Raw genomic sequence first — 116,958 nt, 5'->3', positions numbered from 1 at the left:
TCGGACACCCCGGTATGTCTGACAGGGGTAGGTTAGGCACCCCGGTATGCCTAGCATGGGTAGGTTGAGCACCCCGGTATGCTCAGCAGGGTAGGTCGGGCACCCAGATATGTCTGGCATGGGGTAGGTCGGGCACCCCGGTATGCCTGACAGTATATGATTGTATGGTATGTGGTATGATGGGGGAACTCACTAAGCTTTGTGCTTACGGTTTACAGTTTTGGTTTCAGGTACTCGTTTTCAAAGGAAAGGAGCCGGCTTGATCGCAGCGCATCACACCATGTTTTCTGCACATGAGATCTTTGGGATTACACTCTGATATGGTTTTATGATAATATGTTTTGATTATCGACACTTTGGTTTTGACATGAGATATTAATATGAATGTCTTTATACTGATGGTTTTATATAATTACTTAATTATAACGAAATTTTTGGTCTTGAATTTTGGGATGTTATATGCCAGACCTAGAAATGTCGCCTCTTTGGCCTTCGATTATCAAGTTGCGGTGAACTATAAATATGAAAGCACTAACCGATCCATGATTCTTAGACTATCTATTATGTGTCGGTGATGAAGTTGAATAAATGGTGCACGAAAACTTTATTCACATCCCTATGATATGGTAATTCCCTTTCCTAAAATAGGAAAGTCATTGAATACTTTGATTGATACAATCTTTCCATCATTGTAAATTAATAGATCTGGATCAGATTATATTATTTAATGTGCAATATTATCCACAAGAAATGATAGTGTCGACGATATTAGTAATTATTTGATCGGCCGATTCCATGGAGAAGAGAGAATTTACTATAGTTTTGATGAAGACATAAACGATATAAATTACTTATACCTTGTGGAATTCTTGAACACACTCTGGTTACCACCTCATTATTTATATTCAAACAAAATAAGTAAATAACAATAAAAAAAACTATCATATATATTAATTTTGTTAGGATATACATAATATTAACAAATTCTAATACAAATAATGATATCCGCCTAGGCGCCGATTAATTGCTTGACCTCACTCAACCGCTTAGACCGGTCATAGGACTCCTTTTTGGCGTCGGTTTATCAATTACCCTTCTGTTGAGACAAAATAACACAAATCATAATTATATTGTAAAAATAAAGATTTAATCATGTTTAGATAAAATAGTACATTTATATATAAAAAATATAAACAATGTACATTTATTTTTAATAGAAACTAATTAATGTGAGGTCGTTTGGTTTCTTCCAATCCCGTTAAAAGAGGAGGAATAATACATTCATTTACTTTTATCGCATATTAGTGGCTTTACATATTCTGAAGATCTTTATACTGTCAACAACATAAAACACCAAACTATTTGCACAAAAGAACTAATCATCACTAGAAAACTAATTTCTGACTAACATATTCGCACCCGGCGCTTGGCGCGGGTAAACGGCTAGTATATATATATATATATATATATATATATATATATATATATATATATATATAGGGTTATGTTATTGTGTTCTAACTATCAATTGTGTGCATGTAGGATTGATTATGGACCAATCATTTTAGTTATTTTAAGAAAGTAATTAATAAATATTACATGTTGAAAATATGACTATTAATTAAATCTTCAGCATTTAATATGTATTAATTACTTTCTTAAAATAATTAAAATGATTGGTCTACAATCAATCTTACATACACACAATAAACACAGTAGAAATATTTGAACATAACTCTCTCTCTCTCTCTCTCTCTCTCTCTCTCTATATATATATATATATATATATATATATATATATATATATATATATATATATATATATATATGTGTGTGTGTGTGTGTGTGTGCGCGCGCGCGCTTAAATTTTTTAGGATTCAAACAAAAGAAAGGTAAAAGAAAACAAGAAGAAAACAGGTCGGAGACGTTAGGTCTTGCCGGAGCTGGTCCAAAAGAAAGATGAGGAGGAGAAGATACACATTGAAAAGAGGGACAGTGTCTGGAGTTTTTTGGGATGAGGGAGGGTAGGGGGTAGTTGAGGGGTGGAGGTTTGATATTTTTTTATTTTTAAATTTTAAAAAATAGTAAAAGAAATATAAAAATATAAAAATCAAATTAAAAGGGTATGATGGTCTTTTTATGTTTGACGAGGACCATAACCACAAAAAAAAAATTAAAAAAATAAGATTCGATTTTGGACCACCCATACAAGTTCAAAAGATTTTGGACCTTATCCATTTTTTTTAATAACCACGAGGACAAAATTTCCGGTTTAGTAAAAAAATTACATTCGGTAGATTCATAATAGTTTTAAACCGGATACAATTCTTGCTATAAAAAATTTAGATATAATCGATTCACAAAATACACATATACAATCTTATTAAAAAAAAGATGCAATCTACTCACAAAAAACCTAGCACCAGAAATTTAAACAATAATTTATTCTCAAAAAGATCCTGGAAATGGCACCGGATGTATTGAAATGGAATTTGATGGTAGCTTTGGTTTTTTAAGTTCTTGACAAAAGAACACCAGTCGTGAGTTCTTCGATTTCAATGCGTTATTCACGATTTAAACCCTCGTTGAGTTCTTAACCTTCACCGATACTCTATTTCTCTCTCATTCACTACCAGATGTTGCCAAAACCGAATACAACCTAAGCGTCATTCTCTTTCTTTCTATAAATCGTTTGTTATTAATGGAGGTTAGGCTCAATCCACATGCGAAGGAGTTTGTTAAGTTTGATTTACCGAATTTAGGGTTTTGAAAAACCATCAGATTCAACCGAAAAATAACACAGGAAAAATTGGATATCAAGTTTTGAGGAAAATTCAACGGTGATGGGTAATGTGTGGTTGCCAGTGGTTGTTGGTAGGATGTGGTCGTCACTAGTGATTGGTAAGTAGTAGTTGCACTGCCCTGGAGAATAGCAGACGGTGGTGTATTGGTTCACATGGAGTCTTTTAATGAGTTAGAAAATAAGGAAGGAAAAAACATATTAGGGATGGGTGGATAGCGGAAACCCTGGGAGTTTTCATATTATTTTTATTTTTTAAATAATAAAAATGTAATAAATTAATTAAAAATAAATAAACAAAGGTTATAATAGTTTTTTTATGTATATTAATGACCAAACACACAACAAAAGTATATTATAAGGATTGTTCGGTTAAAAAAAAAGTTCGAAATCAAACACGCAAATTACCTCAAACCATAGGGACCATCCGTGTAGTTTACTCTAAAAACTGCTTGAGGATGTATTAGTGTTGTATTAGTCATACTAATTTATTTTGTTTTGATATTAGTTGTGTTTACATATTTCGTTATGATACTAGTCATGTTTATTTATTTATTTTTTAAATTAACTGATTTACTATTTAGGTCTCTGCTAGTCGTTGACTAGTCGTCGACTAATTCTCGACTAATCTCTAGTCCCTAGTTAACCGACTTATCAGGACCTAGAAGATATATAAGTTAGGTGTTGTTTTTTTTTTTGAAAAGCTCTTCTTGACCACTTTTGTCTGCGGCCGCAGACAATGTGCAGACTTTTATCCTCGACGAGGTTTATTTTTTCGAAGGGCTAAGATCTAAAAATGTCTACGCGAGGTCTTCACCACACAGACATGGATTACCCACTTCTCACATCTGCGGTAGGCCTGGCAATTGGGTTGGGTTCGGGTTGGCGGGTCACGGGTTGACGGGTCAGAAAATATAAACTCAACCCAACCCATATAATATATGGGTTGACGGGTTAGTGGGTCACGGGTTCGTGGGTTGGAAACCTCAACCCAACCCAACCCATATAACCCGTTTAAGTATATGGGTACGCGGGTTCACAAGTTAATGGGTCAAACCCAACCCATATAACTCGTTTAATAAATAAGCAACACATTTTAAAAAATGAGGTTTTTTCAACATAAATTCATAAAATGATTAAAGTAATTAACATAAAAAAAGGTTTTCAACATAAATTCATAAAGTCAATAACGTCCAAATAAAAATGAAAAATGAAAAGATTCATAGAAAGTGGATGTGTTCTTCATTCGTGACTCGTGAAAATAACGACGTATATTTTTTCTTTTTCTGATTAACGAACCGCAAATGCAGATTAGTCACATACGAATACGGAAGGAATACAATGATACGGAATATTACGAATACGGATGGAAATCAAATTTCATTAATAATAAAATAAATCATTTTTTTAAATGTAATATATATATATATATATATATATATATATATATATATATATATATATATATATATATATATGTGGGTTGGCGGGTTGACCCGCGAACCCAAACAGATAACCCAACTCAACCCATGAAATAAACGGGTTGGTGGGTTGGCGGGTTGACGGGTTGGCGGGTCAAAAAATCTCAACCCAAACCCGTCTATTTTCGGGTTGGGTCAGTGTCGGGTTACGGATTGGGTCGAGAGTTGCCACCCCTAATCTGCGGGCTTTTGACCTAGAAAAAAAAACACCCCATACTTTCTAGGGAAATCCATAGAAAAACCCTATCTGTTATGTATCAATACTTAAAAAAACCCTTATGTTAATTTTTAGTACATTTTAACCATTTTATTTTCTAAAACCATCTAACTTCCTTCTCGTATCAGGTAACCCAAAGTTACCGGTTCTTATAAACCTACTTGGCTTAGCCCTCTCTTCTAACCATCAGCCCTGTTCTTTTAATCTTGAAGACTTGGAAGAGAAAATAGTCACTATAAAGACTAGGTTTTTTTAACATCAACGTATTGAAGGGAAATCGAAGGGAATTGGACGCTGAAATTACTGATTAAACACGCTTCTTCAACAACAATTCTCAGGGAAAATCAGGCTTGTTAACTTCTTTAATATATTTAGCACGTATTTTGTTATTTTCTTGTTTGTATTGATGCGTTAACGAAGCTTTAACTAACAACTATGGATTCCACTTCAATTACTAAAGTTGGAGCTGATTTGGAGGGTTTGAATGGAAGATATGAAATTACCTGAAATAACAGAGCCCTACAGATGAAGACTTTGAGAAAGGAGAGGACGAAGATCATGAAATTAGTGTCCAATTCCTTGTTTATAACCATATGATACCTTGGAATAAAATGAATGGCTGAACTAGACAGAGAAGTTCTAGAAGTTTTTGAAAATGTTGAGGAAGAACTATGTGTGGCTGCAATGAAAAGGAGAGTAGGTGAACCTATGATGCGATTTCCTAACTCTTAATTTGATGTGTGGAACTCAATTTTAAGGCATGACTGAAACTTAATATGATGGTGAAAATGGTAAGAAATAAATTTATATATACATATGTTACGTTTGTGTTAAATCTAATACTTTCATAACTTTTGTAGCTGATTTGGAAGATCAAAATCACGTGGTTGATGGCGGGATAGCAATTGGTTTATCTATTATTGTACAAAGTTCAAACCAATAAATCGATCTGCAAGGATTATTTAAAACAAGCTCAGGAATCCGGTTCTTGACAAGGATGGAGGTGATTCTACAAATGAACAACCAGTTATATCATAATATTAGATTTATGAGCCGAAATGGGACAAAAAATTATGGACTCTTGTGATGCTTTTTTGATAGTTGGAATTTAGTATTTCCTACTCTTTTGTTAGTGAAATGTATAAGCAATGTCCATTTAAATTAAATATGTTTGTTGTTTTGTTAATCTGATGGTATTTTCTAGAATACCCCTTTAGTAGAAGTGCATAGCTAATTTTAACCATTAGGACCTGATAGCAAAACAACCCCACTTTACCATGCCAAAGCGGCCCTAATATGAACAAAATATGCTAATTTTAATCTATTTAAACTTGATGTCAAATTGCCCCTTAAATGGAAGTACATTGCTATAAGTTACTCTAAAAAATTTAAATTTTCACCAATATGTCTTGATTGCAAAACAACCACACTTTACCCTTTTTACCATGCTAAAATAGTCTTGATGTAATCAAAATATGCTAATTTTAAACCATTTAAACTGGATGTCAAAATGACCCTTAAATGGAAGTACGTTGCTCTCAAATTATTCATTTTCCACCAATATGACTTCATTGAAAAACAACCACACTTTACCCTTTTTACCATGCGAAAGCAGTCCTAATGTGACCAATTTATGCTAATTTTATCACATTTAAACTTGATGACAAAATGCATCCCCTTAAATGGAAGTGTGTTGCTATAAATTACTCTAAAATTCTTCATTTTCACCATTATGACCTAATGCCAAATATAATCCAGGTTACAATCTTTACCCTGCCTCATTATGACAAAAATATGCACATTTATTCCCCATTTCTACTAGATATTAAATTTCCTCTAAATGGAAGTGTGTTGCTATAAATAGCTCTAATGTGCTCATTTTGAACCACTTTTATCTAATGTCAAAATGCACCTTCAATAGAATTACATTGTTATGGATAATCTACCTTGAACAATATTATATTATATATATATATATATATATATATATATATATATATATATTGTTGGATTAGTGTCTAAGCCCGTAACTATATTTGGTAAGTACTTGACCCGGTTGTGCATGGTCCTTTTGGGTTGCCTTCACAAAAGCAACATTATAGGATGATTTATTAAGTGAGAGGTTATTATGGTTTATTAATATATTATATGAATAATATATTAAAGGAGAAATCATATAGTTTAATTAATATTAGACAAGAATTAATTTTGTGACTAAAATACATTAATTAAATAAAGGAGACTTAAACCGTCAAATGTGTGATAGTTGAGTTTTGGGCTGAGGAGCCTCTTGGACTAGGCATGGACAAAATTAGGATGTGTCCATCCATAATTTTGGCCATAAGGCCTTATTCCAGAAGCTTCCTTGGATAGCTTAAGGCCTAAGCTGTCCATTAGGGTTTAGACTAAAATCCTAGCAACACCAGTATAAATATGACCCCAGGGCATCCAATTTTCGGCCACTGGAAACCCTAAGAGTCTTCATAGCCGAAATTGTGCCCATCCCCTCTCTCTCAATTAGCATCCTCTTGCTCGTGGTGTTTGTTAGCCATTAGAGGAGTGACACTTGTGACTCTAAGCTCCAAGACAAGAAGATTCAAGCTATTATTCAAGAGGTAATCATCTAGATCTGTTTTTCTTATGTCAATTTCGAATCATGTATGCTAGATCTAGGGTTAGAAAGTCTTGGATGAATTGCATGTACAATAGAGAAGCCTAGATCCAAGCTTTAGGGTTTGCATGAGCACATAGGATGTTCTTTTGGCTAAAACTCATCAGTGGTATCAGAGCCTTGATTGGTTTCTATTATATTGATGCTTTGTGTTTTCATTCTTGCTTTAAAATCGATTTTTTGGCCCCCTGACTGAAAAACTCGGCGAGTCCCAAAGTGGGCTCGACGAGTAGGATGAATTCGACGAGTCCATAGGGGGACTCGGCGAGTCGGGACATCAAACAGAGGGATTCTCGGGATTTCTTGCTGTTTTGCTGAAGGATAATTACCAAAATCAGTTTTCACTAATAAAATCCGAATTTTATTGTTGTTATATGTTTATCCTTACCAAAACAAGAGATAATCACCAATTATTTGAATGATTAATTCCTTATATGATAATATTTGATTATTTAAATAATTTGATGAATTATCTTGTAAATAAAAATTGATTAGGTCAAATTTAGATAATCATTAAATTAAATGTTTAATTTTAAATTATTTGCTATTTGATCCTATGTGTTTTGAAAAGTTCAAAACTTGCCCTCAAGTTTTGAAATTTAAATATATTTTTGATTAAAAGTTTAATTTGAACTATTTAAATTTCAAACCCTAGAATTTTACAAGTTTAAAATTCAACCTTATACTTTATAATATTATAAGATTAATATATATATATATATATATATATATATATATATATATATATGTGTGTGTGTGTGTGTGTGTGTGTGTATAACTTAAATGCTAGTCTTACCGTTAGTAGGCCTCATTCACGAAGCTGGTCTATAAGGGGGGTATAAGGTTATGACCTATAAAATGATCGTTTAATGGGTGTCCACTCTCACCCACCGCTTCCTTGATTGGTGGAGAGTCGTTAGCCGAACGGGTAGGATAGGGCAACCCTGTCCTCATTAAAAGTATAATGAATTTATAAAGTAACTAAATATTTTTTCAAAAAATTCCCAATCTTAGTTATCTTAGGCAAAAGTGAATTGATGTAATTCAATGAAATTACACTTTGTACCCTTGCTAAGACGTTAGTGGAGTGTGTGTGGTTAACCGGCACACTAATTGGGCTCTAAGCAAAGGTGGCAAAGGGTGACTCAATGTTTGTTATAGTTCGATGGAGCGTGTGTGGTTAACTGACACATCGAATAGTTGACTGTAACATCGAGGGCACCATGTACATTTGCATGGTTATTCACACCCGCTTTGTCATCCTCGGCATCCCAGTCACAAACTAGAGGGGCATATCGAGATTTAAACATGTCATTGATGAATCTCAAAAGATCTAGGAGTTTCCAATACATTTAAAACTTAGTTTTATTTTGTTTTTCATGGTGGAAATTAGTGAATCGTCATTCACTTACCTTCAAATTATTTACTTGTTAGATTACGGCATCCCTCTTCTAATCTGTAAATAATGTTGTTGGATCCTAGCCCAAATTTTCATTTGGGTGTTTAATTGGGAATTCATTTCTAATCAAACTTTGTTCTTTCCTTTTCAGATGTCGAACGTCAACAACAACGCTTCCGGCTCAAATTCCTCTGGCTCTTCTCACTCATGAACTTGTGTGGGAGAGTGATCTTTGACGGGTCAAATTTCAATGATTGGATCCGCAACATTCGAATGGTCACTCGTTACGAGGACAAAGAGTATGTCCTCGATGAGAAGCTAAAGGAAATCGACATCAACACTGCCTCTTCTGAAGAGATCGCGACCTTTGAGGCCCACGAGCGTGATGCCACGAAAGTCCATTGCATCATGCTGGCGACTATGACTGCAGAACTCTAGAAGTCCTATGAGGACATGTACCCCTATGAGATGCATCAAGATCTGCTGGACCGGTACCACCAGAGCGCTAGGCAAGAAAGGTACGAGATCATCACTTCGATGATCACTACCAAAATGGGTAATAGAGAGCCCTTACCGCTCATCTGCAAAAGATGCAGAGATATGTCGATCGCCTGCTAAAGTTGAATGTGAACTTTGATGAAGAGCTGGCAATTGATATCATCCTTCATTCATTGCCTCCCTGCTATAGCCAGTTCTGCATGACCTACCACATGAACAAGGAGGAGGTCTCTTTGAGCAAGCTTCAGGGCTTATTAAGGACTGCTGAGAGCAACTTCAAAGACAAATCTGTTGCATCAACTCCAACTCCTGCTGCTGCCCCAGTCTTGGCAATTGGGCAAGGAAAGGGAAAGAATAGGAAGACTCCCTCAAAGAGCCACCATAAGGGAAAGTCCCAAAATGGCTCCTCTTCTAGTGGAACCAAGGTTGGTCCTGCTAAACCCAACTCCAACCCCACGGAGGCAGAGTGTCACCACTGCCACGAAATAGGGCATTGGAAACGAAGTTGCCCGAAATATCTACAAGATATCAAGGATGGAAAGATCAAGCCGTCCTACACAGGTATTTACACTATTAAATCTAATGATTCATCACATGCTATTTCTTGGGTTCTTGATACAGGATGTGGTTTTCACATTTGTTCTGATTTGCAGGGCCTAAGAAGAAATAGGGATGTGGAGTGTAGCACCCGATTCCTGGTACGCATTTAATTCAAGCATTTTATGTTTTTCTCTAGGACTCGACGAGTCGGAGGACCCACTCGTCGAGTAGAGTCGAGATCCGCAGACATCTTAAGTGACCTACTCGACGAGTCGGAAGACGGACTCGACGAGTAGGCGCTGTACGAGTAAAACCCTAAATCTGAGGGTTTGCACCCTATATAAACGCCTTAACTCAGCCTCCCTTGTCCCTAACACTCCCTTAGAGCTGGATATCGAAACCCTAGCCGTTTGTGTGTGTGTTAAGGCCATTTTGGTGTTCTTGGTTGGTTTGTGAAGCTTGGAAGGAAAGAGGAAGCTTGGGATTTCGAGTTGGGACTTGTAGATTCAGAGATCTTACTTCATCTTCAGCTTAAGCAAGGTAAATGCCCCCTGTTTTGGTCTTCCTTTTTGATTGTTCATCTTTAGGGCTTAGATTCATGGTGCAATTAGGGCTTCTTAAGCCATTTTCGGATTTGTAAGGTGATTCATGGGGTTTTACTTCCAGATCTGAGTCATTGGAGGGGTCTCATGGCATAAAGGTGCCAACTCTATGGCCATGAGAGCCCCATGCACATTGTAGAGCACCTTCTATGGACTTTTGAGCTAAAAACCCCATGCATGTGCATCAAGTTTGGAACTTTACGTATAAAATGGACATTAGGAGGCCAGATCTATGGTTTTGGTGTGTTAAATCCCATTTAAATCGACTGTATAGAAATGGTCAAGGTTAGACTCGGCGAGTCGTTCTTGGGACTCGGTGAGTCGGTGCGCTTTCAGCCATCTTAAACCCTTCTGCGATGGTCAATTGTTAGAAAAGGGAGTCCCATAGCTGTTTAGGCGTGTTGGGAGACCTGGAGTTCATAGGACTCGACGAGTGCTAGAACAGACTCGGTGAGTCCAAGGCAATCTCCTTATAGTTGAAGATGAACTCGACGAGTTGTTCATACAACTCGGCGAGTCGAGGACAGGGCTTGTTCATAGGATGAAGATGAACTCGACGAGTTGTTCATACAAATCGGCGAGTCGGATGAAGGTTCATTCGAGGTTCGTATAGAAGGAGAACTCGTCGAGTCATTCCTAAACTCGACGAGTAGAGTCGTAGATGAAGCCAGTTAAAAGGATTGGGACTCGACGAGTTAGCGGCCCAACTCGGCGAGTCAGGTCAACTGGAAGTTGACTTTGACTTTGACTTTGACTTGGTCTTGGTTAGGGGTAAAATAGTCATTTTACCCTAAGAGTAGATATCAGATTCTGACTGAGTGTTTTGTGGGGATTATAGCCGGAGGATTTCCGGAGCAGCAGCAGACAGAGACTTCCTGCACAGATTATCAGCAGCTACTCGTTCGAGGTGAGTTACCTTCCAGTAGCGGTGGGTCTACGACCACAATGCCGACCCACCAGTAGGAGTTGTATGTTAGATGATCGTCTTTGTGATATTCATCTAGGATTACTACTACCTGTTATGTTATGTGCTAGTATGATATGATGTTTGCAGTAGGGGAGATAGTCCCCAAGGTCTCCGGTCGATAGGGCCGAAGGGGGTAGTCATACCCAGTCATGCTAGATAGAATATGATTATGTGTTACATGTTATGTGGTAGTAGTAACGGGGTGAAATAGTCCCCGGCATCCGGTCGAGAGGACCGAAGGGGAGGTCAGCACCCAGATATACTAGGCAGTATCCGATCGAGAGGACCGAAGGGGAGGCCAGCACCCAGATATGCCAGGCAGTATCCGGTCGAGAGGACCGAAGGGGAGGCCAGCACCCAGATATGCTAGGCAGTATCCAGTCGAGAAGACTGAAGGGGTAGGTCGGACACCCAGATATGCCTGACAGTATATGTATGTTATGTGATTGTATGGTATGCGGTACGATGGGGGAACTCACTAAGCTTCGTGCTTACAGTTTACAGTTTTGGTTTCAGGTACCTCTTCAGCGAAGGGGAAGGAGCTGGCGCGGTAGCAGCACATCATACACACACGCATTGATTTTCCGCACTTGAGATATTCTGGGATTGTACTCTGACATGTTGCTATTATATGTTTTGGGTTTTCAGACATGATACATCGATTTACAAAATGATATATTATTACGTAGTTTTCTTATGAATGTTTTTATAATCAGTTAATTAAAACGAAATTTTGGGACTCGAAATTTTGGGATGTTACATGGAGCGTGGGAAGATAAATTTGATCATGGGGAACAAAAGATCGTCGCCTGTCACCAAGATCGGAGTTTACTCTTTAATGCTCAGTAGTGGATTAGGATTAGATTTAAATAATTGTTGCTATTCGCCAGATATGGCAAGAAACATCATTTCATTTCATGGTTTGTATAGACAAGGATTTAGATATTCATCTGATAATGAAAAGGGTTCTATTAAGGCTTATCTTAATGGTGTTTTCTATTTTGAAGCATTGCCTTGTAATGGAATATATGAAACTGTGATGGTTGTAGACAATTTAGGAAATGATATGTTGTGTATTGATTCTTCCAATGATTTGGATAAAGCGTGCTTGTGGCATTGTCGTCTTGGACATGTCAACAAGAAACGCATAGCCTAACTCCAAAAAGGATGGAGTGTTGGAGTCATTCGACCTTAGGGACGATGACGTATGCGAATCTTGTTTACTTGGAAAGATGACCAAGTCACCCTTCACTGGCACTTGTGCGATGGGTGAGGGTTTATTGGATCGCATACATACCGATGTATGTGGGCCCTTTAGATCCACCACAAGGGATGTGTGCCGCTTCTACGTGACTTTTACCGATGATTATAGCAGATATGGCTATATCTACTTAATCAGGCATAATTCAGAAACCTTTGAAAAGTTCAAAGAGTTCAAGCAAGAAGTGGAGAATCAGTTGGGCAGGAAAATCAAGATGCTTCGATCCAATCGAGGTGGGGAGTACCTAAGTCTTGAGTTCCACGACTACCTCAAGGAATGCAGAATTGTTTCGCAATTAACGCCACCTAGGACACCACAATTTAATGGTGTGGCTGAGAGGCGTAATCGAACCTTGCTAGACATGGTTCGTTCCATGATGAGTCGTGCTTCGCTACCTATCTCATTCTGGGGGTATGCCTTAGAGACTGCCGCCCATATCCTTAACTTAGTCCCTACGAAGAAGGTTGCCAAAACACCTCACGAGATGTGGACATGGAAAGCTCCCTCGTTGGCACACATCAAGGTTTGGGGTTGTGAGGCTTTCGTAAGACGAGAGACTCACGACAAGCTCAAACCTCGTAGTGAGCGATGTATTTTCATCGGCTACCCACATAAGTCCTTTGGATATCTCTTCTATAGACCGAGTGACAATGTTGTCTTCGTTGCGAGGAGAGGGGTTTTCTGAGAGCGAGAACTCATAAGCTAGGGGGACAGTGGGAGGCAAATCGATCTTGAAGAGCTTCAAGAGTCGAGCGATGAAGGAACCTCCAACGCTGGCGCTCAACCCTAGGAGGAAACTCCGGTTGAACCGATTGAAGAGTCCTTACCTCTTAGACGTTTCGAAAGAGTTAGGGTTCAACCCCAGTTTTATGGTTTCCATATTACTGTAGAAGGGGATACGTTCATTAGTGATAGTACACTAGTGAATTTAGACAAACCTAACAACTATAAGGAAGCCATGACAGGCCCAGAGTTTGTGAAATGGAAAGAGGCTATGGACAGCGAGATTCAGTCCATGTATGACAACCAAGTATGGAAATTGGTTGACAATGTGCCATGTCGTAAGACGATCGGGTGCAAATGGATCTTCAAGAAGAAGACCGACATGAATGGGAATGTACACACTTATAAAGCGCGATTGGTTGCGAAGGGTTTCACTCAAACTCTCATAGTTGACTATGATGAGACCTTCTCACCAGTTGCGAAGATAAAGTCTATCAGGGTGATGCTAGCCATTGCTGCATTTCATGACTATGAAATATGGCAGATGGATGTCAAAACCGCTTTCCTTAACGGGAAGTTGGCTGAGGATGTTTACATGAGTCAGCCAGAGGGTTTTGTCAATGCGAAGCATCCCAATAGAGTGTGTAAGCTTGAAAAGTCCATTTATGGACTAAAACAAGCATCTCGCAGATGGAATCTTTTTTTCGACGAGAAAGTCAAAGAGTTTGGTTTTCTGCGAAGCGAGGATGAATCATGTGTATATGTCAAAGCCAGTAGGAGTATAGTAAGCTTCCTCGTATTGTATGTCGATGACATACTACTCATAGGAAACGACATCCCAACCCTGAAGGAAGTTAAATCTTGGCTTGGGAAGTGCTTCGCTATGAAGGACCTCGGAGAGGCTGCCTATATTCTGGGAATAAGGATAGTGAGAAACAGAAGTAAGAGACTAATAGGACTTAGTCAGAATACTTACTTGGACAAGGTACTAAAACGTTTTAGGATAGAGAATTCAAAGAAGGGGAGTTACCTATCCAAAGTAATGCCAAATTGAGTAAGACTCAAAGCCCGAGTACCGAAGTCGAGATAGCAGAAATGAGCCGAGTACCATACGCTTCCGCAGTTGGCTCGATTATGTATGCTATGACTTGTACTCGCCCTGATGTGGCCTTCGCTTTGAGCATGGTCATCAGATATGAAGGGAACCCTGACAAAGCACATTGGACCGCAGTCAAGAATATTCTAAAGTACCTTCGGAGGACCAAGGAATGGTTTCTAGTCCTCGGTGGGAGTGATGACTTAAGGGTGTGAGGGTATAGTGACGCCAATTTTCAGACCGACAGAGACAACTACCGTTCGCAGTCGGGCTGGGTCTTTACCCTAAATGGAGGAGCAGTGACTTGGAAAAGTTCCAAGCAGGAGACCGTAGCTGATTCAACGTGCGAATCAGAGTATATAACGGCGAGCGAAGCGTCAAAGGAGGCAATATGGTTGAAGAACTTCATTGGAGACCTTGGAGTTGTGCCAACCATAAAGGAGCCCATGGAAATTTTCTATGATAATGAAGGAGTGGTTGCCTTGACCAAGGAACCGAGGGATCATGACAGATCTCGACATATCGACAGAAAATATCACTTTATTCGACATCGGGTGGAAGAAGGACTCCTCGTAGTGAAGAGGGTATCGTCAGAGGATAACCCAGCAGATCCCCTTACGAAGGGATTGAGTAGGGTTAAGCACTTGCAGCACGCTAGGAGCATCGGGCTGAAGGACGATATTAGTTTAGATTAGATAGTTTAGAAACGTGTAATAGATAAATGTAATTGACATTTGATGATTAAATAAAAGAGTATTATTTATAAGTAAAGTACTGTCTTATGTTAATTATTTACCTATTGTTTAATTTTGCATGTTTTGACTTCCTGAATAATAAGATTGTTCGAATGTTCCACAGTCGCTCATACTTTGGGAGTAGGTATGAAAGAAGATTGTCATGAATTGGTGTGTAGATTGTCTAAAGTGTATTAGACATAGCAAAGGTTCCTGCAACATTCATGAGTGCTTATGAGTTTGAATTGAGCATTGGATTAGACCCGCTCTTGCTGGAATCACTTCATGGAATTTATCACGAGTGATCGCAAGACGATAATATCATATGGTCTTAAGACCTAGATATATGGTTTATTGTTTGCAAGTTGGTTGTACATTGATAATGTGTAAACGCATCAGTAAATTGATGTTATAAAACGCATTGTTGTGTATGATTTGATTTGTGAATGTTAAATGCATATAAGTCGAAGTTTATCTGTTCCTTTTATCCTAATAGGGTAAAAGCGATATCAGGGCCCCTCGATGATTTTGTTTGCCTTATGTGTCGGGCCCGGTCAGGACTGAATTGATGTGTTCAATTAAGTTTTATGTCAGACGAATCAGAGATCGAGAAACAACTGCTGGACAATAAGTATGACTATGTTTCATGTATTTGTCCGCACGATATCCAGAACGGAGGACTATACGATCCCTTATCTAGAGGACAGGTTACTGATAAGATCAGAGTTCGACAACGTCTTTGAGAGTTACGATTGCTAATCGGATTGTATTTATATTTGTAGTTACTAGACTGATCCAAGTGGGAGACTGTTGGATTAGTGTCTAAGCCCGTAACTATATTTGGTAAGTACTTGACCCCGGTTGTACATGGTCCTTTTGGGTTGCCTTCACCAAAGCAACATGATAGGATGATTTATTAAGTGAGAGGTTATTATGGTTTATTAATATATTATATGAATAATATATTAAAGGAGAAATCGTATAGTTTAATTAATATTTGACAAGAATTAATTAAGAATTAATTCTGTGACTAAAAGACATTAATTAAATAAAGGGGACTTAAATTGTCAAATGTGTGATAGTTGAGTATTGGGCTGAGGAGCCTCTTGGACTAGGCATGGACGAAATTAGGATGTGTCCATCCATAATTCCGGCCATAGGGCCTTATTCCATAAGCTTCCTTGGATAGCTTAAGGCCTAAGCTGCCAATTAGGGTTTAGACTGAAACCCTAGCAACACCAGTATAAATATGACCCCAGGGCATTCAATTTTCGGCCACTGGAAACCCTAGGAGTCTTCATAGCCGAAATTGTGCCCATCCCCTCTCTCTCAATTAGCATCCTCTTGCTTGTGGTGTTTGTAAGCCATTAGAGGAGTGACTCTTGTGACTGTAAGCTCCAAGACAAGAAGATTCAAGCTATTGTTCAAGAGGTAATCATCTAGATCTGTTTTTCTTATGTCAATTTCGAATCATGTATGTTAGATCTAGGGTTAGAAAGTCTTGGATGAATTGCATGTACAATAGACAAGCCTAGATCCAAGTTTTAGGGTTTGCATGAGCACATAGGATATTCTTTTGGCTAAAACCCATCATATATATATATATATATATATATATATATATATATATATATATATATATATATATATATATGTATATATATATATATATATATATATATATATATATATATAGGTTTAGGTTCTATGGAAAACAAAAAAACCCTAAAAAAACCTTAAAAATCATAAAAATGCATAAAAAAAATACTTAGAGATCACAAAAAATATTTTTGAATTTTTTTTATAAAAAATCGCAGGTTTTTGTTAAAATTCGCTTAAAAAAAAATAAAAAATCATTTTTTTTTTTTAGTAAATTTTTTTTTTCACCGATTTTGTATAAAAAGCTGCGATTTTTTCAAAAAAAATTTCAAAAAAAAGTTTTGTGATCTGTAAGTATTTTTTTTATGCATTTTTATGATTCATAGGGTTTTTTAGGGTTTTTTTGTTTTCCAAATAACCATTCCCTATATATATATATATATATATATATATATATATATATATATATATATATATATATATATATATATATATATATATATATATATATATATATCCAAAGGAGCTTAGGTACAATAACTTTTTTGCCTTTATGTTTGTGCCACAAATGTTTAATAAATTTGACATTTTTCGTCCCTCAAGTGAAGACTTTTATATTTTTGTGTTTTGATTAAGTTTTTGTGCCTTTAGGTTTTTGCCACAAATCTTTAGCGACATTAACACTTTTCGTCCTTGTAGTAAAAACTTTTATATTTTGGCATTTTGCCACAAATTTTTAGTGACTTGACACTTTTCGTCCTTACAGTCAAAACTTTTACATTTTGACATAAAAAACACAAAAAACCTCCTTTAGACTTTTGCCACCATATTTTCCCAACATTGGCAACTTTCACACTATTGCAACAACATTTTTGGATTTTCTCCAATATATATATATATATATATATATATATATATATATATATATATATATATATATATATATTAAATCTCAAGGACCTTAGGAATAGTAACTTTTGTGCCTTTAGGTTTTTGCCACAAATCTTTGGTGAATTTGACACTTTTCATCATTGAAATGAAAACTTTTACATTTTTGCGTTTTGATTAACTTTTTGCGCCATTAGGTTTTTGCCACAAATCTTTAGCGACTTTGACACCTTTCGTCCTTGCAGTAAAAACTTTTACATTTTGGCGTTTTTGCCACAAATTTTTGATGACTTTGACACTTTTCGTCATTGCAGTCAAAACTTGTACATTTTGACATAAAAAATACAAAAAACATCCTTTAGACTTTTGCCACCATATTTTCCCAACTTTGGCAACTTTCACATTATTGCCACAATATTTTTGGATTTTCTCCACCGATGTCCCTTCTTTTGGTTGTGGCGATTTACACTTTCAGCACATATCTTTTAAAGTTTGTCGATTTTTCCCATATTACCCCAAAAGCGGCATACCCGTGGGTTCTTTACTAGTTATAATGGATGGTCAAAAGTCTATCTTGAGCACAAGGGTGCAATATTATCCCTAAATGCCAAAAGTACATTTATTGTTGATAAATATATCAGAGTAAACTACATTGATACCATAAACATATGACTATATTAAAATCTTGTTACATGAACCTAGCTTTCTCTATTACATCATTAAAAACAAAATGAAGATGGATAATAGAACAATGGCAAACAACATTAGTATAACCAAGAACAAAGAAATAAACCTCTACCAAAAACTTAAACTACAAACAACTCCTAATAAGCAAAACACTATGAACTCCAAAACACACCAGGGGCGACTCTACAGTGTAATCAAGGGTGTCCATGGACACCCCTTAATTTGAAATTTGTTTTAGAGATTATATGAGATATATTAAATGGACACCCTTCAAATTTTTACACGGACACCCTTTGTAATTTTGGATTGAATCAAAATTGAAAAAAGGAATAGTGCAGGAAATATATAAGTTAATTAAGAAAGCCCAGTAACAGAAAAGAAACCATTCTCATAATTTTCGGATCAAACTTAGATCCAAAACATTTATCACAAAATTCTGAGATAAAAAAGGAAAAAAGAAGTCCAAAAAGAAAGCCAAAAACCCTAATAAGAACAAGAAGAATATGTTATTCCTTTGGTTGCTCTTAGGATCCGGCAGTACCTCCGGCCGCCGTCGCTGCCCCCTACTCGTTGATTTGGAGTTTTCGGAATAGTAAATCATGCTTTACTGGTTTATCTGCTATCACCATGCATTTTGTCCTTAATAATGATAACTACTTCTCCAATTCTTCGTCCTTCTCCAGTCGCCTGATCTTGAAAAGTGGCCAAAGAAGATTTATGATTTCCCTTACTAATGAAAAAGCTAAAGAAATTGTTAATTTTTGCATGCTATCTCATAATCTGAAAAAGGTAAAGCCACAAGTAAGGTACACTAACCTTACTTTTACTGATACCAATTTACCTATTACCTATTCCTATACACATCAACCATTACATATCTATATTAATTATTATTATATAGAAAACATTATGTAGTTTATTTATAGTTTCTTTTATCAGTAATCTATCGATACTTGAAAGTCTATTATTGTTAACAATTTGTTTTCCCAACTGAAATATAAAATTGTAAAATAGGTTAGACATTCATGTGTTCGTCGCTAATTAGAACTATATTTCTCTTATATGGTAGTTTTGACAAAATGCCCGATAAATATAACTTTTTCGATTTTTAGTTTTACCTGCATTTAAATTGGAAACTTGTGAGTTTGAATCCTGGATTCGCCACTGCACACCAGGATAAACAACAACAAAGAAATAGGGGAAAACACCCGAGGCTAAACCGCAACATCATCATCCGCCAAAAAGAATTGAATGGCACCAGGGGTATAATCGTCAACTTCAAAAATATGGAAAAACAATCCAAAAGAGACAGAAGCAGCAACAATTACCAAAGCAAAATAGCAAAAACCATGACGTCTAGAGCCAGATATGCTCAATACTTCAAACATCAGACTGGGACCATAGCGGTAAAATCTTCCAACTCCCAAAAAAAAAAGAATAAACAACATCAGCATCATCCATTACACTAGAAAAAAGAATTATATGAACGAAAATGGATTCTCCAATGCACCAGCACCGACAGACAAATCATGGGCAATATGGTCCAACATAGAACAAACACTATGACCATCCATCAAGAAGAGTTCGAAAAAGACAAGCATGGGAAGTATTGACATCTAACACCCACGAAGAAGACATGTACACACGAACACGAAACAAAGCATAGCTAACCCGAGCCAACCAAGAATCAATCAAGGGTAATCTGATCAAGAACTCAGAAGGCACATCCAACAACAACCACCAGGAATATCTCAAACAACCGAGAGACCCAAGCAACTGTCAACGCCAAAGAAACACGTACACACCAAACTACCCCCACCCGCTAAAGAAGAAGAAGGAGGGCTAGCGAATGTATTTAACCTAGATTTTTGTTGTAACTATCACATGAGAGTTACATGTCACCAATTTTAAAGCCACGTAACCGGTTGTTTTAGGCTAGCCGGTTACACAACGTGAAATTAAACAGTTTATACAATCGAATGGTTAAAATGGGGAATATGACTTATATGGGTAACTATGTAAAAAAATCGTTCAAAAAATACCATTTAAGTTTGGTGTGTCCACAAAACACCATCCAAGTAAAACATTTGTACAAAAAACACCAACGAAGTACATTCTTTGTTCAAATTTGACCTTGTGATAACCGGCAATTACCGGTAAAAAATAAGTAAAGGAAAAAAAAGAGGAAATGACTCAAAGGGGTAACTATGTTTTAAAATCGTTCAAAAAACACCATCCAAGTTTGGTATGTTCAAAAAACACCATCCAAGTAAACTTTTTGTACAAAAAACACCAACAAACTATATGTTTTGTTCAAATATTACCCACCGATAACTGGTTCTTACAAGTTAAATGATGACTTGGCTTAACTATTATGACATGGCATAATAATTATTGACAAACCAATAAATGATATATTCCTCCTTAAAAATCTATTTAGGGTTTCTTCATGAACGAATGACTTCTTCTTCTTCTATGATTGCTCTTCTTCTTCTAAAGTGATGATCTCGAACTTAAGTCCAAAACCTTAATTCTTGACTTAAGGCAAAAAGGGCTCCTTTAACCCTGCCTCAATGGGCCTCCCTCCCCATAAGGCCCAAATCCATAAAAGGCCTAAAAAGGCATCCAAGCCCAACTACAAGGCCTCTAAGGCCCAATATGGCCCAAGAACCCCGAACATGGCCTTAAGCCCAAAAAATGACCTGCTACAATCAGGTGGTCCCGAGGCCTAACTTAAACAAGTCCATGCATACGCCCAACATATGCTGAAGCCTTTGCGATCCGGATTTCGAGCTAGTACGTCAGGCGTACTCTTAGCGTACGCCCACCGTACTCGAAGGCCATAACTTCTTCATTCTAAGTCCGATTTCTTCATTCTTTATATCCACGAGAGCTAATTTAGGCCAACGAAGTATATTCCTTGTCTGATGCCTAAATCGGACTTAGAATGAAGAAGTTATGGACTTCGGAAGATTGGCGGTTCTTGACCCTAGCCGAGTACGTTGGGCGTACGCTAGGAGTACGTCGGGTGTACTGGCTCGACATCCGGATCGCAGAGGCTTCAACATATGTTGGGCGTATGCATGGACTTGTTTAAGTTAGGCCTCGGGCCCACCTGATTGTAGCAGGTCATTTTTTGGGCTTAAGGCCATGTTGGGGGTTCTTGGGCCATATTGGGCCTTAGAGGCCTTGTAGTTGGGCTTGGATGCCTTTTTGGGCTTTTTATAGATTTAGGCCTTAGGGGGAGGGAGGCCCATTGAGGCAGGGGTAAAGGAGCCCTTTTTGCCTTAAGTCAAGAATTAAGGTTTTGGACTTAAGTTCGAGATCATCACTTTAGAAGAAGAAGAGCAATCATAGGAGAAGAAGAAGTCATTCGTTCATGAAGAAACCCTAAATCGATTTTTAAAGGAGGAATATATCATTTATTGTTTTGTCAATAATTATTATGCCATGTCATAATAGTTAAGCCAAGTCATCATTTAACCTGTAAGAGCCAGTTACCGGTGGGTAATATTTGAACAAAACATATAGTTTGTTGGTGTTTTTTGTACAAAAAGTTTACTTGGATGGTGTTTTTTGAACATACCAAACTTGGATGGTGTTTTTTGAACGATTTTGAAACATAGTTACCCTTTTGAGTCATTTCCTCTTGTTTTTTTTCCTTTACTTATTTTTTTACCGGTTATCACAAGGTCAAATTTGAACAAAGAATGTACTTCGTTGGTGTTTTTTGTACAAATGCTTTATTTGGATGGTGTTTTTTGGACACACAAAGAATGTACTTCGTTGGTGTTTTTTATACAAATGCTTTACTTGGATGGTGTTTTTTGGACACACCAAACTTGAATGATATTTTTTGAAAGGTTTTGAAACATAGTTACCATATAAATCATTTTCCCGGTTAAAATGTACCTAAAAATAATAAAGGGACTTTTTTTTGAGGTTTCCCTGCTTTCTATTCCCTTGAACGAACTCGCTCATCTGATACATCTTCATCGGCGCCTCAACCCTCGACCCCCTGCCTCACTCCACCACCGACCTTCGATCAGACGAGGCTGTGCTCTCGATTGTTTCTGCTGTCTCCTGTGAAGCCACCGCCGTTAGCCATCTCCTCCCCACCGGCCGGAGATCGTCACAGCGCACGGCTGCACCGGAGACCTTCCGCAGAGGTTCGTTCCTCCTTCTTTCTTCTTCTTCTTTTTTTTTTCCTGTTGTCTCTTTCATTCGTTTTTCCCTTCTTGCTGTTGATTTTTTTGCTGTCGAAGCTTCATTTCTTCTCCCTTTTTATTCTGGTATATGATAGAATTAGAACTCAAAAACTCTTGGGTTTTTTTTTTTTTTTTTTTTTTTTTTTTTTTTTTTTTCTGATGATGGTGGTGGCGGCAATTTGATGGAGTGATGAAAGTTTGAAGATGAGTAGTTTATGGTTAATTTTTAGCTTCGTTTGTAAACTCTCATGGTTTCTTTAAACTCCTCAAGTTTCTGAATTCTAGAGCTGTCACCACCAAATAACTTGCTATCCAATCTTCATCTCTATCAGCTACTTTTGACTGATATTTGCTTCTGCAATAGTCAATTTTGGCATACAACTGGATTAGGGTAAAAATTATGTTCATATCTTTTCTTTTCTTTAAGTATCAATTTTGGCAGCCAAAACAAAATCAGGAATCACTTTTTTTTATCGTTATGATGTTACTTGTATATTATTGTTTGTTTTATATAAATAAATACATATAAAACTTACATTTTCTTTATCTGCCTTTAAGGTATTCTGTCCATCCTGGAAAAGATCTGTTCAACTTCTGTTCCTCTAGAAATGAATTTTAGCATCAGACAATATCCAATTATTGAAAGGGAAAATGTCAGAAAAGTCTATAATCTAGTCAAATATGTTGTTCCTTTTGCTGAAAATGCTTGTTCTTTCTTAAATGTTACTGAAAATCTATAATATTGATGAAATCAAGCTTTTTTCTTGATTAAAATATGAAAATATGTGCTGGAAAATACTCTTTATTGTCTCAAATTGTTGTTGAATATGCTGAAAATCGTTATTTGGTTTTGGAAATATGAAAGAACGATGTTACTTGTTGATTGGTTTTTTTGTTGTGTTGGATAGGGTCCACCGTTAAATCTCAAACATACCAACCTGAACAAAAGTACAATTAAATATAAACATGATTTCATTAATGATTAAATGAGGTGAATGATGTAATTGATATTGAATGGATTAAAACAAATCTTAATGTCAAATTTTCATTCAATGGATTTGAAGAAGATTGATAAGTTCAATTGGACTTGGAGTTCGAGGACTATTGAACGGTTGAATGGGAAAAAAAATAATTTTAATTTGTTTAAAGGATATTTAAGATTAGATAGCTAAAGAATGCCTTAACCAATAATCGTTTTTAATGTTTAACACATTGTATATTATAATATATTATTGTTTTATATTATGTATATTGAAAAATAATAGTATAAGAAATGTGGACGGTTTTGAAGATTTACTGATTGGAGAGCAAAAGTGAACAGGGGAGCACTCCTGTCTAAAGATTGAAGAGAAGAGGTGTATGGGTTATGAACTCCGATCCCAATCGACATGGCCAAGGTGGTTGGTGGGATGACAAAGGTTTTGAGGCTGAATGTTTTGTTTCTAATCATGGAATTGGAGAATAGAGTTTAGGTAGACCAGATAACTGAATAATTTGATGTCAATGTACTCTCTTATGCCAAAGTGGAACCAGGTCCCTCGTGCATCTTGGGGAGTCTTCCACAGTCAGTTGCTCCTACGACCACCAAAACTCATTTCCACTGCATCTGTATGCCTGATATTCACTCTTTCGACTACCAATATCATTCAAGACTATATCCTCGATGGAAACATAAACGCTGCTCGCAAACTGTTTGATGAAAATCCCGCATCTTGTAATACAGTCGCTTGGAACTCCATGATCACTGGCCACATCAGACACAACCAAATGCAGTCCGCTCATGAACTATTCGATAAAATGCCCATGAGAGATGTCGTTTCATGGAATACCATGTTGTCCGGTTTTAACAAGATCAAAGATCCACACAAACTCCACCAACTGTTCTTGCAAATGAACAGAGCTGGCGAAAGGCCCAACCAATTCACATTTTCAACCATAATCAGCGGTTTCTTGAACACGTTTGATGTCTTGGTTCCGCAACTTCATTCTCTCATTCTTCACTTAGGCCTTCATTCCAATGTCTTCGTGGGGTCAGCATTGATGAGGGGCTATACCCATTTAATGGATCGTTGTAGCCTATGTCGTGTGTTTGATGACATCCATACAAAAGATATCAGTACATGGAACGCATTGCTCGTAGGTTACATGGATTTGGGCTTCATAGCCGAGGCACAGATGACCTTTGACATGATGCCTGAAGTTAACATCATTTCCTGGACCACCTTAGTTGATGGGTACATCAAAAACAGAAATATCAACCAAGCACGCCACATGTTCGACAAAATGCCACAAAAGAACGTTGTCTCATGGACTGCAATGATCAAAGGGTATGTCCAAGAAGAAAACTACACCAATGCCATACAACTGTTCATCTCAATGCTAAATTCCAACACGTCTCCCAACCATTTCACCTTTTCAACTCTCCTAGACGCATGTGCAGGTTGCTCCATGTTTCTCCTTGGAAACCAGCTTCACTCATGCATATTAAAATCCGGATTATGTCAAGAACTTGTCCTCTCAACCTCCCTCATCGACATGTACACCAAATGTGGCGACATCAAATCTGCATTCACCATATTCGACTCCATGAAAACCAAGAACACCGTTTCATGGAACTCCATCATTGGAGGCTATGCAAGGCATGGATTGGCACACCAAGCTTTATTTGAATTCAAGAAAATGACTGAAAGTGGTATGAAGCCTGATGATGTGACTTACATCAATGTACTATCGGCTTGTGTGCATGGAGGGCTTGTTGAAGAGGGTGAACACCATTTTCACTCAATGGTGGAAAGATATGGAATTGAAGCAGAGATGAAGCATTATACTTGCATGGTGGATTTATATGGGAAAGCAGGTGAAGTTGATAAGGCAGTGAGATTGGTGAAGGAGATGCCTTTTGAACCTGATGTGGGTGTGTGGGGTGCATTGCTTGCTGGTTGTGGATTGCATTCATGTTATGAGGTTGTAAATGGGCTTGAAAACTTAGGAAGAGACTATTCGAGTATTTATAATATATTAATAAAAATTCATAGTGAAAAGGGGTCGTGGAGTCGTGCGATTGAGATGAGGGACATAGTGATTAAAAGAGGTGGTAAGAAGCAAAAGGCTGGTAGCTGGGTTGAGTTTTCCATTGGTGCCAGCTAAAAAAAACATGGTAAGAAATAATTTTATATATTTTCTATCAAAAGGTTTTACTTAGGATTGTATGCTAAACAAAAACATTAGGAACAATTTAGATATTTATGGAGTCGTTCCCTAAAGGGTGTGTTCATATTTCAAGATAATCACATGTTGCCGGGATTTAAAAAAAAATGACAACTAATATTGTGAAACTAAGGTCACAAGTTCGAGTTAGCTCGCTTTATCTGACTTCTAACAAATGCTAAACCCTCACATTGATCAACAAAATTCGCAATAACAAAAAAATTCAATGTAAAAATGAACAATTTGATGTAAAAATACCAAAAATATAAAAACTAGTATTCATTCATTAACAATTTCATATAAAGATTACAAGAAAGAAAAAAACACTAATATTGATTTTGATATCATCATGGCATTCTACTTTTTGTTTGTGAGAGTTAGTTGGTCCCTTTGAGAGAGGTACTTTGGTGGTGGGGTTTGGAATGACATTCACCACTTGTTGTTTGGTTTGACACTTGATGGTGAACAACAAAGGATATTTTGAGAATAGTGTTTGCAAATCAGATCAATATTCATATATCAACATAACTTTGCAACAATTAAAGTTCTTTAACATGGTTTCACAGGTCTCTCATGAGTAGATGTTAGCAGGCATATGGTAGGGTTGATGAATCTTTGTTGGATTCAGAGTTTGGGACTTGCAAGGCAGATGTGTCCGATGAAAATGAACCGCTAAAAATGGAACTTATTTGTCAACTAGTAGTTGTTTTACAAGTTTTAAGTTTACTTACCAACTTTTCTTGATTAAGAAATAATTCAACCTTAATTTTTGTTTACCCTAAAATCTCGAGACGATGATACATATATTCAAAATAACTTAACCTCGCGAACTGTATGCGACAATTTGCGATTAGCATAGGAGTGAGATACGATACAACCTCTTGAATGGGTAATGAGCACTTTACTAAATTACCTTCATGGAGGACACAAATGATTCATGGTTTGTATTAACATTTGCATGGGCAACGATCGTGAGGCCTTGGTTTGTCTGTTGTTTGTTAGAGGTGTTAAGTGGTGGTAAAACAGTGACAATAAAATTAGATGTACCTATAGAGGTTTAGGCCGGATGTTTGGACTATTGTAAGTGAGTTGCTAGGATTATATGAACAAGTCGTGAACAATAGTATATACTTTCATCTTTTGTTAAATAAAAGAAAGTTAGTTAAATATTGCATCACATGTTGCATTAGACTATAAAATAATTATATTTATTTAGAACATAGGTTTGAAAATTGTAACAGATACAATATTTTTTCAATATTGGTAAAACCTTGCCGTAAGTTTTGACAATATATATATATATATATATATATATATATATATATATATATATATATATATATATATATATATCGACATTAGAAACTAGAAAGCCACTTTTCCGAAACTTCGATCTCTTTTTTATTATAAGTAACCCATTTAATCTTTTTTGGATTTCTAATACGATAACGTCTTTACATGCATTAGTTACATGAGACTATTATGGGTCACCTTTTTAGAATTCTTCAATGCCCTTTTTATCGCTTTGAAACAATAACATTCTTCGTATCCGCAATGATATAAGTTTTCATATCTTTATATTAAATTGTTAATGAATGAATACTAGCTTTTATATTTTTGGTATTTTTTACGTCAAATTGTTCATTTTTACATTGAATTTTTTTGTTATCACGAAATTTGTTGATCAATGTGAGGGTTTAACATTTGTTAGAAGTCAGATAAAGCGAGCTTACTCGAACTTGTGACCTTAGTTTCACAATATTAGTTGTCATTTTTTTTAAATCCCGGCAACATGTGATTATCTTGAAATATGAACACACCCTTTAGGGAACGACTCCATAAAATATCTAACATAAATAAAATTACGCCCAAGTGTTTTGCTTTTCAAATGGTGTATGTTTCAAACTTTTGATTAAGAGTTAAGGCTTGAGAGTGCCTCGTGGACTCCTTGTTTCTTGGTACAAACGGTTATGCAATTTTCTAAGACATTTTACAATCATCTAAATTGTTCCTAATGTTTTTGTTTAACATACAATCCTAAGTAAAACCTTTTGATAGAAAGTATATACAAATATTTCTTACCCTGTTTTTTTTAGCTTTCACCAATGGAAAACTCGACCCAACTAGCAGCCTTTTGCTTCTTACCACCTCTTTCAATCACCTTGTCCCTCATCTCAATTGCACGGCCCCACGAACCCTTTTCACCATGTATCTTTATTAACATATTATAAATACTCGAATAGTCGCTTCCCAAATTTTCAAGCCCATTTATTATATTATTTTTCAATAAATATAATATAAAACAATAATATATTATAATATACAAGGTGTTAAACATTAAAAACGATTATTGGTTAATGTATTCTTTAACTATCTAAACTTAAATATTCTTTAAACAAATTAAAATTATTGTTTTTTCCCATTCAACCGTTCAATAGTCCTCGAACTCCAAGTCCAATTGAACTTATCAATCTTCTTCAAATCCATTGAATAAAAATTTGACATTAAGATTTGTTTTAATCCATTCAATATCAATTACATCATTCACCTCATTTAATCATTAATGAAATCATGTTTATATTTAATTGTACTTTTGTTCAGGTTGGTATGTTTGGCATTTAACGGTGGACTCTATCCAACACAACAACACACTAACCATCTTTGTGAATCTTGCATTGAATGTTGGTGATTTTTTCATAACCAAAACATAAAATGCGGAAGCATAAACTTTGGATCTTTAATCTCGAATCTGATTAAAAGAAAACTTAAACATGAAAGAACGATTATATACCTGATTTCATTATAATCTTTGGATCTGAAGAACTAGAGTTGGGTTTTCCAGTTGATCTCAAGAGCTCTCTGTAAAATCCCTCAGCAAACCCTAAACGAATTTACATGTGTATTTTCGTGTGTCTTGATTGCTCCTCATCACATGTATATATAGATGGAGATATACCCTAATGTGATAGATGGAAGGGATCTTGAGGATCTTGAGTCAAACCGGGAACTCAACCCACAAGGTAAGTGAATATTCTATAAATCGGTCCATCAACAATTTATATTCTTACCATAATAATTGGATTTAAAAATATACCGTACATATTTATGAAGTGGTCCATAATTATCCAACAATCTCCCACTGGACCACTAATATATAAATGTACGTATAACTGTATAAGCGCTTTAATGAATGTTATTATAACATTGGTACCCTTAAACAATTTCGTCCACTAATCATAATAGTATAGGATCAAAGCGGCCTTCGTTACAATTTACGTAACTAAACCTATCAATGGTCACATATACATATATAACTAACGACATAGATTAAACATGATGTGTGGTTTTAAAATCTAAATAGATTTCCAACGAGTTCCTTTTTAATTTGAAGTGAGATCAAACTTCAAATAAGTGCAGCTAATAATGGAGTTAACCGAATTCTTAATTCTGTACAGAAAAACATAATTGTTGTTAAACAACAGATAAAGCACCATAAAACTCTCACTAAAACCAAATATCACACCAACATGTGTAGTATGCTCATGAAAGACCTAGGGAGGTAATCCCTTTATGAGCGGATCCGCTTTCATGGAGTTTGTTCATATGTGCTATATATATTTCCATTTTGCACTATTGTGTTAACAGAAGAAAACTGATTTCAATATGAATGACTTAATAAAACTTCTGTTGTTGGAATATAACATTGTTGACTTATTATCACAACTTTAGTGGTCTTTCAATACCAATAATGTGTAGCCTCGTGACAAATTTTCGCAACCATATTCCATACTACAAATTATTCTGCCATTATGGAAGAAGCTACCGAAGTCTAATCCATGAAATGGCTCATCATGCTAAAATGTAAAAATATCCCGATATGGATCGGTAACCATTTTTGGCATCTAATAAAATCATATTTTTAATAAAAATGATCTCCAAAATATCTGATTTCCTATAGTTGATCATATAGCCTTTTGTTATATATAGATATCTTAAAATCTATTTGGCTACTTTCTTATGATCCAAAATTAGGTTCGTAGATATCTGCCCAAAACCAGAAAGATAAATTTATTCCCACTTAATCTGTGATACATAAAATCATCTATTGTATTTATTTCAAAACCAAAATAGATAATAAATTGATGAAAAATGTGGTACCACACATAGGATATCCAAAGTTGAGGTTGTTGAGTTTGTGTATTCTGAATATGAGATTGAATAACATTGTCAATCATTGATTCATAATCTGCATATTATCGAAAGCAATAATAGGAATCAAGATTGATTCCTCCTTAAGGACAATGTTTTAACCGTGTTTCTCCCCCAAACTCAACATCCTCAAGTAATGTTGCTATATCCAAAATGCAAGGTCTAACATCCAAGCAATTGAGAACTAACATAATGCCTTCATTCTATTACTTAAAGTTAATCTCATTGAGTACATGAATCATAAATGTGATCAATGTTAACATATATAATACCGTAATTCAAACATAAGCAAATCTATTTTTATGTTCGTTAATCCATAAACCGTAATCAATAAATTCAATTTATGACATATTTACAAGGTATCAACACAACATTAATATCATGTCTTTGGACAGTAATACTAACTTGCAAGAGATATCCTTGTTTTAGAGATAAACATTGACAATAAATCATATCAATTAACAAGCCCCTCTTTGGATTGACTTATTAATCACATTGAACCAAAAAATCGTCACATGTTTATCACCATATATAAGTTTATTCGGCCAAATATCAGTCTACCTTTGGGTCGGCTAATACCCGCATTAATAAACACATAAACTATAAATTTTGATAATAAGAATTGACAATATATCATATCAATTAATAAGCCCCTCTTTGGATTGACTTATTAATGACATGTAACCTAAAAATTGTCGAATATTTATCATCAAACATGTATTTATCTGGTCAAATATTAACCTACCTTTGGGTCGATTAATATCCGCATTAATAAACACAAACCATAAAATTTAAATTCTCTGTAAATTAATTTTCACAAAAGATATCACTTTGGCGATATATTGTGTCAATTAATTTACTCTGAAAATAAATAAACATGTCATAATTGTAGTTTATTGACAATTAACCTAAAATATTTTGAATGTATCTACCTTTAGGTCGAACACAGTTCACATAAACAATATCATATAAAACTTTAAGTATTTGCAACCAAATTAATTAAACTAATAGATGTCACATAGGTAACAATATTATATCAATCAAAAACCAAAAAAAATATTAATCCTATAATTTTGATACATTGTTTTCAATCGTAAAACAACCCATTAGTTTGTTTGTATTACACCCGATAAATACTAATCATACCAAAAAAAACATATCTTGTGACTTCTTAAAAAATCACAACCATAAAAAGAAAGATATTCACATGATCATGAATAAAATATATCTTGTGGAAAGGAAAGCATACATAGCTATTCAAGATATTATATGGAACTAATAACATATCATAACGTGTGTAATATTTAAATGAGTTTTAATACCTCTATAATTAAACTGCATATCTATATCCATGGAAAAGTCTAATACAGAAAAAACATAGTTGTTCATAGACAACAAATAATAAAATAAAAGAAAATTCATTTTCCTTTTAAAAAACCTTAATTATTGCATCATACCTTATGTGAAAACCGCCTAAATACATAAGCGGCAAATCCCAAAAAATATATTAACGTAATATATCTTTATTTTAAGAGTTTCCAACCAAAAAAAAAAATCGTATGCATATTAAGTCCATGATTCATGGATTTAATTACATATACATAATAAATATTTAATTGATGTTTATAATTAATAAAACATATACACATGTTAAGGTTGAAAAAAATATATATATATCAACCAAAATGTATGATGTTGACAACTTAGAACAAGAGCTGCTAATATTAAGGTGTTGTATTTTCTGCCAAATAAAATATTAGGAAGAAAAACAAGGAAAAGCTGAGTACAAGCAAAAGCAGCTATTGGCCTTGGCACCAAAAGATTATTTTAACATATTATATTCAAGAAACAAATAATTTTCTTGAGAAACGAATGCCCATACTATCATTCTCTCATCGCCAGTAAGAAAACAAATGCGATCTCGACGGAATGATGAAAAGAAAAGGCTCTTGGTTTGGGAAAAATATAATGTTGATGGTTTTAAACCGATCAAACTTTTTTCTAGTATCAAATTTGAGTAAGCTCTGATACCAATTGTTGGTGATTTTTTCATAACCAAAACATAAAATGCGGAAGCATAAACTTTGGATCTTTAATCTCGAATCTGATTAAAAGAAAACTTAAACATGAAAGAACGATTATATACCTGATTTCATTATAATCTTTGGATCTGAAGAACTAGAGTTGGGTTTTCCAGTTGATCTCAAGAGCTCTCTGTAAAATCCCTCAGCAAACCCTAAACGAATTTACATGTGTATTTTCGTGTGTCTTGATTGCTCCTCATCACATGTATATATAGATGGAGATATACCCTAATGTGATAGATGGAAGGGATCTTGAGGATCTTGAGTCAAACCGGGAACTCAACCCACAAGATAAGTGAATATTCTATAAATCGGTCCATCAACAATTTATATTTTTACCATAATAATTGGATTTAAAATTATACCGTACATATTTATGAAGTGGTCCATAATTATCCAACATCGGAAGCATCCAAAACTTTCAGGATGTCCGAACCAAACTCAAGAGACAAACAATTCATGCAATTCACCATGGTGGGCCCAATCTCCGACCCACATAGCTTGTACTTTAAATTTTGATTGCATGATGTAGGGCGTAGGTAGGCAATAATAGTTCAACACCTCAAATTAGCCCACATAGCTCGAACACGGCCTTTTAATTTATATCCACTGAGGCTTTTTATGAAAACTATAAATGGGAACCATTAAAGGCCACCTCTAAATCCATCAGGATTCGGTGTGTTTCATATAAATTGAATGACTTCTAAACGAATCAAAAGCCTTGCAACTAAGTGTTTACATTTTCTTAACCATTAAAAGGTTGGAACCATTCGATTCAACATTCAACGCGATTTACCAAAAAGCTCCTAAGCTCTTTTAAGCCTTTCTAATTCCATGTTTGCTTGTTCCTTTACCCCATTTAGCCATTTTTTCTATCATAAGCTGATGCTTATTATTTCTAACGTCATATATTTGGCTTGGTTGGATGATAGGGGAGTGCTTTCTAAAACTCTTTACATTTTTAAACCTAAAATGTCTTTCTCCTAAGTAATCAACGTGATATATATTTACATTTTGATGTTGTTTGGGAAATTATTTGGATAATATTACATGGTATATCATATTCCCTTACTGAGGACTTTTACATATTTTTCAATAAAAGTTCTATTGATGCTTGCACAAACTAAGGTTGTTTTGGTACCACATGTTGTTCAAATATGTAATTAAAAAAATGCACTAAAATTATCTATCTTATATCAACAGAGGCTTGCCAAAGACATCTTCATCGTCAATCAATGTAATGAAAACATATCCATCACTTATGTGATAATAATTTTAATGTTATGGTAAAATATCAAAAGAAGTTATCCACTCATTTGATAGGACTTACAAGGGTCCTTATAACATAAGAGGAACAAAATGTTTGTAGTATGATACACTTTAAACATCAAAACTTATGAGAATTCGTATAAAAGAACCAAAATGTTTATTATATGATACATCAAAATCGGACATAGGGTGACCGATAGGAGAAACTTACCCCTTACTTTCTTCACCTCAATTAATCTGCCATTCTTTATTCTGAAAAATTAGAAAATGGATCCAATTCTGCCATTCTTTGTAGTTGATCTGTAATAAGGTTTATAAGCAACAATAGATACTATAGTATACCAAAAATCAAAATATCTACAACAAAACATGAATGATGAGAATAAATCTAAACTAGCTAGCAGTTATAAGGCAACTCTATTGGATATAAAAATGATGTTTTAGTGTGAAAATGTATTCCAACCAACCATTAAATTCAATATAAAAATAGTAGGATCGAATTGGTGAAATATTATTCATCACAAAAAACACACAAAGAAAAAGGTTTGAATAGTTTCCTTTCATATTTTGTGGGATTATTCATCACATAAACCCCTTTTTATTAAAATAATAGTATTTTAGTTGGTTTGTTATTTTTTATAACTATTATAATTATTATATTAGAATTTATAATATTAAAATATGATTTTAGTATGGTTGCAAAATAAAAAGTGTTTTAGTAGAAATTTTACATAAAAAAAATACAAATTTTACATATTGCTCCAGCGTTTCATTTAAAGAAAGAAAAAATGGAAGCATGATGATTGGTAAAAAGTCATTACTCATGAGTTTAGTTGTTGGAAAGAAGAGAATATAAAAAAGAACGCAAGATTTATACCAATCTTCCTTCCTCTCAAATTGGGAGGAATTGGAGAGAAAGGAAAGAAAGATTATCCATTGGTAGCACTGGTATTAGCACTGGTGTTAGCACTGGTGTTGCAACCATTGATAAATCTTCCATTGGTAACATCCCCTCCAAATCTTTGTAAATTTGTTGCTTCAAGGCTTCCACCATAGACTACAAATCATAATAGAAACATCAGTTTAATACTTTAATTTTACAAAATGACTAGGGTTTACTAAAAAAGAAAAAGATTATGAAGTGTACAAAGTCTTAAGGTATGAAATACAAACCTTCTGGGAATCGGTAAGCTCATTCATGGAGATATGAATATGATATTCACCATCAAAGGTTGCACCCACAACCTCCAAAATAGAATTGAACAAAATCCCGATCCCTTCTGCAACACAGCTGTACATGTACAGCTTCTCATCTAAAACACAGGCTTTCGCGTGTTTGATAATCTTCTTCCAATTGTTGTTATTCGGCCCACCAAGTAGCTTTATTATCCAATTTATAGTTATAGTCATTCATCCATGACAAGTTCATAGACATGATTATCCAAACAAATATGGAAAAGAGTATCACTTACCCCACATAGTGAGGATTTGTTGGTATTATACATCTGTAGGAAGTCTTTCACAGTATATATTTTGTGTGATGCCAATAGTCCTTGCAAAACTCCATCTTTTGCTATCCTTTCCAACCGCCATATATCATCACCCAATGATGGAGGATGGTGCTTTTTGTATGCTGAATCATGCATAATAATAATAATAATAATAATAATAATAATAATAATAAATAAATAAAATTAGTGGTTCTCCTCTTTTCATGGTCGATTGTAAGGAAGAGAGGACACCCCAGAAAGAAGAGGAAAGATAGCATGCATTTATAGCATATTTTGTGGATCCAACTGAATCAAAAGGGGACACCTTGTTATTCCGAGTTGAATATGCTCCCATAAATGGACATATTGCAAGTCTAGTGAGTCTTAAAAGGGGTATATATTATAATACTATTATCATATGAAATACTTTCCCATATAAATCAAGAAGCTCGCACCATTTTCATATATATATAAAAGCTTTAGAATATAAAGAATGTAGAAGAGATGTGTATAAAATATGAAACGGGAGCTTACACTCTCCTCGCTGGTCTTTTACCACGAAGGCTTGGCTCTTTGCTTCCTTAATTTTGACTCCACCAGTTGCATATTGGGCTTTTGCCCCTAACCTAAACGTCCTGCTCCTCCTCCAGCATGAATTATCAGTAAAAATAACATCGCCTAAATCAGCAACCCCATCTTTCAGAGCCACTACAAGATCCCCAGTCAGCAATGGCCTTTTGCCATCTCTTGCAGATACAACTTTGGCATCAAAATAACTCTCAGACCAATCTTCCTGATCATCAAAAGGGAAATCGCCATCAAGAGGAACAAGCACTATCTTCTGTGAAGACAAGGGTCCAAACGACACAATCTTATTGGAATTAGTATCAAATAACCCTACTTTTATACCACTCCTGTCCTCAGATTCTATCCTATTTCCAGTGAAAAATGTAGGAAGCAGCCTATTCAGGAAACGAAGCTGCAAGGATGGTGTACTAGCCGTATCAAGTGCATCAGAAGGAGATCTATAGAAGAAACAAGAAATACACACAACTATTACATATGCCAAATTAATAAACCATTAGCATGCATCAAAATCTTATATATATATATATATATATATATATATATATATATATATATATATATATATAAAGATAGATAATATGTGGAGATGACAACATGAACATGAGATAGAGATACAACCTTGGTAGTGTACCAAAGAAATTTTGAAATGCGAGCTGCACCCCATCTTGCACCTATCAAAAGAACATGTAAATGTGTAATGAATTCCAAACTGTTAATAAGTTCACAAAGAAGACATGATCATAGTACCACTCCTCGAATTAATGGTTCCAATCTTGCCTCAAATTCTTCATGAGAAAACATATGCATCACATTTCTAACATTGCTGCAATTGAAACATATATCAAGAAGATTAATTTGCAAATCAAAACTCGTAAAGTGATTGGAAGTTGTACAGAATCTAAATCACTCACCTTGAAGACCCACTTTCATTTGATTCCGGATTAGGAAATCCAGAACTATTTCCTTCTTCCTCCTCCTCGCTTAAGGGTCGCTTTGGTACCATAATACACCAACAAGTTATGACAATATTAGGAATCAAAGCGATGTTAACTGTAAACTGCCAAATAATTAAGGATCTTTTATAGGGAGATTCATTTGACTGGAAGGTTGTATGAAACTTCCAAGTAAATCAATGTGTACCTCAGATGCAGGTGTCTGTTTGTCATTTAATGAGTTGAAGGTGTAGGGTCCAACACCATATCATTTTTCTTGTTTCTCTTTAATAACAAAATCTATGTCTCTGCCCATATGGCTAGTCAACGAGATTGCTGAAATTCACACTTTTCAATAGGTACACTAATAAAAAATTTCATAGCTTTTATATACACCCTTTCATTTCAAAAAAAAAAGTGTCCTTTACATAATTAATGCCATTTTAACACTGAAAGTTAATCTCAGATGAGCCAAAATTTGTTAAACATTATATTATCGGACCAAGCAAACATGGAAAGGGACCTTCCCCAGCACTTGTAGTCCCATATACAAACGAGTAATGGGCTCTTCTTTTCTTTCTAAAAGTAACATTATATGAAATTAAGTAGTAACTATGAAAGTTCCAATAATTTGTAGATGATGTATGGTAATTCCTTCGACCCATTAAAGACAGAAAAAAATGGGTAAAAACCGTTTTATCATAAAAATAATGTAATGTACGGTTTGAAAATCGGAATCCAGAGCCGTAATATTATTGGCCCCACTACAAACAAGTAATTGGCGGGAAACAAGTGTACATGAGAATGAACGCGTAGATCGACGAGGATTGCAGAATTATGGTTTTACGAAGAAGTTTAGTAGAAGTTGCAGAAACGCGTAGAACTAACTATTTGCATTTGAACTTCCCTTTTTACAATAAATACAAAAACCTTTGATTAAAAATAGTGTTAATAATATCATAAAAACCGTATCTTGGGATTTTTTTAACTAAATCCAAACTTTTTTTTTTCTATAAATAACTTTATAATTTTTTATTTTATTTTTTTGATTCGATTTTTTCGAAGCCATCCCTAATTTTTCGATTTTGGACAACAAAAAATCTAAAAAACTCATCAAGTTTTTTTTTTCGGAAATCACCCTCAACTATTTTTTCCCAAAAAACCATTCACATTTGACAAACTTTTTATTTTGAAACAACTTTTTTGTTTTGGCTCGTAATTCTTATGTTTTTTAATGTTATTTATGATGTTTTTAATAGTTATAACATTAAAATAAAAGAAGCATTTGATATTTTTTCAAGAGAAGAAGAAATAAGTTGTTTCCAAGTTTTATTGAAAAAATATATATCAAAATCTATTTGTGTGATGGTTAAAGATTGTAGCATGTGGAGAACATATGTCTAGTCCGGTCTAAGTATGTTTCTGACGGGGTAAACAAGAAGAATTATATTAGATTCCAGATATAAATTGGTATTTGAAACTGTCATTAAGTTTGATTCTTAAATCAATCAAAGATACCAAGAAAACTTAGATTGTTGTACTTCACTTGTTATAATCTCTCAACATCCCATAAATAAAATTTGATATGCATTTTCCCAACAAGAATGATGTTTCTCTTTGTTTCGAACAAATCAAATGTTTCATTCATATTCTAATGCTAAAACCATTATGAACACTATAAACAACAAGAAAAAAAACATTCGAATTATAATAAAAAATGTTCATTAAAATGAAATCGGATGAATATAATGTTATTATTATGGATCAAATCACTTTTAAGATTAAAAATGTTTATAATGTGCAACAAATGAAAGTTGAAATTAGATTCCATAAAAAACCATAATGAATTCCCCAATATACCACATACTCCAATATACATACAATGCATACAAACCATAATAAGTTTGGTCATCAAAGGGTTTCTTATTTCATTCGTATCAATAGATTACAGAGGAATGAAATATATAGAGGAATAAGCAAAGTAACCCTGGAAACAAGGAGTAGATTAAGCCTATGATTAGGGGTAAAATAGGAAAAGATACTCTCCTGGAAACAAGGAGAAAAAAGGTTGTCAATACTCCCCCTCAAGTTGGTGCATGGATGTTCATGATGCCCAACTTGTCGAGAAGTGCATGAAAACTTTGCGTTCCCAAAGGTTTGGTAAAAATGTCAGCTATCTGTAACTTGGAATCAATTGCCATGGGAACAATCTCTTTTGACTCGACCCGTTCTCTAACAAAGTAGCAATCCATCTCAACATGCTTGGTTCGTTCATGAAAAATGAGATTATTGGCTATGTGTCGAGCAGCTTGGTTGTCGCAAAACAGTTGTGTAGGCCCGTCACATGGCATCTCGAGCTCCTTTAGTAACCATCTTAGCCAAAGGATTTCGCTAACTGTAGAGGCCATAGCTCGATACTCCGCTTCGACAGATGATCGAGAAACCACTGATTGTTTTTTTGATTTCCATGATACAGGAGCTCCCCCAGAAGTAACAAGTAACCTGTTCTCGACCTCCTTGTGATAGGGCATCCAAGCCAATCAGAGTCACAGTAGGCTGTTAGACTTGTACCCCCATCTTTGGTAAGCAGTATGCCTAGGTAACGCAGCACACGATTAGCAGCTTCAAGATGACTCACTCTAGGATCACCAACAAATTGACTTAAGATGTTTACGGCGTAGGTAATGTCGGGTCTCGTGGCTTGCAAATACAGGAGTCTCCCAACAAGTCTTCTATACTGGTTTTCATCTACTCGTGCTTCATTGCTTCATTTGTCCAATTTTAAATTTTGTTCCATTGGGAACGAACTTGGACGACAACCCATCATCCCTGTGTCTTCTAATATGTCTAGAGTATACTTGCGTTGGCTCAAGACCATCCCTTTCTTTGTGCGTGCAACTTCGATGCCAAGAAAGAACTTTATCGGGCCAAGATCTTTAATGCTAAACTCCTTATCAAGCCTCCCTTTGATTTCTTGTATTTTGATTTCGTCATTACCCGCAATGATGACATCATCAACGTAAATGAGCGCAACAACAAAAACTTCTTATTTTTTAAACAGGAAGAGTGAGTGGTCTGCTACTGATTGTTTGAAACCCAAACTCTTTAAGAAACTAGTGAACTTTTTATACCAGTTTCTTGATGCTTGCTGAGCCCATAAAGAGATTTTCTTAGTTTGCAAACGCGTTTGTCATCTTGTTTTCCAAATCCTTGTGGAACCTTCATATAGACATCTTCATCCAGATCGCCATGCAGGAAGGCATTGTTAACATCCAGTTGATGGATATGCCAGTCTCTTTTCACAGCAACAACAAGAAGGCTTCGAACGGTGACAAGTTTTGCTACGGGGGCGAAGGTATCATGGAATTCGATCCCTTCCATTTGTGTGAAGCCCTTGGCGACGAGACGCGCCTTGTATCGTTCAATTTCACCGTTCGGTTTGTACTTTATCTTGTACACCCATTTCGAGTCGATGGCTCGTTTCCCTTTTGGGAGTTCTTGAAGAGTCCAAGTTCCATTTTCTTCTAAAGCTTTCACTTCCGCCTTCATAGCCTCCACCCACTTTGGATCTTGAACAGCTTGGGAAAAAAATCTTTGCTCATTATGTTGAGTAATGGCCGCCAAAAAAGCTTTATGTGAGTCTGAAAAATTATTATATGAAATAAAATGTGCTATGGGGTGTACCGTTGAAGGTTCGTGATCGGAGTCAGAGGTGGAATGCGCATGGTCTAAAGATGGGGGCAACTTCACGTGATAATCTTGAAGACGTGTAGGTTTAAACGTATTTCTCGTTGGTCTCTTTTCCACTCCAGATCCATTTCTAGCATCCATGTCTTCAATAATTGATTCTTGGTGTTCAGGCCCACTAGGAACCTCTCAAGATTGTTCCTCATTTTGTTGGTCCTGATTTTGAGTTTCTTGATCCAATTCGTTATCTTGAATAAGCCCATTAACATCATATGTGGGATCCTCATTGTTTTCGACATCAACAGCATCCATTTCCTTTGTGATATTTTGATCATTTTGCTTCTCATTTTTATGCATGAGTTCATCTTCCCAGTATTTTGGTGAAACAAAAATCTCTTCTTCCTCTCCTGTTATTTTTAATTTTCTGAAAGGAAAGACACTCTCAACAAATTTCACATCTCTTGTAGTTACGATCTTCTTATGTTCTAGATCATATATCTTGTATCCCTTGGTGCTTCGGGGGTAACCTATAAAGACCCCAGGTCTCCCCCTCGGCTCGAATTTATCCCCCTTATTTTCACTCCTCCTATAATACGTAAGGCACCCAAAAACTTTTAGGTGTTCATACTCGGGCTTGCGGTTGCTTATTAATTCATAAGGCGTCTTTCCATCTATTACATCAGAAGGAAGGCGATTTATGATGTGAGTGGTTGTTAGTATGCACTCTCCCCAAAACCTTGTAGGTAAATTCGCTTCGAATTTTAGTGCCCGCGCCGTTTCCAAAAGGTGACGGTGCTTTCTTTTCACCACACCGTTTTGTTGAGGGGTGCGTGGGCAAGCTGTTTCAAACACAATCCCTTCTTTAGCATAAAAATCAAGCATGTCATTTGAGGTAAATTCACCTCCATTGTCGCATCGTATTTTTTGATGTTTTTATCGAATTGGACTTGAACCATCTTATGAAAATTCACCAGTTGAATGCTAGCTTCGTGTTTATTCTTGAGAAGGAAAACCCAGACGACGCGACTAAAATCATCAATTATCGTAAGAAAATAGTTTGCTTGTGTAAAGGATGGCGTTCGATATTTACCCCAAACATCACATTGAATAAGATCAAAACAAGCATAAGTTTTTGTTTTACTAACCGGAAATGGAAGTCTAGCAAATTTTTCTTTATTACAAGAATCACAAAAACCTTTTAAAGAAACATCTTTAATAAGACCAACATTATTAAGTTTGGAGATAGACGTGTGGCCCAGTCTCTTATGCCATGTACTAGGAGTGGTCATCATCACTTGTCTTTTATTTCCAATCATCCCCATCTTATATAGACCTTTTACGCAGTCACCCGCTCCAATCAATTCCTTCGAGTACAGGTTCTGCATGACACAAAATTTTGGAAAAAATGTTATAGCACATTCTAAATCATTTGATAATTTACTTACGGATAACAAGTTGCATGTGAAATCTGGTATATAAAGGACATCTTTGATTGTCATTCCATTGGGTAGGGTGCAATCCCCACGTCCCTTAACAGGTATGGTGGCACCATTTGGTATAACAACTGGTGCCTCACGAGTTCCCATGGTTTTATTTTTGAGAAAATTATCATCATATGAGATGTGATCAGTGGCGCCTGAGTCAATGACCCACTTACCCTCTTCACCAAAGTTACCTGCCATATTTGCAACATGTTGTCTCCCTTCTTTTGCTGTTCCTGCCTTGTCTCCAAAGAACCTCACAAACTGTTGGTACTGCTCTTCACTCAGCCCTGGAATGGGATTATTTTCGCCTTCAACACATGCAGCCCTTGGTTTAGATTGTTTCCCTTTACCAGGCCACCACTCTGGATACCCGATTCGCTTGAAACAACCATCTTTTTTGTGCCCATCTTTGCCACAAAAATTACAGTGTTCAACTGGATCACCGACATTACGTTTCCCGTCCCTTCGCTCAGACTTGTCTGGTTGTTTCTGATTCCTTTTTGCTGGGACAAAAGCCTGAAACGCAGCAGCTTCGGTTGTTGTTCTCTTCGCATTGGACACGGCCCTTTGTTGTTCATCATCTGCCACCATAGGTAAGCAGTACCAAGACTCGGTTTCGGCTGCATAGCAAGGATTTGGGTCTTTATGGTCCCAAAATCAGCATCCAATCCCAACAAAAACTCATAGAGTTTTTCTGTATCCTTTTGTTCTCCGAGCTTCTTACTTATCCCACAAGTACAACCATTGCAGTCGCACGTAGGTATTGGAAATGCGGACTGGATTTCGTCCCATAGCCCACGCAATTTTGTATAATAGGTCGAGATCGACAACCCCTCTTGTTTGATGGTGCTAAGCAATTGCTTCAGTTCATATGCCCTCGATGCATTTCCCTTTCCAAATCGTTCTTTCAAATCTTCCCAGATCTCGAGAGCCGTCGCCGCATACTTCACGCTTGTTCTGATTTCTTTCTCCATGGCGGTGTTTAACCACCCTTTGATCATTGCGTCGCACCTCATCCAGGCCATGTAATCTTTTGAATTAGATGTTGGTTTCTTGATTGACCCATCAATGAAGCCAATCTTGTTCTTGGCGAACAATAAATTTAACATTTCCTGTGACCAATCGATGTAGTTTGCATCTGTAAGCACGTCATTAACGTGCATCTGCCTTGGATAATCCGAGGGATGAATGTAATAGGGTGAGTTGTGGTCAGAGACACCACCGCTACTTCCTCCTTCATCTTTGTTCTCCTTTTCCCCAGGCATGGTTGCCCCCCTTTTGAGTTTTGTCTTAACCTCGCTCTGATACCATAATAAGTTTGGTCATCAAAGGGTTTCTTATTTCATTCGTATCAATAGATTACAGAGGAATGAAATATATAGAGGAATAAGCAAAGTAACCCTGGAAACAAGGAGTAGATTAAGCCTATGATTAGGGGTAAAATAGGAAAAGATATTCTCCTGGAAACAAGGAGAAAAAAGGTGGTCAATAAACCAATGGTTGGTGACATCATGTCGTTCCGTCGAACTCACAGCCTAACGTCGTTATGTCATCAATAGTCGACTCACAACCTAACGTCGTTCTGTCATAAATATTGAGTATCTAGGTTAGAAACCCATTGTTGTTCCACCACCAACCCCCATCAACAGTGAGTATCTAGGTTAGTGGCCCATTGTTGTTCCACCACCAACCCCTCAACAGTCATATAAACACATCATACAACCAATCATTCAACAAACAAAGACTATACTAGTCTAATAATTCATTTACACTCTATCAGTACTCTCAGCCAACATGAAAACAGTACTGAAGTTAATGCTAACATTGGTGGGCCACCTTATAAATGCATGGTCATATGTAGTCGGAAATAAGATAGATAGTTAAACTATTATTCCTACCCAAAATCAATATATCAGACAGGAGCCATGCAATAAAGACATATCAAGAGTTCTAAGGCTATCTGATTCTAATTACGCACAACCCGACCCTAATACATTCACTCAACAATCTATCAATACTAATATATACCTCAACCAAACAAAATCTGCTAGATATACTAACACAAGGCTATCCTAGTTTATCACATAATCATATACTAACAATACAACTACATCCTATCATACAAAGAATATATATTGTTAAACGTAATATAATGAGAAAACTCACCTGAATCCAGCAAGCAGAAAGTCAACAACAGTCCCCGTCTAGCACAAACCACTTAATACCAGTCAGAAGTCAAACCTCGATCCTTAGTTGAAATCCATCAAATTTTAAACAAAAGTCAAATTGGTCAAAAAGTCAACGGGACAATGCGTCACGACTTAACTCTTGATCGCGTCGTGACCACTAGGCGACAAATATAATCATCAACCCAACCTCATACTCGCGTCGCACTTTTCGGGCAGAATCCTATTTCTTGTTAAGTATTTAATCCTTCAAGACCAAATCTCAAACTTTCTAGAACTCTTCTAAGCAGGATCTTAATGGATAAATTTTCCCACTCTAAACCTAAGTCCAAAATGAGTCAAAATTGCTTACAACTTCATGCATGGACGAAATGGGAAGATAAACATGCACTCAATACACCATAATGGGTCTAAAATATCAAACCACCTTTGGAGCTAGAGTTTTCCAAACTCCATAGAAAATCATGATAAAATGAACCAAATAAGATTATAAAGATAAATCCAACAATCATAAACCATTTTGAGACTTGATCACTTACAGAGCTTGAAAAGGTAATTAAAAGGTAGGAATTCTTTGGATCTTACATCACTAGGCTTCAAGGAGCTTGTTGTTGGAAATAGTATCCTATGTCATTAACTATTGGTAATATTTCTAATAATAACAGGGTCCTTTCGGGCTACCCTCAAGACCCAAATTGACTAGAATAAATAAAAGAGAAATTGGTTTATTAATTATTATGGTTTAATAATTAATTAGAAACTAATTAGAAAATATATTGGAAATTAATTAAACATGTTAATTAATTAAAGGGTTGAATAATCACTAATCAATAGTTGGTTAATCGTGAATGTTCCAGAACCCTTATGTGAGTAAGAGGTGGATAAATTCTCTCTTAGAGTACAAAACCTAGGAAGGAATTTAAGGCTATAAATAGTGCATTGGGGATCTATTTCTTTCTTGCTCATTTGGCTTGACTTTTCTGCCGTTGTGACAACTATAAAAATTAAGTCATCGCTAAACGAACAGTGTTCACCTAATCACTGTTGTAATAGACCTAATAGGTAATAAAGTTGTGTCTTTGTTGTTTATAGGGTTTAATACTTTGAAATGCATCTGAAATATCAATCAAGTTTTGTATTGATATGAATCTCTAATAAACGAACAGTTTCAATATACATAAGGAATGGGTTAATGCATATAATTGAAAGAGATATATGTAATGACATTATTATGTGGTATCAATAATCTCATCACCTAGTCCATGAAAATAGGAGAATTTGGATATAAAGAACGTCGAAAACGTAGTTCATGTGTAAAAGATACGATTGTGTAAATAATATGTGTAACCGGGTAATAGCTCACCGCCTGATAGGTTTCAAAACCCAACTTTAAATGAAAAACGAGACGTCTTAGGAAATGAATTTTATTCCCGGACAATTTACCATGAGTCTCATTAATTAGGAAATTATCATGTTCCTAACTTTTCATGTCCGAAAATACCCCAAGCTGTTGAGGATAGGGTTGAACGGCTAAGGTTCGCCTTCTTCCCTAGTAATCTTCGTACGACCTATAGAATCATTTTTAGGTTTCGTATCGAAAAGTTACGTATATATTACGAATCAGGTTTTGATGTAGTATTTAATTCAATAGCTATATTTTCAGTCACACATCATATCGACTCTTTTACGAAGTGAAAGTCCGCGACTATAAACAGATAATGTCTGAAAAACACTTTCAAACGCTTAGTAAGGATAACTATGCTATTTCTTCGCGACTAAAAATCGAACCGTTTTTCTTAGAAAAATGTCTAGTATTTGATTTAGTTAATGAAAATGTCTAGATAAGATTGAAAACTAGGATTGATTCAGATCGTCAGATTGCTTTCGTTCTTGGCCCTTGGATCGGATTGGAGTTTACTATAAATAGAAAAGGGGGTCTCCTTAAATCCTTGCACCTTACCATCTCTCCCTCTCTCCCCCTGATATTTCTGCCTCTCAGTTACCAAAACCGTCGTGATCCACCGTCGGCCACCAAGAGCCGCCGCACCGGAAAACCGCGAGCAAACCCCGATAACCGGATGTCGTCTCTTTTTCCATCGAGCAACCTCCAGTGAAGCCCTGTCCAATGATCCTCCTCCTTCCATCAGCTTCCGTCAAGCAAAAGAATGTTGCTAGCCATCACTAGAGCAGTTTTCCGGTCAACTTTGAGTGGTTTTTCGATCAAGCTCCGATCGAGTATTATTCATGTCGGTCAAAAACACTATTCACCGGTCAAAGTTACTATTCATCAGAGTGCGAAACGGCTAATTTTTGGAAAATCATATTCTTTTTGGTTTGTCACATACGCTTCAACCAAGTGAGTGTCTCGGCGGCATTTAAAGTCTTTTATCGTTTTCGCCGGGGGGGGGGGGGGGGTAATACATGTATTAACTGTTTTATTTCTATTAGGTTTATAGAAATCGTATTTAAAATGAATCTATTTAAATCAAAAGATATAGTAGGTTTGTATTGTAATAAATCTATTTCTATACTCAATATAGTAGTCTTAGTGTGGAACCTCGAATTAAGGAATATTTGCAGTATTGTATATTATTACGGAATTGGTAACCAAAATCTTTTTACTAAAGTTAGGGTTAGTAATAAACATGAAATTCATGTGAACCTTCTATTCATCAACCTAAGTACCACCAGAAATACCTCTAGCTTAACCGTTAATTGCAAGAACGGGAGAATTATGTATAGATCTAAACGGGTTGACACCCCCACCTACGGTTGCTAGCTACAACCTTGACGATCAAGTCACACTGGGTGATAATTTTTTTATTCCTATTTGGCGCCCTGATGAAGCGTCAGGAGAAGCATATTAGTCTGAACTAGCTCGGTTATGGCACTCACAGTGAATGGAATATGTATAGGAAACTTGAAATACCTATCACATTTAAAGTAATATATGAAACTTGAAATACCTATAAGGAATATCTTTTTTATCAAGAATTTAGTTATGAAAAGTTAGGATGATAAAGATACATTATGTATACGATAAGAAACTATCTGTATATCCAAATAATGCTTTTCGGTCTCGAAAAATACTTATCAACTCTAATATAGTTATACTTTAGGTTGAAAGTATGTTTTGATTCAGCTAATACAAACCTATGAACTCACAAACTTTCTAGTTCACACTCTTTCAAAACGCATGTATTCTCAGGAGGTTAGACTATTGGAATACATACTACAAGGATGATAATGAGATTGCAGTCGTCTATTATTTTTCAGTATTTCCCTTGTTGCCAAGTTGTTAAGGTTTGTTTTGTACCTTTCATTTTTCGGTAACCTAGACTAAGGAATATTATAACCTACTCTTTCGATGAATAAATGTATTTATTCTATTATCGTATTGTTGTATGTTCAATGTATGCTTATTAATATGATCCATGATGTCGTCTCACCGCCCGGTGTTTCCGCCGCCGGCTGGAGGTGTGGCAACCACCTTTTATTCTCTCTCTATAGGGATGATTTCTAACCCTCTTAGGGTGTGTGAAATTGAAAATTCTCCTAGTTACTTATATTCCATTCTTTGGTGTCATTGGGTGTGATACCATTAGAGGGATTTTGGTTTGGGTCCTCTCTGTTAGCGTATATTATTTGTACATTGTGTTCATAGTTTAGCCCATTACTAGGCCAAGGGCCCAAAATACTTGTAATCTGTATTTATACCGTATAATGCATGAGAATGATTTTCATCGGAAATTATTAGTTTACAAGCAACTCTGAGGAGGACTAAATCTTAAGCATGGAGATCAATGGCTACATAAGAGGTATGTGGTTCTTCCTTTGTATTTTTTTCATAGGGTAACAGTAATTAGTATGAAACCCATATCCTTTGGTTGCATGTCCACTTAGCTATATCATAGAATGATTTTTCCGCTACCTAGTTTAAATGTATTTGATGCATAGAAAACCGAATGCTTTCTTATTCTTCAAGAACCACAAATAACACCAAACTTCAAGGAAATAAGGCAATATAGGATAAGGTTTCTAAGTTAAGGTTTCTTTGAAGATGGAGGTTGTTAAATGGAGAAACCCTAGAATTTAGTGTCCTTATATAGGGCTCAAGGCTCGAGAATTAGGGTTTGAACTGATTGCGGTTATGCATTGCTACCCTTAGTTGGTCATGTCGTTACTTATAATGTGGCACACGCCGAATCCCATCATTAAACATGTCATGAGCTAGGGTTTTTCCTAAAACCCTCTAACTCATTTTAATTAATATAACTAACTAAGCATATACTGAAAACAGATGTTACACTGGATTTTATGACCTTCGAAGGCAATCGAGTAATGATGTAAGTCCTCGTAAAAATGCATTCTTCCCAGAACTTTGAAACAAGTGTGTTTCAAACCTTAAGGCCTAAGCCATTTCAAGCAAATGTCGATGTTTTCGCTCTACTACCCTTTTATTTTGGTGTGTGTTGGTAGGTGGTTTCCAACATGATTCTATGACATATAATTTTTCATGTAGTTTGATGTCAACTCACCTCTGTTATCACATCTAACTTTCTTAATGTTTTTCCCAAATTGTTTTTATATGATTTTGTGAAAATTAATTTAACAGCCACTTGATTCATGCCAATGTTTGAGAAAGAAAACTCACACACATCTACTAAAATCATCTATAATTGTTAGCTATTTGTTTTTTTAACTGAACAGAAAAGGTAATCTAGTATGTTTTGTCTTTACAAAAAAATCACATACTTTATTTTAAAATTAAGGGAAACATTTTTCAAAAACTCAACTTGACAAAATTTTGAATCAAAAGTGTGACCCAATCTCTTACGTCGTGATGCAATATCAATCTTCAACATCGTATCCTTCTTTTCACTTTCTACCATGCCCATTCTGTATAGACCTTTTTTTACTTACACACACCAATCAAGTTTCTTGAATGTAAGCCCTACACGATACAAAAATCAGAAAAAAAAAAGGTTATTGTGCATTGGATATCATTCGTAATCGGCTAATAAATAGTAAGTTGCAATTGAATTTTGGAAATGTATAAAACTCCTTTGATTTAAATGCCACCCAGCAAGGTGTAATTTGTGACATCCCCATTTTCACGGCCAGAAAAGACCGATTTTGTTTATGCTTTATAAAAATCAGAGTACCTCTTTTAATAAAAATGTTGCGGAATTTGTTTCCAGTAAAACATGATAAATACGTTATCAAGGCATTTCCGAAGAAAAGTATTTTTATTCCTTTTAAAACATTTGGGATGTCATCGTCAATACAGAAACATAAGCATAAACGGAACTTACATTCATTATCACTAGTGATTTATATCTCCTTAATCTCTATGTGTAATGTGACTTCATATCAACACCTGTGATATAAATAAACTGAGTGGGTCAGGTTGGGAAACCTGGTGAGTACATAGGGTTTTCAACCCACAATAATATAATTATTATGTTAAATCATCAAACAATCAATCAACCCAATTACCCATCTCCATTACCTTATTTACTATTAAGGATCTACCCTAAGAATCAGCTATTTCTCGTTCATTCATTCCTAAGGAATAGGCATGAAATCCATCGTTGTTAATGACACATGTGTCGAGCACAACTACTAATATTATCACTTAGGCGCATCTGTCAGAATTGTGACATTCCTTATGAGGCGCATCTGCTGGTATTGTCCATTAGGCGCATCTGTCGGGGTTATGAGGTTCTCTATTAGGCGCTTCTGCCGGTAGAGTCCTTTAGGCGCATCTGCCAGGGTTATCTCATTTATTGACAGTATCGTTTCCGAGAATCCACTCGCAATACATGTCAATGAGTTTTTAGAGTACAGCTGGTGAATACACAGTTCAAATAACACTTACAGGTTGCGACCTGCTAGTGTTCCAGTGGACTGTCTAGAATAGTTTGTGGTTGCCATCCATACTCTGCTAGATGACGGGGCCAACACTTGGGGTTTTAGCTAGGAGTCGGGCTCTGCAGGGGAATCTGGTTGCCATCCATACTCTGCAGTCATAATAATAAGCTCAAATATTTATTATAACGACACTAAACTAATGTCGAAAGTACTCAACACTAGTCTTATAATAACCGCGTCGTCGATACCTTTCTAATGATATATACATTTGTATATATATGTGTACGTATATATGATTTATACTTTATTTTAATACGTAAATATGCTATTATAATTTGTAACTCGTTTATACGAACTCCATTTTTGACGTTTTTTATATCCACGCGTTGGTATTTACGAGTACTACAACTTTCATTTAGACGCCGTCAGCTAATTCTCATTCTATCTCAGATTTACAAAACTGTATCGGATTTATCGCGCTCGAAGAGTAGGGACCAAGTTTCGTCCATATCTTTAAAATAAGAGCTCTACTCTCAACATTATTTATATCCACGCGTAGGTAAAAACAAGATCTAAAACTTTCATTTAGACTCCGTCGGCTAATTCTCGACCGATATTAAATTTAACAGTAGGAGGAGATTATACTGTTAAATGTTCGCGTAAAATTCATAACTTCTACATACGGACTTCGTTTTCATCTGTCTTTTTACCGTTGAGTTCCTATTAATGAGATCTTCAACTCTCATTTAGGTCGCGTAGGCCAAAAACCGCTCGAACTAAAATTCGAGTTTCGGGTCGTGCACTGCTATGTCAAATCTTATAAAATTCATAACTTCCTCACACGAAGTCAGATTTGGGCTTTCTTTTTTTGTATGTTCTCGGTTTAACGTATAATACAAATTTTGTTTAGATAACTAAGGCTAAAAAATCTTTTACCGTAAATTCACTATTTACGTCTCCCGGTGTCGTGTCGGTTTTGCCGTAAAACTTCGACGAGCCATAACTTCTTCGTTATAACTCGGATTTCGGCGTTCTTTATATGTACGGAACCCTTGTAACATAAAATACAACTTGTTTAAGATTAATCCTTCTAAATAATCTTCCAACAAAAACTCATTTTTGATGTTCATCGTCTCTAAATTGACTAGCCCGGATCTGCGGGCGTTACATAATTGGTCTTTCAAGTAAACCATACTTACATATCATGTGTTCGTTTACACCCTAACTGACAACCCAAATGTTATTTTAATCTAGCTTATCGGCCATGTTTACTATTGGTGTTGTATCAAACATGAGTGTGTTTTCGTCCTTTGTAAACAAATTAATAACCTTTGACATTTATCGGTTGTTAGCCCATTTATGGGGATTGATCCCACATCGATGTAGGAAGCTCTTAGTTTTTCCTTTTCATGCTTTATTTTTCCTAGCTACCACTCCATATAACTAATTATTTTTAAACATTAATCACAGTTATGTAAGTCTCTCTTATAAAAAATGGAGTGTTCAATCTCATCGATGTTTTTGTATTTTGCATATTTCTGTGCGGTCTTACAGTGTTGTTGGTTAGAAGTTCCATCTTTTCAGCTTCGAACAAAAGATTGGAAAGAAACGGCGTTTGTTGGTGGCCTTTTCATTTTGGAATAGCCCTTTACTGTTCATCATTAACGTCAAGGTGATACAATGTGCCCAAAGTTGGTTTTGGTTTCATCACTAGTATTTGTGTTCTTATCTTGGAGATGTCTATACCAAGTCCCATTAGGAACTCATATAATCTTTCCTTTTCTTTGGATTCATTTGGACGTCTTCCAATGTCGCTTCTACAACTACTACATGTACAACATGGTGTAGTCTATATTGATTGATTTTTTTCCCACTAGTCTCGTAGTTTGGTGTAGGAAGCCGACACTAAAGCCACATTGATGTGTAAAATATAGTCGTTTAAATTTATAAAACTGAACAAACCAAACTAAGACTATCAACACTAGGCAGTATACCTAATCATGAATCGTATAACTTAGGTAAATGAGGGTGTCGGAAACATGGTGAATGGAGATGTACTACTATTGTTAAATCTAATTATTAATCAACCTCAAAATAAAGCATCTAAAGGGAAATTTATGATAAGTGTCACTCAAATAAACTAGCAAATAAATAAGCATGACTGACTGTATTGAAAACATATGAAATCATAAACTTTGACTATGAATTCTTCATGTTGAACTATGAAGTGCAAACAAGTACAATGCATTTTATTTTCAATCAGTAAACCTTTTTTATGGTTTGAGTATAAAATCATCAACTTTGACTATAAATTAATCCAATTTCAATACCAACTATTGTATATTTATAATTGGGTTCCTTTGATTTTTATAATCCACGTTCATTGCATGTGAAAATGAGTTCTTATTGAATTAATTAACAGTTGTAGGTAATGTACCTCCTTAACATTTTTGATGTGACTAATACAAGTATCTTTTATTTATATGCAAATTTGTAGCTTCCTTAGGTGCATGATACCATTAATATGTGTGGGTTATGTACTGCTAATTGGGAACAATCTGACAACAATGTACTTTGCGGTGGCTTTGGATGGAAACCATGAACCCCTACTCTTAGCATTTGGTTTGGGAACCTTAGAGTGTGAGGAATCTTGGGCATGGTTCATAAGGAGGTTAAAAGAATGTTTAGGTCACAGTACAGAGGTCGGTTTAATAAGCCACCTATGTGATAAAATAGACTATGCCGTTAGGAGAGTCTACCCAGATTCGTATCATGGGTATTGTCCTAAAGATATAGCTCGGAAAATACGAGATTCTATTAGACATAATACCATTGTCGAAAAGTCGTTCTAGAAGTCATGCAGTGCATATAGTGTGCATGAATTTCTCAACATAATAGCATACAACAAAATAGGATTATCTAATCGAATGGGTCGGACTTGGTGCCTTCGACCCATAAGTACAGTAATGAAAACTCACCTCTCAGTCCGAAAACAATTTGAATGAATCTCTACTCCGACAACCGGCTCTACCCGACTCCTAAAAATTAAAACATTTCCCAATTTAATTAATATCAATTTACCAAAATACCCTTGGTCAAAATCGGTCAAAATCAACGAAATCAGCCGAGTCAATTCAGCCCTCGTATGTGGGGCGTACTTCGGATGTACGCGGGGCGTACTCACTGTGCGAGGAGTCGGGACTCAAACTGCATACGCACAGCGTACCAATTGATACGCCCAATGTGTGCACTGATTCTCCACTTAATGGATTAAAAGCTTATTGCTTAAGCTATCATGACTAAGTTGTAGATCCAAGTCCCAAATATCATCCTTGACCATAAAGTTTCCAACTTTATGGTCTTGCATGGCCAATAAGTGCTAAATGCTAAAAACTCCATCCTCTTAACCCATCAAGACAATCAAACACATGCATGGAAAAGGATTATGAACCAAGACCCTATTTTTATTCTTCTAAACCCCTCAATACATCTGAAAGGACAACTAAAATGGACTAGAGCATGCCATACTCCAAAAAAGTCAAGACTTGGCACAAAATGCTCATGAATCAAGGACTTAGCAAGATCTAATGTAATACAAGTCAAGTTTGCAACTTTATGCCTCTTGGAGGTTGCTAGAGAGGTGAAGATCCCAGATCCAATGATCCTTCAAGCTTCCAAGATGGTTCTACTTCCTTCTTACTCCTTCAAGATCACCAAACACACACACAAAGGTCAAGAATGCTCAAACAAGTGGCTAGGGTTCGCTAAAATCAATTGGAGGTATTGGAGGGTGATGAGAGATGAGGTTGGAGGCCATAATGATGCTTAAATAGGGTCCAAACCCTAAAATTTATGGTTTGAGGATCTCTCACGTACGCCCTGTGTACTTAGTGTACGCCCAACGTACTTAGACCCACACATGTACGCTCAGCGTACACAACGTACGCTGGGCGTACACAACGTACGCCCAGCGTACTAACCTCAGCATGGAATTTACAAAAATGCCACTATGGGCGATTTTGCTAACTTTCTCATACACAAGGATGAATACTATAAGTCTTAATACTTGAGGGTTAAATTTGAAAATACCTCAACTTCGGGATGTTACAACAACATCAGCAAAATCCCCGTAACCATGTAGATTTTCATCTTTCTGAATCATAACTTTTTCCTTTTTACTATCATCTACTCCACCCCTATTGAAAACCTTAACTTCTTGTTGGGGAACATTAACATAATAGTCACCCACATCATTAAGATATGTACCAACATCATCATCACCAACGTATTTGTAATTTTCAGGATCCATATAATGAATAGGTGAATACATCACATTTACATTTTCAACAACACTATGAAACTCAGGTACACTAGGAGTCATGAAGTACCTATTTGGTTGTTGCTCCCTTTATCGTTGGATAAGTTAGCAACCGGTTTATTTCCTCTCACGCCACCCTCCGTAACCGCATCACCTTCATCAGCCACCACAAACACTTTCACAACCCTTCCTCCAACCGATTTGATTACGTTGATCAACATTCTAACATCATTGTTTTCAACTATGGCTATATAATGATTCAATTCAGGATGATGGAAACGAAGACTACTTTTATATCTATCTAACAATCCGGTTTTTATTTTCACCAAATATATAAAATCACTATAACTAATATACTCGGAAAATATCAAAGTGAATTCAGAAATTCCTCCATGTGGACATACATATTCCAAATTTGTCTCTACAAATTCCCACCTCCCGTCAGTTACAGCACAAACAAAATATTCACTCGTTTTATTACAAAGGTTTTGAACAAATTTTTCAAAGAAATAATTGTTAAACTGATAATTCTTTGCAAGACTTTATATATAATATGGTTGTTTCGTAACCAAACCTATCATTTTCGTAGTCAAAATAATAATAATAATAATAATAATAATAATAATAATAATAGTAATAATAATAATATTTTACTGCAAAATCGCAGATGAAGACCAGAGTAAATCACATATGAAGTTCATCTAGGAACGTGGGTGGTGTGCGGGGGTATTTATTACTGAAAAATAAAAATAAAAAAACTCAAAAAAAATCATCCGCGAATGTACAATTTTCAATGCACGTCCATCCTTTAAATACTTGTACATTCACAGATGAGAGGCAAAATCACAGATGGCCCTAATCCATCTGTGATTTTAGTGGCTATTTTTGTAATTTTAGGTTTTTTTTTTTTGCTATTTTCTGCAAAAAGTATTAGGAAAAATAGCTATATTTGTAATTTTCTCTTTTGTTTTTTATATAGAAGACCTTTTTATTAAATAACAAATATTTTTTTGAAAAAAATATATATTAAATAAACTATCCTTAATTATCAATCCAAAATATTCTTCAACACACTTTACTTTTTAACTAAACAAACTATCAATAAAATAAAATATATTAAAAAAATGTTTTCTTCCACATGATGCACATGATGCGTAGTTTGTATATTTTTCTTTTGTTTTTTAAACTAACTTTGTAAATCAACTCGATCACTGTTTTTTGCAGTGGTTTTTCAGAATGGTAAATCTACTTCTAAATCTACACATTTGTCCAACCTTAACACACTTCAAATATTGAACTTAATTATTGGAATTTTGAGCTAGGAGAAGTCACTTAATAATAACTTTTAAAATAGAGAAAATTACTAATCTAACCAAATTTCTTAATGAATTCTAACTTTTTAGCCAAAATTTAGGATTTAACTCAAAATAACCATCGAAATCATAGGTGGTTAAAATGGTCTACTGTTTCCTACCTTTATGTACAGTTTCGGCTTTAGTCTATAAATTTTTTTTTTTCATTTTTCATTACGAAACCCTAGACGAAAAAATAGTCTACTGTTTTCTCTGAGAAGTCTACTGTTTCCCAAAGAGTAGATTAAAAATGGTTTACTGTTTCGTCTAAAAACCTACGGTTTCGGTTTTTTTTTTTTTTTTGGTATTTGACTACTAATTAATGCATTTTGACTAGTATATTATACCTACTATATATTAAAAGAAAAAACTCAAGTTAGTGTTTTTTTCATCTTGTTTTTCTCTCGAAAATCATAGTATGAGTTCAAGTGAGTATTTCATATTGTTGATTAATGATGGAAGATGATAGTCAAAATGCATGAAGTAGTAGTTAACTTCTTGCAAATAGTAGCCAAATATTAAAAAAAAAAAAAAAAAAAAAAAAAAAAAAAAAAAAAAAAAAAACGTAGGTTTTTGGACGAAACAGTAGACAATTTTTAATTTACTATTTGGGAAACAGTAGACTTTCTCAAAGGAAACAGTAGACCATTTTTTCATCTATGGTTTCATAATGAAAAATGAAAAAAAAATTCCTTATATACTAAAGTCAAAACCGTAGGCAAATAGGCGAAACAGTAGGTCATTTTAACCACCTACGGTTTCGATGACTATTTTGAGCTAAGTCCTAAATTTTGGCTAAAAAGTGAGAAGTTATTAACGAATTTGGTTAGATTAGTAATTTTCTCTAAAAATTAATGAGTTTATACATAAAATTGATTTGTGACTTTGTAAAACTGATTTATATACTATCACCGAACTCTTGTGTTGTAGGAACATTAAAGTTTAGGCAATCCATTTTTTTTCTTCTTAACAGACTTATAAGGGTTCGTGTGAGCCAAAATGTTTCTCATATGATACACTTTAAACATTATTATCCATGGAAATTCAAAATAAAAAATCCAAAATGTTTATTATATGATACACTTTAAACATCAAGATCAAAACGATGCATGTAGGAGAAGCTTCTTCACCTCAACTCTACCATTCTTTATTCTGAAAAATTAGAAAACGGATCCAACTCTGCCATTCTTTGCAGTTGATCTGTACAAAATAAGCTTCTCTATAAAGCAACAACAGATACTAATAATACTATACCAAAAAATACCAGTAAGCTTATACCTAAACCAGAAGTTGTAACAGGGTCAACATGAAGATTAGTTTCAATCACTGATAAATCATCCATTGGTAACATCCCCTCTAAATCTTTATAAACTTGTTGCTTCAATGCTTCCACCATAGACTGCAAACAACATAACATCAGTTCAATGCTACAAAAGTAAATGATTAGAAAGACTTGAGGTATGAAATTATAATTATACAAAACCTTCTGGAAATCAGTAAGCTCATTCATGGAGAGCTGATATTCTCCATCAAAGGTAGCACCCACAACCTCCATAACAGAATTGAACAAAATCCCAATCCCATCTGCAACACATCTGTACATGTACACCTTCTCATCTAAAACACACGCCTTTGCGTGCTTGATAATCGTCTTCCAATTGTTGTTATTCGGCCCACCAAGTACCTTTATTATCAAATTTTTTTTTAAAAAAAAAAATACTCACCTTTATCCTTAACAGGTATGTAGAGTTTTTTTTTTTTTAAGAAAAAAATATGTATCTTACCCCATATAGTGAGGACTCATTGGTATTATACACTTGTAGGAAGTCTTTCACTGTATATATTTTGAGTAATGCCAACTGGCCATGCAAAACCCCATCTTTTGCTATCTTTTCCAACCTCCATATGTCATCACTTAATGATGGAGGATGGTGTTTTTTGTATACTGCATCAATAAATATTACTGTTCCCTTTGAATCAAGAAGCTCGTATCATCACAAATATAATAGCAGACTGTTTGATATGTCTCTTACTGGGTCTGACTCAGTCAGGCCTTGACTCAATCAGATCTAACTCAATAAGCAACTATCAAATAGAAGAGATATATAAACATAGAATGGGGACTTACACTCTCCTCGCTGGTCTTTTACAATGAACGCATGGCTTCTTGCTTCTCTAACTCTGACTCCAGGAGTGGCATTTTGGACTTTTGTCCCTAACCTAAACTTCCTGCTCCTCCTCCAGCTTGAATTATCAGTAAAAACTACATTACCTAAATCAGCAACTCCATCTTTCAGAGTCAACACCAGATCCCCTGTCAGCAATGGCCTTTTGCCATCTCTTGCAGATACAACTTTGGCATCAAAATCACTCTCAGGCCAATCTTCATTCTCATCAAAAAGGAAATCACCATCAAGAGGAACAATCACTATCTTCTGTGAAGACAAGGGTCCAGATGACACAATCTTATTGGAATTAGTATCAAATAACCCTACTTTTATACTGCTCTTGTCCTCAGATTCTATCCTATTTCCAGTGAAAAATGTAGGAAGCAGCCTATTCAGGAAACGAAGCTGCAAGGATGTAGTTGTACTACACGTATCAAGTGCATCAGAAGTAGATCTATATAAGAAAAATGAAATGCAAGCATGCATTAAAATCATATAATAGAAATATATAGTGGAGATGAAAAGTGTAGGCCCCATGAAAATGAGATAGAGATAGAGATAGAGATACAACCTTGGTGATGTGCCAAAGATCTTTTGAAATGCACTCTGCACTCCATCTTGCACCTATCAGAAAGAATGTAAATGTTTATTAAATTAAAGGATCTTATGAATTCATATTTTTAGAAAGAAGACATGGTAAAGGTAGTACCACTCCTCGAATTAATGGTTCCAATGTTGCCTCTAACTCTTCACGAGAAACTCTCTGCAACACGTTTCTAGCATAACTGCAAAAGAAACAAACAAACACATCAAGAAGATTTGAAGATAATCAAAGCTTGTGAAGTTATTGGAAATTCTACAAAATCTGAATCACTCACTTTGAAGACCCAACTCCCTTTGATTCCTGATTAGAAAATCCAGAACTATTCCCTTCTTCCTCCCCACTAAAGGGTCGTTTTGGCACCATCAGACACAAACAGATAAAAACTAGTTTAGGAATCAAAGCAATGTTAACTGTAAACTGTCGAATAAGGATCATGCTTTTATATGGTGAAAATGATAGGAAGATTGTCTGAAACTTCCAAGTAAATTACCTCTATATGTGTACCTCAAATGTAGGTGTGGGTCTGTCATATAATTAAATATAAAAGTGTAGGATCCAACACCATATCATTTTCTTGTTTGTCTTTTAAAACAAAATCTATGTCTTTGACACGTCGCCTGACAACAAGATTTCTGAAATTCCTACACTTTTTTAGTAAATTACCAAAACTGAATTATCATAACTTTCAGTTTATATACATCCTTTCATTCCAAAAATAAATATCCATAGATTTTATGCCATTTTAACGCTGAAAGTTAATATAAGGTGAGTTAAATTGTTAACATTATACTATCATCGGACCATTTTCAAACACCGAAAGGAACCTTCCCTAACAGTTGAACAGTTATACTCCCATCTAGAAACGAGTATTTACTCATTCTCTTTTCCAAAAGTAACATTATATCAAATTAGGTAGCAACAATGAAAGTTCCAATAATTCATATGTGATGTATAGTAATTTCTTCGCTCAAGAAGGACAAAAATTTCGTGAAAACCGTTTTATCATATACAAATAATGTATTGTAGGGTTTAAAAATCCGAATCCAGAGCCGTAATTAGCCCCACTACAAACAAGTAATTGGGGGGAAACAAGTGTAGATGAGAATGAACGCGTACCTGCTGCGTAGATCGTCGAAGATTGCAGTGCTAGGGTTTTACAAGGAAATTTGTTAGAAGTTGCAGAGACGCGTAGATTCAAATTTTTAACTCTATTTTTTACAAGAAATGAAGAAAGACGAGTACGTTGTATAAATTTTTTACACATAAAAATATTAAACCAACGGATAAATAAAGATTAGTAGTTGAAAATCTTAATGAAATGTAGTTTTAATTAAATTAAAATATAATGTTCGATAAATTATGTATAAAAAACCCTTACTTTTATAACATCATATTTCCGATTACTAAAAAAAAAAAAAAAAAACTATTGGTATATATTCTCTCGAAATCTGGAATGGTTAATCTTTTAAAAGTTATTTTTTTTTTTTTTAGAAATTAAGTAAATTATATTTATTTTTTATACAAAATTGCAAAAATGGTTCATATGGTATGCATTTTTTCCGGTTTTAGTCCAAAACTCGACTTTTTTGACTTCGTAGTCCTTTTTAGCTAGTTTGTTTGTAGTTTTGATCCCTCAGAAAACTAAAAGACTAAAATGTTCTGATATATTTTTTATATATTTTCTATATAATTTAACTTTTATTAATAAAGAACATGGGCCCTCTCTCTCTCTCTCTCTCTCTCTCTCTCTCTCTCTCTCTCTCTCTCTCTCTCTCTCTCTCTCTCTCTCTCTCTCTCTCTCTCTCTCTCTCTCTCTCTCTCTCTCTCCAGATCTTGTATGGAGGGATGAATGAACAATGTTTAACTAAAAAAATCAAAATTAGATCCCTCAGAAAACTAAAAGACTAAAATGTCCTTCTGATATTTTTTTATATTTTTTCTATATAATTTAATGTTTTATTGATAAAAAAACAGGGGCCCTCTCTCTCTCTATGACACCTAAAAATTCAAGCAAATTTAAACTTTTTAAAACATTTTAATCCATTAAGTCATTACATAGTTTGTTTTCAAAATACAGTTATCAGAGTATCCCAGTATCAAATCATAAAAGTCATAACAACGAGAGGAGCGGTACGATCATGCATTCGCCTTCCCGCGATCACCAGAGGTACCTGAAACAACAACTGAAACTGTAAGTCTGAAAGCTTAGTGAGCTATCCCCCAAAATACCAACCACATGACCATGCCATATAAACATATAACCAAACAGCAAGCATAATGAGCCTTCAGCCTGACTGGACCGCCTCGCAGGCCTTCAGTCTATCTGGACCGTACTCCGAGCCTTCGGCACGTCTGGACCGCCTCGCGGGGCCTTCAGCCTATCCAGACCGCTCGTCGGGCCTTCGGTCTGACTATCATACCCTCTTGGGTTTTGTAGTCTATCCGGACCGCCCTGGGTATGTTGGCCTTCAGCACAAAGCAGGACCGCCTCAACCCAACACCCAAATCAAACAACATGTGCATATACATTCATAGGCTATCATAATAACAAATAAACCGATCTAACAGATCAAATAGCATAGCAACGTCCTAAACCAGGACACCGACCTACCCGGGTCATATCATAGCATAATCCTGTAACTAGGATATCGACCGAACCCGATCACTAAGCATAAGCATATCACCATCCTAACTAACAGGATGCGAAACAATGCACATATCATGTAATAATCCAAATACAAATCCATAAGGGCCGGCCTTGGTGCCTTAGACCCTGTTGATATAGTGAGGATAACTCACCTCGCAACTGACGTCTGAAACTAGAAGGCTCAACTCTCGGATCACCAACACGAACTCCACCACCTATAGTTACCATAAACCCTTTTTCATAAATTTCCAAATTACCAGAATACCCTCAGAAGTCAACTGGTCAATTCTTGGTCAAAGTCAAAGTCCACAGTCAAAGTCAACAGTCCATGTTGACTCAACTCGTCGAGTGTAGTTTACCGACTCGTCGAGTCCTTCCTGAACTCGAGAAGTCGTGAAATCCTTGATTGGTTCGTCGAGTTCTCCTTTAACTCGCCGAGTTCATACGTGTCCAAGAATTGGGAGAAACCCTAGCCGACTCGCCGAGTCTTCGAACGACTCGCCGAGTTCAAGGCAATCTTCAACGGACTCGCCGAGTTTGTTCATCAACTCGACGAGTTCATGACCATCTTCATATGACTCGCCGAGTTGACTATGCAACTCGCCGAGTCCTTGCAGACCTTCATCCATGCAGACACTTTTTAAGCCATGCCAAGGTTCCAGATTACAGATCCAAGCTTCTAAGGCATGTTTATCATGTAAAGTTGCAAACTTTACACGCATGCAAGGCCCTAAAGGCTCTAAATGACCAATCTAAGCTTCTAATGGAGCTTTACACCATATGAGAGTCTCATCCTTGCAATAGATGGAAACTTTATGGACTTAGGACTCAAAAGAGGTTCAGATCTGAAGTTTCAACTTCAGATCTAGCTCCTATACCAAAATCCCTTCATGAATAACTAAAGAAAGCCCTAGTTTCCACATAAGAATGATTATAGAAGAAAAAGAGGTTAAGGTAACAGCTGGTTACCTCCAAAACGTGCCCAAACTGAAGCAGACTCTGGATCCACACAGAAATCTTGATGCTAGCCTCTTGATCTACAAATTCCCTTCACAAAAGTCACTTCCCAAAGCTCCAAAACACTCTCCAAGCTCTCACTCACGGAAATTAGGGTTTCTGGGTCTCAAGAGGTGATAGAGGAGAGTGGGAGGCGCTAATGGTCCAATATATAGGGTGCAAAAACCCTGAAAATTAGGGTTTCCACTGCCAGCTCCTACTCGTCGAGTCGCCCATGCCGACTCGACGAGTCACTCATTAATTAACGTGTCCTGGCCCGCTGCTACTCGACGAGTCATAGCGTCAACTCGTCGAGTAGACCTTAAAACATGAAATCTAAATGGAATAATAAGGATACCTGACAGTTGGGATGTTACAATTCTCCCCCACTTAACTTAGACTTCGTCCTCGAAGTCTGCTGTAGCGAATAACTTCGGGTAATGCTCCCGCATCTCAGCCTTCGACTCCCATGTCCACTCGGATCCCCTCCGATGCTCCCATTGTATCTTCACCAACGGAACCGCCTTGTTGCGCAGGACTTTCACTTTCCTTTCCAAAACAGATATCGGCCTCTCAATATAATTCAGGCGCTCATCAACCTGAATGTCATCCAGTGGCACCACTGCCTCCGGGTCCACAATGCACTTCCGCAACTGCGAAACGTGGAAAGTACTGTGGATCCGACTAAGCTCCTCCGGCAGCTCTAGCCTGTAGGCCACCTTGCCAACCCTGGCAACGATCCTGAACGGCCCAATATATCGGGGACCCAATTTCCCCCTCTTCCTAAAGCGGATCACACCCTTCCATGGTGAGACCTTCATGAGTACCATGTCACCCACCTGGAACTCCAACTCAGACCGACGCCTGTCGGCGTAGCTCTTCTGCCGGCTCTGAGCGGTCTGCAGCCGCTGCCTAATCTGTTGAATCTTCTCGGTAGTCTGCAAGACCACCTCCGTCCGACCCATCACCCTGTGACCAACCTCACCCCAACAAACCGGGGTGCGAGATCTCCGCCCGTACAACAGCTCGAATGACGGGCCGCCAATGCTGGAATGATAGTTGTTGTTGTAGGCGAACTCTGCAAGCGGTAGGTGGGAATCCCAGCTCCCACCAAAATCAATGACACACGCCCTCAGCATATCCTCGATGGTCTGAATGATCCGCTCGCTCTGACCATCAGTTTGCAGATGGAATGTCGTGCTGAAGTGAAACCGCGTGTCCAGCTCCTCGTGGAATTTCAGCCAGAAACGGGAGGTAAACCTGACATCCCGATCGGAGACAATAGAAACGGGAACCCCATGGCGAGACACGATCTCGCGAACGTACACGTCGGCCAAATTTTTGGCCGACGATCTTGATGGGTTTTAGGTACAACAAATAAACTAGAAAACAATTCCTAAGTTCACATGCAACCTACTTGGATCTATGTTTTAACTATTGAACATACAACTTTGAATTGCAAAACAAGAACCCTAGAGGAGAGAGGCTAATTTCGAAATTAACAAACTAGGGTTTTGGGTTTACATACCTTTCAATTGATATAGCAAACAATTGATATTCCCTTGATCTTGATCTTGATCTTCTTGGAAGCTTTAGCACCACAAGTGTAATGCCTCTAATGGAGTCACACCCAAACTAGCAAGAAGGAAAGTAGAAGAGAGAGAGAGGAGAGGGAGTATGCAAAATCTCGGCCTTAGGGTTTCTTCAAAAGAAAGAGTGACCAAAAACATGAACCAGGAGGCTCCTTATATAGCTGAGGGATTTAGGGTTTAAGGGAAACCCTAGTTATCCTTTGCTTAGGGCCTAAGCAAACCCAAAGCCTTATCTTGGAGCCCTTGGACGAATTCTCTAGGGTTTCCCCTAGGGTTTTCGTCCACCCCCTTCCAAGGGGGTTCTGGAACCTTCCACTCAACTATTAGTTAATTGCAAACTAGTCCCTGCACCTTATAATTAATTCTTTTAACCCCAAAATCAATTCTGATTAATTTCTGGCTAACAATTAATTAAACATAATGATTTCTAATTAATATATTAATCCATTAACATATTAATAAATCATTTATATATATATATATTAATTTATTAATCTTATAAATTAATATCTCTCCTTTCATAATTTCCTTGTCCAGTTGCTAGGTTGAGGGCAACCCAAAAGGACTGTGCTGCTATCAATTCAAGTACATACCAATTATAGTTATGGGCTTAGACACCTAATCCAACAGTCTCCCACTTGGATAAGTCTGTAACTATAATTGCTAGTATGCCTTCTAAATTTGACCAGCAAATTGTAGCTTCCAAAAGCTGCTGCCGAACTCTGACCCAGTCAGTTACGTGTCCTAAGATAAGTGATCATATAACCCTTCGTTCTGCTTGATATCCCCAGACAAAAGACATGGAATGTAATCAATCTGTTTGTCCAGAATCTATGTTTCCCGATTTCTGATTTGTGATGATGTAGGACTTCTAATCGAACACATCAATTTAGTCCTGGCTGGGCCCAGCACATAAGTCAACACCAAATCATCGAGGGGCCCACAGATATCGCTTTTCCTGTTAGGGCAAAAGGAACGAATAAACGTTGACTCATATGCTTGTATCTTTTACTCATCAAATTATGCATGACAATACGTTTTATAACACCAAGTTACTGATGCGTTTTCGTGTCACCAATGCACAACCGACTTGTAAATTACAACTCATATATCTTCGTTTCAAGATTATAAGATATTATCGTCTCAGTATTACTCGTGATGAATTCCATGAAGTAATACTCTGAGCGTGGGTTTATCCAATACTCAAATCTCAATTTCTGAGTACTCATGAACATTGCAGCAATTCTATTGCCATGTCTATCCTTAGACAATCTGCAATCCAATTCATGACAGTCTTAATTCACTACTTACTTCCAAGAGTACGAGCGACTGTGGAGTTTGAATAATCTCATTATTCAGGAAGTAAAACATGCAAAAATGAAACACAATAATAAACAATTGACAAAAGGTAGTAGCCAAACTTATAAATAATACTTTATTATTTAATCACCAAAAGTCAACTACATTTACTTTGTTACAAGTTTCAAAAACTAATCTAACTACTAAAACTAATATCATCTTTCAGTCCTATGCTCCGAGCATGCTGAATATGCTTAGCCCTACTCAGACCCTTTGTGAGGGGATCTGCTGGGTTATCTTCAGATGACACCCTCTTTACTATAAGATGGCCTTCTTCAACTCTATGTCTAATGAAATGATACTTTCTGTCGATATGTCTGGTCTTACCATGATCTCTCGGTTCCTTTGTCAAGGCAACCGCTCCTTCATTATCGCAGAAGAGTTCCATAGGCTCCTGGATGGTTGGAACAACTCCGAGATCCCCGATGAAGTTCCTCAACCAAGCTGCTTCTTTCGACGCTTCACTTGTTGCAATGTACTCTGATTCACAAGTAGAATCAGCCACCGTATTTTGCTTGGAACTCTTCCAAGTAACTGCTCCTCCATTCATTAAAAATACCCAGCCCGACTGAGAACGGAAGTTATCTCTATCCGTCTGAAAGCTGGCATCACTGTAACCATCTACTCTCAAAGTATCACTGCCACCAAGCACAAGAACCCAGTCCTTTGTCCTTCGCAAATACTTGAGTATATTCTTAACTGCTATCCAATGAGCTCTACCTGGGTTTCCCTGATAGCGACTGACCATGCTCAAAGCAAATGCCACATCAGGGCGAGTACATGTCATAGCGTACATGATCGATCCGACAGCGGAAGCATAAGGTACACGACTCATGTCATCTATTTCAACATCTGTACTCGGGCATTGAGTCTTACTCAATTTGGTATTGCTCTGGATAGGTAGCTCTCCCTTCTTGGAATTTTCCATACTAAACCTCTTTAGTACCTTATCCAAGTATGTGCTCTGACTAAGTCCAATTAGTCTCTTCTTTCTATCTCTCAATATTCTAATCCTAAGAATATAGGCAGCTTCTCCAAGGTCTTTCATTGCAAAACACTTTCCAAGCCAAGACTTAACCTCTTTCAAGGTTGGAACGTCGTTACCAATGAGTAATATGTCATCGACATATAACACCAAAAAAGTTACTATACTCCCACTAGCCTTGATATACACACAAAACTCATCTTCACTTCTAGAGAAACCAAACTCTTTGACTTTCTCATGGAAGCAAAGATTCCAACTGCGAGATGCTTGTTTCAATCCATAAATGGATTTCTCAAGCTTGCACACTCTATTGGGAAACTTTGCATCAACAAAACCCTCTGGCTGACTCATGTAAACATCTTCAGCCAACTTCCCATTAAGGAAAGCAGTTTTGACATCCATCTGCCAGATTTCATAATCATGAAAGGCAGCTATGGCGAGCAATATCCTAATAGATTTAATCTTAGCCACTGGCGAAAAAGTCTCATCATAGTCAACCCCTGGGGTTTGAGTAAAACCTTTTGCAACCAGTCGAGCCTTGAATGTATGCACATTCCCATCCATGTCTGTCTTCTTCTTGAAGATCCATTTGCACCCAACTGTCTTGCGACCTGGTGCACTATCAACCAAATTCCAAACTTGGTTGTCATATATGGACTTAATCTCGCTGTCCATTGCCTCTTTCCACTTGGAAGCCTCTGGGCCTGCCATTGCTTCCTTATAAGTGACTGGTTCATCTAAGTTTACCAGTGTTCTGTCACTTATGAATGTGTCACCATCTGAAGTAATATGAAAACCATACAACTCAGGTGGCACACTCACCCTAGTGGATCTTCTAAGAGGTAATGAGTTATCAATTGGTTCAACAGGAACTGTTTCCTCTGGTTGAGTGCTAGTGTCATCTAAGGTTCCTTCATTGGCTGACTCTTGAATTTCTTCAAGGTCAATAGTGCTCCCACTGTCCTCTTTGAATATGAGCTCTCTTTCAAGAAAGACTCCTCTTCGTGCTACAAAGACCACGTTCTCACTAGGCCTGTAGAACAAATATCCAAAAGACTGCTTTGGGTAACCAATGAAAACACATTTCTCACTTCTAGCTGCTAGCTTGTCGTGAGTCTCTCGTCTTACGAAAGCTTCACAACCCCAGACTTTAATATGTGCTAACGAGGGAACTTTCCCTGTCCACATTTCGTGAGGTGTTTTGGCAACCTTCTTTGTAGGGACAAGATTGAGGATGTGGGCGGCTGTCTCTAAGGCATACCCCCAGAAGTGAATAGGAAGCGAAGCCCGACTCATCATAGAACGAACCATGTCTAACAAGGTTCGATTGCGCCTCTCAGCTACACCATTTAACTGTGGTGTCCTAGGAGGAGTCAATTGTGAGACTATCCCACATTCTTTCAGATAGTCGTTAAACTCGATACTAAGATACTCCCCGCCTCTATCGGATCTAAGTATCTTTATCTTTCTGCCCAATTGATTTTCGACTTCATGCTTAAACTCTTTGAACTTTTCAAAAGTTTCTGACTTATGCTTGATCAAGTAGATATATCCATATCTGCTATAATCGTCAGTGAAGGTCACATAGAATCGATTAGCATCTCTTGTAGTTGATCTGAAGGGTCCACACACATCCGTGTGTATGAGATCCAACAGACCTTCACCTCTTTCACAAGACCCTGTGAATGGTGATTTTGTCATCTTTCCCAAAAGACAAGACTCACACATATCATCTGACTTTAGGTCAAATGATTCCAACACTCCATCCTTTTGGAGTTGGGCTATGCGTTTCTTGTTAATGTGTCCAAGACGACAATGCCACAAGCATGCCTTGTCTACACTATTAGACAAGTCAATATTAAGTACACTATTTCCTAGGCTATCAACACAAGTCACTGTTTCATACACACCATTACAAGGCAAAGCTTCAAACATAAAAACACCATTCTTATAAACAGAAATTGAACCATTCAAATCATTAAAAGAATATGTAAAACTTTGTCTGAACAATGCATGAAATGAAATAATGTTTCTCGTCATCTCAGACGAATAGCAACAATTTATTAAATCTAATCTAACATCATTACTAAGCAGAAGCTGATAAACTCCGATCTTGGTTACTGGTGAAGACTTTCTGTTTCCCATGATCAGGTTTATCCTTCCTCGCTCTATCTCCTCACTTTCCTTTAGACCCTGCAAATCAGAACAGATATGAAAACCACATCCTGTATCAAGGACCCATGAACGAGAAGATAATGAGTTATTAGCAGAAATAGTGTAAATACCTGCCGAAGATGGCTTCACTTTGCCATCCTTGATATCTTGCAGATACTGTGGGCAAGATCTCTTCCAATGCCCCTTTTGGTTGCAGTAAAAGCAAACTGCCTCTTTTGGATCAGAAACATGGGGAGTGGAACCATTGGGCTTAGCCTTTGGGCCATTACTAGATGACCCAACTTGAGCCTTGCTCTTCCAGTTTTGCTTGGGAGGACCTTTCCTCTTTTTCCCCTTTCCCTGTCCAATAGCCAAAACAGGGGCACTAGCAGGTGTGGAGGGTATACTTTTACCTTTCATCCCTGCCTCAGCTGTCTGCAACAAGTTGTGCAATTGGGCCAAGGTCTGCTCAGTATTGTTCAAATGGTAAGTTAGAATAAACTGACCATAACATTCAGGAAGTGAGTTCAAGACCATGTCAATGGCCAATTCCTCATCAAAGTGAATATTGAGCTTGACCAAACGCTCTATGTAGCGTTGCATTCTTTGCACATGTGACACAACTGACTCCCCATCTTTCATCTTGCAAGCCATGAGTGACTTGACTACTTCGAACTTTTCTTGACGAGCTCGCTTATGGTACTTTTCCATAAGGTCCTTGTTCATCTCGAAAGGCCAGTAGTCCTCATAGTACCTCTGCAGTTCTGGGGACATAGTTGCCACCATGATGCATGCCACTTTGGTAGCATCATCGTAATGTTTCTTGTAGGCAGCAAGATCTTCAGGAGTAGCTTCATTCTCATCAAGCTCTTTGAGCTCCTTTTCAAGAACATATTCTTTGTTCTCGAAACGAAGAGCCATCTTGATGTTGCGCATCCAATCGTTATAGTTTGAGCCATCCATAACGACTTTGGAGCATATATTGAGCAAAGAGAAGTTTTGGTTGGAGGAGGACGAAGCAGAAGTGTTTCCAGGAGTAGACATCTGAAAAGAAAGAAAGTTTTAGTTAGATTTCAAGATACCTTAATAGAATAACCCAAAGATATAATATCAAGGTTAGGATCCAACTATGAAGATTCACAACTTAGAAATGGGATGCCGAGATCCAAGTGCAAATTTCATAAAGGTAGGTGAATGACGATTCACCAATTCCACCATTAGACGAAACAAACGAAGTGAAATTCCTAATTCTTTTGAGATACATTGAAACTATTCAATGGCATGTTTTAATCTCAGATTATGCTCTTCTATTTGTGACTGGGATGCCGAGGATCACAAACAAGATGTGAATAACCATGCAAATGTGCTTGGTAACCTCATTGTCTTTATCATTAACTATTGATGTGCTGGTAAACCACACACGCTCCATCAAAATGACAATTATGAGATACCCATTACTACTCTTTATTGGTGCCTTTTAGTGTGCTGGTTAACCACACACGCTCCACTAACGACCAATAAAGCATAATGTGCAATTTCATGGATTAGCATACTTTTCACATTTTTCCTAAAGTAACTAGAGTTGGGATTTTGAAAATAATGTTCTAGTACTTTCTTTAATATCATTATACTTTTAATGAGAAGTAGTTGTCCTATCAAATCCGTTCTGCTAACGACCCTCCACTAATCAAGGAAGCGGTGGGTGAGAGTGGACACCCATTCAACTACCATTTTATAGGCAGTTTCCTTATACCCCCCTTATAGATTAGCTTCGTGAATGAGGCATACTAGCGATTTGACTGACCATATTCTTATACATATAATATTAAACCTTTAATTATAATATATATAAGGTGTGTTTTAAAACTTTTTAAAACTTCAAGGGTTTATATAAATTTCGAAATTTAAGCTGTTAAATTCAAATTTAAATAAACCAATTCACTAGATTTAATATTTATCTATTAATTAACTATTAATCAAATTATTAAATCTTGTAAGGATTATCTAATTAAATTAATCAATTAATTTAATCCTAATCCTTATCCCTCTAATTTCGAAAAATAGGGTAAGGATAATTATCCAATTAATCTAATTAAGTAACAATTATCCAAAAAACAAGAAACCCTAGTTATCCTCTAGCATATTTCGAAATTTACAAGGGAGGAGGCTAGGGTTTTCAAAACCCTAACCCTAATTTCGATTAGGGTTCTTTGGAGGCTAGGGTTTTCGAAAAAACCCTTTGATCCAAAACCCTAGAAATCGAAAATTTGGCCTTTAGGATTTAATAGCTATAAACCCTAATTTGCAATTCAACAATTGTAGCAATTCAATTTAAAACAACAATGGCTCTGATACCACTGATGGGTTTTAGGTACAACAAATAAACTAGAAAACAATTCCTAAGTTCACATGCAACCTACTTGGATCTATGTTTTAACTATTGAACATACAACTTTGAATTGCAAAACAAGAACCCTAGAGGAGAGAGGCTAATTTCGAAATTAACAAACTAGGGTTTAGGGTTTACATACCTTTCAATTGATATAGCAAACAATTGATATTCCCTTGATCTTGATCTTGATCTTCTTGGAAGCTTTAGCACCACAAGTGTAATGCCTCTAATGGAGTCACACCCAAACTAGCAAGAAGGAAAGTAAAAGAGAGAGAGAGGAGAGGGAGTATGCAAAATCTCGGCCTTAGGGTTTCTTCAAAAGAAAGAGTAACCAAAAACATGAACCAGGAGGCTCCTTATATAGCTGAGGGATTTAGGGTTTAAGGGAAACCCTAGTTATCCTTTGCTTAGGGCCTAAGCAAACCCAAAGCCTTATCTTGGAGCCCTTGGACAAATTCTCTAGGGTTTCCCCTAGGGTTTTCGTCCACCCCCTTCCAAGGGGGTTCTGGAACCTTCCACTCAACTATTAGTTAATTGCAAACTAGTCCCTGCACCTTATAATTAATTCTTTTAACCCCAAAATCAATTCTGATTAATTTCTGGCTAACAATTAATTAAACATAATGATTTCTAATTAATATATTAATCCATTAACATATTAATAAATCATTTATATATATATATATTAATTTATTAATCTTATAAATTAATATCTCTCCTTTCATAATTTCCTTGTCCAGTTGCTAGGTTGAGGGCAACCCAAAAGGACTGTGCTGCTATCAATTCAAGTACATACCAATTATAGTTATGGGCTTAGACACCTAATCCAACAGATCTCTCCTGAATTGCCAAGAAATGGGCGCTCTTGGTCAACCGATCCACGATGACCCATATCGCATCAAATCCCTTCGCCGTTCTTGGCAGCTTGGTAATGAAATCCATCGTGATCTGTTCCCATTTCCACATGGGAATCTCTAGAGGCTACAGCTTGCCATGCGGCCTCTGATGCTCGGCCTTGACCATCCTACAGGTCAAGCACCTCTCGATGTACCAAGCGATTTCTCGCTTCATGCACGGCCACCAATAACTCAAACTCAAATCCCGGTACATCTTGGTGGCCCTCGGATGAATAGAGAAATGAGACTTATGAGCCTCCTCCATAACCGTCTGCCTAACTTCACCAGACATCGGGACCCAAACCCGACCCCATCGGGTCAATAATCCCCGACTATCCTGCTCAAATCGGGTATTCTCACCCTTGATCCTCTCCAGTTTCCAATTCTCTGGTCGCATGCCCTCAACCTGGGCATCTCTGATCAAACTCACAAGCGGAGAGTCCACTGCTATCCTCATACATACCGCTGGGGTGGAAGACCCAACTGACTTGCGGCTCAAAGCATCCGCAACCACACTCGCTTTACCAGGATGGTAAAGGATCTCGCAGTCGTAGTCCTTGAGTACATCCAGCCACCTGCGCTGCCTCATGTTCAGGTTTGGCTGATCCATGATATGTCTCAAGCTCTTGTGATCCGTGTAAATGATACAGCGGACCCCATAAAGGTAATGTCTCCATATCTTGAGGGCGAACACCACCGCCCCCAGCTCCAAGTCATGCGTAGGGTATCTCGTCTCATGCGGCTTCAACTGCCGCGACGCATAAGCTATCACTCGCCCTCTCTGCATGAGGACCGCCCCTAAACCTGTGATGGATGCATCACAGAACACCAAAAAATCCTCAACTCCCTCCGGGAGTGTCAAGACTGGGGCCTCGCACAACCGTTGACGGAGGGTCTCAAACGCCCTTTGTTGCTCAGGGCCCCATCGGAAATCCACCCCATTCCTCGTCAAACGAGTGAGGGGTACCGCAATCTTGGAGAAGTCCTGTATGAATCTCCGGTAGTACCCTGCCAATCCCAAAAAGCTCCTGATGTCTGAGGGAGATTTCGGAACCTCCCACTACATAACCGCCTCGATTTTGGCCGGATCGACCAAAATCCCCTCTTGGTTAACGAGATGTCCGAGGAACTGGACCTCTCGTAGCCAAAACTCACACTTCGAGAACTTGGCGTACAGCCGTTCTCGTCTCAGAACTCCCAATAACTCCCGCAAATGCTCCTCATGCTGCTCTCGGGTCTTGGAATACACCAAGATATCATCTATAAACACTATGACCGAGCGATCGAGCATCGGTCTGCAGACCCGATTCATCAGGTCCATGAACACTGCTGGCGCGTTGGTGAGCCCAAACGGCATCACTACGAACTCGTAATGTCCATAACGAGTTCGGAACGCGGTCTTCTCCACGTCCTCCTCTCTGACCCTGACCTGATGATACCCAGACCTCAAGTCTATCTTGGAAAACCAAGATTCACCCTACAACTGATCAAAGAGATCGTCTATCCTCGGGAGTGGGTAACGGTTCTTCACCGTTAACTTATTCAACTCCTGGTAGTCAATGCACATCCGGTGTGAACCGTCCTTCTTCCGGACAAAAAGAATCGGTGCTCCCCATGGAGAACTGCTCGGACGGATGAACTGCTTGCCTAGCAGTTCCTGTAGCTGTGACGACAGCTCCTGTATCTCTGGTGGTGCCAATCGGTACGGCGCCTTAGCGATAGGGGCCGCACCTAGCACCAGGTCGATCCTGAACTCGACCTGCCTCACCAGAGGTATCCCTGGCAACTCCTCCGGAAACACATCTGCAAACTCCCTGACCACCGATACATCGGAAACAGAAATCTGATCCCTGACCCGCGTATCTACCACATACGCTAGATAACCCGCATACCCGTGCTGAATGTACTGTCGAGCCCTGGCAGCTGAACAAACCCCTGATCCCACTTTGGTGCCCTCGCCATATACAATCAGTTCTCCCCCACTTGGGGTTCGAATTACCACTCGCCGGCCATCGCAATCAATTATAGCACCGAGTCGACTGAGCCAATCCATGCCTACAATCACGCACACCTCCCCCATGGGGATCGGAATCAAATCTATTGGAAAGGACACCCCGAAAATCTCCAAATCACACCCTCGATAAACTGAAGAAGCAGAAACCCCGTGTTCGTTGGTGATAGACACTCGCAACGGACACTGTAACTCGCCTACTGGCACACTGAACTCCCTACTAAATGACTGAGATACGAAGGACCGACTCGCCCCCGAGTCAAATAAGACCAAAGCAGGCAAAGAGTTCACTAAAAACGTACCTAATCACAGGTACAACAGATAAGCATACAACAGATATTGTAAATGAGATAAAGGACAGAAACATACCAGCAACCACGTCCGGTGCTGCCTTGGCCTCCTCGGCCGTAAGCTGAAAGGCGTGCTCCTGAGCCTTCGGGGGCTCTGCCCTACCCTGTCTCCCATCAGTAATCCTCAGTGTAGCTGGCGCTGGAGCCTGCGCCGGCTTGGCCGCCAGCTGTGGACAGTTGGTGTTCACGTGACCAACCTGATGACAATGATAGCATATCCTCATATCCGAGGCAGGGGCAGACTGACGGCAGTCCCTAGCAAAATGCCCCTCCTTGCCACACCTGTGGCACCCGCTACTAGATCGACAATCTCCAGTATGACCCTTGCCGCACTTTCCACAAGTGCGGCCCTGCTGACCCCCGGCCCTAGAATCAGCGGTCTTAGACCGCTTCGGCGCCGGCTGCGACTTCACCGGGGCCGGCCGCCGCTCCATCAACTGCAGCCCGATCTCCAACTCACGCCGCTTAGCGGCCTCCTGTAACTCCAATAGAGTATCACATCGCTGTGTGGCAACAAACTGTCGAATATCAGTCTTGAGCATGCTCAGATAACGTGTCATCTGGGCCTGCTCAGACGCGAACTCAGGGCAGAACATCGCCCTCTCAGTGAACATGTGGGTGATCTCTGTCACCGTCTCTCCATCCTGTCTCAGACTCAAAAATTCCTGTGCCAAACGTTCCCACTCGACCCGCGGAATGTAACGGGCGCGGAACATGTCCCGGAACTGCTCCCAAGTAACCGCAGCTCTCTGCTCATCCGTGTATGACCCTGTCGTCAGTCTCCACCAATCCTTGGCCCCGAGCCTCAACATGTTCAGGGCGCACCTAACCTTCTGGTCAGTAGGACATGAACACGTGAAGAAACAACCCTCCACGTCGGATAACCACCTCATGGCTCGAATAGGGTCTTGTGTACCGTCGAATGTCGGGGGCTTCGTGTTATCGAAGTCCCGGTACTGGAAACCCCTACTAACTCCTCCCTTACCGCTGATACAGCTGAAGCAGCTGCTGCGGCAGCTGTCTCTGCAAGAGCCGCGTAGCGCTCATCAAAGTACTCAACCATGGCGGTCTTAATCGACCCGAACATCTCCGACAGCTGTGCCCGGAACATAGCAGCCACCTCATCATGCAGAATCTCCTGAATCCTAGCATCCAACTCGTTCGTACCCATCTGTACCACCGGCTCAGGTGTTGTTGGCCCCTCCTGGCCTCCGTCCCCTGATCCTGATCCCGAACCGGATCCAGCCACAAAGCGCCTCGTCATCACCATTCTGAAACATAGCACAAGATATCAGATGATCCATATAAATAACTGGGAGTCAACTCCCTACTAATCCCTAGGGATTGTGACTTACTTGACACGGTATGGGTCCTGCGCTTTCAGTAGTACGGGCCCATACTACCTTCCACACCTCCCATATTTGCCTCAAGCATCACCACAATGCCCTAACTGAATACACAACATGGCAAGCGCTCAATCCTCACTCTTAGAGGAAATGCTAAATATCTCATAATTGGCCTCCCGACCTCACACAACCCACCCGTCCATGGAACTTCCACCAACCCTGCAGCACTAGTGTATGCTAGTCATACATAACGTTGGACCCTATAGACTTTCGAATATCCAATCCTACCCTAAGCTCCCAATCAAACAAGAACATAACATAAGGCCAAATCAAACATTCTCAGACTATAATATCTTAGTTATGTATAGTCGTGATGCATACACTAAGAAACTACAGTAATGATGTCAATCTCATATAAAGATAACCCTAGGCTAGCAGGCATCATGTAATCAGGCAATTCCTGAAGATCCCTAGCCTAGTACTAACATGTTGTTTTAACATATCACATAATCAAATAACTGTATGGTATTTTGGGGATACTTACTGGCTCCGACTGATCGTACATCCTGCATCTTCATTCGCTTATTTTGAAAATCGTTTAGAAATCATTTTGAAAACCTTTCCTTGATTTGAGACTGGATTCACACGCATGTTCCTCCAATTCACTCAAACCAAGGCTCTGATACGAACTTGTAACACCCAAAAATTCAAGCCAATTTAAACTTTTTAAAACATTTTAATCCATTAAGTCATTACATAGTTTGTTTTCAAAATACAGTTATCAGAGTATCCCAGTATCAAAATCATAAAAGTCATAACAACGAGAGGAGCAGTACGATCATGCATTCGCCTTCCCGCAATCACCAGAGGTACCTGAAACAACAACTGAAACTGTAAGCCTGAAAGCTTAGTGAGCTATCCCCCAAAATACCAACCACATAACCATGTCATATAAACATATAACCAAACAGCAAGCATAATGAGCCTTCAGCCTGACTGGACCGCCTCGCAGGCCTTCAGTCTATCTGGACCGCACTCCGAGCCTTCGGCACGTCTGGACCGCCTCGCGGGGCCTTCAGCCTATCCAGACCGCTCGTCGGGCCTTCGGTCTGACTATCATACTCTCTTGGGTTTTGTAGTCTATCCGGACCGCCCTGGGTATGTTGGCCTTCAGCACAAAGCAGGACCGCCTCAACCCAACACCCAAATCAAACAACATGTGCATATACATTCATAGGCTATCATAATAACAAATAAACCGATCTAACAGATCAAATAGCATAGCAACGTCCTAAACCAGGACACCGACCTACCCGGGTCATATCATAGCATAATCCTGTAACTAGGATATCGACCGAACCCGATCACTAAGCATAAGCATATCACCATCCTAACTAACAGGATGCGAAACAATGCACATGTCATGTAATAATCCAAATACAAATCCATAAGGGTCGGCCTTGGTGCCTTAGACCCTGTTGATATAGTGAGGATAACTCACCTCGCAACTGACGTCTGAAACTAGAAAGCTCAACTCCCGGATCACCAACACGAACTCCATCACCTATAGTTACCATAAAACCCTTTTTCATAAATTTCCAAATTACCAGAATACCCTCAGAAGTCAACTGGTCAACTCTTGGTCAAAGTCAAAGTCCACAGTCAAAGTCAACAGTCCATGTTGACTCAAGTCGTCGAGTGTAGTTTACCGACTCGTCGAGTCCTTCCTGAACTCAAGAAGTCGTGAAATCCTTGATTGGCTCGTCGAGTTCCCCTTTAACTCGTCGAGTTCATACGTGTCCAAGAATTGGGAGAAACCCTAGCCGACTCGCCGAGTTCAAGGCAATCTTCAACGGACTCGCCGAGTTTGTTCATCAACTCGACGAGTTCATGACCATCTTCATATGACTCGCCGAGTTGACTATGCAACTCGCCGAGTCGTTACAGACCTTCATCCATGCAGACACTTTTTAAGCCATGCCAAGGTTCCAGATTACAAATCCAAGCTTCTAAGGCATGTTTATCACGTAAAGTTGAAAACTTTACACGCATGCAAGGCCCTAAAGGCTCTAAATGACCAATCTAAGCTTCTAATGGAGCTTTACACCATATGAGAGTCTCATCCTTGCAATAGATGGAAACTTTATGGACTTAGGACTCAAAAGAGGTTCAGATCTGAAGTTTCAACTTCAGATCTAGCTCCCATACCAAAATCCCTTCATGAATAACTAAAGAAAGCCCTAGTTTCCACATAAGAATGATTCTAGAAGAAAAAGAGGTTAAGGTAACAACTGGTTACCTCCAAAACGTGCCCAAACTGAAGCAGACTCTGGATCCACATAGAAATCTTGATGCTAGCCTCTTGATCTACAAATTTCCTTCACAAAAGTCACTTCCCAAAGCTCCAAAACACTCTCCAAGCTCTCACTCACGGAAATTAGGGTTTCTGGGTCTCAAGAGGTGATAGAGGAGAGTGGGAGGCGCTAATGGTCCAATATATAGGGTGCAAAAACCCTGAAAATTAGGGTTTCCACTGCCAGCTCCTACTCGTCGAGTCGCCCATGCCGACTCGACGAGTCACTCATTAATTAACGTGTCCTGGCCCGCTGCTACTCGACGAGTCATAGCGTCAACTCGTCGAGTAGACCTTAAAACATGAAATCTAAATGGAATAATAAGGATACCTGACAGTTGGGATGTTACAAGAACAAGAGCACAAAACAAATGACACTTCTTGATTTCAGTCGGAGAAAAATCAAATGACACTTCTTGATCTAAAGAAAGATCAAAATGCATCAAGAACAAGAGCACAAAACAAAGAGAGTGTGACATTTCTCAAGTGGTTGAATTCTTATGAAATGAATGAATCTGAAAATCTCTAAAACGCAAACTCACAAGAAAATTCTAAAACGAATGAGAAGAAGATGATCCTTAAAAGTCGTGATAGAAAACACACATACACACACACACCTATTAATCGAGCCATCTGAGATGAACAAAAGACATCCATGGTTTGATTTCACCCTTAAAATCCATTTTTAATTCGAAATTGATTTGATATTGCATTAGGGTTTACCGGGTTTGGATCTTGAGAGATCGATGGGGTTTTCTTTTTCATTGTGTATGTGTGTGTGTCTGTGTGTATGTGTCTATCATTAGGAGGCTGGGCAAATGGGATGTCGACGATGGGTTGGGGGAAGATTCTTGAAGATGAACTTTGAATCTAGGGCTTCACTGGAAAATTCAAAGAGAACAAAATGGAGGAGATGTTACAAATGGGGGCTCTTGTTGCTGGTTCGTTGGATGCCGGAAATGCTAGGGCCGACAATGATAAGGAGGTCGTAGGACTTGTTCTGGTCGGAGCAACAAAGAGAGAGATAAAAAGTGATGATGAATGATGTTGTTTGAGATGAAGCTCTTTCCCCAACCCATATTTCCTTTTTGAAATGAAAAAAAAATCAACTTTTGGGTTTTAATTTTTGGGTTTAAGGAGAACAAGAACACAAATCTCCAACCATCAAACAATGTCTTCTTTTTCTAAAATCGGACTTTGATCAGTATGTGTGTGTTTTGATTATTATGAGTGTTCATCAGTAGGAAGAATCTGATGATGAAGATAGAATCTGATGATGAAGATAGAATCTAATGATGAAGATGACAACACTTTTGTTTTGTGTGTGAGAGAGAGAGAGGTGGGGCCATGTTTATTATTAATAAAACATTAAATTATATAGAAGAACAGAAAAAATATATCATAAGGTCATTTTAGTTTTTTTAGTTTTCCGAATGACCAAAATCACAAGCAAACTAGCTCAAAAGAACCACGAAGCCAAAAAAATCTAGTTTTGGACTAAAACCTGAAGAAAAACAAATGCATACCACAGTGATCAATTTTGCAATTTTGTATATTCTTTATCTTTATCGTATATTTTAAAAACTACACCCATATGATTTTACATTTTTTAAGTATATTAGTAAATAAATAAAATGATACAATACTATTTTATGGTAATGTATTTTATTCTTTCGTTTTTTTATCAATTTGAATGATTTGATAATTACTTTTTTATGAAATGATTTTCAATAAAATATATTTATATCTCTTTTATATATATATATATATATATATATATATATAATAGAAAATAAAGTAATATAATCTTAGGGTGTAAATTTAATTATTATGAAATGCAATGACCAAAATGGACAAAACATAAAAGAAAATTAAAACGTTAAAGAATATTAGACTGACCATGCAAAAAAAATCACATGTTAAAAAAATTTCATAAGTTTTTTTAAATAGTAAAAACTATTAAAAAAAAAAGAAACTATCATTGGTGATGCTTTTAGAGCATTCGTAAAGGCAAGTTCAAAAAAGAGTTAAATGAGGTCACAAATTTAGTTGTTATTGGGATGAATCTCTATTATTATGAAATTTCATCTTTATATTCAATGGATTTTAAGTTCAATGGTCATTGAACTTTACAATGACAATTTTTTTTCTAATTCTTAAATAAATATTATAAATTAGTTGTTATAATTTTCTATTGGACTTTATGTAGTTCAATGTATTATATAAAAAAATTGATAGAAATATATGAAATTCAGATGTGACAATTCATTAAAACTCTATCGTGTATTAGAAACTTATAGTTAATTTGGGCCAATTTTTTGAAATATAGATGTGATTCCAAAATTTATATAAATAAAATTTATTTGTAATTGAAATATATCATTTCATTGCATTGGATATTAAATGAAAAAATAAACATAATCCTCGCTATCTTTCTCATGATTAGAATTAGCCATAAAAGAATAAAAATTCAATAAGAAGTGTCTCTTTTACATTCATATATATGTAGTAAACATGTAATATTTTCTCTATTCATGATTTATTTTCAAAATATGGTATTTTCCATGTAATAAAACAAACCCTAATTCAAAACATAGATGAGACTTGACTGTGATTTCAAAGGAATTTCCTCCTTTCTACATGGAACATGATATATTCTTTATTCTTTAAGATAGTACACTTGTGGTCAAAAGACATTATTTATTGTTTGATATATGATTTAAAAATACATTTATTACCAATCAAGTTTTTAACAAAGACAAAATAGATAAAAACGATTTTTTAGGGGTGAGCCGCATTCGAGATGAAGAATAAATATTTAATGCACAATAATATAAAATATGTTTAATTGTATTGTCTTCTTTTTTTTCCCTTTGAGATTTAAATAATATACCATAGTTGTTGATACCACAAAACTAAATAATTACTTGAAAATTTGTTACTTCTTTTGTACAAAAGAAATATGATGTTTGATTTCATGTATAATATAAATGGTTATAGAAATAACATTGTAAATATATGATCCAAAATAATATAATTCGACAGATTTATAATCCAAAAATATTATGATTTAATATGTTTGTAATCTTTAATTTTTTATTATGATAAAAAACATTATGATTAGAAAATGTTACGACCGTTAATCATATATTTTAGATTCAAAATTATGTGATTTAAAAAATGTTATGATTCAAAACTTATTAGGAGATGTAATTTGATCTGGTTGAAGACATATGATCCTAAATTATATGACCCAAAATGTTATGATTCAAACTGATTCGATCCAAATTATCATTGTCTAAAATGTTACGAACCAAAGTCTACATAAAAAAACTTTATTTGTTCTGAAATGATTTATTTGATAAATAAATATTATGATTGAAAATATGTGGTATCTTGGGATTTATTTCAGGTGCTTGTTGTAGCAAGGAGAAGAGCCAGGATTGATTACATCGCATCTACCGGAGATTCCGCACTACTTGCTTTTATGATTTTCATTCTTATGTTTTGAAACAATAACTCGGTACACTGATTATTTGTGCCACAATCATTGCTAAAAGGTCAAAGAAGCTTGAAGAATTTCGAAGATGGATAGATATGTGTTAAACATGTGGGTGTTGTGTTCGTTGGGAAGAATAAAGACAAGATTACAAAGTTCTTATTCCAAGTTTGTGATGTGGAAAAGTATATGAATTCACAGTACACGAATCTTCTTGTTCGTATCAATAACTGCAAAAGAAATACAAAAGGAGATAAAACAGAGATTCGAAAGACAATCATTTTGTACACAGAGATTCGTAGAGTACTTCTTCAAGCAACGAAGATGCTAATGACTTAGGACTCGACACTTCTCACAAAGGGGGGAATGTAGAGGTCGAAATATATTGTTAGGTGTCGAAGTTTCTTATGTCTTATTTTAGTGTCGAAGTCTGTAATGATGTTTCGTTGTATGTATTTCATAAGGGCACTCTTAGATGTCAACGCGTTCAGGTTTTAGCCCTTATGTACTTTTTTCTTACTCCTGTCATTCCTATAAATAGGGATAGGTACTAGAGATAGAGTAACTTTTGGCACTTCGTTTTCTTTACTCTAGTTTACTCTTGTATCTTTCAAAAGTATCAATTGATCCAAACAGATTATATTTACATCTTGTGTTCTAGATTCAACTCATACTTTGATTTCATTTTGTTTACTCGATTTACACGAACTACTGGGGGGGGGGGGAAGATACCAGGTCTAGAAAGGTGGTGGTTGTCGAGGCCAACAAAATAAATACCCTAAATATTACACAATAAAATAGTGTATAGTGGTAAAGGGATCGTATCCACGAAGATTGGTTCAATTTTATAACTCTATGATAATCTTGTTGTACAAATACTTGTAAAACTAAAATAAAATAAAATTGGGGGATTTTAATCTTTTGATATGTTTAAAAGAAAACTATAATTACACTAAGATTTAAAAATACAATTCAACAAAAGCAAAGTTTGATGTAAAATCAATAAGATAAAGATGGTTGACTTTGGACTTTCATTACTTAAACATATGGTTAAATAATCATGAGAATACCAAGGTGCAATACTTGTGTTTATAATCTAACTTGGCTATAACAATTTATAAGCATAACTTGCCTCAACTCTTCTTTTGTATTAAAATGACTAGAGAAGCTCATAACACATTTCCTAAATCAAAGTCACAAAACTAACGAAGCATGTAATTTTGTGAAAATCAATTAGCATTAGGTTTTAAGAGTCATCAAATCCAAAGAGTAATCTATTGCTTTCATTACCACTATGGATAAAATATTTTCTTAGTCTAAATGAAATGAAAACAAACATTTAAACTAATTGTTGCTTGTTAAATTGAAGACCCATTACTTAGCCAAGAATTTAACCAACAAAAATAACATTCACATATCAATATTCATGACTAGAGATATATAAACATGAAGGAAGTTTTCATAGAAAATATAGTCATAGATATTCAACACAAGTTCATGGAGTTCTTCAAAATAACCAAAACATTCAAGCAATTACATCCAAGTCAACCAAATATGAGTCTAGCCAAGTGATAGCTTCATTTTATTTACTTCTTTTTATAGTTTATTTTAGCATATTTCATTCGCATTTTAGTTAATTTCCATGCATATTTTCCTTTTTGTTATTTTATGACCACTTTCGGGTTCTTAATATATCTATGAAAGAAATGAAAGAAATGAAAGAAATGAAAGAAATGCAAAGTAGATTAGTGATAGCTTCATTTTAGTGTGTAATAATTAGGGTTATTAATTTTGTTGGCCTCGACAACCACCACCAAGCATGACCAAAATGAAAGAAATGCAAAGTAGATTAGTGATACCAAACATTGTTCAAGATGCAAGTTGGAAGAAAAATTGCTCCAAGCTTCTAAATCTTCCAATCTTCTAGAGAGCAAAAGGGTTTGTTCCTCCAAGTCTTGATAATGAAAAATCCTCCCAAATCTTCAGTAAAGAGTGCTTATTTCCGGATTCAAAAGTTCCCCAAAAGCTATCTACCAACCTTCTCAAAATAGAGTCAACAAGTCAAAACACGGATTCACTTCAGCACGATCCACGCGGACCGTTTGTGGATCCGCGCGGACCGCGTGGTATCGCTAATTGCATGCCTTGGCCCATTTAAAATACAATCCAGCCCAAATTTACTCATTCATCTTCAGCCCACATGCACAACTCTTGGTAGCCCAATTATGTTATTCCCAAGCCTCCAATGATGGTCTAATGCTTCTTTAATCCTCCTCAACTCGAGTCCTCGTCCAAAATTAAACCCAACGTGCATCCCGCTTGTACTGATATCGAGCCCAATCGCCACACTTCAAGTCCATGAACAAATTGCAAGCCCCTAATAGTCTCGCACTCCTTCCACACCTCCAATAACAAATAGTCTTCGATAAATCCTGCAAATAAGCTCAAAAGACTGGAAAGCACACGGTAAAGGAGAAAAATAACAAAAAGAGAAAATATGCATGAAGATTAACTAAAATGAGATGGTTTTAACTAAAAATAAACTATGAAAAAAAGTAATAAAAACGAAACTATCAAAAGGGTGCTCGTCGGACGTGGGTTCACCGGACTTGGAGTGGTCGTTGGCGAGGGGGAAGTAATGATCTCCGGTTTGAAGAAAGTAAGAGACGAAAATGTGAAGGGAAAATGACTTGATAGGGTAATTTTCTTTTCGTCTTGTTCACATTTAGACAACTTTTTTTTGTATACATTTGACAATTTAACTTGTTAAATTTGTTTATATATTACCATTGTCACCTGCTATAGGAGGTGACAATGGTAATATGTGAACACATTTAACAGGTTAAATGGTCAAATGTAGGGGTGGGAATCGGTTCGGTTTACGGTTTCTTTTGTTTCCTCGAATCGGTTTACTTGGTTTGAATTTTTTTTGTCCAATTCGAAAACCGAACCAAATCGAATTCAAATTCTCCAGACCAAACCGAAAACCGAGTTCTAATTCGGTTTGGTTCGGTTTGAAAACCAATGATTACCTTAAAAATTAGTGTTGCAATTTTCCGAACATAAATTACAAAGTTTTTAACAGAGATACCTATAGTTGTTCCAAACATAAATGTAACACCCGGATTCCCAGGTATTATGTTTTGATCATTTATTTTGAGTTAAAGAGAGGGACTCGACGAGTTGACGCTTAGAATCGTCGAGTAGGATCGTGAATGCTGACTGGATTAATGAATGGATTCGACGAGTCGGAAAGGGTGGACTCGACGAGTCCGCGCTGTGGGCTGAAACCCTAAATCACCAGGCCTGCACCCTATTTAAAGGACCTTATGGCCCTTATTTGCGGCTACCTTCGTCTTTGAGAGTACTAGAGCATCTGTGAGTCTTGTGAGTGAGAAAGGAGGCCATTGTTCACCATTTCTTGTGTGTTTTAGCAAGAAGGAAGGAGGAAGGACAAGCTAGGCGGGTTGGGGAGCTTGGATCTACTTCCATTTGATTAGAGGAAGTTGTTGGAGGTATCAATCTGTGCTTATTCTCGTATTTATGATGAGTTAGTTGAATCTAGGGTTTCTTTATGCATTATTTAGCTTGAATCTGGAGTGTGTGAGGTCCCAAGGTGAAATGATTCTTAGACCTGGACCTTAAGAGGTCCAGAGAGCCCCTATCACTCTGCTTTATGCCATTCCTTTGAGGTTATGAGCCTAGGTGGCCATTTTAGTAGTTATTTCACCAAAAGAAGCCTTGGGTGCGTTGCATGTGAGTCAAGATTCAAACTTTACGTGGTTATTGGTCGTGGGGAAGCCAGATCTATAGTTTTGAGAAGCAGATCTGACCTCAGAAGGTCATTTGAGTGTTGTCATGGGAGCAACTCGCCGAGTTCATAAGTGGACTCGACGAGTCGAGTCGGGATTGCCCTGCGATTCGTTGCAGAGAAACCCCGCGAGTGGAAGAGGGACCCGACATGCCAAGTGAGGCTTAGAAGGATTCAGGGGACCTGCGTGGACTCGCCGAGTCGCCCGGATGCACTCGACGAGTCTGGTCAAAGTTTGACTGTTGACTAGAGTTGACTTCGTTGACTTTTAGGGTTGAGTCAATGTTTGGACTTGTGAGCCATTGGAGGGGTAGAATGGTCTTTTACCCTTCTTAGAGAACTTAGAGAGGGATTAGCCTAGTCTTTGAAAGTCGTATTAATTAGAGTAATTATTTTATGTGATTAGGCGAAGGCTAGATCAATATTTCCGAGTTCGAGGTTTACCGAGTTATCCGATGTGAGTCTTCTCACTATACTTTACCTTGAGTGGTAAGTAGAGTTATGTGACAGAGTATCTTGTATGCTATGTATGTGATGTGTTGCACTGCATTATTTCTATGTGATTTATGTTGTGTGTATTCCAGAGTTTACAGAGTTAGGACCGGAAGGTCCACAGAGCTAGGACCAGAGGGTCCACAGAGTTAGGGCCAGTAGGCCCACAGAGTTATAGCCTCGAGTGGCTAATATGTGTTATATGTGGTATTTTGGGGAACTCACTAAGCATTTATGCTTACAGTGTTTTGTGTTATGTGTTTCAGGTACCAGTGAGGATCGCGGGAAGGCGCCGACATGATCAGTACACACATGTGGAGTTTTCATGTATTGTGATCTTGGGATGAATTTTATGGATTTGATATGTGATACATTGAGATTGATAATATTGATTAATGAATTTTTTTTTTTTGAAAAAATTGTTTTGGAATTTACGGTGTTACAATAAAGGTTAAAGTTTCATACAAAAAGATCCAAAGTTTCATACATTAACTAGCTAGAAACAAAAATTTTAACTTCCAAGTTCTAATTTCCAAACAAAAGTATATAACATGAAGTTCAAAAGTTGTTCCTAGTGGCTTGTCAATGTTTGATCCATTTTATATATCAATTTTAATCCTATATAAAATAGGAAAAGGGGCTAAAAGAGTAAATGAGCTAAAATAATTTTTACCTTATAATTAATATTTTTATTTAATATATAAATATATAATATATTTTTAAATTAATTAATTTATGAAATTCGGTTTTTCGGTTTGGTTTGGTTTAAACTTCATGAGACTGAAACTCGAACCAAAAACCAAATTCACAATTTAGTTTGGTCTCTGACCAAACCAAAAACCGAATTTGAATATGGTTTGATCTGAATCGATTTTGGTTAGAATTGGTTTTTGGGTTTTTCGGTTCTGGACCAAATAGTTCCCACCCATAGTCAAATGTCTACAAAAAAAGAAAGTTGTCAAAATGTGAACAATTTTTTTTTTCAACTTTCTTAAGACTTTTTAAAATTTCTATAACATCCTGATGTTCAGGTGCTTTTAACTCTTTCATGTCATGATAATTGGTCTAGTGGTTGCAATCTTGGGGTTTAGACACGATGTGTTGGAGGCACCAACATGGCGTGTCTAGACATTAAAAGACACGTGTCTTGGCATAGCAACACGACGTGTTTTCCCTATGAACACCGCGTGTTGACCGTTGTGTGTGAAGCCCTAATATTTTGGGGTTTATTCCCATATTTAAGGAATATGGGGGCTAGGGTTTGTCCACCCTCAGCCTCCATTTGCCCTCTAAAGCTCAAGAAGAAACCATGATCCCTTTCTCTCACCATTTGTGAAGATAGTTGGTGTTTTGAAGGAAGAATGTGAAATAAGGAAGCAAGGATTCAGCTAGCAAGCATCATACTTCAGTGTAGCACTCTCATGGGTCATTGTAAGTGTCCAAGTCCCGATTTTTTTATCACTCTTAATCATTAAATATTTAGATATGTCCCCTTTTTTCTTTGTTATGGGTTGATACATGGAGGGATCTCATAAAGTTTGCAAGTTTATGAATCTCCAGGTCAATGAGACCTTGTAGTGGCTTGGATCTGGTTAATTTCAACCAAAGTTTTGATGCCATGCATAGAAAGTAGGTCATGATTTCCCTTTTTGACCTAATATGGGTTCAAGACATGCATTGGACATGGATGTCTTAAAAAGCACAAATCTTTGGAATGGTTTAGGTGGTTGCACCACTTCTGGAATGAAGGGACTTTGGATCTTAAGGATTGAGGACTTTATGGTTAAGCTCTTGCATGGTTAAGCATGTAGTTTTGATTTTTGGACCATTTTTGCGGTCCCAAGGGATAAAGTTGGAAACCTTATCCTTCCTAACCACATTCCTAGTCCAGATTTGAGCCTTGGAGCTCTTGGGTTCGAAAAGGAAACTGAATATCTTAAGCTGTTGAGAATCTGGTGAACACGGCGTGTTGGCTGATGTTTTCCCGTTTATGGAACTGTTTGCGAAACACGGCGTGGTAAAAAAGGAGCACGGCGTGTTGGGTCAACCCAGACCGTTGACTTTGACCATTGACTTTGACTTTGACCAAGTTTGACCATGAGGGTATTTTGGGTATTCTGGGCTTTGATGGAATTGGTCATTTGATGGTTGTAGGCATTTGAGTTGAGAGCTGAGATTTATCAATTATGTGCTGCTTGTGAGGTGAGTTGTCCTCACTGTACTTGTGGGTCGAAGGCACCAATCCGACCCATTAGATTGATATCCTGTTTTGCATGCTATTGTACTGTTATGATATGTTAGATCGGTATCCTGGTAGTTAGGATGTTGCTATGCTTAGTGATCTGTAGAACTGTGTGTCTGGCTGTAGACTGTTACATGATTATCTGTTATATGTGCAAATGGTTGGTCGATGGCTGAGGCTTCACTGCTTTGTGCGTAAGCCAACAGGCCGGTGCATTCCAACCCGATGGTTGAGGGCCTAGGGTATTCCATTCCGAGGACGATTGGACCCATAGTATGTTGGCATTCCAACCCGATGGTTGAGGGACTTGGGGTATTCCAACCCGATGGTTGATTGGACCCATAATATGTTGGCATTCCAACCCGATGGTTGAGGGGCATGGGGTATTCCAACCCGATGGTTGATTGGACCCATAATATGTTGTTATTATGCTTATGCTATTTGCTATGTATTGGTATTTTGGGGGAAACTCACTAAGCTTATAGTTTTGGGTTATGTTTTAGGTACCTCAAATGTCCGTGGGAAGTCAAAGGCTTGATCGTGCACCTCCTCATGTTTTATTTATGATTTTGGGATTACTCTTATATTGAACTCATTTTGAAAACAATTTGCAAACAATGATGGTTTTCGGGTTTGTCAAAAAGTTTAAATTTTTCATGAATTTTTATGTATGTTACAAGTTGGTATCAGAGCCTTGGTTTGAATGAATTGGAGGAACACCCGTGTGAATCCAGTCTCAAACTAAGGAAAATATTTTTAAAATGGTTTTCAAATGGTTTCAGAATAATCAAGGAGGATGCGATGTGTGCGATCAGCCGGAGCCAGTAAGTAGACCCCAAAATACCATATTGTTATCTGATATTGTGATATGTTAGAACATCATGCTAGTGATAGGTTAGGCATCTTCAGATTTTGCATGATAGAGTTGCCTAATTATATGATGTCTGATAGCCTAGGGTTCTTCTCTAATGGAATTGACATCATTACTGTAGTTGCTTAGTGTGTATATCATGGTTATACATAACTAAGATTTTATGGCCTGAGAATGTTTGGTTTGGCCTTATTTCCTGTTCTTGTTTGATGAAGGGCTTAGGGTAGGATCAGATATCCGAATGTCTATAGGGTCCATCATTTATAGCTTGCATACACGAGTGTTGCAGGGTTGGTGGAAGTTTCATGGATGTGTTTTGTGGGGTCTGATGGCTAGTTTTGTGATGTTTAGCCTTTCCTGTAGGGAGTGAGGATTGAGTGTATGGTTATGCTTGTAAGTATTGTTGGGGTGTGTGATGATCCTCTGAGACAAATACAGGTAGGTGTGGAAGGTAGTATGGACCCGTACTATTGAAACCACAGGACCCGTACGCGTAGCAAGGAAGTCACAACCCCTAGGGCTTTGTAGGGAGTTGGTTCCCCCTGTTATGTTATGTGTATTATCTGATATCTTCCTGGTGTATTTCAGTATGGTGACTACGAGACGAGTTGAGACCGGATCTGAATCGGGATCAGGAGCTAACAGGCAGTTTGAATCAGATTAGTTGGATGCCAGGATTTGGAGGATTCTCCGTGAGGAGGTTGTGGCCATTGTCTGGGATCAGATGCCGGAGCTATTTAGGTCTATTAAGACCACGATGATGGAGTTCTTTGATGACATATACGCAACCATTGCTGAGACAGCTGTTGTTGCAGCCTCTGCGGTCGTGGCCGCTGCAGGTGTTGGACCGGGTCGGGTTTTTTAGTATCGGGACTTCGACAATATGAAGCCCCGACTTTCGATGGAGTGCAGAACCCGATCGTTACCATGAGGTGGTTATTTGATGTGGAGGGGTGTTTCTTCACTTGCTTATGCCATGCTGACCAGAAGGTCAGATGCGCTCTGAACCTTTTGAGGACCGGAGCGAAGGATTGGTGGAGGCTTGCCACTAGTTCATTTTATGAGGAGCAGCGAGCTGCTGTTCTTGGGAGCAGTTCTTGGAGATGTTCCGCTCCCGTTATGTACCGCTGGTGGAGCATGAGATGTTAGCGCAGGAGTATTTCGATTTGAGGCAGGGATCAGAGACGATGGCCGAGATCACCAAGATGTTCACGGAGAGGGCTATGTTTTGCCCTGAGTTTGATGCATCTGAGCAGGCTCAGATGACCCGTTACTTGAGCATGCTCAAGACGGAGATCAGATAGTTTGTTTCCACCCAACGCTATAATACCTTGTTGGAGATGCAGGAGGCCGCCGGGCGGCGTGGGATTGAGATTGATTTGCAGACGAGGGAGTCGAGACCGGACCCGGCGTAGGCGCAGCCTGCGTCGAAGCGGTTTAGGGCCGCTGATTCGAGGACGGTGAGTCAGAGGGGCCGCACTTGTGGGAAGTGCGGTAAGGTACATGAAGGAGTTTGTCAATTTTCTTCGGGGTACCACAAATGTGGCAAGCAGGGCTACATTGCGAGGGACTATCGGCATCAGAATCCAGCGTACGACATCAGACTCTGCTACCATTGTGATCAGGTGGGCCATATGAAGGCCCAATGTCCCTTGCTCGCCGTCAAGTCGACGCAGGTTCCAGCGCCGGCTACTTTGAGGATCACCGACGGGAGTCAGGGCAGAGCGGAGCCCCCGAGGGCTCGAGGTCGCGCTTTCTAGCTTACTGTCGAGGAGGCCAGAGCAGCTCTAGATGTTGTGACTGGTATGTTTCTATCCATTATTCTTCTAATTGTGTTTTATAATATGCTTATCTGTGTATCTCTATTAGGTATGTTCCTAGTGAACTTTTTGCCTGCTCTAGTGTTGTTTGACTCAGGTGCGAGTCGGTCTTTTGTGTCTCGATCGTTTAGTAGAGAGTTTGATATGCCCGTTGGGGAGTTGGAATGTCTGTTGCGAGTTTCTATCGCCAACGAGCACAGATTTTATGCGTCTTCGATATATTCAGGTTGTGTTTTGGAGATCTTCGGGGTGCCTTATCCGATTGATTTGATCCCCATTCCCATGGGGGATGTTAGTGTGATTGTGAGGATGGATTGGCTGAGCCAGTTCAGTGCAATGATTGATTGTGAGGGCCAGCGCGTAGTAGTTTGAACCCCAAGTGGAGGAGAACTGGTTATCTATGGGGAGGGCACTAGGATGGGTTCAGGTTTTTGTTCTGCAGCCAGAGCTCGACAGTATATTCATCATGGGTGTGCGGGTTATTTGGCATACATAGTGGATACGCGTGTTGGGGATCAGGTTTTGGTTTCAGAGGTTCCGGTGGTCAGGAAGTTTACCGATGTATATCCGAAGGAGTTGCCTGGTGTGCCTCCTGAGAGGCAGGTCGAGTTCAGGATTGACCTCGTGTCAGGTGCGGCCCCGATTGCCAAGGCGCCATACCGTTTGGCACCGCCTGAGATGTAGGAGTTGTCATCTTAGTTGCAGGAGCTGCTGGGCAAGCAGTTCATCAGACCGAGTAGTTCTCCGTGGGGAGCGCCGATTTTATTCGTCAAGAAGAAGAATGGTTCACACCGGATGTGTATTGATTACCGGGAGTTGAACAAGCTAACAATGAAGAACCGTTATCCCCTTCCGTGGATTGATGATCTTTTTGATCAGTTGCAGGGTGCATCGTGGTTCTCTAAGATAGACCTGAGGTCCGGGTACCATCAGGTCAGGGTGAGAGAGGAGGACGTGGAGAAGATCGCGTTCCGGACTCGTTATGGGCATTACAAGTTCGTGGTGATGCCATTTGGGCTCACCAATACGCCTGAGGTATTTATGGATTTGATGAATCAGGTATGCAGGCCAATGCTCGATCGTTTGGATCGTGTTCATTGATGATATCTTGGTATATTCCAAGACCAGAGAGCAACATGAGGAGCATCTTCGCGAGCTTCTGTGGGTTTTGAGGCGAGAATGGCTTTATGCTAAGTTCTCGAAGTGCAAGTATTGGTTACGATAGGTTCAGCTTCTTGGATACCTCGTTAGCCAGGACGGGATATTAGTCGATCCGGTCAAGATCGAGGCGTTGATGCAGTGGGAGGTTCCAAAATCTCCATCAGATATCAGGAGTTTGTTGGGGTTGGTGGGGTACTACCGGAGATTTATTCAGGATTTCTCCAAGATTGCAGTACCCCTCACTCGTCTGACGAGGAAGGAGGTGGATTTCCGGTGGGGCCCAGAGTAGCAGTCAACATTTGAGACCTTTCGGCAAAGACTGTGCGAGGCCCCAGTTTGACCCTCCCGGAGGGAATTGAGGATTTTGTTGTTTTCTGTGATGCATCCATCACTGGGTTGGGGCGGTCCTCATGCAGAGAGGGCGAGTGATAGCTTATGCTTCGCGACAGCTGAAGGCGCATGAGACGAGATATCCCATGCATGATCTTGAGTTGGGGGATTTTGCCCTCAAGATTTGGAGGCATTATCTTTATGGGGCCCACTATACTATTTACACGGATCACAAGAGCTTGATACACATTATGGATCAGCCGAACCTGAACATGAGGCAGCGTAGGTGGCTGGACGTAGTCAAGGATTATGACTGCGAGATCCTTTACCATCCGGTTAAAGCGAATGTGGTGACGGATGCCTTGAGCCGTAAGTCGGCTGGACTTTCTGATGGGGTGTCATGTTTGAGGATATTAGTGGATTCTCCGCTTGTGGGATTGATTAGGGAGACTCAGGCCGAGGGTGTTCGGGAAGAGAATTGGAAGATTGAGAGGATCAGGGGTGAGATCACCATATTTGTTCCGTATAGTCGTGGTTTGTTGACCCGTTGTGTTCGGGTATGGGTTCCTATGTCTGGTGGGGTTAGATAGATTGTGTTGGATGAGGCTCATAAGTTTCGCCTCTTTATCCATCCCGGGGCCACCAAGATGTATCGGGATCTGAGATTGAGCTACTGGTGGCTGTGTATGAAGAGGGATATTGTCTGGTACGTGGAGAGGTGCTTGACCTACAGGATGGTCAAGGCCGAGCATCAGAGGATGCATGGAAAAGGGTTTCGATTCTATTTAGTTCATCGTGGATCGATTGACCAAGAGTGCCCATTTCCTGACGATTCGGGAGAGTTCTTCGTCCAAGAAGTTGGCCGATGTGTATATTCGCGAGATCGTTGCTCGCCATGGGGTTCCGGTCTCCATTGTTTTAGACTGTGATGTTCGGTTCACCTCCCGTTTTTGGCAGAAGTTCCATGAGGAACTGGGCACGAGGTTGCACTTCAGCACAACTTATCATCCGCAGACCGACGGCCAAAGTGAGTGGACGATACAGACTCTTGAGGTTATGTTGCGAGCTTGTGTCATTGATTTTGGTGGGAGTTGGGACTCCTACCTACCTTTTGCGGATTTCTCCCACAACAACAATTTTTACTTCAGCATCGGTGCTCTGCCTTTTGAGCTCTTGTATGGGCGGAGATGTCGTACCCCAGTCAGTTGGGTTGAGGTTGGTCACAGGGTTATGGGACGGACGGAGGTGGTCCTTCAGACTAGGGGTGAGCATTTGGACCGGACCGAACTGGAGCGGACCGGACCGACTCTTGGACCGGACCGGTTATGGAGAATATTTTGGACCGTGGACCGGACCGGATGAGTCGTGTCCATGTCCGTGTCCGTGTCTGGGTCTAGGTCTGGGTTTTCCGGTTCTTGGACCCATTTGGACCGGTAACAATTTAACACAAGCATACATAAATTGTCATCTAAATCTAACATGTTTAGCAACTAACATATATATCAAGTTTATCAACAAATGCATGCGGAGGTCAATGATGGTTCCATGTACCCGATCATTTTTTTAAATGCATGTAACAAAAGAGGTGATTTAGTGGTACGATCAAGTAAAACCGCAAAGTACATAAAATCATTCATTTTGTTGTAAGCACCACAATACTTGTCGTATTTCATCTTCATTTCCTTTACCATTTCGAGAAACATTGGTTTGTTGACCACTTTCTTAGATGTATGTCCACATCTAAGACTTCCCGGATAAAAAGATTTACCAAAGGTTTTGATGTAGCCGAAACAAGCTTTGTTCTTGTCTTGAATTTTTCAAAGAACTTCACCATTTCGGTTACAATTTCAAAGTCATAATTTTCCGGTACCCTACCAAGATCCTTTTCATATGATTTATCTGTTAAAGATCCATAAAATTCAGAATTATAGTCTAAAATAATAGCTAAAAAGCTGATATATTTCAGCTTTGATAGCTCAACTTTGAAGGATTTTAACTCATTTAATATAATATTAAAATCAACAAAATTATAGTCTAAATTTATCTACAAACTGTAAACTAAATGTTGGAAAAAACCGCAGGTCAATCTGACTTAAAACGAATGAGTTATGGTTGTTTAAAAAATTTCATAGATTACAAAATTTTAAAAATCTTGCTGAAAAGCTGAAATTTTTCCGCTTTGATAGCTCAACTTTGAAAGACTGTAACTCATTGAATATAATACCAAAATCAACAAAATTATAGTCTAAATTCATCTACAAGCTATAAATTAAACGTTGGAAAAAACCGCGTGTCAGTCCGAGTTAAAACGAATGAGTTATGGTTGTTTGAAATATTTCACAGATTACAAAATTTTAAAAGTCTTGCTGAAAAGCTGAATTTTTTCAGCTTTGATAGCTCAACTTTGAAAGATTGTAACTCATTGAATATAATACCAAAATCAACAAAATTATAGTCTAAATTCATCTACAAACTGTAAATTAAACGTTGGAAAAAACCGTGTGTCAGTCCGACTTAAAACGAATGAGTTATAGTTGTTCAAAAATTACAAAATTTTAAATTTTTTGCTGAAAAGCTGAAATATAACTAAAAAATAAATATTACCTCTTACGCCAAATTCCATAAATGCCTCTCATAACTGGTATGCAGACTTCAATAACTCGAAAGTCAAGTTCCATCGGGTAGGGGTGTCACAAAGTATAATTTTTTTTTTAAAATAAGTCGGTCTATAACCGGTTTTTACCCGGAACCAGCCGGACCAGACCGGTAAAAAAACTGGACTGGACCGGCTCTAAATCCTAGAACCGAGAACTGGCCCGGGGGTCTAAAAAAAGGTCCGGTCCGGTCCGGTTCACCGGTCCGGTCCGATCCACGGGTCCAAACTTCAGACTACGGAGATGATTCAGCAGATCAGGCAGAGATTGCACACTGCTCAGAGTCGGCAGAAGAGTTATGCCGACCGACGCCGATTCGAGTTAAAGTTTCAGGTCGGTGACATGGTGTTACTGAAGGTCTCACCTTGGAAAGGTATGATTCGCTTCAGGAAGCGGGAAAAATTGGGTCCCCGATATATTGGGCCATTCCAGGTTATTACCAGGGTTGGCAAGGTCGCTTACAAATTGGATCTTCCTGAGGAGCTCAGTCAGATTCACAACACTTTCCATGTTTCGCAGCTGCGAAAGTGTGTATTGGACGAGGATGCAGTGGTTTCCCTGGATGATATTCTGGTCGATGAGCGCCTGAACTTTGTTGAGAGGCCCGTAGCTATTCTAGAGAGGAAGGTAAAGGTTTTGCGTAGCAAGGAAGTACCTTTGGTAAAGGCACGATGGCGGCATCGGAGGGGATCCGAGTGGATCTGGGAGCCGGAGGCTGAGATGCGGGAGCATTATCATTTGTTCGCAGCAGCAGACTTCGAGGACGAGTCTAGTTCAAGTGGGAGAGAATTGTAACATCCCAGTGTTCAGGTACTTTTAACTCTTTCATGTCATGATAATTGGTCTAGTGGTTGCAATCTTGGTGTTTAGACATGGTGTGGTGGAGGCACCAACACGTCGTGTCTATACATTAAAAGACATGTGTCTTGGCTGAGCAACACGACATGTTTTCCCTATGAACACGGTGTGTTGACTGTTGTGTGTGAAACCCTAATATTCCAGGGTTTATTCCCCTATTTAAGGAATATGGGGGCTAGGGTTTGTCCACCCTCAGCCTTCATCGGCCCTCTCAAGCTCAAGAAGAAACCCTAATCCTTTCCTCTCCTCATTTATGAAGATAGTTGGTGTTTTGAAGGAAGAAGGTGAAAGAAGGAAGCAAGGATTCAGCTAACAAGCATTATACTTCAGTGTAGCACTCTCCTGGACCATTGTAAGTGTCCAAGTCCCGGTTTTTTATCACTCTTAGTCACTAAATCTTGAGATATGTCCCTTTTTCTCTTTGTTATGGGTTGATGCATGGAGGGATCTCATAAAGTTTGCAAGTTTATGAATCTCCAGGTCAAGGAGACCTTGTAGTGGCTTGGATATGGTTTCAACCAAAGTTTTGATGCCATGCATAGAAAGTAGGTCATGATTTCCCTTTTTGACCTAATATGGGTTCAAGACATGCATTGGACATGCATGTATTAAAAAGCAAAAATCTTTGGAATGGTTTAGGTGGTTGCACCACTTCTGGAAGGAAAGGACTTTGGATCTTAAGGTTTGAGGACTTTATGGTTAAGCTCTTGCACGGTTAAGCATGTAGTTTGGATTTTTGGACCTTTTTGCGGTCCCAAGGGATAAAGTTGGAAACTTTATCCTTCCTAATCGCAATCCTAGTCCATATATGAGCCTTGGAGCTCTTGGTGTCAAAAAGGCAGCTGGATATCTTAAGTTGTTGCGAATCTGGCGAACCTAGCGTGTTGGCAAGCCAACACGGCGTGTTGGATGAAGTTTTCCCATCTGTGGAACTGTTTGCGGAACACGGCGTGTTGGGTCAACCCAGACTGTTGACCTTGACCATTGACTTTGACTTTAACTAAGTTTGACCTTGAGGGTATTTTGGGTATTCTAGGTTTTGATGGAATTGGTCATTTGATGATTGTACGCATTTGAGTTGAGAGTTGAGATTCGCAGTCATACATTATCAGTTTTGTGCTGCTTGTGAGGTGAGTTGTCCTCACTGTACTTGCGGGTCGAAGGCACCAATGCCGGCCCATTAGATTAATATCCTGTTTTGCATGCTATTGTATTGTTATGATCTGTTAGATCGGTATCCTGGTAGTTAGGATGTTGATATGCTTAGTGATCTGTAGATCTATGTGTATGGTTGTAGACTGTTACATGATTATCTATTATATGTGCACATGGTTGGTCGATGGCTGAGGCTTCACTGCTTTGTGTGTAAGCCAACAGGCCGGGGCATTCCAACCCGATGGTTGAGGGGCCTAGGGTATTCTATCTCAAGGATGATTGGACCCATAATATGTTGGCATTCCATCCGATGGTTGAGGGGCCTGGGGTATTCCAACCCGATGGTTGATTGGACCCATAATATGTTGGCATTCCAACCCGATGGTTGAGGGGCCTGGGGTATTCCAACCTGATGGTTGATTGGGCTCATAGTATGCTGTTATTATGCTTATGCTATTTGCTATGTATTGGTATTTTGGGGGAAACTCACTAAGCTTTGGGCTTACAGTTTTGGGTTATGTTTCAGGTACCTGAGATGTTCGTGGGAAGGTGAACGCTTGATCGTGCATCTCCTCATGTTTTGTTTATGATTTTGGGATTACTCTGATATTGAACTCATTTTGAAAACAATTTGTAAACAATCATGGTTTTCGGGTTTGTCAAAAAATTTAAATTTTTCATGAATTTTTATGGATGTTACAATTTCTTACAACATTTTTATGATATTTTTTCCTATAGGTTTTTCTAATACAATGTTTAAAATTTTGCTTATAGTTTTTTTTTTTACTTTTTTTTTACACTTTCATATAATTTTCATACAAGTGCTTTTAAATCAAATATTTTATAAATGTTTAAATTTTTTTTACAAGTATTTAACTTTTTTTTTTATTTTTATTTTTTACATTTTCATACAATTTTTTTTTTTAACTTTCATACAATTATTTCTAAACTTTCTTTTACAACATTTTTAAAGTGTTTCACAAATTTTGTATGACAATTTAATAACTTTTTTTTATAACATTTTAAAATACTTTCGTTAAATACTAGTTTAAAATGTTGTATTAAAAAAATTAAAAGTTTATAAACTTCTAATTGAAAAATATTAAAAAGTTGTAATAATTTTAAAATATATACATTATATAGATTTTTTTATTTGCTACGTAATATATTTTTTTAATTTTTTTTAAAAGACCCTCCATGCTTATTGTTACATATTTAATTTATTTATTATATTGTTAGATACTCTTTACTTTAAAAATATTATATATACTTAAAAACAAAAGAAAAAATATAAGAGGCTATATAAAATATTTCACAAAATGAAAACATATTTATTAACTAAAAAGTAAAGTTAGAAGTGATCAATATTTAATTAATATTTAGGACATTATGAATACTTTAAAAATAATGTTTGAAAAAAAACAATACTAACAAATATGAAAAATAAAATTGTTATTAAAAGTTGTGAAAATGACTTATCATGGTAATTAACTTTTTCGTTTTGTTTACATTTAGACAATTTTACTTTTTATACATATTTGACCATTTAATTTGTTACATGTGTTCACATATCATCATTGTCACCTGCTATAGTCGGTGACAATTGTAATATGTGAACACATATAACAAATTAAATAGTCAAACATGTAAATTTTTTTTTACCTAAATGTAGGGGTGTAAACGAGCCGAGTTGAGCCCGAGCCTGACCAAGCTCGAGCTCGATTCGAGCCTTAAAATGAAGCTCGAGCTCGGCTCGTGAACAATTTAGTGGGCTCGCGAGCCTAATCGAGCCTAAACGAGCCTCTATGTGTGTGTGTATATATATATATATCTGTGTGTATGTGTATGTGTATGTATGTATGTATGTGTGTATATATATATATATATATATATATATATATATATATATATATATATATATAGGGTCGTTTAGGCTCGCGAGCCCATTAGTTGAAGCTCGGCTCGAGCTCGTTTAATAAACGAGCATCATATTTAGGCTCGAGCTCGGCTCAGGCTCGTTTAATTCGATATTGAGTCGATCTTTTAACGAGTCGATCCCGAGTAGCTCACGAGTAGCTCGGCTCACTTACACCCCTACCTAAATGTGATTAAAACGATAAAGATGATTACTCTAGTAAGTTATCTTCCTAAATACGAAAGAGGGAGGGAGATTCACTGTTAATTTTAGGGGTGAGCCACATATTCATAAATCATTTAATATATTTTCTATATTTAATAAATAAAAAACAAATTAAAAAAAAAAACTAAAAATAATTATAAAGGCAATATGGTCTTTTCATGTCTACATGAACCAAATACACAACAAAATCAAAACCTAGAAACGGTCGAAGGGAAAAAAAAAACATGTGCAATTGTTACAAACCACAAAAACTATTTCAGTCATTTGTTTTGAACTTTAGGTTATTTAACTTGCAAAATGTGAAAATTAACATTTTTTCCATTTATTCCTCACTAGTCAATCCCCTGGTTAACACGAGGATGGTGGCAAAGAAGGACATTGGGTCGTGTTGCCATTTCTGGTAACAATATCAGGTGGGCCATGCTCATACATCACCCGGTTTTTAGGGTTTTTATGATCTTCAATTCTTCAATATAAAAAACACAAGATAAATCAATTGCACAGGCAATGCAAAATATCTATGGATTGAACTGATTTTATGTTTCCTACTTTTCTCCTTCCCCCTAATTTGCAGAGAAGCACCACAGACTTCTATTCTGGTTTTGCGAAGAAAAACAAGTAAGCCTGTTTACTCTATCAATGTCAATTAGATTTAAAATTCATCATTTTTCTGATGTTTAAAATGTTATGTAATTTGGGTTTTCTTGTTTTTGTATCCATTTGAGTTAATGATCGTCTGATTTTAGCTGATCTCTGGAGGAAGTATAAGAATTGGCTTCCTGTTCCATTGTTAAAACCCTCGGATTGTGCGCAACATATTTCTCATGTTGCCAGTTTCGTGTTAGGTTAATGTGCCTGCTTGTTTATCGGAAAACATTTTTATTTTTGCGTGTACAACTATCATTTGGTGTTCACTTAGACTATTTTCTCATAACATTCGTGTTCTTGTATAAACACCATTAATTTTGCAGCGAGAATATATATAATTCTGGTGGATTTTGGATTTCCATACAAAGTATTTATGCATTCTGTTCCATAGATCAGTGATAATGTTGTCATTGATTTCCATACAAGTACTCATGCATGCTGCTCTTTTGTTGTGTTTAGGGATTCAAAGTTTCAACTATGGGTGTTGATGACAAAACTAACCAAGAATGGCCCATATCCCTGCATGCCTATTCTGATCTTACCAATGTTTCTCCAGTAGTGTTCTTATATCTTCTGAAAGAATGTTATGTTTATGGTAAATTTCTTCTTTCCTCCATTTCCAATTTGTTAGAGATCACTAACTCCTTTGAATGTTACTAAGATCTTAAATGATAAACAGGCACATGCAAAGCAACTGCAAAGTTTTTTGCCCTTCAGCATCAGGTCCATCAAGCTTTACACCATGTTCCAAAACCTGGGCCTGCTGTGTTTGTTGCTCATTGTCTCTCTTTACTTCCAATATTTGAATCACATTGTGAAGGTTTTAGTCATTTGATGATAGCTGCTCTTAGGCGTCGTTTGAAAATGGGAACTACACAGGAAGATTTACATGAAGCAAAGTTGTTTGCTACTCAATTGTTTATAATTGCTGTTCGTGGTGATAAGATTCATGATGACAGGATACTTGTGAAAATGCTTGAAGTTTTCAACATTAAAATTACAGATATCAAAGAGGTTATGTTTCAGTTTCACTCAGATGTGAAGAATGATAGGTTTGAAGATATAGCAGATGTCTTCGTTGAGCAGTTTATTTCTAAGCTGTTACAATCTCAATCATATATGGCAGCTGTCACTCTTCTAGAACACCTCTCTATTCGTCACTCTGGAGAGTCTTTTCTTCATATGATGTTGGAAAATAAAGAATACAGAGCAGCAGAAAAATGGGCGACATTTATTGGGAAGCCAATGATTTGTGTACTCATTAAGGGTTATGTAGACAGGAATATGATAAAACAAGCTTATGATTTGATAAAGAAAAATGATCTGCGTGAAGAGTTTCCACAAGTATATCAAATGGGTAAAGAAAGGTATTCTTATTTTTCTATAAAGATGTTGATTTTTCATGTAATCATTAGTGACAAGGTTGTTTATGCTGTGATATTGCAGTACACTTAAGAAGCTAGCAGAAAAGGGATGCTGGGATATAGCAGAGATGAGGGCAAAATCTGATAGACAACTTCTTGAATATTTGGTAGGTGACTTCTAGTAGTATTTGCCATTTTTTGTATCATACAAATTAACTTTTTATTGATAATATTTGTTTGTCTTATAATAATGTGTTCAAGGTTTATTTGGCAATGGAAGCTGGTTACTCAGAGAAGGTAGATGAACTTTGTGATAAATATTCCCTTGAAGGTTTCATGAAGGGAAAAGGTATGTAAGCTATTATAACACCATGATTTAGCTTTATATATGGAACTATATATCTAATAATTAATACATTTGGAACATTGGATCTGTTTTTATTGAGCATTTTCTGGTGGTGTACAGAAGCTGAGGTAAGCCTTCCACATATTCGGTATCTGCATCTTGATGAGCTGGCAATTGATAACATTGTTTGGGTTGATGAGCCCATTGGTCTGCATGATGCCACGTGTCATATTGAGGGATGCAAAGTTGTTGGGCTTGATTGTGAATGGAAGCCTAATTATGAGAAGGGAAGTAAAGCCAACAAGGTACTAGTAACCCTATTTCTTGTCAACCAATTAAAATTTGTTGTATTTTTGTGATATTTTTACATTAAGTAACGAATATTAAAAGTTTTAGTAGCCCCTTTATTAGTTACACTGTTTGTCAATCTTACAGGTTTCCATAATGCAAATAGCTTCTGAGAAGATGGTCTTCATCATTGACTTGCTAAAATTGTCTCATGATGCTCCTGATGTATTGGACAGCTGTCTAATCCGCATTTTTCATTCGCCTCGAATTTTAAAGCTTGGTATGAGACATCTTTAAATATTCATGATAATCAACACCTTTTAATAACTTCTAAACATTCAAAATTTCGAAAGTAAAATGTCTTGATGAGAACAATGTGAAATTGTAAGTGCTATTTATGAGATGAAGTTGTTAATGATGCAGGTTATAATTTTCAATGTGACATGAAACAACTGTCTCAATCCTATGAAGATTTTGATTGTTTCAAGCGCTTTGAAATGCTATTGGATATTCAAAACATATTCAAAGAGCCTCGTGGTGGCCTTTCGGGTCTCACAAAGGTAAAGTAAACAAAACAATTTATTATTTTGTAATGTTGAAGATCCATCTTTCTATAAATACTATAAAATCCACAAAAAAAAAATGCTTCCTCACTTTTTCTTGATTTAAAAACACAGGAAATATTGGGTGTTGGTTTGAATAAGACAAGAAGAAACAGTAATTGGGAAGAGCGTCCTTTAACCCAAAACCAGGTTTTTTCTTTTTCCATGTTTATTATTATCTTTTTCTTGAAGTTAATTTAATAAGAAATATTTATATGGATTTGTAACATGTGGCATTTAAATGCATGTACAGCTGGAATATGCTGCTCTTGATGCTGCAGTTCTGATTCATATATTCTGGCATGTTCGCAGCCAATCACAATCTAGTGATGTTTCAAATGACCACAATACCCAAATGGAGTGGAAATCCCACATTGTAAGTACAAAAACATTGCTACAAATATATAGTTTGGATACAAGTATAAGGTCAACAATTTTATACTGTTTCTTTTTCACTTAACAGACTTAATCTAGTAAAGCTAAGCTATATATGGGTGTTTCCTTCTGACCTAATAAAGGAAATCACAGAAAGGAGTTTTTCCCCAAACATGTTGTCATTTTTTCAAATATCTTTTAAAAATCATTTATCTTGACAACACTCTATCTGATAAGCACTTAGGCTGTGTTTGGCGGGCATAAGCTAGTTGGGTTTTTTTTTTTTTTTTTTTGAGCTTATTGCTATTTAGTCCCTGTTTGGTAAAAATAAGCTAGCTTATAAGCTATCTTATTGTAATTTGTAGTTTGGTAAAACTACAAAAGTAGCTTATTGTAGCTTATAAGCTAGCTTTTGATAAGTTACTTTAAATTAGCTTTCTCAAAAATATTTCAAATATGTATAATGTCCAAAACTGAATCTAATGCTAGTTTTTAGTTATATATATGTCGATTTATGTCATTTTTCATTTCCAATCTAACTTATCAGCTACTTTTTACCAAACACTATTAATTCATAAGCTAGCTTTTCAGCTAGTCTGCCAAACAGGGCCTTAGTGTTTGGTGAGACCACTAAAGGAGCTTATAAGCTAAGCTTTTTTAAAAAGCTATTTGAGATAGTTTATTGATAAGCTTAATTATGGGGATTTTATCAAAAATTCCAAACATAACCTTCACAATTATATTATTGTTATGGTTTGTTTTTCAATAAATGTTATTTATATATAACAAATATTGCATAAGACTATTGAATGCATGCTCTTTTTTTTTTTTAATTTGCTTTTCATCAAATATTCTTATTACATATGGGGCTGTTTCTTTATTTATATGTTCACGTTATGTGATTATTAATTATTTTAGTCTTTTTTATTTCTTTTTATACTTCTTAATAATAAATATTGATGGGAGACTATTTTGTGTATTGTTATTAGATAACTTATTTTATATAATATATTTATTTAGTTTATTGTTTTTTCTAAATTAAGTGCTCTTTGTACTTTTGTAGCAATTCTTTTTAGTTTTAAGCTTTTGAATTATAAAAACTTGACAAGAGTCAGTATACTTGTATTTGTTTTTTACTATTGATCACTGTAATTTTTTTCCAGGTCCGCCGTTGGTCAAAAAAGTTGTATGGTTTGGACTTAGTAAAATTCAGAAATTTGTTTAAAAAATGAAAGAAAATTAAAATGCATCGGTATTTCGCATGAAAAAATGTTATTGTCAAAATGAGAATTGATTAAGTTATTATTTTGTGTATTTAACCTTATGAATATTTTATTATCGTTATCAATGCACAAACAAGTAAATCTGTATTGAAAAATAAAAAAATAATAATATTGCAAATATAATAGAGAAAGCAAGGAATGTGTTTTAAATGAAAAAATGATTGAAAACCTCTTTGTTACTAGTTAGTTTATTATGATGAAATTTGTAATTTATTTTATTTATGTTTTATACAATATATCATTAGTCTCTATTTATATATCTAAGTTCTAAATGTACACTGTTTATCAGCTAATTTTTACCAAATGCTATTACATTATCAGCTACTAGCAGTGGAGATTCCAATGTTTTTTTTGTTAGGGGGCACTATTGAATTTTTTTCAAAAACATAAAGGGCCTTTCAAGTAAAATTTAAAATAATTGGAGTACTTATATGTAAATTTTTTTAGCCATTGGGGGCATGTGCCCCCACTTCCAAAGCTTTAGATCTGCCTCTAGCTACCAGCATCCGACTAGCTTATCAGACAAAAGCTAGCTGGTTTTTCAGTTAGTCTGCCAAACACAACATTAATGAATGGCTTTGGTTCTTTGTGTTTCCCTGTAAAATAGCTGATGAAAGCTTTGTACTTTCGTGTGAACATGCAGATTTCTCATGTAGGCGACCTCACAAAGACCAAAAAGAAAGACAAGAGCAAGAAAGATTCTAATGTGGGGATTAAAGAATCTCATCCATCAAGTAAGAGTTAGGGGTAAATATGTAATTGTTTTGCTAAGTGCATGACAAAAAAAAAAGTAGCAGTTGAAGTCTAGAAATGTTCCGAAATTTGAATCTGTACATAATGGGATTAAATTGAATGGTTTTGGGTTCGATTATGGTTAAGGTTGGTTTTACTTTTATACCAACTAAGTAAGGTTAAAAACATGACTTTCCATTAAGATTCTTGTTATGTATGAAGTTAAAAAGAAACAAATATCTGACCAAGTTAAGTCATGTTCCTATTAAGTTCATTGAGTAAAAAAGATAAATACTTTAAACAAAACTTCATTCCCGTATGGAAGAACACAATTGTTTATATATATATATATATATATATATATATATATATATATATATATATATATATATTATTCTCGTATAGTGTTGTTTGAAGTTTGTGTATGTTGAGATAGTTAAGGTATGGTGTAAAATGTAAATGAAAATTGTTGTTTCTTGTTTGAATGAGGATAAAATAATATAGTTTTATCCTTTTATATCTGTAATGAAAATCAACTGTTTTATAAATATCTTGAAATTTTTTTTAATGTTAATAAATTGTCAACTTGATGTTATAATGTGCTTTTATACCGTTTGGTGCAATAAATGATGTTAGATTCAAATAAAATAGTATACAAATATGAGATTTGATATTATGTTGGAAATGCCTCTTTAAGAACATCTTCAACCCAAAACCAAATACCATTTTTACACCAATTTACTCCAATTCAACCATTTGTTTCGTCAAAATGATAACATCAATTTGGTGTTATCCATTGATGGACTAGTTTTGCCACGAAAAAGAGAGAACAAGCATCCCAAAGACCCAAACCACTTGGGCACTCGGCCAATGTGAGTCAGATCACTTAACCATGTTTCATAAGGCTTGAGGGAGTGACCGCGGTTTTGCCACCTCAGCCGCGCACACCGCCCCTGACCGCTGTCTCCTGCGGTTTAGGCCGCAGTGTGGCCATTTCTCGCCGTGCAATTTGATTGGGTGAGGCATCTTTTGACCGTTGAACGGTCCATTTGCAAAATTTATTTATTTATTTATTATTATTATTATTTTTTTAAATTTACCCTATATATACTTATCATTTTTACAAAAACTTCGCTCTATTTATTTATCTCTTTAACTATCTTTTCTTCGATTTTTTTTAAAATGTCTTCTTCCAAAAGGTCCTCCAAAGAAAAAACACCCGCTAGGTGTTTTTTTTTTTTTTTTTTTTTTTAAGTTGTAGGTTTTATGTTTCTAATTTGCTTTTCTAAATTTTTAGGTTTTTTTTTAAAGTTAAGCAATGTATGACATTTTTATTTTTGATTAATGAAATATTATCTTTAAAAAAAAGATTTTTTCCATTAAAAAAATAATAACATAAACCCAAGTAATGCAATGTAATATTTTTTTTTTAAAATGAAGTTTTATTTGTTTAAATTATTAAAAAAAAAACACAAAAAGTTTGGCACCACTCATTGGATTTGACAAGAAACCATACTTATATGGTAAAAAATGATGTGTCGCACATGTGGCAGTGAAGAAAGTGCGGTTTGGGTGGCACCACTCCCTCCAGCCTAATTGGGAAAAACAAACATACTAAAACAATAAAAAATAAGTTAGTTTATTGTAATATGTTGTTTGGTAAACCACAAAAATGGCTTATTGTAACTTATGAATTAATAGTGTAAGTTGCAAAATAGCTTAATCAAGTTTGAGAAACAAAAATAAATTAGTTTACTGCAATCTGAAACATTGTTTGACAAAAATAAGTTATTTTATTGTAACAAGTTAGTTGGTAAGCTACAAAAATGGCTTATTGTAACTTACTTATGAATTAATAGTGTAAGTTGCAAAATAGCTTAATAAGTTTGAGACTTTGAGCTCGAATGGATTAATGCATCCAGCTTGATTCAAGAACTAGAATAACTAAAGATATCTATTACAACAACTTTTTGATATATTTTACTCGACTTAAAAATATCTGTTAAACAAATTATGATTATATGTATGTATACAGCCCATCAACATATGTTGATTAAGATAGAAACATCGGTATACAGAAGATTTTTTTTCCTATACAAGCCATCCATGTCCAAAATTTACCTGGATGGAACACGATTGAAAGCTGCGGCAAATCCATTCATGGCTCCGTAACTCTTTGAACTAAACCCTATGCAACCCAACAACCCTTGTCTGTAAGGAAGATATGTCTTCTTCCTCATCTCCTCCGCCTGTGCTCGATTGATCGTGTAATGCACTTCATGTGCTGAACGTCCCATGCTCCTCTTCCTATTCACGCCGACTCCGTTTACTGCTTTCTTTGTCGTCGTTTTAGGCGGTGGCCCCTCCGCTGTGCTGTTGCTGTTTCCATCCTCTGTTTTTGATGATTTCTTATCTTTCTTACCAGAAGAAGAAGAAGGTGTAAAAGATAATGCGGACCATAACTTGTGGTTGCGGTTCCGTCCTTCGCTCTTGCTTCTATACAGTAATTCTTTCAGAAACACCCATCGTTTCGAGCTCCGGCCGACGGAGGATGACCGCGATGATGCACCGGACGACGGAATTTCATTATCTTCTTCAGCTCTCTGCTTCTCTTCGGCTTCCAATTCCAATTCCTCCTTGATTTCAGTAGATTCTCTTCCATCCTGAAAGTCCTCCAGCCATTGAAATGCGCTGTTCGTCCTCAACGGCGACATAGATCTAGCTCTTCTCCTTAACGGTTTTTTCGATCTGTGCCTGTCTCTACCAAACTTTACCTCTTCATCACCACCATTTTCGCCGTTGTTTTCCAGAACGTCGATCAACGGAGCTAGGTCCTGAGGACGTTGAAGGTGAGAGGAGAGCTTCATAGGACGGATCTGGCCGTTCAAGAAGAGTTCATCAGCAGAACTCATGGATCCGGAGGGAGCTGCTCCGCTGGTTTCTTGCCTTACCGTGAACTCGAACTCAAAGGAGCCACCCGATCCTTCTAGAGGAATAGAAGAAACGGAATCCGTATTTGAATAGGCATGATGTGTAGGACTCGTAGGAGCACTGTAGAAGAATCCTCCTCCGTAAGAATGCGGTGGTCCACGGCCAGGACTGGACGGAGCGCTGACGTAAGGAGTAGAGGCACCGCTGTCGATGTCGTCGGAGAATGTGTAATGTTGTGGGGGATTGAAGTCGGACGACGATTGAAGGTCATGTTGTATGCTACCATTGTTACTGCAGGTTTTGAGGAGCTCCATTCGATTTCTCCAGTAGTGATGACTGATGAGGGTTGTAAGTTGTAACGGGAATGAGAAATAATATAAGTACGATCCGAAGCGGCGCCACTACCCTTCCATTATCTCTCTGTGACTCTGTGCCTAAAAATAATACAAGGATACAACAGGATCCTATGTTAATACATAATAATAGATCTGAACTTTTATTTATTTATTTATTTATTAAATATATATAAAAGAAGAGTAAATTACAGTTTTGGTCCATGAAGGTATGTACATTTCTACATGTTTATTTTATTATTATTATTTTTTGGAAGAATTTCATATACCCTTAATAAACTTCAAAATATCATATTTACCCAACATAATCTTTAAATATCATATATATCCTTTTTAAGATTTCAAAATATCATATTTACCCAAATTCTTTTTTTAACATTTTTTAATCATTTTAAATTATTATTTTTATCAATTTGACTATTATATCCTTATTATAAAAGTTAAGTTTAAAATATCAATTAACTATCATCTTTGTTGTAAAGGCATCAAAATAAAAAGACTAATACTTTGATTTGGGCTTTCACCCACGTGGTTCATCCATGGAATTTCATTACGTTTCTTGTGATCACCCATTTTCATAGGTAGAAAACTGTGAGGTGTTCCAAGATGGAGATTATGCTAGTGTTCATAGGAAGTCAAACTCAGGAACAATTCGATATCAGAAAGTCGATATTACTTAGATTCCAACCTTGAGGACGGCGGACGAAAACTATTGAATCGAAATTAATTATAAGTTGCATCGACCATCCGTGTATTTCAAACCGGACAAACTCGGAATTGAAAAATAAACATATTGAAACTACAACCCAAACCAATATCAGGTTGAGGAATTATTGTGATTAGGTTACAACATCAATTTGTGTGTTAAAATAGTTTACGAACATCCCATTTACAAACCAATCAATAGTTTGAGTCTAAAGAATTACAGTTAAAGTATGTGCGTAGAACACCAAAATATAAACATATAAGAACAATCAATCCAAATCATAAAACTTAACCTGCAAATTGTGATTTAAAAACAAAACCCAAATGAGGACGACCTCAATTGTTGAAAATTAAACAATATTTGAGATGATCTTGCCTGTAGTCAAAAAAGAAGAAGCCACGCCTATTGAGAGATACGATGTAGTGAAGTGACCGTGGGTGGCGGCAGTAAGAGGGAGGCGAAGGTGTGCCGGTAATGAAGAAGATTAATTTGGGGAAAAGATGGAAGATGAATAACCATTGAAAGACAATTCATGAAAAATAAGAAGGGTGTTTTAGTCATTCTATATCTTTCTTATATTTAGAATGATTATAAATAAAAAAAAATGATTATAAAAACGTTTAAAAATATTAAAAAATAAAATTTGGGTAAATATGATATTTTAAAAGCTTATAAAGGATAAATATGATATTCAAATATTAGCTAGGGCAAATATGATATTTTAGTCTTTATTAAGGGCCTATATGAAATTCTCCCTTATTTTTTTAATTTGATGTCAAAGATCTTCATGGTTTTCAAACCCCTCGTCTTGAATCCTAAGATAGCCGCTGGTCCTATTACATTAAATACATGTAAAGTGACAAGATTGTCAATAGAACAAATCTAAATAAACCTAAAAACACAAGAGACCATTTTCGTAAAATTTACAGGAAACTCAAATAAAAACCTAAACTTAGAATCCAACTTTCATGCCACTAGAGTGATGTCACATGGACATAGGTCGGAAAAGGAGGGGATGGGAGTTTTGACGGGTTCGTTAGTTGTAAAATTTGTTTGACTAGTTACTTGCTAGTCTTTCTTTTTAACAAAACCACCATTCAAAAAAAAACATTTCATGCTACTTCTATGCTCTCTCCCTCTAAGCCTCCAATATGTCATCAGTGCCACCCCCATTTCCGATTACGCAACCATTGTCTCTTCAACAACCTTTCACTTCTGTCGTCACATTTTGTCTGCTGATTCCTGACAACATGCACAATGACACTACCACTGCCTCTCATTTACTTATTCCCGACGAACCAACGCCACTAGATTTGTCTCACACTTCTTCTCATCCCACCACTTCTCAACCACCGCTATCCTATTCCCTCTCCACGCAACATTCTCAACATTCTCACACGACTAGTGAACCTACCAAAACTCTCATCCCCTCCTTTTCTACCACCATGGTTGCTAGATTCATGCATAAAAATAATCGGGGTTAGGTTCCAACGTGTGCCAGCCGACAATGATGGTGAGGTGAAGGAAGAAAATAGAAATTATAGGTCGAGTTAGTGATTTAAATTTAGTGGTGGTGATTCTTGATGGTGATAACGGGGCCTAATTATTTAATTTTATTAATAATACAAAATCAAAAAATGATAAAAACAAAGGTGATTATGTCATTAGCCTAATGGTAAGGATAAAGCTGATGGATTTTCAAAAATAAGATCAAATCTAAGACAAATACATACATCAAGGACCATAACTATAATTTACTATTAAAAGAAAGCGTTATTTATTTTTATTTTCCCATGTCAAATCACCTCACATGATCTCTCCATTCTCCAACATCTGTTGTGGTCCCATTTGAAATCTTCCGTTAACTCATGTATTTTTTTGTATGTTTATAGAAATTTAGCTAATTTGTAACATGTCACGTGTTAAGTCGCGACCTATGTCCATGTGACATCTATATCAAAAAAATTATTTGTTTTTTCTTTTATTATTTACCCCACCATAAGTACCACGTAGTATACATTTGCCGTATAAACCCTCTCAACGAGCAAAATTCAAGCACTACAACAATGTTATTTTTAAATGAAAAATATATATGTAAAACGATAAATTACCGACGAGCTCCATTGCATTTATTTTGAAGTTTTTATTAAAAGAGTTTCCTATGCAGAATAAGGTTCTAAAAACAAGATTTAACAAAGTTTGTTAGTTGCGACTTGCGAGATTATAGCAATCAATACAAATCGTACGGTAAGTATGAGGTTTTTATCATTCAAAAGATCTTCTAAATGTCTAATTTTATTCTCTCTTTCATATTCTTTAAATTCCTCAACATAAATACATGTCAAAGATATGGAGGTTGGGCTTAGAAAGCCTATTAAGCATTTATAGGGTCAACTCTTAAGTGTATTAGATAAGTTAAACAATCCAACCTAAAATCAAACCCCAAAAATATTTTAAAAACTATTGAAAAATTAAAAAACATCAAAGGTTGGGGAAGAGCATTTTAAGAGTAAACATGTCTAAATATTACTAAACATTAAAACAAATAAACAACATAAAAAATGCAATCTCGGGTCCTGACAGTGACTGTGGGCAACCCGGACGACCGTCCATGACCTATATCTCTAAGGGGCCCAAAGTTTTCAAACTATATAGTATATACATATATAAAAGTTTAATTTATGTATACAGTTTTTTAGGGGCCCAACTTTAAATCAACCCAAGATAAAGGGGCCTATTCATGAATCCACATCAAGCGGGAACCAAATCGACACCTTGTGAATCGATATTGTCGCCTCTTGAATCGGTCAAAAGATTATGCATAATCGATATCATTTCATGATATCGCCGCCGACATTCTCAAGTTCTTCCATTTCTCAATCTTAAATTCTCATTTATTCATTAGTTCATCATGCTCGTTTCTGAATTCTAATCACCGAACATTAGTTAATCATACTCGTTTTCTGATTTAATTTTCATTCTTGTACCAGACTTCAGCTCATCACTCATTCTATAACACCTCAATTTATGTTTGATTTAAATGGTTATAATATGTGTCATAGAATTAAGGTGTGAGGTTATAAATTCGTACTTTTGAATTTTTAATAGTTGATTTTATAGTTCAAGACTGAGTATGAGGGAGTATGGAATGAAATTATAATTACTTGAAGGTCAAATCAATGATAGTTAATGAGAGTTAGGGACTTAAAAGTCAAAATATAGCAAAGAAGGGTTATTGGGTTATTGTTTCAAACCTAGGGATTTAATGGAAAAGGATTTAGGTTTAATTGGGGGACTTAGGATCAAATTTAATCAACCACTTAAGGACCCTTAAACACAACTTAACCTAAATAACCATTTTGCTTTGGAATTTCCATTTTTGAAGACCTTACAACAGTATTTGGGCGATCCCCATAGATTGAACCGCCAGATCGTCGAAAAATTTGGAGTGCGGCTTCCCAAGACATATATTGAAGTTTTGAGCGTTGTAATTTTATTTTCAAGGTCTGGAGCTCAAATTATAGATCGTCGATCATGGCAGAAGTTTTAGGGTTGTTGTCGAAATCGTTTTAGGTGTAGGGCTTGTATAGAGCCTTCAATCTCAAAAATATAGGTATGATTTATTCCTCATCGAAGTATTTTAGATTTATATATATTGTGTGCTAATTTGCGGTTGAACCATAGTCATAGAGTTAGGTGTTTAGATCGAAAACCCTAACCCTAGAGTTGAAATGTTGTTGAGAAGTCATTATTTTGTCCATGTTTTGTAAAAATTATAGAAAAATCATGGATGGTCGGATTTAGGATTCTTCAATTTGTAAAGTTTAGGTTTTGAGTATAGATGTCCCTAATTTTTTCCTTGACCCGATGTTGGCTCTAACTAAGGTGGAAATTGCCATTTTCACTGGCTGGTCCGGAATTAACTACATTGATATCCCATCTTGTAAAATCCAAAGTAAATTAAAGAAAAATTGTATGAAATTGTACAAGTAGTCCCTGGGAAGCTAAAAGACTGAACTTTTGGAATATGGAAAAATATTGCAACTTTGGCAAGCTTTGGTGGTGTTAAAGTGATCTTGAACAAATTGCTATTTTGGGTCAAAATCTGGAAAATGAGTCTAGTAGCTTATTTATATGTTTAGGGTCAATACTAGTCCTTTCTAATCTTGATTTTTGTTATAGGAGTGTTGCAAACTGACTTGGTGTAATGGGATTCCTAGGCTATTGTTTGAGGTCTACTCTACAATTTGAGGCGAGTTTATCACTATGGTGTATTGATGTGTATATTCTTTGCTTAGAACGTGTGTGCTATTAGTATGTATGATTTGGTATCAAGCAGTGTAGAGTCTAGTATACGAATATTGTTACTTGTTATGTCTAGATTACTTTATGTTGGATGACTACCTGTGTAGTATGTCTGGATTGATTTGTGCTATAATACTACCTGGGTGGTATGTCTGGATTGCCTTGTGCTAGACGACTACCTGTTTCGTACGTCTGGATTGCTTTGGGTTGGATGACTACGTATGTGGTATGTGTAACACCCAGTTCGACATGTTTCTTATTTCATGATTTTGGCCATAGATTATGAAAAGGTCTTGGGCTTCAAGGGAATAAAATTTAGACATTGTAGGATGTTGATAATGTTTATTAAGTGATCTAGACCCTTGATTTGTGCTTTAAACCAAAGGGTGAAATAGGAATGTGATATTTTGGACTTCTTGCTCGAATTAATGAATTTTAGTTCGTTATCTTTTTTAGTAAAAAGTAATTAGATAGAATTATGGGGATTTTCAATACCTTCGCGTGCATATAAAGATCGTCGAAAACAGAGTTGAAACGAAGAAGTTATGATTGTTTGAAGCTGAAATGGATTTGGGTGAAAACTCGTCGCCATTGAATGGAAAATTGTCCTCCAAGGCGTGGTAATCGCCACGAAGTGGAGACTTGTCTTCCATGACGTGGTACTTGCCACAGAGTGGAGAATTGTCTTCCACGGAGTGGAAGCTGGTGAGGCCTTAGCCCATGATCTTTTAGGGGTTTCAATGTATTTCAAGTAAGGATTCAAGTTTTAAGGCATTTTCTCAGCCTCCTTCACCTATAGAACTCCTTGGAAGAAACCCTAGCCTCTATCTTCACGATTTGAGCTCATCCTCTCACCTCTCTCCTATTTTTGGTGCTTTTGGTGGTGTTTTGATGAAGCTTGAAGATCAAGAAAGTTCTTTTGTTTGCAAGGAATGTTGTTTCAAGTTTGGATCCATCAAAGTCAATCCATTTTTGGACTATTGTGAGTATAAAGTTCATATCTTGGTCTTTAGTTCTTTAGATCTTGTCATTTGCGGCTTTTGGCACTATGGGTCCATTTTATGGGTGATCTTGGAGTTGAGAAGACTCCAACACCTTTTGATCACTCTAGAATTCCTCTTGGACCTCATAGACTATGAAAGTTATGATCTTTTGCCGTCCCTTTAAGCTATGTAAGTTATCTTGGCCCTTTAGGTCATTTTGGAGTATTAAAATTTAGATCTTGAAAGTTTGTGGCATTATCATGGATAGAGTTGAAAACTTTATCCATTTGAAACTTCATGTTGATCAACTCTGAAGGTTGGAAATTTAGACTTAATGAATTAAGTTGAGAAAGATGCATTCTTGGTCCCTTTGAGACTTAAAGTCTAGATCTTGGTTGTTTGGACCATCCTAATGGATAAAGTTGGAAAATTTATCCATTATGAAACTATTAGGGACTAGATCTGATGTTATGAGCCTTAGTCTTTGTGGATTAAGCTCTTAATAAAGAAAAGCTTTTCATACTGAAACCACGTCTTGGCCAAGGAAGGCCCACGACGTGGTGGCGAGACTCATCGCGACTGTTTTATCCTGACTTGGCCACGACATGGCCAAGAGTTCACCACGACATGGTGGTCCACTAAGTTGACTTTTGACTAGTTTGACATTTGGTTAAACTTGAGTAGAATTGAATAATTAACTAAGGAATGGTCTCGGTTTGGCATTAGGTATCTTGGTTTAGTTGTTCTGTTAGCCGAGGTAGCTGTTGAGCTTCTGTTGAGTAGCTCAGGTGAGTCTTCTCACCATACTATGTAGGTTGTTAGTTTTATTTGTGACTCTTGCATGGAATACCAGGGTTTGGACCCTGACATTTGTATGAAAGACCAGGGTTTAGCCCCTAACATTTACATGGAAGACCACGATTTTGCCCCTGAAAATGGTATGGAAGACCAGGATCTAGCCCTTGGGACTTGTACAAGTAAAAACCATGAATTGGCCCACGACATGAAGTGATTGTAAGACTATGATTTAGCCCATAACATTCACCTGGGGTTGAAATAGGTCGGTCATGTTATATGGTATATTGGGGAACTCAATAAGCTTTGTGCTTATGATTTTATGTTTAAATGTTGCAGGTTTTCCTATATTAAATGAAGGGCGCGACTTGATTGCATCACATCCATTGGAGATTTCCGCACTTAATAACTCTTATGTTTATACTTTGATAAATGTTTTGAATCAAATGGTTTTATGTAAATCTTTGAACTTTTATTTTTAAATGAAAATTTTGGGTTTGAAAATCGGGACGTTACGGTATATCTAGATTTCCTTGTGTTGGATGACTACCTGTATTCGGATGTTACGATATGTCTAGATTTCCTTAGATTTGAATGTTTATTTTTGTGAAAACCTACCAAAATCTCGATTTGAGTCCAGGCACACCCGAGAGTATGCCCGAATCCCTCAAACCAAAGCTCTGATACCAACTTGTAACATCCCAAAAACTACAGATAAAATTTCGTTTTTAAATTCATTCAATTCATAAGAAACTGACACCAAAATATTCGAAAGAGTCATATTGTAACATGTTATCAGAGTACAAATCCCAGAATCACTAAGTGCAGAAAAACATAGAGTGATGCGGTGCGATCAGACTGAGCCCTTCCCCTTCGAACTGGAAGTACCTGAAACAGAAACTGAAAACTGTAGGCACAAAGCTTAGTGAGTTCCCCCAAAATACCACATACTAAACAAACATACTACCAAACATATTTGGGTGCCGGCCTACCTCTTCGGTCTATTTCAACCGTATACTGTCAAGCATATATGGGTGCTTTCCTACCCATTCGGTTTATCTCAACCGGATAGTATCAAACATATATGGGTGCTTGCAATCCCCTTCAGTCTATTTCAATAGGATACCGAGTCTATTTCACCCTTACTACTACCACATAATATCATAACAGAAATCACAGATTCATCAAGCAAATACAGGCATAACTGACAATTATCACAAAAACAATCATCACACTGTAACATAAACTAGTGGGTCGGTCTTGGTGCCTTCGACCCACGACTAATGCGAAGGAAGAATCACCTCAGACTGTGGGTATCAAATCGCACTCAGCGGATGACTCGCGAACTCCTCTCCGTATCGTACAAGCATAAAACCCTAATTAGAAATTAGGTCACATTCTAACTCGATGGTCCACAACCCTAATTCTTGACTTAAGGGAAAAAGGGATCCTTTACCTTCACCTTATTAGGCCTCCTTTCCTCCAAGACCCAAATTCACAAAAACCCAAAAAGGCATCCAAGCCCACTATAGGGCCTCTAAGTCTCAATATGGCCCAAGAACCCCAAACATGGCCTTAGGCCCAAAAATGACTTGCTACAAACAGGTGGACCCGAGGCCCAACTTACTCAAGTCCATAGCCCAACACCAAACAAGCCCAAAAACCTTATAGGCCCACTGACTGCGTACGTGCGGTGTACTTGGCTTGTACGTCGAGCGTACGCTGGTGTTGACCAGGGGTTGAGGCGCTGACCTAGTACGCGCAGCGTACACTGGAGTACACATGGCTAGGGTTGTTCAGTATTTGGATAAAACCGAATTGTCCAATTGGACAATTTGGTTCGGAAATTCGGATTTTTGGATTGGTTTTCGACAAAACCGAATTATTATTTTGGATTTTAGATTGGTTATGGTTTATAAAATAAGAACTGAATAGTCCAAAAAAACCGAATAACAGTTTATTATTTATTTATATTTAATATATATCTATAATAATTTACTAATTTTGTAATTTATTTTCTCTCAAAAGTTTTTTATCTATAAAATATTAAAATATATTATACCTTCTTAATAGTTGTTTATAAATTTCAAATCGTAACTAAATAATTTGTTTTTGCTTATTGTGTAAAATTCGCTAATATTATAATTATATGTCGTTTTAAAATGTTTTAGTTTTTAGAAACCAAATTATAAAAACCGATCCAACCGAATTGTAATTGGATCGGATCGGATTGGATTTGAATTTAGTTTGGACTATTCAGATCTATGTTTTGAAAACCGAAATCAATTTGGATTCACTTGGATAAAACCGATCCATCGAAACGAACACCCCTACACATGGCGTACTGGTCTGCCAACCCATTCTCACTTTTATGTCTTAATCCATTAAGAACTAACGTCCAAAACTTAGATCCAGGCCCCTAAAAACGTCCTAAGCCATAAAGTTGCAAACTTTATGCTTTTGCATGCAAGGATGGGGCCCAAAACATGAATCAAGTCCATAAGCACACTTGGATGGTTCCTAACACTTGCATGTTTATAAATTTAAAATCGTACCCAATGAGAACGCCCCACGTACTAACCAAGGAACCAATTTGGAAGAAATTTGCATTAGGGACTTAAATAGAAACTTACCAAAAACTTGAATGTTACAACTATTAAGTTGAAAGTATGTTGCTATTAATCTAATGGTATTGTTTGATGTTCAAATAATTATTGCTATTAATCTAATGGTATTGTTTGATGTTCAATTAGGTGTAAACTTGGTCATTGTTAGTTGAAAGTGCATTGCTACTAATCAATGATATGGTTTGATGTTTAATTAGATGTAAACTTGGTTATTGTTGCTTTGTAGGTTATTGTTCGCGAGGAAATGAAAGAAGACCTTCAGTTGAAACTTGAAACATGAAGAAATTAAGGCCAAACACAAGAAATTGCCAAGATGTATAATGAAATCCTAAAGTTCACCAAAGGAAATAACCTACCCACCTTATCACACTTTCATACTTTTGATTTTTGTGATTTGGTATCGATATTGTAAAAACGAACATGAATTTTTAGTTTGCTAGTTGAATATTAATATTTATTTTGGTAATCAAATGTTGATGCTTTGATGTTTTAGTATAAAACTTTATTTACATTTATAAGAAAAGATGACTGAATTATGAATATTAATATTTGTTTTGGTAATCGGTGTTGAAAAAATATTTTAAGTTTGTAAAATCAGTTTATTTAAATTTCAGTTTTTTGCAGTAGCTTGCAGATGTTAAAAAACAAACAAACTTCTTATTATAGGTTGCAGCCGTTTGGTG

General features: G+C 36.9%; 5 protein-coding genes and 1 long non-coding RNA gene across 11 annotated transcripts; 3 read left to right on the top strand and 3 right to left on the bottom strand.

Annotated features, from left to right (window-relative positions):
- The first annotated feature begins 4,588 nt into the window (after positions 1-4,588).
- LOC145116372 (uncharacterized) lies at positions 4,589-5,684 on the top strand. Its single transcript, XR_013712044.1, has 2 exons — positions 4,589-5,289; positions 5,359-5,684. It is a non-coding gene; the product is annotated as an uncharacterized LOC145116372 (long non-coding RNA).
- A 16,407-nt stretch (positions 5,685-22,091) lies between these two features.
- Positions 22,092-26,690, top strand: LOC145115670 (pentatricopeptide repeat-containing protein At2g03880, mitochondrial-like). Of its 4 annotated transcripts, XM_079052018.1 has the most exons (3): positions 22,092-22,332; positions 23,663-25,528; positions 26,145-26,690. In XM_079052018.1, exon 2 carries the CDS (start codon positions 23,869-23,871, stop codon positions 25,516-25,518), a length of 1,650 nt encoding a protein of 549 aa, XP_078908144.1. In that variant the 5' UTR covers positions 22,092-22,332; positions 23,663-23,868; the 3' UTR covers positions 25,519-25,528; positions 26,145-26,690. The 4 variants fall into 4 exon arrangements, 3 of the variants coding, with proteins under 3 accessions (XP_078908144.1, XP_078908145.1, XP_078908143.1); XR_013711670.1 differs by lacking the exons at positions 23,663-25,528; positions 26,145-26,690 and adding an exon at positions 22,930-23,648; XM_079052019.1 differs by lacking the exon at positions 26,145-26,690 and having other exon boundaries at positions 23,693-25,837.
- A 6,585-nt stretch (positions 26,691-33,275) lies between these two features.
- Positions 33,276-36,245, bottom strand: LOC145116884 (calmodulin-binding protein 60 B-like). The gene is made up of 8 exons (XM_079053194.1): positions 36,130-36,245; positions 35,966-36,041; positions 35,837-35,889; positions 35,165-35,655; positions 34,613-34,773; positions 34,314-34,520; positions 34,018-34,197; positions 33,276-33,440 (listed from the first exon to the last, which is right to left on the bottom strand). Exons 1-7 carry the CDS (start codon positions 36,219-36,221, stop codon positions 34,033-34,035), a joined length of 1,245 nt encoding a protein of 414 aa, XP_078909320.1. The 5' UTR covers positions 36,222-36,245; the 3' UTR covers positions 33,276-33,440; positions 34,018-34,032.
- A 19,796-nt stretch (positions 36,246-56,041) lies between these two features.
- LOC145113033 (calmodulin-binding protein 60 B-like) lies at positions 56,042-93,753 on the bottom strand. Its single transcript, XM_079049143.1, has 12 exons — positions 93,735-93,753; positions 92,899-93,029; positions 92,682-92,812; positions 58,940-58,969; positions 58,098-58,163; positions 57,929-58,004; positions 57,791-57,843; positions 57,180-57,673; positions 56,836-56,996; positions 56,535-56,735; positions 56,330-56,450; positions 56,042-56,251 (listed from the first exon to the last, which is right to left on the bottom strand). Exons 1-12 carry the CDS (start codon positions 93,751-93,753, stop codon positions 56,199-56,201), a joined length of 1,536 nt encoding a protein of 511 aa, XP_078905269.1. The 3' UTR covers positions 56,042-56,198.
- A 4,485-nt stretch (positions 93,754-98,238) lies between these two features.
- LOC145116859 (Polynucleotidyl transferase, ribonuclease H-like superfamily protein) lies at positions 98,239-103,844 on the top strand. 3 transcript variants are annotated; one of them, XM_079053173.1, is made up of 12 exons: positions 98,239-98,350; positions 98,512-98,555; positions 99,045-99,180; positions 99,265-99,952; positions 100,032-100,116; positions 100,211-100,298; positions 100,416-100,600; positions 100,731-100,863; positions 101,007-101,143; positions 101,261-101,335; positions 101,439-101,561; positions 103,487-103,844. In XM_079053173.1, exons 3-12 carry the CDS (start codon positions 99,063-99,065, stop codon positions 103,586-103,588), a joined length of 1,734 nt encoding a protein of 577 aa, XP_078909299.1. In that variant the 5' UTR covers positions 98,239-98,350; positions 98,512-98,555; positions 99,045-99,062; the 3' UTR covers positions 103,589-103,844. The 3 variants fall into 3 exon arrangements, with proteins under 3 accessions (XP_078909299.1, XP_078909300.1, XP_078909298.1); XM_079053174.1 differs by lacking the exon at positions 98,239-98,350 and having other exon boundaries at positions 98,375-98,555; positions 100,419-100,600; XM_079053172.1 differs by lacking the exon at positions 98,239-98,350 and having other exon boundaries at positions 98,377-98,555.
- A 1,688-nt stretch (positions 103,845-105,532) lies between these two features.
- LOC145110843 (uncharacterized) lies at positions 105,533-106,947 on the bottom strand. The gene has a single exon (XM_079047156.1). It carries the CDS (start codon positions 106,818-106,820, stop codon positions 105,693-105,695), a length of 1,128 nt encoding a protein of 375 aa, XP_078903282.1. The 5' UTR covers positions 106,821-106,947; the 3' UTR covers positions 105,533-105,692.
- Between the last annotated feature and the right edge of the window lie 10,011 nt (positions 106,948-116,958).

Source organism: Lactuca virosa, chromosome 5 (genome assembly GCF_052849685.1).
Source record: "Lactuca virosa cultivar CGN04683 chromosome 5, Lactuca_virosa_CGN04683_v6, whole genome shotgun sequence".
Classification (NCBI taxonomy): Eukaryota; Viridiplantae; Streptophyta; class Magnoliopsida; order Asterales; family Asteraceae; genus Lactuca; species Lactuca virosa.
This window is presented reverse-complemented; position numbering and strand designations above follow the sequence as displayed.

What these genes read in the sequence shown, in the direction of transcription:
- LOC145115670 (XM_079052018.1), top strand. Translation starts at nt 23,869, where the DNA reads ATGTCAATGTACTCTCTTATGCCAAAGTGGAACCAGGTCCCTCGTGCA.
- LOC145116884 (XM_079053194.1), bottom strand. Translation starts at nt 36,221, where the DNA reads ATGGTACCAAAGCGACCCTTAAGCGAGGAGGAGGAAGAAGGAAATAGT. An exon ending in AAAAGACCAGCGAGGAGAGT is followed by an intron (nt 34,774 to 35,164) that starts GTAAGCTCCCGT and finishes TGCATGATTCAG; the next exon opens with CATACAAAAAGCACCATCCT. An exon ending in ACAAATCCTCACTATGTGGG is followed by an intron (nt 34,521 to 34,612) that starts GTAAGTGATACT and finishes TGGATAATAAAG; the next exon opens with CTACTTGGTGGGCCGAATAA.
- LOC145113033 (XM_079049143.1), bottom strand. An exon ending in CGGCTACATCAAAACCTTTG is followed by an intron (nt 92,813 to 92,898) that starts GTAAATCTTTTT and finishes GAAATGGTAAAG; the next exon opens with GAAATGAAGATGAAATACGA. An exon ending in ATGAGTCCTCACTATATGGG is followed by an intron (nt 56,736 to 56,835) that starts GTAAGATACATA and finishes TTGATAATAAAG; the next exon opens with GTACTTGGTGGGCCGAATAA.
- LOC145116859 (XM_079053173.1), top strand. Translation starts at nt 99,063, where the DNA reads ATGGGTGTTGATGACAAAACTAACCAAGAATGGCCCATATCCCTGCAT. An exon ending in GTCCTTTAACCCAAAACCAG is followed by an intron (nt 101,336 to 101,438) that starts GTTTTTTCTTTT and finishes ATGCATGTACAG; the next exon opens with CTGGAATATGCTGCTCTTGA. An exon ending in TGGAGTGGAAATCCCACATT is followed by an intron (nt 101,562 to 103,486) that starts GTAAGTACAAAA and finishes GTGAACATGCAG; the next exon opens with ATTTCTCATGTAGGCGACCT.
- LOC145110843 (XM_079047156.1), bottom strand. Translation starts at nt 106,820, where the DNA reads ATGGAGCTCCTCAAAACCTGCAGTAACAATGGTAGCATACAACATGAC.